Genomic DNA, 144,179 nt, shown 5'->3' on the forward strand with positions numbered 1-144,179 from the left:
CCCTCAGTCAGCACGAGGCTTTCTGAAGAATCTTCACTCGGTTGCAGTCTCAACATGTCATTTCTCTCTCATCAGATCCCAAGGTAAAATCTGCTCTAGCTCCATTTACCTTATCCCAGTTCTCCCCATTGTCAATTCAAATCTGAACAAGCCTTTTGAAGTCTCTTAGTTGTCTTTTCTCGTGTCAGGAAACCTTCGGGACAGTTTATAATCTATATAAGCACTAAGACAGGACCACAAAATGAATCGTATTAATATAATTACAACTAGTAAAATCATCAAAAGGGCTGATTCCATATTTAAGCTTGAATAATGAGGTAATGTGAAAAAAATACTCTGGGAGATCTAATTATATAATGCAGTATTCAGTTCTGCACGGCCAGCCCAGCAATTCCTGTAACATTCCAATCAAAGTGATCTCACTAGCATGTGAGAGAAGAGTCCAGCTGACAGATTTGGGACATGTAACGTACTATTTAGTCAAGAGGCCCCATGTGCTATTCATAAAGAATTAACAACTCTTATATTGACAATGACAGTATTGTCAGAAGACCTTTGGAAAGGGGAAAAAAAACTCCATAAACTCCGTCTCTGTGAAGTTGGACATTTTTTTTTTTTTTTTGCCCCTTTTTTCCAATGCTGATGTAATCTCCAAACATCTCCAGCAGCAGCTGCTCAGCGAAACCAGGCACCTTCTCCCTAGTCCCTTTCAGCAGCACACGCAGCACTTTCCAGCTCCCTCAAGACAATCAGGGCCTTTCTTTCACCAATTAGCTATCACTTCAAGAGCCCTGCGCTGTCCAACGAGCTCTTAAGAATGGTCTTTGCAGGAAACAACACTGGAGAAGCTTTTTTTTTTTTCCTAGACAAATTAAAAGGGGAAGAAAGGAGGGAGGGGGAGAGAGAGAGAAAAAAAAAAAAAGCACAACAAAACAAATCAGAACACAGAAGCTGTCTAAAATGCATCGCTCATTTAGTACATCAATAAATGCAGAAATGTCCTCAAGAGCCAACGCTGGAGCAAGACACACACACACAAAATGCTCCAACTTTCTTTAGGAGATAGTTTGTTTAGTTGAATATGTTAAACAGGCTTCACAGAAAGAAGGGCTCTTGTTTCAGCAAGTCTCCGAGTTATACGAACTAAAAGGAAAAGAAACTCCTGGAAGATTATGTTGTATTTCCTTATTTGGCTCTCCAAATGTAAAGCAGCATTATTTGAAGTAGACATTATAGGAAAGAACTCAGTTTAGCTCACTTTAAATATAGATGGATTGATGAAATGAGTAATTACTGGAACTGCTAAGATCTTTTTGAACTTACTCAACTAGCAAGCTCCTTTCCCCAGAAACCACACTTTCCATCTAAAAAGAAAATAAAGCCTGATTCAGTGACATAAAAGCTCTGTGAATTTTACATTCTTTTTCCTTTAAAATCAGGGAATAGGTACAGTAATACCTTGAGGTCCTTGTTAATGCCAAGTGCCCATTAGAATAAGTACGAACTCTAGGACCCAGTTCAAGAAGAAAACAAGGAACTTTTATAGATGTTCAAGTAATTCCTTGCCTGGGCTTGGACTTCAGGAACTGGACCTGGACAAGTGGAGTTGTGAAGGCAAAAACGTGAAGGATCAGCATTAAGTTAAATGACTTGGACAAGGTCTAAGCTATAGCACAGTGTTAGGAATTCTTCCCCGATTTTCAAAACTCTACATTAAACCAAATGGCATATCAAAATGCTGAGTGTCAGTATTCTCCTACAGATCACCTCATGGTCAAATTTTTCCTGATTGGCATAACCTCATGAGAGTCAACACATTGCCTTCTACACGGACAACACAAATACACATACATTAGAATATATATAAAAAAATAAAAATCGTCTATCCCCTTTTATTGACTGTGTATCAGGAGCAAAGCTCCAGGCTTTGTAAACAGTTAAATGGCAAAGCAAAGCAAATATTTTAAGGGGTTTCAGGAGTTTGCTCCCGCTAATGGGTACTCTTAACTACCACAGGGATTTTTTTAATGCCATTGGAAAGTGTCAGAACTGATCAGATTGCTTAAAAGGAAAGAAAGTCTGATGTATGTGCATTTATGAAGGAATGTGAATCAACACAAATTCCTCTGCACAGGAAGGCTCAACCAAGGGATGAGTACACACAGTCAGGATTAAGAAGCAATCTTTGTGGAGGTGCACCAAACAATGAGTGTCTTTTTATACCTACAGACTTCAAAAGATGCTGAGTTTAAAAGGACTACTCCTTTCAACTAACAAAGATTTTGCTGAAAAAATGCAGCAGGCTGAAGAGAACAAATATATATACATATATACATTACTAGGGCCACCTCCAGTTATAGAGAAAGGATGAAAGGGACCCAAAAGGTCTATCAGCTTGCCCTAAAGCAAGATCAACTATGCCATTCCTGACAGCTGTTCCTCTAACCTGTTTTTTTTTTTTTAAAGAGACTTACATCCACACAGATGAAAAGTAAAGAAATCTTCATCTCATCTGAAAGGGATTTAAGCAGGAAAAACAGTTTGACAAATTGTTCAGTGGCTCTATCTGCTACAACACAACCACTGTAAGCCCACAGCCAGGGGCTCTATGTTACATACTTACTTGGGCAAATCACTCATTTTGTGGCTGTAAAGTAATTTATTGGTTGAGGCAATGATATCTGCTTTTTTTTTTTTTTTCCCCAGAAAATCAGGTATCTGTATATCTGTCTCCTCTGAATGGAACAGATTGCTGCACCTGAAAGTGTATTTTTTTGTGACAACCGTCTTTCTATATCCTGGTGCAATCCTGCTGTCCATACTCTGGCAGGATTGCTGAAAAGCACCAGCAGGATTTTACCAATTTCAATATTAGCTAATGGGACTGTCATATAAAACCGCACATCCTATGCCTTGGCCAGCAGCTCCAGTTCCATCTGTTAGCGGCAAGAAGCCCAGTGGTTATTTAAGGGTACATGAGGAACGAATTGGTGGTTTATTCCAGTGCCAAGTGAACAGGTGCCTCCTCCCCAGGCTCACAAGTGGTTCTCAGCTATGCCGGCTCCGGTGTTCCCCGAGAGGTGTCAAAGCCGGAACAGAAACCGCACGACCCTCACGCCTGGCGCTGGGCTCTGCTTGGGACAGGCTGAGATAAAGCCGGGTAAGCTCCCACCAGGGCTGCCTGCTCAATAGCAGTTCTATGGCTCCACATGCCACGGCTGTCAACTTGGCAGTCTTCATAGGTACACTACAGTGATTCACACAAAGGAACGCTGCATTTCAGTTGCTGAAGATGGAAGGATAGTGCCTTCCTGCTTAGATTTCACTTCTCAGGATGGATTTCCTCCCACAGAAAATTCATGGCACAGCACAAGCAAGGCGAATCTACGTGCCAGATGAAAACATCATGTGGCTAGATTTCAGAATCTGCAGTTTAACAAGGATAGCTGTTCTTCCTTCCTTGTAAAGCATTTTGAGACTGAGTGAGCAACAGCATTACATAAAGCCTATATATTGATAATTATTATTTGGATTTTGCCGAATACACTTTTTTCACACAACAGATGTTCCTAATGCCTGGCACCATTTTTAATGATTTGCCTTTTCAAAGAATGTATGCTGTATCACACATAAAAGCATCCTCTCTGTTCAGAGTTTATTTTGTTAAAATCATTTTTCAACTAATCATATCTCTAGAGAGCAATAGCATGACCGAACAGTATTCCTGACGGGTGATATTTTATTACTAACATATGTTTTCATCACATAACCAATATCATTACCCTCTTCTGCTATAAATATTTATTAAAATCCTCTAATCTGAAATTATTTCCAAGACAAATTCCATATTTTGCTTTTAAATTATCACATGATCGGTTGTCCTGGTAATCAGTGCCCATTGAAGGGCAGTTTAGCAAAAAAACCCCAAAAGTATGTATTATGCATTCTTGTTGACCTTTAAATTGTAAGGCAACAGATTTCCCATCTAATTTTCCAGTTCCAATTATAAAGCAGTCTATCTCCTAAAAAATCACTACATCTCTAAAGCTTTAAAATACCAAGTGAATTTACAAGCAACAAAGCAGAAAATACAACAATAAACATAAACCATCCACTGCTACCATCAGGTTGAAATACATCCCAAAACATCATAAATTAGAAATAATGAAAAAAAAAAAAAAGGATATTGGACTTACTGTATTTACCACACATTCAAGTCAGGATATCTACAAAAGAAAACGGCAGTTTCATGTGTCAGCACGGCTAACAAGAAGTTCCCAGTTCATTGTTAAGAAAAAAAGTAAAATTCAAGACCAGAAACTACCTCAGAATCATGTGCCTTCTATAGTTAGAGTCAAAAAGGCACCTTGGTACAGTTTACATATGGGTAATCTCCCAAACGGGCATTCTACACAGCACTGAGAACAAAAATATCACTTAAAAAGAGCCAGATCAAGGTATTCAAAGCTTTAGAGGACAAAAATCTGACATTCAAAGTCAATTCCTCCTTCAAATAACTTGTGATAACATGCACATATCAAGATCATTCAATGTTGCATTGAGTCAAAAGAAAGCAAACACCTGCCCCAGTGGTTTTCTACTGGAAAATCCCCAGCAAACATACTCCTCCCACTACAGTCAGTTCGGTATGGCCATTTCCATGATCAAGGAAAAGAAGAACAGAAATAAGATACTTCGTTTATCACATGTTTCTTCTCTTAAGAATAACTTCAGTGTCCATAAAACCAGGAGTGTTTGTAAAACTCTAGGTCATCCTCAAAGGCCCTACAGTCAAAAGCGAGATTTAAAAGCAAAAAAAAGAGCACAGATCATAGGAAAAACAATAAAAGTGAGGGAAAAGGGCTAGGAGGAAATGAAGCACAAACTTATAAATCAGTCTTAAAAGGGATTACCTGAAGAGATCTGTATTTTAAAAAAGACTTGATGAGACCTTAGCAGTTACAGAGCTGTCACTCCATTATCACCTCCGTATGCTGCTGTGTGCTGCAACGCCCAGCAGTAGACATCTTACTTCCCTTTCATTTACAGGAACTTCTTCTTAAGAGTGGGATCAGAACATGATCTAGAAGTAATAGAATAGACCACGTAGATGCCATGATATTTAATGCCATCAATTATTTCAAAGATGAATAATATCCAGAATGGATATAGATATCACCTAATGGTGAATGAACAGAAAAATACAAAAATAGTTACTCAAAGGAAGAAATTGCATAAATATCTAGAGTTTATGCTACAATGCTCAGAATAGCTTGTTATCAAGCAATTATTATGTCTGTTTCCTTCTTTAGTTGTCAGAGACCCTACCCAAGTTGCTAAATCTTCACACTCAGTCAGTTGCAAAATTTTTTTTGTTCGGAAAGAATCTCCGGATTTTTGTTGGTGAAATTAAGGAATTATCACTGAATTCAATAGGACAGAACAGATCTAGCCCTAAAGCATCCTTTCTCAGTGCTCTCCTTTCATCAGTGGATTTTTTTTTCCCACTGAACTCACAGAAATCACATCAACTAGTAGGGAATTTTGTTATGATTATTTTTAACAAAACAGTGTTTCAAATGAAATGCCAGTTTTTCAAAACCAGAAATTTGGCAAAACATGCTCCGGCTTTGATGCAATATTTGTCAAGAGCTGCTTTTCACATTCATAAAATTCAAGATCAGAACAGAAAGACAGTTCAAGCTCTTCACGGCATTACACAATCAAGGCACTCATGCATAAAACCAAACTTTGAGTCTTTTGACGAGTGCTCTGGCCACCAATCTTTGGGCTATTCCCAAGTCTCTCGTGACTTAAAAACCTTACTTCCTTCTCACTGCGTGTGACCTTAAGAAACATCACAGGATGGAAAACCCAGTTCCCTCTCATCCGTAACTACGCATCTTCAGCAAATTAAACACTTATGGAAGGGGGCTGCTACCTGCTACGCTTCCTCTAGTCTCACTCAGAAGATGCTCTTCCTGTGTTCCACCACAAAGAGATCAGGTCAAATCCTGCCTCTGGTGTCCAATTAAATTGGATTTCCCAGATGTCATTTGTTTTGACAGCATAAGCCAGCATTGACTGAAGTGAACAATGATGCAACTGCAATTGCCATATGAGGTCCAGCATGTGACAAACTTAACTAGTAAATAAAAGACAAAGGGTGAAGTTTCCAAAACTTACCATAGGCAAAAATGTGCTTTGGCAAACTACAGACCATGGAAAGATTTTATCACACCACCCACAAACTGCAATTATTGAAAAAAACCTGTTATCCTTTATAAATTATGGAAGGTAAATATTTCACATGGTGCACTGACACAGCTCTGAACCTTATTTGTGTATTTAATAATGAAATTAAATTATCTGAAAGGTATATTTGAAATATTTCTTATACAGTTTAACTTGGAAATTTACAGGGTTTTGGAAACTTTGGAGATAGATGATCAAAAATATGATTGCATTCAACAAAGTTGTTATTAAATACATGCGTAACTAGAAAAAACTTCCTAAGCTTATTTAAAGCCATGTGAGTAATAATGAATTATCAGACCTACCATTACCATACTAAATTTCAGAAAAAAAAATAAAATGGTGTGGGGTTGGATGGCTTAGGCTTTATATTTTGGCTTTGTCTCCTTAACCGTTTGCTTTCTTAAGTCTCATTTTCAATAGCCACACAACACTAGATTTACAATAAGCACAGGCTGATGTGACTATCTACGATTTTGGAAGTTTCCATATTCCAGTATAAACTTTACATCAGAGGCTTTGTGGCAGATCTGAGTCAGGAATTCAGCAAACTATATTGTATTTCGAACAAGTTTTTCATTCGCCTAACAGGTTATCTTGCTTATTTTTAAAGTCTCTCTGCACACAAAAAGAAGGGGAGCTAGGACAAAGAAGGAAAGAAAAGAGTCCATTTGAAAAAATTACACTGCTAGATTACAAGAGTTGAAAGCTGGTATGTAACTTTGCTCCGGGTGATCAAACTGCTAATCAGGAATGCTGTCGGGAACAGAATGGAATTCCAAATAAATTAGCCATGTCCAAGAAGCCAATACAACACAGGATTAAGGCTCACAAAGAAAACAAATTTATTCAGCCTACTTTATCGGAATTCTTAATAACGTGTACTAGTTTTTCTCATCGCCGTCTGAGCTCTTCCACTGGAACAGTGTGAAGAAGGAAAAATGAGTCACACTTCATAAATCTCCTGCTTGTACAGACACCTAAAAATGTTATATAGAGCAAGACACACAATACCATTACATATAAATACATATGCACACCACAGCTACAGTAGAAATGTGCATGTTTATTTCTCTAAATTTATTTCCAAGACCCCTGACCAAAGAAAAGACACTACACCCCTCTGTGAAAATGTACAAGGTTGAAGAAAGAGGTTAGAACTCCATTGATATCCACACCAAAATGAGCTTCAGTACCACAGTATATAAAACACTGAATTAAATAACCAACTATGAAAATAAACCTCTCTCCCGTATGGCCATGCCATACATCACACTTTTTATCAAGTATAAAAAGAGAAATTCTTACATCCACACACTGCAATGAGGAACACTGTGGCTGAGGTACTGTCTGCAACACAAATGTGTATTCTATTTTGGCATCTGACAGCAGCCCAGAGAAACTTTTCAGGACAGTTTATTTCAAAATCACAGGAATATTAAAATACGTGCTTATGTTTTTCCAATTCCTTGAAATGGGATTTTCATCTTTATCAGACTGTTTTTCTCCATCTACAAAACAGAGATGATAATAGGCTCTTAGCTATACAAGCGGCTGAAGACAGAACTAGTTTTTTTGAAGTATTTTTGTAATTTTTTTTTTTTTAAAAAAAGGACAGAGTACTCACGAGAAGTACTTCAAGCAGAATCTAGGCACATATAGCAAAATTGTCCTGTGAGCAAAGTACAGATATTGTCTTGGCGCCTGAAAAAAAAAACAAACCAACATATTCTAACTTCAAGCCATACCTTCTGTAGTACACTTATTCACTGGAAAATAAGAGACTGAATACAGTGCCACTTATCCCCAAATCACCTTCCCTGAAAAAGCATCTCCGGTGGGTGAGGGTCAAGTGATGTGAGCCATTGCTGCACCATTGAAAGATGTGACTAGACGGGTTCTGTCTACGTCCCAATGCATCCACTAGAGGCACAGAAATAACCATTTGATTTGAGCAAAATATTTTAGGGGAAATAAAACCTATGTTGTTTTCTCAGGAAAATAAACCAAGAAAGCAACAAGCACAACCAAAACTTTTCATGAAGTGCAAGGAAAAGTGTTGATTTTAATTTCTGAAAGGGTATCTTTAAATAGCAAACAGATTTGTATTATTAACTACTGACAGAAATGTTTTGATTCAGGAGACAGCAGAAAAGACATTTTTCCAGCTAAAACAATTTTCCAGAGCTTTGGGAAATGTTTGTAAATAGCTTCAAACCATTTGAGACAACAATTGTTGTAGATGAACTACTGGTCTGAAAAGCGTTACCCTCTTCTACCTTGATTTGCCAAATAGTCCTGTATATACTCTATATTAACGGGTGCTCGAGCTAAGCACACCTGCAAGTGCTTGAAGAATTGGGGGGGATTTCTACATTTCCAGAATACAGACACTGGATTTCTGAGCGAAGAAAGGAGGATGATCGCTGGCAATGAGCAGTGCTCTCCGGTTATTCTCGGCTGATCGTAGGCCAATGAGACGTATTCTGGGTTATCACATTAAATATTTGGCTTTACAAAATAATGTCATAAATTATAGTTTGATCAGCAAGTGCGCTCCTCTTGTACCCTAAAAACAGTATGCTTGAATTACATGTGAGATTTTTTTCCTTTTAAAAACACAGGAAAAAAGCAAGTAGGTGAAAGGTAACTGTATCACTTTACAGACACAAGCTACCCTCTGATTACAACTAATTAAGATATTCAGCAGCCTTAAAACAATACCTTTTTTAATCAATGAACCCAGACGGCATTCACAGCTTTTTGCGATGACAAATGCCCTTTGAAAGAGTTAATAGGCAAAGGTTTGTACTGGCAATGAATAGGGCTACCTTTAATTGATCCAAGAGCCTTAGAGAGCCGTCTTATAGCATGATGATGTATTTGGGTTGCAAATAGGCCAAAATAAGCATAAAGAAAATCTGTAAGACCATGAGACCTTTCATTTTTTCATTGCGGGGAGAGAAGGGGGGGGAACTGCTGGGGAAAATGAGAGAACTACGATGAGGTTATCTTTGTGCTCCAGCACTTAAAATAGATAAAACGACAGGATTTTTGAGGAAAAGAGAGGAAGCGATCAGGCCACAATTCTGAGAATAAACGTCAGGATGCACAAAAATGCACAAAACAAGGCTTCTTTAGGAAAAATAAAAAAAAAAAAATAAAAAAAGAAGAGGAGATGATCTAATGGTATAAAGAAACATTGATTAAAGAAATACCCTGAGGGAGAAAGATATTCCATCGGCCTTAACAAACACTGCACGGCCGTGCATTCCCCCTAAACTTCTTAAGTGAGGAAAAAAAATATGTCTGGAGAAGAGGCGGTCACATGGATCCATTTATAATTTTCCCCTCATTCTTTGTTCATCTTTTACATGGTTTTATTCAAGATGTACAGGAAATTTGCACCCAAAAAGTGGTTCACAAAATTAAACACAATAGGTTAGCAGTGAGACTTCTTCCCTGAGCAGCCAAAGAAGAAACAAAAATTCATTTTTATAAGCAACATAAAACCCATTTAATCTTACTTTTTCTTTATGAGAGTGATTATATACTAATATTACCTTAGAATTTGAAGAAACTAGTCTCTCCATACTTTAACTAGCCTCTCATTATAAGCCCAGTTTTGGCAGAATCCCTTCCTCATTTAGCAAAAGCTAAACCGATTTCCTTGAACTTTCACAGGTGCAAAATTTATGTCAAGGTAGAATTTTTCTGGAAAGTCTGAGGCAAATCAGACAAGGAAATTCCTAGACTAAAAGACTATTTTAAAATGGAATTACTGTGTAAGCATATTATCACTAACCCAGGAAAAAAAAAAATCAAATAGAAAGTTGCTGGGATCTGAGATTTTCTTAAAGCACATGGGAGGAATGCAAAAAAAATTGCCATCCCTCCTTGAAAATAAAAAAAGCAGAGCAATAAAACATCCTGCTCCTGTATATTCATCCAGATGTGTTAGGAAAAGTCAGTCGAGTCCACTTTCAATTTGGAACAGGGAACGGATAAGCTGTTCTCAAATTCTGCTCATCCTGTTTATCCTATAGCCATGAACAAGTCTTCTTCTAACAGTAGCTAAACAGAAAAAAAAAACAAAACCAAAACGAAGTCTTCATTGCAGGTCTGGGTAGAAATGAAGAAAAGACTGAAGTTCTCGCTCTCAGACAAGAGAGCTGAGATAGGACTCTTCGAACAACAATACGCTCCCATTAGGGATATCTGCCTCCTGCAAGGAGTTTTCCCCTGTGGTACAAAGTTCTTAGGAAAAGAACAGAAAAACTTCCTGTCATAACTTCAAGACGTTTTTCTAATTGATTATTCTGAGACCACATCACCAAGCACCACAGAATTAGAACCACACCGAGGTGAGTACCAGCTGCATCCCTCAAACCAAACCTCACTTCAAGGCACAAACATCACTAGATGAACAGGAGAACCAGGAGACGTGGACAGTGGCAACATACTACAGAATCACAGAATCTTCATGGTTGGAAGGGACCTTTGAGATCATAGACTCCAACCATACACAAAAAAAACAACAACAAACAAACAAAAAAAAGAAAAACCAAACAAAAAAACCCCACAGAACACCAAACACAAAACAAAACACCCAACCCAACAATCTCGGCTACTAGAGCATGCCCTGAAGTGCCACGTCTACACGTTTCTTAAATACCTCCAGGGATGGTGACTCCACCACCTCCCTGGGCAGGCTGCTCCAGTGCCTGACCACCCTTTCAGTAAAGTAATTCTTCCTAATATGTAATCTAAACCTCCCCTGCCGCAACTTTACACCATTTCCTCTGGTCCTGTCATTATTCACTTGGGAGAAGAGGGCAACACCCACCTCTCTACAACCTCCTTTCAGGTATTTGTGGAGGGCAATGAGGTCTCCCCTCAGCCTCCTCTTCTCCAAACTAAACATGCCCAGAAGGCCATATACTAAGGGGAGTATATGCTGGGCTGTACACAGCCTTGCTTACTCCTGTGCAAACAGAGTCAAAATATTATGCTGTGTTTTGAGTTGTTTTCATTTTTTTTAAAATAATAATAATTTTGAGAAAGTCTTCTGGGTCTATTCACATTCAATTCAGGCAGTTAGAATCTTCCTTTTTAATTCAAAGACAAAATATTTCCTTCCACTATATCAGGTCACTAGTAAATTCAAACTACCATGAATTTAATGAAATATATAAATAAAAATTAGGATGCAAAAATATTGGCTCTTTAAAGGACATCAAGTTCTTGAGGAACACCTCAAAATCACCTGCTTTTTGTGCAGAGGACATCGGATAGATCACCCACCCCCCCAGACTTGGTGGAGCACCACTGTTTTATAAAATAGAAGACAATCACATCACAAAATAGCCATGTCCAGTAACTTACTATTTGATAGAAAACAAATGGGCCAAATTCAACTACGCTTCTAGCTTGTATGAGTCAGGGAAGACAACCAGGATTTCCTCCAAGGGATACAGCCGTTAAAACTGCAGGTAAAGTTGCTCCATCAAGGCTCACAGGATAAATAAGACCTACAGGTACAGAGGAAGCACAGGTGGTTGGCTGGGTAGGAGGTTATCTTTCACACCAAGAGCCATGAGAACCAATCGACGAAACTCAGTCACCACACCAATCCCACAGTAGCCATTGAGACCTCAGAGACAGCTAAGGAAAAAACTCAGTAAAGGGTAACAGGTAAAAACCCTGGGATACAAAGGAAGTCACTGAGAACAGTAACACAAGAGCAAGTAAAATCAGAGGAAGGGAAACATCTTTAAGACCTTTGCCCGGGGCCTATCAAGATGTTATTGTATCCTCTATATCTTATGTTCCACCAAGCCAACTCATAACATCATCTTCAACAGCGAAGCTTCCCTCAACAAATGGTACAATCAGCCCATTTGTGGGACACTCCATATTTCTACAAGACCATATTTCTACTGCTGCCCTTTTAGAGAGCCCACAGAAACAGGGCCAATATTCAAATCCTGCTCATGCACGTTCAGCTTCACCGGAGAACACACCGAGACAGAAGAGCGCTTGTGTGGCAAATACCGGCAAAATCTGGGCGAGTTTCCCAAATCAAGCCTAATACGTGTTTGTTTTTAGGTTTGGTTACACAGTGACAAAACACATCCCACCTGGAAGTGTGTGTGGGAGCTGCTTATGGAAGGCACACCAACCAAGAGCTACCAGGATATGGGTACGTGCCCAAGGTTGTCACACTCAAACTGTGAGCTCAGTGAACAAGCAGTGCCACAGGTTACCTGCAGGTTACTGGACATACGTGTGTAATACAGTCTAATGGCAATGTTTCTGGGCACATCAAATTGACTGTCATTGTCATTAAGTTTACTCTTTACGGGCTCAAAATGACCACTAAGGCCAAAAATGTAAGAATCCTATATAAATGAGCTTATCTTTCACCAAGCAAATACTATTCTGATGAGGAACTGAGGCATAGAAAGTCTGAATAGAAATGAACCCAGATTTTCCAAGCAGCATGTATTTTACAGCTGCCTCAACATTAATAGCAACAACACATTTTTTAAGCCAATTCATGTTTTACTCTTAAAGGAATATTTCTATATTTGGTTTATCTTTACCCCTGTTTGCATGCACACACACACAGAAGAGCTGAAACGTAAGGACTAAAAGGTGGGGAAAGCTGATGCAGAAAGAGGAATGGGTTTTCCAGTGCCCAGGATGGGCTCAGCTTCAGAGACAAGATCAAAAAACATTACTTTTTGGTCCTCAGATCAATGTTCAGACAACAGCTTTCCAGATTCCTTGCAAGCTGAAATAACCCTCACTATCCTGATTAACTTTTTAATTTTTTTAAAGTAGTCTCCAGCAAGCTTCACTTAAAGGCTAGTCGAGTCTCTTTGCAAAACGTGCTGTTTAACTGAGCTTTAATTACACCCTCTGTCATCTGCAGTCCCAGGCCCAAACACAGCACACAGGGAAATAAAACCCACAACATTTTGCCGAAGGAGGCAGGAGGAGTTTTCGTGCTGGTGCAGAAGCAGCAACAGGCACAGAAGAAGTTGTGCTTTCAGCTCCACAAGTATAAATCCTCAGCAACTCCACGTTGACGGAAACCTCACCCTAAAAGCTCTGTGGATTCTCCTCGACTCAGCTGGGACACTAAGAAAGCAAACTTTGATCCTTTTGTTTTGTTTTTGTTTTTTTGTTTGTTTTTTTTTTTTTTTCCTAAAACTCTGCTTCACAATTCAACATCTTTGATGTAAATCTTTTAAAAAAAGACTGAGATGGCATCAAGTCAGGGACAGGATGGAGGGAAACGTGTTTCCGTCCGTGGGGGGAACCATTAGGAGGAAGGTTAATAGCCCTGGGCATGCGATCAAATTAAGGTTTGTGCCAGTTTCCCCAGGGTTTCCCTTGCCATCACCAGCTTCCCTAGGCTGGGCAGCTCACCCTCATCTTCCTACCAAAGACAGCTCTTAAACAGCCTGCTGGGAAGAAACAGAGAGATAATCACATAATTAACTTATATGGATAAAGTATGAAATAGGCAGAGGGAGGGAGCCTTTGAGTATCTTCGCCTTCGGAGGGATACAAACTTGATGTACATTCGGCTTAAAAGATGGGGAGGGAGCAGGAATTCGGACCTTCCCAACGTGTGAACCGCGGCACCGAGGCAGCGCGGAGTCTAAACAAGGCTGGAGTTAGCATTCAGAGCACACAGCCCGGCAGAGTATGGGAAAGGGATAGAGCAGCCCAAAGAGCTGGCGCCACTAACTGACGAGCAGAGCGCAAGTGATAAAGATTTACTGCGAGAGAGGAGGAAACAGTCCGCTGGCCCGATTAGAGCTGTGAATACCGAGTTGTTCAGGGAGGATTTTGCAGCTGACTGATCACAGGCTGTCGGAGCAGGCCTCGGACAACAGCTGCAAGGCTTGCTGGGCTGCAGAGACAAAGGGCGCCTAGCACGGTGCAAAGAAAGAGTTGACAGGTTGTTGTTAGCGGTGGCAAATGTGTGAGGTATGTCACTGTGTGCGAGACGGGGTGGGTTGGGTTGGTGGGGAAGAAGGAGGGCAAGAAGCACAGGCAGCCCTCAGGAAAAGGGGAGGGCTCGGGGAGGAGGCGGGGGGGGGAAGCAGGGACACAGGCTTGGTCAAAGCATTTTCCTAAAATCAGGCCGGTGTTTGTAAGAAGGACAATCACAAGGTCTGTTTACTGCTGCCAAGATGAATTAGCCCATCGTCTCATTTATAGGACGAATCCGGTGGCACAGACTATAAGGTGCATGGCATTAAAGGGACTAATTAGACAATTCCGGCAAATCTGAATTAAGACCCTTTTCTTTCTTTGAAAGCTGGAAAGCATTTCTCAGGACTCCAGTCAGATGGCTTAGGTTTTGTTGGGCTTTTTCTTTCTGTTCTGAGAAGGGATATCTTGTGCGATTCCCTAACTCACAAGGGTCTGCTCTAAATTCTGCTCTGAGCTTCAAGAACAGTTGTTAGGAAGCTGCTGGCATGTACATCATATCTAAAAAGGTCCAAACCCAAATTCCGGATTCTGCAGGAATTCAGCTCCCAGTCCAGGGACAAGCTTTGCAGCTGGTCCCTCCTGTTACAGCGGGCTAAACCAGAAGCCCACATGTGAACATACCTGAGGTAAGAGCCTACAGCTGAATTCTCACTCGCACACAGAAAACAATCCAGGTTTTTCAAAAGCTGGCTTCTAATCTCACACACACACACACACACACACCCCCTCTCCAAATACAGCGTCTGTAGCCAAATGCTTTTCCCAAGCAACTCCCTGCTTTCTGGAGCCATGGTTCACTAAGCTTGTGAACGCTGGGAAGGAATGTATCAATGAAACTCCAGAGATGATCAAAGACAGAAGCTGGAGAACAGGAGAACTTACTTTCAGCTCCCTGTTTGGCAAGTTTAGGATTCAGTTCTATGAAATCTGGCAACATTTTACTCCGATTGTGACAAAACCAAAACGCTTCAAACACCTCCGAAGCAAGGGTGCACGCTGTTTGCACACAACCACTATATTACAGTGGTCACTATTAAAATGTTTTACAAGCAGTTAAGGTTACCATGGCATTCACAGTATAGGAAGAGAAGGGAATACCATGAAAATCACAGAAACATTCAGCACTACAAGCTGCAAATAACAGATGTTTCATAGTAATTAGTGACACTTTGTAAAGCTTCTTGCTTTTTTACATATATATCCATTACTAACCAACAAATAAGAGACACTCAGAAATTGCAGTGTATATAGTATCCGATCAATTATACAAATAACTCCTATTTTGATTTTTCTCTTCTAAATACTCTCTGGGACCCAGTTAGTCTTGTCCCAATGGGCAGCACTTGATACGCTGTAAAGGGAATTCAGAACAAGAGGCATTTCAAGGCTTCTAACACAGCTCCATTCTCCCCAAATATAAAAAAAAATACCAGTGTGCAGAATACTCCATCTAGGGGCAGAAATGTAACCCAAAATTTCCTTAGCCTCTGCTTTGACATGTGTTAACCTCATTCTACCAGGACGGAGCGCATGAGAAACAATCAGACATTTCACAGAGGTTCCAAATAGTTCGTCCTCAGTATGAGTCCATAGATTTCTTACTTTTTATTATTTTAAATACAGAGCTTCCAGCTTGAGTTTCCGCTTAACAGTGATGAAGAACCCAGGCACTACTTTTACGCATCTACTAGCAACTGGATTATACTTTAAACTGCAAATATTACCTCAGGAACAATTTATAATCCATCATATCCATATGCTCAAAGTTTTTAGCTGAATAAGGGTGGCCAGTGAGCTCAACTGCAAAGAATAATTAAATGCCTGAAGGGCTATTTAAGTAGCTATATTTTTGGATATAATTAGGCTTCTACCTAAGTCAAAGCAAGGTCTGCATTTGACTTCAGGGGGAAGAGGCATACTTCTGAATAAGAAATTTTCTCTGTAGCTGGATAATTCAGTATCATTTGCGCTTAATATTAGCACATAGGATTTGTTCGCCAAGTGTATTTGAAAGCAATGTAGACAGAAGCAACAAATTCCCAGATCAGAAAAAAAAAAAACCTGACAAGCTATAATAATGCCCATTAACAGGTTTTTCCTCCTTAGGGAAAAGAAAATAAATAATTACAGTGAGTATATCAAGGCCTTCCCTCTAATTATATGGTTTCTTTATACAAATGGCTTTCAGCCGATAAGTCTGCACTAATTTTCCTTAGTAAGCAATGGGTTACAGCTTGTCCATAAAGCTACAGCTTTGCGTTGTGTCTTGCTCTTTGTCCCTCCGATAGAGAGTGGCTGCCTCTGAGGCTGGTGTAACGCTTTTGAGAGTAATCAAATTACTTCCTACATTTGCTCTCCTTAAACACCTCTATTTGATCACCTCCGTTCTTCCCGTTCAGCCTCTCAGCTGCGAACTTCATACTTCCTAAATGCGAAGGTTAGAATTTTCTAGACGCCACTTTAATTTTTCAAATAGCAATCCAATTACTGAGCAAATTGGCACATGTGCCTAGTTACATAGTGACTTGGCACTGCCTCCCCTCCTGGCTGGCAGTGATGAATGCGCTCCCCCTTCGCCCTCCTCGTCTATCTGCTCCAGCCTCCGCGCCAACACCAGTGACCACATAAGGAGAGTGCCTGGCAGCTGCGAGCCCGAGGTGCCAAGAGGCAGATTGTGTTCTGTAGCAGCAGGATCTGGGCCTGTGACTGGCTTCCTGGCTGGTCTTTTGTAAGACCTTTTCCATGGCCTCTAGGTTGGCTCTAATGAAGCCTGTAGAAATGCCTGCAGGGAGCTGGTATAGAACGGAGTTAAGTCAAAGGTTTAATTTAGTTTCTAAAGTGAAGTGAATGTATATTGGCCTTCTTTTTCCACCCTGCAATTATGCTCCTGCCACATTTATGAGAAAAAACAGTATTCATTCAACAATAGGAGTGCATTCCCGGGTATGTCTGCACCGCACATTGGGGCAAAGATCCCCAAGCCAGCCTCAATTAACTTAGCTGCAGAACCAGAAGCAATATAGCTGTGTTTGCTCGCTGTGACACCCGAGCTAATTAACTATGTATGGCAGTAACAGAGCTTTACTGTTTCTGGCACCGAAACCAGTATCCCTGTGTGGTAATCTGCCACAGCCATGCCAGCTCACTTGGAGGTAACCTGAGGGCTCCCTAAGCTGATGTTGCCTTGCACTGCAGAGAGACGTTCAGGAACACTCTAGGAACTGGCAGGAATTTGTTGACCTCTTTATATCATGTGAGAGTGGTGAAGCTACAGATGTGGTTACACTAAATCTGGACTGTTCTTCTTCCATCCCATTCACATTCTTTTATTACTCACAACATGATGGTTACAGAGCAGCTTTAAGTAATGTGTTAAGCATCTTGAGCAGCATCTGTCACATGTGGTGCTTTCTAAATTTCTCACTTCCTCCTCCAGGGGGAAAAAAGCTGGACAAAGATATTTTAAAGTATTTCTCCAACTTGCGTTTTGTGTATTTTTTTTTTCTTAAAGGAAATTTGGGTCTTAGCCCATAAGTGAACTTCTTTGGACTACTTAGAAAGCCATTTGCAATTATTTCAATGCAGCAGATAAGAACTTTCTAACAACAGGATATTTTTTTCCCCTATCTGGATTATTTACGATCTCGAAGAAATTAACTTTCTTAAAATAAATGAGTACAGCTTATTAGATACCAAAGATGAGAGATGCACTATGATCCCAGTAATACAAACTGGCTTTGGCAAAGGTAACAACAAAACATAACAACTTGCCAGCTATTCCTCTTTTGGAACCCCAACTCAGACATACCAAGAAGCTACTGGAGAGAATCAGAGTTATTTGTCCAGCAGCTTTCTGATGCAGATGGTAGTCCAGAAAAATATCCGAGTGGACTCTGAACTGCACACACCGGAATATTTTGCCGAGTTTGCTTGCTTGGACTTTACTTACGAGTACAGTTGTTTGTTACAGATGGAATTTTTCCTTTTTAAAAATTTTTTTAAACCGGGTATGTTGACAGAAGTACTTAATGAGATCTCTAAGCTTTGACTATTACATAATATTTAATTAAATTCTCCTTATTTATCAATTCAGAGCTTTAGCAGCTGAGCTGCCTTTACCAATGTTCATCTTGCTTGACGTCCATAGGTAGATAGGAAACCTAAGGTCTTCTGTTGACTTTCTAGATAGCAAAGCTGAGTTGTAATTCCAAAAATCACCATAAGGCCCTGAGGACTTTCTCTTCAAATCTTATCACCCCAGCCCCTCAAGACTGACTTTTGCACAAGGCAGCAAATACAATGATAAATTTTAAACACGCGTAACTCTCAGACTATCAATCAGTGCAAACAGATATGATTGAGATCCAGCAATGAGGATTTTAAGTGTGATATATGCCATTTTCCCCCAATGGTCTCTGCCTCTGCCCCAATTTTGCCTGGGTTACTTGAGGAGTCATTTTCAACAAATAACACTAAATTCTACACAGACTGTACTGGTAATATATTTAAAATAGTGATTTAAAACAATGGGGGCTTTTACAGACAGACAATCTCATAGTAAACCTACTGATCTAATCTGTAAGAATGGGTTGGTCCATCAGAGCCTAATGAACTGCTCTGGTGACTGCAGCGCTTTAGAGAGACACCTTCAGAAAAGCAAACATTTTGATTAACAGATTTTTAGACTATGTTCAAGAGACCCCAGGGAATCCTTGGACTGATTCTAAGGCACCAGGAAAGATAAAGTGCATGCAGTATTGCTAGGCTTCATAACATTATCCAGCGGTTTGTACCTCTGTTACACTGATGTTCAAATGAAGGATAAAAACCTCAGAGCTGTAGATGACGTGCTGTCCTATTGTCATCTTCAATACCTTCCACGGGAGCAGCAGGAAACTGTGGAGGAAACTGGACTCCTACTCCTGGCTACAGGCCTGTAGGACACAAGGAAGAGTTAGTTATCCAGAAGGGCACATAAGCATGTGCTTAACACTAGGCATATGAATGCCCCAAACGCATAAAAGCTCACATGCCAAAGTTAGCAACATTGCTGTAGCCAAGCTGTGCTGAGAGTTAAGCATGCACTTAAGAGCTTTGCTGGACGGCAGCCATTTACAGATGTACAATCGGTACAGAGACACGTAGGCAGAGACTTCCTTTATTGGGTCCACTGAATTCTCTTCTTGAAGATACACACTTGGTTATTTCTAGTAACTTATTTATAAACCCAGACACTCCTCTTCTGATTACATCTCAGGCACTAGCACATGCATCACTTCAGCTGGAGTCCTGTGTTTACCACACTTATTAAAAATTTGGGGCCAGACAAACAATTCAACAATCAAATGCAAAAAGCAGGTGGAACTCTCCCAATTCCTGTTCTCTTGTTTCATTCTTGCTTTGTTTGCTTTGAAGATGCTCATAGATACTTGTCTGCATGTAATAACAGCAGCTTGATGAATAAGAGAAGAGAAAGTGGGAAAAAAAAAAAACAATAGGAAAGGCATTAAAGGGCACTAAGTTGTTCTTTCTGGGATGGGCATCAGACATATGCTCCCTACTCCAGTCACACTGCAATCAAAGCTGTCCTGTGCCACTGCCAAAAACTGCAACAGGTGCCAAAAGATTACAGCATTGGTTAAATCCACTCCTAAGGCACCAGCTCAGGGACTGATCCAAATCCCAGAGGCCAAAGAACATCTTTCCCCAGATGTCAATTGTTTTCAACTAGTTCCCTCTTATTTCCAGTGTGATACTGGGGAGGGGGGGGGCATAGGGAGGCACAAATAAATTCAGCTGCCAGAAGGCAATCCTCTAATTCCGCCACTGCAATGCTGGACGGATGCCAAAGCCACGCACAGCCTCTCAAACACATTAGTAAGGTAATTAATATTTTATATTCACAACAATAAGAGATCTTCATTCACGAGGCACTATGAAGACAGTTTCTGGTTCCATTCTCCCCAGCTCATTACAATGACAGCTCCGTGCCAGCAGCAGCCACATGGCCTAAAGGTGCCAAGCTGGCAAGGATAGTCCCTCTCAGCATTTGGCATCCAAGCCCTTGGCAAACCCCTCAGCAGTTGTGCTTGGCTGCTTTCGGATCCGTCATGTGGTTGGGCTGCTGATAGCATAGGAGGGTGCCGCGTCCTCTGGGCACCGTTTCACTTTAACACCTGTCTGATCCAGAGGAATGCGCGCACATGGAGAGCGAGATCCCCGCACAAATCCTCCCCGGGACCCAGAGCACATGCTCCATTTGTTCCTGAAAGGGGTCGTTTCCTCAGACCCACAAGTGCGCTTTTTCCCCCCTCTCCTCCTCCTCCTCCTCTTCCCCTTCACGTATCTGTGTACAGCCCTTAGAGGGTCCTACATCCTGCCATGCATTCCACATGTGTTGGAGGTTTGCTCTGTGAACCAGGAATAAAAAACATAGCCTTTTTTGTGTATAATGAAATCTCATATTTTACTGTGCTTGTATAAAGCCATTTCTTTGTGAATAAGACTTTTTTTTTTTATTTGTGACATTTTAACGACCTACAAATGTTTGGTATAGATGAAAGGAAATGATTATTTCCAGGTCACCTTGCAGTAATACTTTTTGATAGGCACCATAATTCCAATTAAATTGAGTAATAAGGAAGAGGGGAAACCCTTCAAACATTTAAAGTGCCACTGAAGCAGAAATATTTTAAAAGAAAAAACATAAAAACAAGCATACATCATTTACCACAAGCCACAAAATATCAGAGAGAGGAACAGATAAGAAAAGTCAAAGCCCTTTTTCCACTGGGGACTACTCAAAAATACACGGCTCTTACGACATACAGACTGTAAGAATAGAACTCTGCCCCACAAACACCACGTATTGTTGTAGTGAATGAGAAAAGTTTTCATGTCATGGGATTGGGTCTGACTTGGGCTACAAATTCAGTGAAATAATCCCAAATCTGGTGCCTCAGAGCCCCTCAAATTCTCCAGCAGAGGTGCCGGAGGTGTGCAGAGAAGCATGTTGAGACTTTGCATAGCACCTCTCCGAAGCTGCGCCTGTCTGAAAGCACTCCATTCCTCCGCCCGTTTGCATGAACGGCCTGCACTGATTCATCCAGTACATTCTGACACTTTTGAGCGCCGTTATCTTTGGATCAGACACTCTCTAAAGCCTGTGAAATAAATGCAAGTCTTCGGTTGCTAAGCTCACGGTCACAAAATAACTGCTATCGCTCGCTCTAGCGGGAAAGGCTCTGTGTACCCATTTCACCCCAACTGGAACGTACAAATAAAAGCCAGGACTCCTGTGTTCTACTTCAAACCATACCGTTTCCCTGTCACGTTGTTACCGTGATTTTTGTTTTGCATCAAGGTTATGGCCCGGAGACACCAGCCAAGGCCTCCCCGTGCCAGGCAGAGCACAAGCACAGAACACACGCCCTGCTCACTGCACGTAATTCTGCATCTATCACTATTCCTCACTATTCCTCTGTTTAGCCATCTGATTTCTTTTTTAAATAAAGTTTTTTAAAAAGCAAACAAAACCCAAACAAATAACTACTGTTTTGAGATCCTCATACTAAAAGTAAAACAAGCTTAAATATGACATCACAATCGGAAGGTCACTAGGACTGCCCACGTATAAAATAATTTTAAAGTTACTTGAACATAAGATGGGATAAAGCATTTACAAAATGACTCTTCTCATGTCCTACTCCAGAAACTTATTTTGTTTTGAGGGAGCTGGCTTTGCTTTTGCTTTATTGGTTGTTTTTTTGTTTTTTTTTTTTCTTCTTGACCAGTTCTTCAATATTTATTAGAAAGAAAACGTTCTCTCCCCCCCCTCCCTGAAACACATGCTTCCTTCAGAACACCAGGGTGACATACAGGATAGACACTGGGACCATGACAAATTTAAGATCCAGCATCTTGGAGGCTTTCCTGGCCACAAGCCAAACTTTTCTGGAATGCAAAAAGCTTTTCAATAAGGCATTTTCAGTAACAAATTCAGGATTTAACCCTTGGGAGATAAGGAAATATCCCAACTTAAAATTGTGATTCAGTTACATATAAAAATGTTGTTATTTTAGATAATTTTTAGGAGTTTCTGTAATTACATTACTTTCCGTTCCTTTTTCTCTGTGACCTGGGCAATTGATTTCCATTGTGATTAAAGCACCTGGCTTTTGGAGCAAGGGAGATGAAAAGTAAGCACCAAATAAACATATAAAACTCTCTAGCAACATTCCTGGAATAGTTTTTCTGTAAAGTACATGGCATGTTCAGAACACATGATTTTGTAGTACAAAGATTTTATTGGCTTCACTGCTCAGTGTGGTCATCTCAGATTCATGCCAAATAAACCTACCGCACCGTATCATCATTTATTTTCCATCTCTGTGTACATGTATACTCTTTCTGAAAAGAAAGATCCTGATTCCTCCACAGATTCACAAGCTGACTGCTTGTGTTATATTATTTTCCCTTGAAAATGATAACCCAAGAACAGGGTGCTGTCTGTTACTCTTGGCAACTAAAGCAGGAACAAGTAAGTACAAGACTTCAGAAGAGCCAACAAAAGAACAACAGCCGTGGAGGAGGATTGGCCTCTGACAGGTTCCTTCCACCTCCTTTCTGCAGTGACCTGGTGTTCGATACCAAGAGCAGACTTGTTCTCACCCGAGTTTCAGTTGGACTGAGCCCTGGAATGAAGGCACCAAACAGCACGGCTTATATATGAGTTATGCGGAAGACCAAGGAAAGACAAAAAATTTAATATCGAAGTCAGAAAAGCCTCCAGTTTCAATCACATATACGTAAACGACCTACATGAATAGACCTTGCCAGGTGTTTCCTTATCATAATACACTTCCCTTTATTAACATGACTAAACAAATACAACTTACCCAAATCAAATCCTGACCATTTCCCCATTTTAAACTTAATGAATTTTCTCAGGTTTATGCAATTTTTCAGCATGCAATCTGAAGTCGAGACCTTCTTCATGAGAACATGCCTGATGGGGGATTTTATTTTTTTTAGAACAGTTATTGTGCCATGACACAAGGGTAGAACACTGTTTTAAAGGGCTGCTGACTCTGGACAATTTATATGCTAATTTCAGAAATGATTCCTCCTACATTAAATAAGGAGCTAAGGAATGTTCCAAAGGTCTAGACAGACCACAACATTAACAGATTGGGTAAATCAACGCTAATACTGCCCACAGCGTATTACACCGTGTGAACTTTCTTCACTGCACACACTTTACTAATTTTAGTTCCACGTGGTTCCTCAGCTGACTGGCCAAAATATAAACTACACCAACTACCCAAAGCCTCCCCATGCCCATCTTGACCTTGGACTTGCCTTTAATATTAAACTTGAGGAAAAAAACTGAATGGTCACACTTTTTTTATTTAGGCTACATTTATAAATGGTTTATAAAGGGTTAAGAAATGATTAATAGATTATGAAAATGTTAAAAAGTATGGACAGCTATGAACAACAAGGACAACTGTTACACACCTAATACTAAATGATCAGCATTTTAGGAAAGTACAATGCAGAGCCATAGCCCGAACTCCATCAGTGTAAAGGCTAAATGTGGCAAACAATTCAAATATCCTCAAACTTGTTTGAGCACTGACAAATCCCCCAGCATTTATTAGCAGCGTTCTGAGGCTATTATTGTTTTAAAGGACAAGACACATCTGACTCCCAATTTAGACTTTGTACAAACAAGCTGTTATAAAGCCTTAGAATAACAGAAAGATTTCCAGTTTCTATTTTACTTCCAATAAAAATGATCTTTAAACAAATTCTCATATGGTATATGTAATCCTAACAACGCAGAACTGAAAAACTCAAAATGAAACAAGCATCATTAAATCAAAATAGAAGGATCATAAAATACTAAGATCAATTGAATTTTTAAAATTCCTTCTGGTTTTATATCTTAGCTTAGAAGCTACACTGCTGAAACAAGGCAGCGATGCTGAGTCTAAGTGCTTAGGTATCACAGAGGGGAAAAAAAAAAGAATAATAATAAAAAAAAGAATCTGTGATGAAATTTTGGTTTTAGAAGTCAACTGAAATCAGCGTCCAGAGCATTTACAGCATCTTGTGCATTACCATGATCACAGAATCACATGGGGTTGGAAGGGACCTCCGGAGATCATCTAGTCCAAACCCCCTGCCAAAGCAGGTCCACCCAGAGGAGGTTGCACAGGAACTTTTCCAGGTGGGTTTTGAATGTCTCCAGAGAAGGACACTCCACCACCTCCCTGGGCAAGTTCTTGCAATCTCACTTACTGGTAAACTTTCAGGTATTAAATACTACGAGGTACCTTCACATGATAAAAATCTGATTTCTTTTCAAAGGAAGTAAGAGCTTCCAATAGACTCTGTTTTCTTTTTTCCTTTTTTTCTTTCTACTTAACTGTCTGAGGATTATACTAAACCCAAGTAACTCACACAATCTCATAATACCTTTCTTAAAGGATAGTGTAACATTTTGGGGACACAGAGTTGAATATTAAGTCAAAAGAGCAGTGAGCATGCGCCTCCTCTCACTGAATTCAATAGCTCAAGTTCCACTGAGCGCCAAGGCACTGGATTAGGTATTCTGTTTATAGTGTGGGTGCCAGCAAACTCTTTCCCCCCCTCCAGTCAGTGCACTACAACTTAATTATATCATAGGAGCTATCTCTCAGCAAACTACAATCAGTTATGAAGTGCAGTCTTCCATAAACCAGTACAAGCAGGACCCCAAGACCTGAAAGAGCTACTATATCACCCACAGCCAAGAACATGCTTTGTTATACATCAGACACCTCAGTCAAATGACTCCTGATAATGATCAATGATGGTAAATTGGCAGCTGGGCTACTGGAAAAATTCCAAACTTCACCTTGCAGCTACAGGAATGAGGAGGATAAGTGTGAATGTGATCTTTGGCAGGGAAAGGTACATTGTTTCACCGCTGTGGGAAAAATGCTTAATGCTCAAACATTTCCTTAAATTAAGATTACAATGAAACATTAGAGGTAGCATTATTAAAAATAATCAACTTTCCTGGCTAAATGAAAAAATAACTCCAAAAAATATCTCCAATCTGCAGAAAAAAAATAATAAAAAATAATAAAAAAATAATCTAATGTTTCATACCCCCACTTTTTTCTGAGCACTTCAGCAGAGAGGCTTACTGCAAAGAGAATAGGCCCTTGTGTGCTTTGGTTTTTGAAACTCAAGAAAGCTCCCAATTTACCTGTTCCTTTTCCCCATCAATAAACGAGGAGGAGATTAATCAAAGTTTTGAGGTTAGACTATAACACTTTTGAGACACTGAAGACAAGAACCATTACACCCCGAATTTGTTTCTGAATGGTGAATCTGTCCCAGGAAATAATGTGTCTCTCAAGAGAGACATAAAATGTATACAGCTTTAAAAAGGATTTGGGGATCTCAGAAACCAAAGTTGTTGCCGAGCTCCATGACATGCAGAAAAACTGAGCTGGTTTTACAATCTTTGTGTCGAAACCAGTACCATAAAATATTCCACTGTCTTACACCAAGTCAGGACTTCCTCTCAAACCATAAGATATTCCACTACTGCCCATACCGGGATTTTGCCATTGCCACCGTTGGGGCAGTATCTCCCCTTGCACCCAGAGCACAGGAAGTACTAAGCGGGCACTGTATGCTATGGAAAGGCAGGTTCAAAAAAGTACATTTCTGGGATATTCTGTCTTTCATGTTTTTTCCCCAAGACGAATAAAAACCTAGTACAATATGAAGAATGTTGCTAAATATTCATACAGTACACTTCTCAAGAAACCACTAGTAAAGCACGTGCAGACAGATGTCTGCTATTGAGCACACAGTGCATACACACACAAACATATATATATATATATATGTAAAAACACCCTATGCTTGTCAACAGAAAGAAGAGTGATCCCCAGAGATCATTCAGAGGCTCTGACACAGCATCGTCCAACCACTTTAGAGCCACCTTTCTCCCCACCTTTCTCAGCTTCATTCCACCATCTTTTACCTCCTGCGCAGGTTCAGCCAGCTCTTTTCCTTCACCAGTCCATTTAGTTTCCCCACAGAGGATACCTTATCTCAAAAAGAAAAAAAAACAAACAAAACACATTTGAAATGAATGATATTTTATTATATCATTACTTCTCTTTATGTCCCTTTCCCCCATGCTGCCTATTTAGATTACAGTTTCTTTAGGACGTGTATTATTTACTGTTCTGTGTACTAACACAACACAGCCCTGATTATACCCAGACTCTAGTCATGACCATAAGAAGTTAAGAATAAAAAGAAACTGCCTTTGCCCTAGGTAAATGCTCTCCAGAGCAATATCAATCATATTTATCCATCCTTGCAAAAGGAACCCCAGAAAGCACATGCCAAACATTATAGAACTTAAATCACTAATGCTTTTGAAAAACATTTATTTCCAAACAAATTTCTACCATGAAATGTAATAACACTTTTATTCTAGGTATCCCTGAAATATTAAATCATGGTGGAAAATTTGTTTTTATTCAAGTCTTGCTCATTTATCTTTTCAGGGTGCTTAGGAATAGTTCATACCTGCTCACAATCACTCCTTTCTCTTCATTGAGCTGCCTGAATACAATTAGGGAAACATTCAATTCATAAAAGTTGTCCTATGAGAGACCATATTTGGATATAGAAAAATTTCAAAAGACTCAGGAAGACACTCTGAAAACCATTTAAAAAAAAAACCAAAACAAAACGTTTCTGAACATGTTCAGCATCTAAATATTTTTGACTGATAATTTTATAGCAATGATTTACTTCACTTTCTTAGTGGCAAAGCACTTGGAAAATATGAAAAGCTAGGCTCTAGGTATGTTGCCAATCTGCTTTTAGGGTCAAAAAAAACCCACAGTGACATTCTCTGCTATTTTCATAATACATCACACGTCTGACTAAAGGCCACTGAAACCAGTGGAAATCTTTCAGCCTCTTCAGTGGACTTAGAATCAAGAAATAATTCCCTCTTCTGCAGAACAGCTCAAAAGCAACTTAACCACAAATTCTGCAAAGTAGTACATGAATTTCTATCACTCTTAAGAAAGCAGGAACTCAGAATTCCAGCCCTCTAGTCAGGAAAAACGTATTGGGTTATTGCAAGGACTAACCCATTCTGAGATGCCAAGAGATCTGTTTTCTTTCCCATGAAGCTCAAGTTTCCACCTTTGGCTACGTTCTCAGAATACAAAGTCCTGTTTTTAACCCAACTCAGTAGGGCACGAAACAAGGAGAGCGGAAGAACTTCCCTGAGCGTGCACTGAGAGATCAGCCAAGGCTACTGTAGAAAGAGGCATTGGTTTCAGGTCAAGGTGGACCACCACAGCCACCTTATCTAACCATCTCCTTCATGCAGACCAGAAACTATTAGGCAGATCTAAAGAGCTTAAAACTGTACATTCCAGAAAGGCATCCACTTGGCAGCTCTGAAGTAAAACAATAATGTTTCAAAATGCCATATTGCTTGAAAAGGGACATTTGAAGTTGGTTTTTTTTGTTTTTGTTTTTGTTTGTTTTGTTTGTTTTTTGTTTTTTCTGTGAACATTACTCGGGTATGGAGAAGATGTACCTTCTAGCTCGGTGCACAGCAAACCATGCATTCAGAAGGAACACAGTGGTTTAGATCTATGGTCAAAACCTGGCAGGAACAGTTCTTTCAGGAAGGGAGTTTGAGTAGTTTATCCATGAATTTAAGCTAAATTAAGTAGGTGATAAATCCTTCAGCCCTCTACTGGTGAAGTGAGGGAGAGGAAACAGACAACATGATGGAAACATTAGTTTATGAATAATACATAATAATTAATTTCCTTTTATTTAAGACCACATGAAATTCCAAAGGTCTGTGGTATAGTGGAAAAGAGGCATAAAACCCGGATTTGTAATTGGGCCACCAATTTACCACTGAATGAGGGTAATGAGTCAGGACTTAAACAAGAACATTCAAAATGCTGAAGAAAAAGAAGCACAGATGCTTTTTTGGGCATCTATGATCTGTAACATGGTCTAGGATATTTCAGATAAATTCTGAAGAATTCATGGTGTTAACACAACCACATAGATTATTGACAACTATTTACCACGTGCAGAGATAACTGCACCACTACCTGTCAACATTACAGCTCATTCTCAGTGTAGATTCAAGCAAACTACTCTACAATTTTTCACATTTAAATTGTCCTGGGAAATCACTTCCACAATGAGGACAGTACATATGATAGGACACCAAAGCACCTCAAACTACCAGATGCCACTAGTGCTTATATGGCCATATGTACACTGTTTTCCTGTCTACAGAGTTGTCTCTTCAGAGTAACTGCATTTCACCTCAAAGTGCCCCCAAAATACATGAATGCTAGGATGACTTATGTTGCCCTTCTCCAAAATAACAGTACTTTCTTTCCTCTTGGTTTGCTCAAACATTTGTATAGAGTCTTTCCAAATTACACAGTCCGAAGCTTTGTAGCTAAAACGAACTTGCATTAAAACAGGAAAGTCACTGAGCCTAAAAATCACCCTTTTAAATGTGTGAGGTTTGGATGTGCTTTGGCTGAATCCAAGGCAGATCCAAGGGAACCTTCAGGAATTCCCGCTGGCGTTACTAGCGGATCTGACCTTTGGTTGCAGTCACCAAGGCTGCAGGGACTCAACACACCAGTGAGTACTTATCTTACAGATCCTCACACTGTTTCGTTAACATGATGTTTTTATGTCTCTTAGAGATTTGCCCTAAGATAGCATCTTCCGCAACAGCCTGCAGAGGTACACATGCAATTATCAGCCTGCGAACTGCCCCTTTCCACCCACTGGAAACGATCAAATATCTTTGACATGGGAAAGCTTAACCGGGAGGAAATGGTGGTTATCCTCTTGAAGTAACCCCTAGAGAAGATGAAAATGTCATTGCAAACTTGTGGGGAAAAAAAAGGTTTTCCATTGTCAGCATGTAAAACAGGCACAGGAGAATAGGCACTGTGTGTTTTTTCTGCAATCAGGTTGACAAATCCCTGAATGGGAAGAAAATGAAAGTCAGAGGCAGTTTGCTCCAAAAAAACCCTATTAATTAACTAAGGGTTACAAAGTTGAGATTTAGAGTGATGACTTCTCAAAGAGACAGCGGCAGCACACAGCCTTGAAAAGGACATGAAACATCAATACTAGAACAGTTATAATGGGCTTATAATAAATAGCCTTAAGTTTTCTCCAGTATCAGCCTCTTTCCCCAACCAGCGTCTTTGTCTGAAAGACGATAAGAAAATTCTGCTACACATACTACAAACAAAAAAAACGACAGCACTCCTGTTAGTCACCTTCACTTTCTACCACCAGTTCTCTTAATCACTGCAGGCTAACATAATCCCAAAGTGCTTTCAAATAAATTGTCTACAGATAAAAAGAATTCACTATAATTAAATCACTGCAGATAGAACGAACAAGATCATCTAATGCAATAACCTCATGACACCTGGCCCAAATACAAGGAATGAAGTCTCACTTCCATCATACCATCATTGCCGTCCTTCCCTGTTCTCTGTTTTGTGCCTTCCACTCGGCAGCTCCCTTGGCTGTAACATCACAGAATCATAGAATCATAGAACTGTCTGGGTTGGAAGGCACCTTTAAGATCATCTAGTCCAACCATCAACCTAACTCTGATAAAAAAAACCATCAGTAAACCACGTCACTAGGCACTATGTCAACCCACCTTTTAAATACCTTCAGGGATGGTGCCTCAACCACCTCCCTGGACAGCCCGTTCCAATGCTCAATAACCCTTTCAGTGTAAAAAAATTTCCTAAGATCCAATCTGAACCTCCCCTGGCACAACTGGAGGCCATTCTTCTAATCGCTCCCTCAGTGATGTGGTAGCTTACATTTCTCACAGAAAGCATATGTTATGTCATCACTGAGTTTGTCCTACCAAATCACTGCTGATGCCTCTACGATGTCCCCCTTGACTTTGTGTCACCATGACAGTTGAGATTACCTGAAACTTCTGTGCTTGCTCTGATGCCCTGCCCTCTCGGCTTCCCGAAGAGAGGCACAAACACACAGAAGTAGGGTTTCATCACAAAGAATGAACTCTGGGTGCACTCAGTGAAGACTGATATAGTGGAATTTGTTTCCTGGTTTGGGTTTTCTACAGTTCACCTCCATGCCATGTCTTAATCCTTGAAGAGGCCATATGCCCCCAGTGAACAAGGGTTAAAGGCCCCTAAGGAACTGGGATCCTGGTAATGCTGACTCTTACTGGTACAAGATAATAACTTTGGGAGACACATGAGCAAGCACTGAATTCTGAGCTCAGTGAGAGCTTGGAAACAGAGTAGCTCTATACCTTGTTTCTATGGGTTGTGGGTGTTTGCATCACCAAGGACTCCCAAATCCAGCTGAGTCCTGAATGAAACAGCAATCAGTGTGGTTCAGAAAAACTCGGCATTACCAAGGCAAGATCTTGAGTCCAGACTGTAAGGATTTGGTAACTCACATTGCGCTCAGTGGTCAGTAGGAGCTGTGAGCCAGAAGTCCCTTCCCTGTCCCTCCATGAGCCAACCTGTCCATGATGCCTGTAGGAAGCCCCTGGTGGCAGCCACTTAAACTTCAAGTATCCTAAGTGGGGGTATTTTAGGGGCATTTGCCCCCAAACTGCTTATCTTCAAAGTAAAATATGGCTCTGTAGCATGGCATTGCACGCATTGTCCTTCAATTTATGCTTCTTGGAGGATTGCTCCCAGCATGAATTGTTAGTGGGACCTTCCAAACACAGCAGAACTTAAAACCTGATGGTGGGACACTTCCTTATAGTTGCTCATTTTTAAGCTTTCTTATTCCCAGGCAAAGCCGGAGAAGAAATATGTTAAATTCCTTTCAATCAATGAGTTTCCACGTTTGCAGCGATACTGCCCATAAAGCATGAGATAGAGCGCATTTCACAGTGGTGATAGCCAAATGGGCAGCTGGAAGGTAAGATACTTACAACAGCAGCAGCTCACACATAGCTTAGCAAAAGCTAGCAAAACACCTTCATAATGTGTATGATGAAAAGGAAAATGCATGTTTGTACCTATGCATGCTACAGTTTGTGTCCTCAAGGCCATAACACGTTCCTTTGTATGAGCTACATCCTGAGGTATACAGCCGACGTTAAAGCAGAACACAAAACAAATGAAAATACATTCTCCATCTCTTCACTGAAATGAACACATGCAAAATACACTTAGCTTCTAGTTCTAAAAAAAGCACAGTATTTTTAAAGCACTTCAAGCACTATCCACATTATTCAGCAAAAAGACTCAATATTTACGTTGCAGAATAAACACGGAGAGGCCAACTCCTTCCTAAAAGAATAATAAATACTAACTGTCCTGCTTCTCATACTTTTGTTACAAAGAGCCAGACAGGACTAATAAAAATTATCAGTTTTGGTGAAAGTGGATATTGCTGGCCACATTCACAGACCCACTTGATACCTTCTAGCAGGAAAGTAATTTAGAACTATTACATGGCTTTATTCACACTGACACCGAGCTATATATCTTCGGAACAAGCTCGAACTGTCAGGAATATGGGATGCAATTTGGGAGCTGGTAGTTGTAGTAATCACATTAAAGCTCCTCGCTACTCTGTCCCAGAGCTAAAGCCTGCAGACGCCACACAGAGACATAGTTTTTATGTGTACATATATGTTTATACATATATGTGTTTTATATGTATACACCAATACATACACACATGCAAACACACTTTTGGAAATAAATCTCCTGTCTCAGAGCGTTCTTTCACCTTAGATACCACTCCGAGATCTCTTTTTCAGTTTTCTCTATCAAAATTATGCAGAACTACAGTCCTTCCTGCCTTTATTTTGTTGGGACGCCATGGCGAGTGGTAAATGCTCTGCTGCCACCCAGTGACTTTTCCTGGTATTGCCCGTTTCCCAGGACCATTTCCTCCCACTCAATAAGTAAACCAGGTTTAAAAAAAAAAAAAAAAATAAAATAAATCAAGTTGAATTCAAGGTAGCACTTAGAGCTGTTGTACTTTGCATACCTGTGGTGGCTTGGCCTCTGCGGAACACGGGACATCGCTGCCTCTCTTCACCTGTATGCAAATGGCCCCAGTTCTTTTTATCATTCTGCCAACAGAAGCAAAACTTTATCTGAATTCCCAGTCACAAAACCATCATTGTGCTCTGGCAGTTAATTTTTACTGGTTTACAATGTACTTTCCTTTACACAAGAGATAATGCCAGTGAACCACAGCAAACCTTTCACACAGCTGTTATGCTTTATAGTCGATCAAAGCATTGATTTCGCAGTATTATGTCAATGCCAGACACGCTGATTCCCCTCACTGTTTTCACTCAGGGACTGCTCAGTTCCTTTCTTTGGTCTCTTTACAAAGCACAACTTGTTTTAGTCCTTACTACTACATCTAAATTAAGTTTGCAACGGTATATGAACACAAGACACATCAGGTCTAAGTGAAAGAGAAATGCTGTTACTTCTATCTTGAGATTCACCCCACCTATAATTAAGTCTTCAAACGTTTAAACACTTCAGCATTCCTTGCAGTAAAAATATACGAGCAGAAGGCAGATTTAAAGAAGTGCAAGGAACTAGCAAATCGTTTTTTGCCAATATGTATTTGTACACAAGAACAAGCTGCTCAGCTCTGAAGAATTTGACCAGATTGCAAGGGCAGCAACCTGCACATCTGTTCAAATTAGTATAATTTAATATTTGCAAGGCCAGTTTATACAATGAATTACTTTAAAATGTGGTTTACATTTGCAGGTATAAAAGACCCTGACTGCTAAAATGGATAAATTCTCAGTTGAGAGCTTATTGTCACAGAGGAACCACAATTATAGGTTTAAAGGAAGCCCAGCAGTGCTTGATTTATTTTCACATATTTCATTATTATTTGTGTTTTGGCACATAAGATGTAGTGGGATGTCCCAGCCACCAGAAAATACAGGTTCTAGAATATACACTAAAAGCCTAAAGAAAGGAACTTATTTCTCAAGAACTGTCCGCAAGAAAATTTGATCATTGTCTTAAAATTTAGAGGATGCTTTCAAAACATTTTGTCCACTGCTGCTCTCTGGGGCTCTCAAAGGTCAGAGATTGTTTTGAGACTCATTTGCAGTTGATGATGTTTAACTATATTTCATTCAGATGGGACAATGAAACTGGATTTGCCAGTTTGTAAGACGTTTCACTTTCTTATATTTTCATACGCCAAGCACAAATCAGAAGCATTCCAGGTACAAACGTTTTGGTACAAACAGACGTGTATTTCTGGTAATTCACTGCCTCAAAACATACCTTCTTACGTTTTGCCATAAAAAACAAAACCTGATTGTATTCCAACCCCTTGATTCAGGCCCCAGCACTTAACTATGCTGAGAATGTTCCATTAAGTGCATCCAGAAGTGCTGATCATAGGGCCCAGCCTGCGTGGTTGGAGTCCATAATGGGGTCTTGAACACCCTCTGCTGGCTAAAATAACAAGTAGGGAATTAAAAAAATCCTGTCATGCTCAAACAGAAACAAAAAAATTTAAAAAATAGTATGTAATTAAAAAAAAAAATAAAATAAAGACAATCTTCATATCTTCTTTTAGGATTTAATTATTTTTTTCATTGTTCTTTTTTTTTTTTAGTGTCCTCTTTCTCCTTGCTTCCTCCCTTTCCATAATAGCTAGGGTTGAAATTCAGCTTACAAATACACACTAAGTACAAACTCACAACGGCAAGCCTTAGGTCCTCTCTGTGTCTGTGCTCGCCACGTTCTTTCACTCCCTCCCACCTCCACATTCTCCTGCCCCCAGCTGGCCTGTCCTCTCCATCTCCCTGGAGGTGATGGACACCTTCAGTGCTGCTTCTTCCAGGGGAAAGACTGTCCTGGGCTCCTGCCTCTCCCCTGTGCAGGTGAAAGAGGCAAAAGCTGCCCCTCTCCGCAGCTACGCTTACCCCAGGCCTTCCAGTACTCAGGTGCTCCCACACCAGTGTCCCGCTACCCAAAGCCTACCAACCTCTGCGAGTTGATGTCTCAAAGGGATGTTACAACACCGGGAAGGAAAACTCCTCATATCCCCATTTACTGCTCCCATGAAGCACCAGTCTGTGACTGGGAAGCTCTGCAGATGAGAAACTGTTTGTGCAGGGCTTTCTTAAGCATTGTCAACAGATCACAAAGAGCATGGTATCTGTGAGGAGACAACCAACCAATATAATGAGAGGACCTTTAGAGAAAAAGGTGAGAGAACTGCTGGAAAGAAATCCACTGCCATAGAAGCAAATTAAGACACGTTTGCCAAGGACCACAGTTACAACTTTAGGCCAAATTTACTGAGGAGAGTGGTGTACTAGACATAACGAAATGGCAAACATAGGATTTGGGTTCAGTCCCCACTCCTGAGAGAAATTCTGGTGCCCAAAGTCATTTTCCCTCGGTTCCTTCACTGGAAAGTATTCTTTTCCCGTCTTCTTTCCCTTCATCTATTTTGACCACAAGAGATAGGATTTCTGCCCCTAGGAGCTTACAGAGCAGACTCGGTGTGTCCCCAGTGCCTTCCATGAGAGGCCACATAATTCAGCTTTTTAGAACTTACTCCAAAAGTAATTTTAGAGCACTGTGTCTGACCCACCACCATCTTCCAGAGGACTATTAATTTCTAAGTCACAATTAACCAGCTAACATGACATAGTACAGTTAGAAAGACAGTGCAGGGCTGTGGCCATAACCCTGTAAAATGACTTGAAGCATATATGGCAAAGCAGATTGTCTTAGTGAGAGGGCCTCAAGTCCCACTAACCCCAACACTAAATCCACCTCTGCAGTAACATACTTCCAAATTCAAATAGCAAATTCAAACCTTACTTGAGCCTGAACACCATCACAAGGTACGAGACGATCAGACCTAATGATACAATAGTCATTAAAGCATAGGAAGGTATTTACCTCAACAGTGGAGCCATCACCAAAAGCCATGGAAAAGCAGTGTCAAGGAAGATCATGGGGCGCAGTAACACCCCTTAATAGTAGTCTGATGTAAGGGCACAAGCCAATGTAAATTCGCTGGGGGAGAAAGCAACTCTAGCAATGAAATAGCAGAGCTAGATCCTCACAAATATTTCATCAAGAGTTTGTTCTGTAAAATGATACAAGTACAATGGTCTGTATAGCACTAGTTCTGTTTTCTGGTAAGTCTGTTAACACACTAACATGCTGGTGGCCACAGAAAATGTGGCTGTAATGTAGTTGGCACAAATCTTGCTAAATTCCTTCTTATACAGTGAAATTACATTCCTCACAGTGGGATTCTTACATACATTGATGGGTCACAACCCTTTTTATCTGAATCACCATCTTATCTATATGGGATTTAATTCAACCTTTCCTCTCTTATTGAATTAGATGTGGTCCTGCCCAAACACCTGCTCATGAGTGTCTGGTGAAAAGCCAGGTAACACCTCTCTCTGTGCAAATTGGAAATCACACGATCACACGCGTGAAACTTCAGGGCAGAACTGAATATAAGATCTAAATTTCACAGTGGCTACCTATAGAAAATTCAAGCCTGAACCCAAACCTTCAGCCCACACTTCACTTCCCAATACCTGCACACTTAGGAAGCACAGGAGACTGCTTTACAGATCTCCGGAGGACTATATCAGGGTCACTCAGGAGATGAGAAGAGAACCAAAGACTTTGGAAAACGTCAGGGGCAAAAAGCTTAACAGTCACTGTGGAGGGTCTCAATCAAGCAGATGTTTCAAATGTGTGCTTAATTTTAAAGTGCTGAGTTCGATGGCAGTAGATATTCCAGTGGGCACCAACCCAAGACAGAGTTAAGGAGGAAAGGCTAGTGGACAAAACAGGAAGAAAAGCAGAGCATGAAAAACATTTTTTCATGTGCTTTATTAGTCCACATAATCTACCCAAGAGAGGCCCCAGCAAGCAAGTTAACCTGAGACCTCAACTACAACATGTGGGCAACTTTATTGCCCAACAAAAAGTACATCAGACATTTATGATCTCATTTTATTAAATTCTCCTACTTATAATCACTATTGGGTGTGTACGTGTGTGAGGTTAATACAAAAATTGATACTATATCAGTATATTAACGAGACTAAAAGCTCACCTGCATGGCAGGTGTTGCTGTGGCCACATGCCTGGGTTATGGATTAACCAACTCCTATCAAAAACTGGGGTCTATCAACCAAATCTAAAGCAAGAAAGGCAGGTGCTTTTCCTGCTGATTTAGCTGAGGGCTCCGATTGAATTACGTCAGGGAAGAATAGCTTTGCTTTCTTCATGAAATCTGATTAAAGAAAGAGAGAGGTAACACCTTACACAACATGGTGAAGCTTAAAGGACAATCTGCTCCTCTTATGGCCCCTTCTGCTGGCTACTTTGATCTAAGTTTTATTGTCTGAGTTTAACACCTTCACCTTTGATTTTACTGAGAACTTCTGTAGAACTGCTTTTCTGTACCAAGTAATTGTTCAAGTCTTTTCAGAAAAACCACCAATTATCCAGGATGCTGGAAACTGAACACTTGTAGTTTTGGTGAAATACAAGATTATTCTCACTGGTATTAAACAGGTAAGGGAAGACACATTAAAGACTTAAGTTTTACTTTCTAAGATCGTTACTTAATAAAAAAGAGCACTGGCAACAGCTCAGCACATTGCGTGTGGAACCAGTTCATTCCTAAATGCAAGAAAGAGACCTAACATAATAGAATAATAAAGGCTAGAGCAGCTTTCCAGCTCACCTCAGTAGGATGCTCATTGTACAAGATCATTGTTGTACTACACTACCCAGTTCAATGCTATAGTGTTACAGTTTTGTATCACACACAGAACGGTAATTCTTTTCTGGGAGCTCACAGAAACCAGTCTGATTTTAGCTAGAATCCTACACAATAACCTTAACTTGAAACATAAAATCAAAATCCCTTCTGGTCTTACCTGATGCGACGGGCTGTGTAACGTAATCCTCACAATTTGATTCAGTAATTCCTGCACCCAACCTGTCAACCTGTAGTCATATCAGAGATTGTATTTCACATTACACAGACAAACACCTGCTATACAATGGAACTTGGTCTTAAAAACGCACTCCATTTTTGATTTTGATATGAGCTTCCATTCTCTCAAGTGCTGGTGATCCTTTGTCAGCAAGACCACGCATGGCAATTGGCCTCTTCGAGAGTTTTCTAAATTCAATGTGATGTTGCATGCACTCACCAGCTCTGAAGAGTTCACTCACCTCAAAGAATGAAATACAAGCAGTACAAAGGGATAGGAGGCTAAAGAAAAACTCAAGCACTCCTGAAGTGAGTTTCAGGTCTGACGGAAGCGAAAGGTGAAGCTGTCAAATAACTGCTCTTTAGGATAGTCATCCTGTATTTTTTCCTGTAGAGTTACAGTAGCACCTTAATTACTGGAATCTAGCAGTTAACTTGTGCCAGCCTCAGATCATCCCTACTAAACATTTATTAATCAGATGGCAAATCAGTAATAGTCCTCCCTCCTCTTTTGATAAGGTGGGAAATAAGTAGAGTTAAAAAGTTTAGAGGTTCCAGGATTTCTTCTGCAATTTTAAACAAAGTAAACAAAAAAGTCATAGGCAGTAGCAAAATTATAAACCAATTGATGTGGAAATGTCAACATCATCTTATAAACATACAACTGAAGTTCACAGCTGTTGCAAAAAAAGAAAGCAGTATTGTCTGTTAGCAAAGGCAGTGAGCAGGGACTGCAGGTTTTATTCTTAACTCTCCCACGGATTTCAGGCTCGGCTGTGGGCAGATCACCAAATATCTCAGCTGATCATCTACAGAATAAGGATAGCAATATTTTCCTATCCCAGCAGGATGTTTTCAGGAAAGTGCTTGGGAGGCACTCAAATAATGCAATGACGGGGGCCATGAAAGTATCTGTACAGAACAAAGACAACACCTGCTCAACAGGCTTAATGGAAAAAAGATGACTGAGACTGTTAAAAGGAATATCTAGCATTAAAGAAAAGGACAAGCTGCAATTGTCTTCAACTTACAGTTTGAAGTAAAAAAAAAAAAATCAGCATCATGAAACCATTTTTTATACAATTACTGTGGAAAAAACTCAAAGTATAGGACTAGATATGAAAATGAATGCAAGTAAACTACATAAATGGCTGGAATTGTAAGTCAGAGAAGACTTTTAAGTTTTTTCTTATAGTAGGTAACATGACTAATTCATGATAAAAAAAAATCATTTTGCTGCCTTTGGCAAACAAGTGTATATATGACGGCAGTAACTATACCACAGTTTTTCCTCCAGAATTGCAACCATTTTGGTTTATTAAGAGACTTTTGAAAAACACACATACTTATTATGCCTTGTGACTCTGTTTTATACAGTCTTGAATTTCTTCTCATATTCTTTATGGGAGATAACGATAGGTGACTCCTCCAGTAGTTTGCTGTACACGTCACTATGTACTTAGTATTTGAAGAATGCCATCTCAGCCTTGAGGATTTCTCCTGAACATTTTATCTCACTTTATGCTGGGAAAATAGTACTCTACAAATACAAAAAAAAAGATTTAAATACAGAATGAAATATGAAGTTTATGATTAAGGAAGTCTGTGGATCTGGTGTTTACTCCTGAATTAGCAGCAGATTTCCCATGACCTTAACTTCTTCATTTAGATACTTGGTGATCTGTTTTATCTTTAAGAAAAGTGACGGTACTGCTGGAGGATGCAGGAAAGCCCAGTTCACAGTTTCCAAACACATCAGCCCACACTTCTACAAATTGACCAATGATGCTGAGCATGCTGTAGTCTCTGGACCATCTCTTTTTCTCCTCTTCAGAGTCCAAGTGCTCAATTCTCATTAAAAGGCTTTGGATCCTAAGCTCATTTGGATCCAGTGAAACATCAGACCAATTTCAGTTAACATAGTCCCCAACAATACCACATTACCTTTTTGTGGTATTTTCTACCTGCTTCTAGGAATTCTAGAATCAGTCCCCAGTAATAACTTTTAAATTCATTCATGAAATCAAGTTTGATAGAAGAGCTAAAGTGTCATAGGTGTCAAAGGTAAAGGATATAGAAATGAGTTTAGAGGGAACCCAGCAGAGAGAACTGCATGGAGAACTACGGGGAGTTAGTGCAGGGACCAGGGGGACGCTTGTCAAGAATTAGCAACAGAGCACACTCAGCTAAACCTCATCTTCCTGTTTATAATGGGAAGCTGAAGGAGCGTGGGTTTTTTTGCTCTCCCTACTTGTAAAATAACTTGCATGCTGTAAACATTTGTAAGCCATTAGCTAGAACCAACAGCACACGCTGTAACAACAAAAGCTAGGTTTGTTACAGCCATGGGAATTCTTTCCAGTGAAACCACAGAAAGGTGGGCGGGACAGGATCTCAGGGACCAGCTGAGGCATCACCAAGCAGGGGCAAGTTCACAAACATCCAGACAAAGCTATAGCAGGTGACTGTCAAAACCTTCCTAAAAGGGCACCAAGTGAAAGGGACCAATCTGCGACCTCCCAGATTCCGGTGCTCAGAGTTAGGAAGCATCCCTCACAAATAGCAACCCTTTTTGCTGAAATCTAAACTACACCCAAAATACTAAGCATCTGCAACAGCCAGAGACATCAAACTTAAGCCTTTAGCTTGACCCAGAATCGATATTGTTCTGTTATTAGAAAAAAACATCTTCTAAACCAAAACCTGTTCCAAAATAATGCCACAAACTCTACATTATGTGTGAAATCTGTCCCAGTTGAAAAGCTACGAGAGTGCTTATTGCACCAGTATTTTCAGGAAAAAGAGATGAAGAAATATGTAGTTTGTAGACGCAAAGACTGAAATGCAAGTGGAAATCAAGCTGCTCAACACCCTCAATGCTCAGTTCCAATGAAGTTTCACCTTAGAAATTAAGCATATCCAGTACCTACAGATGATGTTATGTGTCTCTAGAACTGGAAAATAACATCACAACATACATTCTGCATTTTGAAACCAGGCAGTCACGTCCCATCTGCATACAACCTCTTCCATGGGCCCAGCCTTCAACTAGTGAAGATATCAGGAGCATAGACGCTGAGCACAACAGAAATAGGTCACAGGGGGAAGGGAAAAAAACAAACCACAAGAATTATTTCAACACCCCAATTATTTTCATATTTTAAGAAGGAATTTTTTTTTTTTAATAATGCAAACCTCAAATTTTACCCACACACATTCATTTTCCTGATTTATACAGTTATTGCATAAGACTTCTGGTCATTTACATCTTCCAGTACAAGTGACATCAGGTACCACAATTTTGCATTAAATCCTAGTTACACTTTCAGACAATTACACAAATGCAAAACAAAAGTATGACAATTCCCTTCCAAAAGCCTTCTTCGCATTTGTCCAGATGCAAAGACTGCATAATGGAGACATTTGTGATGTTTACGATAATCCCACACCAATTTGTGTTGCTTTGGTAGATTGTAGTGGAATGTATTGGCAAAAAAAAAAAAAAAACCAAAACACACAACCCCAAACAACTTTCAGAGACAAAAAAAAGCAAATTACACTTGTAGACAGATAAGAAGACAGATAACAAGTCGCTTCCTTTTTGGCAAGGCAAAGCTACTTCTCCAAGTATTCAGAAAAGTGGAAAAAATATTCAAGTAAAAAGGTAAAATAGAGTATTGAGCCTCTGTTAGTAAGTGCCAATAAACTGATAGCAGTCATTACATCATGCTTGAAGAAGCAGAAGCCATCCTGACATAAAACCATACTGAGAAAAACAAACCCAAATTTAGAAAAAAAACTGTGGGCTGATGCCTTTATCTACTTGTCATGATATGTGTTCTAAGTGCGTGACTGAAAACAAGCATGGTAACGCCACTGAAACCAGCGCAAGTGAGTTACTGGGTGGATTTTTCTGAAATGTAGAGGAGTGCCAAAACAGAGACAAGATCATGGCTTAAGAGGCAAGATTACAAAAGTAAGGAAAGTTTGCTGGAGTGGCTCAGAGCTCAGCTCAAATTTGTTCTATACATACACAAGTTACAACACACATTTTCCTTGTGCTGTGGAACAAAATATAAGCAGAAGACAAAGAAATAGACAAGAATCACTACACAACTTCTTAATAGTAAGACAGCAATTAAGAAATATGCTTTTGAGCTGAAATGCACCATCACCCCAGATACTGCCTTTCCCTCATGCAGGAAAGAAAGAGAATACGAATGACAAAAAAAAAAAAGGAAGAAAAGTACACAGGATGACTGCTTGGCACTTTTCAAAAATGTTTTGTTTTCTACAAAGGATCAAATAACTTAAATAGTAGCAGCATTTTACGGTCAATTACCTTCTCCAAGCCTTTATCAATACAGAGATGATCACAGCAATGTCCATTTTGGTGATAAGTGTCTCAATGACAAGGCAGCACCCCAAAGGGTAGTTTCATTTTTACTTACAAAAATTGATTTGGGGATTGATTCTATTCTTCATAGTGATTTGCTAGTTATGTGACAAAGATTCAAACAAAACCACCTTTTTTAGAAGAACACTAAGGAATAATGAAAAGCACATGGATGTGCCTTACTGGTAATTCTTCACTTTAGATTTGTTGACAAAATTATTTACCCAAAAAATATTACCCAGGTGAAAGTTAGCAGTATACAGCATGTGGTCATTAAGCCATAAAAGAATGTGATCTTGCAATACTGGTCAAGCACTTTCAGTTCTCACAGACTCAAACAAAAATTTGAACTGCTAAGCACTTTGATTACCCCATTCAGCTATTTTTTCTCCCTTCCTTTTAAGTGAGAGACTCACAGTGATCATGGTGCTACATTCTGGCCAAAGTTCATTCCCCTCAGCTTTTTCATGGAATATGATACAGTGAAGAACAGGACTTGGGAGAAAGTAAAAGGAAGGGGTTCACTAAAAAGCAACATGAGAATATTTACTCTAAAGGAGAGCTCAATTTTACCACACGGAAAACCACGAGTGCAATTGCTCCTTTCAAAGTTGTAACTGCTCTCAAAGTTACCAGCATGATGCAACAAGCACAAACTCTAGATCAAAAACAATGAAAGAGAGGATGTGTGATGTGCGACGCAGGCACTCCCTGTTATTAAGTTGAAATTGATTGTGTTCTGACATGATTTAACTCCTAAAAATTTGGTAAGATATGCTGGTGTTGCATTTCAATAAAAATAGTGTTTCAACTCTCACTACAAAAAGATTAAGGATTTTGTTCTGGTCCTGCCTAATCCATTCATGAATTGCAGGGCACAGCCCTTGCCACACTCGCCTACCAGAAAAGGCAGTTCCATTTTCTTGTGCTGAAGAAATTAGCAGGCTTAGTGGTTACAAAGTTCATGATTTAAAGTGCACTGTCATTTTAAACACACTTTCCCTTCTTAAAAAAAAGAAAATAAAACGTTCTGATACCAACAGTTTATAAAAATAACAGCTGCAATATTCCTCTAAAATTGCAACTTAAAAATCAAGTCAAATTAGCAGGATTCAAATCTTTTTCAAAAAAAGACATGAACCAAAAATAAAAAACCTCTTTCTGCAGAGAATTGCCAAGCAAAACCTTACATGCTGTCCTACAAGCCTCTCTCCTAACAGCACCTCACAGAAAATACGTCCAGTTTCTTCCAGCTGACAACCTCAAGAAAACAGAGGTCTAAATAAATCAGTCCTTCCCACCAGTCACCTACATAACTGCAGGTGTGGGTGCTGGTGCAGTTTTTCCATCAACTCTTCCTCTGTAGGTTCTTCCAAAACATCTCTACAAAGAAAAAGCACGAGTTGTTAGGGGCGGCAAAGGAACTTCTCAGCATTTGTTTTTGCAATGCACGTACTGAGATGCAACGTGTGCTTGTTTCAAGAATGAAACAAAGAATTAAAGTTACAATAAGTTGATGCTCCCTAAAGATGCATCTACTTGCAAGTGATCCATCCTTTACAGATGTGTCATGGAAACCAGCAGCTGTTTTCCCATAAGAAGCAAGGAAGCAATTTCCTGCGCACAGTACAATACAACTGAAGGTCAGTAGATTTGTTTTCCTGAAAAAACTCCCAAATGAGAACATGTTCCCAATGCTACTATTGAATATCCAATGTGCTCCAGAAGTTCCACTTGTGCACGATCATCAAGTATCAACTCACCACCCACAATTTCATAATAAGCCAAGAACATGCATCACTTTCCTCATCTTCCTTTTTCTTCTCCCTCTCAGCACAGTCCCCCTCCCACCAGGCCCCCCAACACCTCTTCTCCCATCATGCTATGGGCAGAAAGCATATAAAGGTTAGGCTTGCAAAACAGCTTAAAGCAGACCTATCTAAAGCATTCCCTTAATTTCTCCAATTAACAGATGAACCCATTTGCTTCAGAGGGAGGAAATAAAAGACAAGCCTTGTATCCTCTTGCAGCCTTTCTATAAAACAGATAAAAAAAAGGTAGAATGATTGTCAAGCCTAATTCCGCTCACCTGAACATTAGTTCAACTGTCCTCTGGTATTCGATATCTGACAGAGGCTCTCGATGACAGCGACGGTCCCACTTGTGAATAAAGTTCTGGAATGTAAAAGGAACAGGAAAGAAATTAAAGGCTGCTTCTAATGACATCAAAAAAAAAAAAAAAGAGGTTATATCAGCTCAATATGTTTGGGGGTAAGGTTTAGGAGGGAGGTGAGGTTTGTTTGTAACAGAGTGGTAGAGCAGTGATTTATTTAGGTATCATCATATTTATTGGCTGCATGTCACTACTTTATTCAAGCTTGTTGTTCAGGAATTAAGTAACTTTCTTATCACACACTGAAAGAACAGTAGAGCAGAAGACAGCCCTGCTGCCTTCTACTCCCAGCAAGGACTGCCTCCCCAACATAACTGTGTGAACTACCCTCAAGAGCTCACCTGCTTTGCATTTTTTCCTCTTTAAAAACCCAACCCAAATACACTCTTAGTCCAGGCATTGCGACTTAAACTCAGCTTCTGGTTTTGTTGTGTTCCCTTATCTATTTTGAATTACTCTGACAAATCAATACTTAGGGAGTAGACAGATGGCCCAGGCAAAAAAAAAAAAAAAAAAAAAAAAAAAATAGTGACATCCTGTTCTCCTGCTACAGAATGCTACATTTTGGCTCTTAGAGCAAACTTGGGCCACAGTCATGAGGAGGTAAGGAGGTAGAAGACTTCAAAGGATTAGACTCCAGCTAGTACAGGAAGTCTTTTCTAAAGCGCTCATAGGCAAGCCTGAGGCTCATCATGAGACTGACACCTAAGTTTGTGTCTAAAAGTTTGCTATTCTGTTTAAAGCAGTAAATTTTAGTTCCGATGCAGTAAACAGCAAGAGCATCTCCATAAGAAGTTTTCATAGGTTTTAAGATGGGGTGAAGTGCCCTCTACAGGTACTCGGTTTCTTCCATTACTTAGAAGTCTACAGTGATTAACCTGGAGGAGATGGCTATCATGAACATTCCCTTCACCATCAAAAATTCAAAAGGTATTTGTATTTGCAGAGAAGTACACATTCATGAGAAACCAGCAGTACTACATGTTCACGGCATTGCTTAAGTACCTACATTTCCACAGCTTCTTTAAAAAACTCTAGAGGATGATCTCTTCAAAATAAGCAACAAGTTTCATTCTTCTAGTGTGGAACTGAACATGGGTAGTAATTCAAATTGGGGTAGGAACGAACACAGGACAACCAAACCAAACAGAAATGTAAGTTTTAAGTGCGAACTTCATTTGCTGACAAATCAAAACGCAAAAAGCCTGCAGCTTGAATAACTAATGCTGAAATGAAATGCTAATGTACAAGAGACAAGCAATTTTATAATACCTAGAATATTTTTCATCCTTACAGAGTGAGCTATAATGACAAATGTACACACCCATTGAAATGCAACCAGGTTTGTGACAAAGTTGCAAATAAAATATACAACTGTCCAGGAAGAAGAAAATGCTTCCTCAATATCTCAGGGGAAGGAAGGCAAGAAAACTGATTAAGTACACACACAGAGAGCCAACATACTTTTCCCAAAAAGTTGTTGGGGTTCTTTTCATCTCCTGTCATCAGGACAGGAAATCAGAACCTGTCTTCGGGATCTAATATGAAATAAACACACTTCCTTACCTCTAGAAGTAAAGCTACGAAGAGATTAACCCAGATGACAGAGGAGATCAACCACCAGGCTACAAAATAGATTTTAGCCCACCTGCAGATCAGATTAACAGACAATAAGTAAAGTAGACAGTAAATAACCTCAGCCTCAAAATGACCAAACAGAGCCATGAAATCACAGTTTTCTTAGAAAGATAATACTACTACTGTCTTAATGTAAAAGGAGGTCTGGAACAAATAAAAATAAAAAAAAAATCTTAGCCTTTCATTAAGTTAGCCAAATAGACTTGCTTCCCCCACTTAACATACCAAATTAAACTCTGAAGGGACAGAAGTCGTACTACTAGAAGTTGTACTGGATCACAGCAAAAGATCCATCTAGATTACTGTCCTCTGAGAGTGGTCAAAAGTGGAAGCACAGGAAATAATGCAAAAACACAGCAAAATACCTATGATGCTACCCCCTAAGTGCTCTCCCAATCTCCAACCATTTGCAGTTCAGAGATTTCTTGAGCTAGAAGTAACTTCCATTCATTGCAGATCCCAATGCGTTTCTTTCATGACTTGTCCAGTCTTCACCAAACCACGTTAAACTTTTATCACACACAACAGCCTGTAGAAGAGCATTCCACAACTTAACTACATGCTGGGTTAACCAGCCAAGGATCACCAGAACAACTCACACCAGAGACTATCCAGTTCATCTTTCAAACATTCCCATCAAGTAAATAAATTAAAATGAAAGATAAGTCAAAAGTTTTGAGTCTACAAAAAAAAATGTTTATCTGTAGGGAAAATACAGAAGCACCCCAAAATTAATCATAGCAATTCACTAACATCTCACTTCTGCGAGATTGGCTCTACAGCAAGAGCCACCCACCCAACACATGCTGCAAGCTCATTAACAATCCATCCACTCTTTTTTGGAACAAAATGACTACCAAGCCAGTTTCCAATTCCTTCTCAATGGGACCATGGCTTTCATGGCATCCACCAAGTGCTAGACCAACCATCAAGTTACACAAGTTAAAGAACAGTCATGGAGTACTACTTCCTATATACCTGAACTGACCCAAAAGAAAGGTAAGTGGCACCCCTCCTACCAGATGGTAGGGCTGTGTGTATAATTCTTGTTCAGTTACCTTACGAGCTAGATTTATATGGGACTTTTTCAGTATTATTACTTCTACTTACGGACTTGAATATCTTGAAAATGCTTCCAAGAAGACTTGCCAGTTGTTTACCACCATCACATCCCAGAGGGTCACCACCGCTGCCTAAATAACACGAGTAAAACAGAAGTTGAGTGGTTCCATCGCACACTTAAGCCTCAGAAAATGAGGGAAGAGACAACAGAGAGGGAAAGAGAGAGAGAATTCAATGATCAGACTCACAGCAAAGTCATCAAAGTTGTTTGGCCAATATTCCAGCTGTTCATAGGTCCCACACTGCAGAGTGCTGTTATCGTATGTTGTATTGATAGCACTAAAAGAGAATTAGAGGCTGATGTGAGCATAGCTTTCTACATATTATATATTAAAAACAAGAGTCTTGTGAAAGCCTTGTAGAAAGTTGTCTATATGGGAGGAAAACAACAGAAGACATTTAAAAAAAACAACTGTTAAAGCTATATAGCAGGGTAAAATTTCAAGCTACAAATAAGCATTCCTGCAGTTCCAATACAGCAAGAAGCAGCAGGAGTAACAGATGAAAAAAGCCTGTTTGTTTAAAAATTAAAAGAGCAGCGGTTCCAAGAACAAAAAGGGGGAAAAAAACCCCAACCAAACAACTCTGAAGTACTGAGTTGCAGATGCTTTTGAAAAACAGATTCTGAGTAATGATGTTTAGAACGTTACCTGATATTTCCCATGGGAACAATGGCACCTTTAAATAGCATTATGCCAGTTATAGCAAATGCATAGAAAACCACCTGGAAGGAATATAAGCAAGTATTAGTTTCAAATATTTCTGTCATTAAACAAGAAAACAAGGCAATTAACATGGAATTCATATTAGTACCACAGCTGAAGGAATTGTGTCAAGAACAATGCCTGAGGCTATTAAAGTGAATACACTTCTCAATGTTTGTATTACTTAACTGTTTGCTCTTACTTTTTAATATTTTATTTAACTTTCAGTTGCTAAAAATGCATTAAATCATTTGACTTTATGACCTACTTTATTTTTCTGTGTCTCAGAATGCTGACTTTTAACTATCAACACTGCAGAATAGTGACTTAAAATGAAAAAATAGTACTTTTCTTTACAAGGAATAATCTAAATATGTGGGGAGCTTTCTGCTAGATTCAGCGAAAATAAGCTTTTACTAAACTTAACTGAAGGACAATACTAAGTCAGTATTTTATATTACATCATCAACTTCTTTAAAAATGTTATATTGGTCTAAAAATAAAGGTTTCAATACCCAAAGGATTTGAGAACATCTGTCTTTTACTTGTTAGAAATGCAAGCCTCTTTTTAAAGAGATACCTTTCACAGTCTTCAGCAGTTGCCTAGGTGATTTTGCAATTTTTATCCTATAAAGATTGTTCTAGAAATAACCTACAGATTCACTCCTCTGAGTCATTTGTCCTAGAACAGCTTGAAACAAGCTGAGTCTTCAAATGAAAATGTCATTAGTCATATTCCTGCATTTTGCTACAAAACAAACCCAAGAGGGAAGTCTGGGAGGAGAAGAAGAGAGACAGCTCTGACCTATGAGCCACAGCACTTTGAACACTACTGGAATAAGTTGAAGCTGAGATTCCACAGCCTGCCAGAAGATGGGGTATTTGGCTTGACAATAATAAAGTTAATTAAGGACATGTCCTTAATGTCCAGCATTAAGGACAGTTCATGCGCTCCCAGGGTATTTCTCAGTTTCAAGAGCAGCTTCCAGTAGCAAGTGTGACTTGCACAGCACAATGGAAGTTGGTACCAACTCAGCTTTGCCCAAACTAGTATCTTTATTTCAAATTGCAACATAAACCTTTCCAGACTGCAACCCAAGGCCCCTCCCCTACAGGTAAAAGCAGAGATTAGTAATGACAAAAACAGGTATTCTGGGTAAAATGCATGCTAAATATATAGACTAGAACAACTTGTTAGACAATACCTAATACACAGCAAATCCTTGGTCTCTAACCATTACTTCAACTTAAGGTATCCTAAAAAAACCACAACTAACAACAAAGCAGCCACCCAGGCGCTCATTTGCTGTACCAGGAAGACATCGTTGCAAAGCCAGAAACTCAAGAGTTGGGAAACGCAGGATTTATGTAACGGACATCACGCATTTTGATCCATCCCTTAATGACATGTTTACAGAGTACATGCTCTACACAGACACACCTAAACCAAGATGGCAGAGGCTTTTAAAAATCGTGTCCAAAAGTGCCATCTCAAGGCCTTCTCAAATGAAAAAAATATTTAAAGTTGTTTTGCTATTTACTTTAACATAAGCAAGCCAGGGTAAGGAAAACGAGGCTACCTTTAGCATCAGATGAACTTTTATTTGAAACTAGAATATCCAGTCTGAGGCAAGCACTCTGAGGAAGTTTTAAATAATCTTTGGAAGACACTCCTGAAGGAAGCTGATAAATGAGGCACTGTCACTGTGCGCAGCCCATAACAAAACCAGCAGTCTGTTGCAGCTTTGCCAGATGTGTCCTGGAGAAGAACTGGCTGACTGAAGCATTACTGTTAACGGTGACTGTCATTCAAAGAACCCGGTTTACTTTATGAAGACATGCTCTTATTATACTGCTAACTGTAAGAAAGGAAATGACAATCTTGCATCATGACTTACCACAAGGATCCCTGCAAAGGCTCTCAAGTTTTTCACCAGATCCAGCAGTGTAGTAACAACCAAAGCCATGAACTAAAACAAAGCAGAACTTTATATGGATGACATTCACCCCACTTCCAATCCATATCATTTTTACTAAAAGGACAAAGAAATAACCAAGCAGGAAAGTGAGATATATCTAAAAGCAGGTCATCCTTTATCCAGTGATACCACCATGAGGTACTTAAAATGAATGAACAATGCTGTGGTCCTCCTCATACACAGACATTACGATAAGTTTTAAATATACACAGGCACTGTGACTTAAAGGGCTATATGAGTAGTAAGGCTAGAACTGGAAAAAGAATCACAAGTGCCCCACAGTGACTGCTTCATATTGATCCGCATAATTTCTAGTCTACACTTTCCACTGACATTATGACCTCTGATTACATCAGATATTTATGGTTTATTGAACTAAGATACAAGTCCTACACCTGACATTAATTTGGGCCTAGCTTTCAAGCAAGTCTAAATGCTGGATTATAATAAACAATCGAACAACTCAAAGTGATTTCAGATTCAAGTACACGTATTCTGGTGGAAATACACATACTGGGAAAATGGAAAAAGGGATTTGTCCTAAATAGCCCTTCACATGATCAAGATGTCCAGCAGTATCTAGTCAAAGCAAGTCTATCACCTCCTGAGTACACAGTTCTTCAAAGATATCATATCCACTCATCTAAGTCTGAAGCACTATGCAAGTTGCACAAATATTTCTGGATGCGTTTTCCCACTTCAGAATACCAGCATCAATCACAGTGACATCAACAGAGCTTCCCTGTCACCTCAACACAGAGAACCAGCTAAAGAGAGAGTGAGTTTGTGAGGTGCTGTGCAATAGTCGGGACAGTCAGAGCCGAGTTCTAATCCCACTCAGGTGCAAGAGAATTGCAGGCTACTGCACGTTATTCAAAAAAGCTTTAATAAAATTTGCAGTTTGACCAAAAAAGAAATTAAAAATGTGGAGGGATAAATAAACACCTTCATATTAGGAATAATCCGCAGGAACCTGAACACAATTAACATGTTCACCAATCGCACCATATCCCACAGGGATAACAAGCCCATGAACTCGGGTCTCCTAGGAAAGACGGAAGAAAATAACAAATCAGAGAAACAGCCCATGACAAGAAAGACACAGTTAAATCTACTGGGCTGCAGGTAACTGTAAATTCCCCACAACTTTTGGTTAGCATCCATGGCATATTAAAAAATTTGGGAAGAAAAAAACACCTTATATGGGTATTCCATGGATGATATGCATATACTTCAAACGACAGCCTGAGTTTTAGCTGACTTTTACATTGGCATGTTGGATGCTTCTCTGCTGGAAAGGTGGGCAGGTGGTGGGGGACAAAAGATGTTAATGAAAAAAATTCCTTGGTAACTCAGATGCTAAATCATGGTTTACATCACCAATATATTCAACTCTAATAAGAAAGTAAATTATTTAAGACAACGCTGCACAGGATGCGTACTCTAGAATAATAGTCACATTTTAGTCCTGTTGTGAAGATGTTTAATCTACAGACTAAGCATTTACCAACAGCACCGTAAGCAGCATCAGGATTTGGAATGACTCATCCAGGTTACAATCTGTTTGCAGTGACTGACACAAAGATCTAACAAGTATTACTGGTGCTTCAAGATACTATTGTAATACAAATGATCGTCTACATTCAAGAATCAAAGGTCAAAAATCAAACCCAAATATAACCAATTATAAATTGAATCATTTGTTAATGCCATTAGATTGTTTGCAATTAATATCCTTATGGCAACCCTTGCTTTTGAGCGATAGGAGGGCAAGAAGTGTTAAAAAATAAACCCATTTCTAGCAGTAACATCTATTGGGTCTCTTTACAGATACTGGCATAAATTAAGATAGGTTCTTACTTGCAACATAACAAATATCCTGAAAACTTAGGGAGAGCCAATATCTTAAGAATGAGCTTGTGTAAACAAAGTATTAGAATGTGTTATAAATCACCCCTGAAAGTAAGATTCAGGAAATCTTCCAGAAGTCCTTTGCTTTCCTCTGCTGTTGTGGTGGCAGCTTTCAAATTTTAAGAGACAATACAATGATTTTTCTGTTTGTTTGTTTGTTTTTGACACTGAAACTAAATCAAGATAGTTATTCAAGAACTGCTTGAACTTAAGGAAACCAAAATACAACTGCTTGCTATTCCAGTATAGGTAAATAATTTAAGCCCATGGGAATATTTCTATTAAATTTTACAGCACAAAACAAAACTCAGACTTCAATCTACACACAGGGCTAAAGGGGCTTCACCAGCTGTTTAGGAATTCATATAGTTGGGTTTATGGACAATCTGATGCTAAAACATACTAGGTTAGTAGCTGGTTGTATATGTTGGACTAAATTCCTTCCTGCATCTTTAGTAAGCATAGGTCTGCTAAGATTTTATTTTACATCAGATTACAAGTAATAAAAATGCATTTCTCTCAGAATAGCTAAACAAAACTCTAAATTTTAGGAAAAATACAGTCATTTTCTTTTACTTATCCATATTGTGTGGCCTCTAGTAACTAAAAGAGTGAGAAATTCTACTAGGTTTGGTAAATTATGGACTGGGCTGACAATGACAGTGAAGGACATAAGCATGTATGAACATGTACAAACATTCTCCTCACCCAGCCCAGATACCGAGCAAAGTGCAAGAGTTCACAGAGATTACGTACCAACCAGGATGAGGAAATCCGTACACAGCAAAAGTTGCAATCTCCAAAACCTTTAGTTAGGGAAGAAGAAAAAAAAAAGTCAAAACCCTACTTTGTAATTCTTAGTTTCAAAAATGACATAAGTTTCTTGACAGGAAACACTTTCAAGAGCTTTAAGCTGCTAATTTGACTCACTTTAAAGTTCTGAAATTGTCATATTTGACTAGGTATTCCCCAATTAATACAACGTATGCACATAATCCAATAGCGACACATAGAAGGATATACAAAGAATTACATTAACCATGAATTTGGCCTCCTCTGCCATATGGGTTTCAGGCTTTTATCAAAGAATGGCAATAATCTTCTGCCACTGTCTTCTTTATTCAATAAGGAAGGTGACTTTTAGCTATGTAACAGACTTCCTTACGTAAGGACTCCAAGAGCTGAATGTTTGCAGATAACATTAAATAGGTTGCTTATAAGAAAGCTCACCTTTCCCATGAATTTTAAAGAAAACCACCTCCAGAAAGTAGACACTGAAAGTATTGTGTACACCCAAAACCATTCAAGCCACTGAAAACTCGGCATACGAGTGCTGAATAAAAAGCAATTCTACTAGCTCTTACAGTTCCCAATCATCCTAGTCAAGAAACCCAGGAATACAGAAGTTAAAAAAAAAAAAGCTTACCAGTAAAATTACAGTCAGAAGTCCATCAAATCTATTGCTCGGGTATGACAAGTATCTTTTCAAGCCCATTGCTAAGATTTTCAGCAACATTTCCAGCAGGTAGTATAGGATGAAGAAGCAGTTGATAGCCTTCACCCCCCCAAAAATAATAATAATTAGAATTATTGACATCTTGGGGAACAGCAGTAATTGGAGGAATACTGTTGGATCTTACCCCCAGGAAGAAGTCATCTCTTTCAGAAGGCTGCTTATCTGCATCCATCACCAAAACCACCTTAAACAAGAAGAAATATTTTATGAATCCACTGCTTTACTGCTGAACAAAACAGATTTTCAAGCGCAAGAACTGTCTTTTCTGCTTTGCACAGACCTTTTCAAGCTTTCACAGCATATATTTTTTAACTGCAGGTATTCTCTAAGACTTTGTATGACTAAAGCCAAACATGGACATTTGCTGCACAAAGTGGTTAACACAACAGAGACCAAAAAACAAAAACAGAACTAAAGTTTGTAGCAGGAGGGAAAAACACCCAAACAACCACAAACCACACACAAAAAACACCAAACCAAAAAAAATCCTTTTTACTTACACAGATAGAAACAATGTTTGCAAGGGCTACAACGTTCCCCAAGTAGCCAAAGTAGGGATGGCCAAAGGCAAACTGTATTTTCTGCATAAAATGGGATTGGTACTCTGGGCTGGGAGGATGCTGAAAAGAACACAAAGGATTTGCTAAGACACAAAGTTTATAAACATTTTAATAATGATGCAAGAAAAAACACCCAGTCTCAGACTGAAGAGATAGACCTTTCAAAGAAAAACTTTTCAAGGCCACATGCTGATTTTGACATTTCAGTAGAAAGGTACTTTCAAGCTCTGGCTATTAGCAGCAAGAGATCATTTCTGATTAGCAAAAGGGTTGGCGATTATGGCACAATACAAGATAACGGCAAAGAAAGGAGATAATCCAACCTTTCTCTAACTCCTATTCCTCATTTCCTTGTAATGAATCTTCCCATTAAACAACATACACACACGGAGCCCTCATCCATTTAGTCTGGCCAAGTCACTTCAAAATGCTGATAGAACAACCAACCATGCATTTTGCATATTTAACACTCCCTGGCAATCCCAAACTAGTGCTGTAAAAGCCCCCAAAGGGATGCCATTTGTGACTGTAAGAGCAATCCATGAACTACTTAAAAATCAATGACACTTGATCACACCCCATGTTCAACATGTTGTGAGGTTTGTTTATACACTTCAAAGCAGAATACTATCATCTATTTTTGTGCGAGACCGCCCTCAACTTACGATATTTTATAAATGATTGTTAGATACATACTTGCTTAATGGCATCTTTGTCTAGTTCTTCAAAGAGCTTCTGAAACTGAGGAGCTGACAGCTGGTCACAGGAGCACATTTTGAGTGACTTCACATGAAAGAGAAACATTCAGGTCAACATCTGCAATAGGTGCATCTTCAAAGATGCCAACACCTTCAGACTATCTTAAAAGTCTAGGAATAGAGATAGAATACAAACCCACACCAAGGTATTAGAGCGAGTTTCAGTATTACTTCGCTTTAACGTAAAACTGCCACAACTGTGGGATTTGTCTCACCTTTTTTATTTTCCCCTCTCTGGGATCACACGCTGCTTAAGAAGGAGCATCCTCTTTAGACACACTTGAATTTTAGTCTCATCTAGTATTGCCATTACTATGTTATGAGCCAAGGAATGAAGACACTATGTCAGTTATCACTGTCTGCAGAAGTTACTACCTGAAGGGACGGAATTATTTCACAAGTTGTGACAGGGTGAAGACACTTCCATAGTGTGCTAAACACTAACTGCAACTGTAGCACACTCAGCAACAAAAGAAATAGTAAAAAACCCACCGGCAACAAGAAGAAAAACTAAAATTTGGATTTGTTTACTTAACTAACAATGCAATGGACAGCTCAGCAAAATTACAGAGCAGGGTGTTTATTTTCAGGCAACTCTGTTTACACATTCCCTATCCCAAACAACAACAACTGGAAGCAATACATGGATACCTCTTCATTCCACTTCCAACCTTCACGGTGGAGCAAGCCAACTGCTGATACTATAACTATCAGCTCTGAATTGTCACTTCCTTTTGGCAGAAGACCTTAAAGTATGGACTTGCAAATCCTGCTGAAACATTCTTCTCAAAATGCAACATTACTTTTATATAATTTTTCTGAAATCACGCTAATAATTTCCACGTCCTATTAGAGCTAAATAATTCCTCTAATCTCTGAAAATCATGGCATGAACTTCAACATTAAGGCTTTAGTTAAGCAAAACCATTCTCCCTGTAGCCTGATACAAGTATTAATGCCTAGAGGGAGCAGCACAGCTAAAATACAATAAAAAAAAAAAAAAAAAAGACATTTTCAAACAGTAGAGGAAGGTCCCTATAGAGAGCAGCTCTAGACCACAGTGAGAAATGCTTTACTACCAGAGAGAAAATAAAGCAAAAGAAAAAAATACCTCTGCAAAACAAGACTTTTCATTACTCTACACCTCTCTCCAGGTGACTGCCTTCATCATCACACCAACCAAAGAAGTAGCAATCTTAAGGTGAAATCCCTGTCTAGAGCCTGGTTTTGTTCTGAAGAGCAAAACAAACAGACACAGAGCTGGGCCTCTGTTCATAAATAAAGCAAGCAGCATAAAGCAAGCTAAACTGAAACCTACTATTCCTAGATCAATGGTGTGATTAAGGAAATGGCAGTTTCCACAGCTGTCTCATCAGAGGGTTCAATAGTCACCAATATAAAGACTAAGAAAATCCAGTTCTTACTCTCATGATGGCTTGCTTGCAGCGAGAATCCATTTCAACTTTCTGTAGCACTTGTTGTAAGGCCCCAACGCTGACGTACGACCTATTTAAAAGAAAACAGGATGGGCCCTGAAACAGGTAAGTCTTGATGACAAAAATAGCTGTTCCAAATGCATTCCCGCCTCTTTCTTTTTTTGAAGAGCAGATAAAATTAGAAGTAGAAATAAAAAGGAAACTGACCCCGTAAGAGTCCCAAACAGTATGTTATAAACATCCAGTTAAAGAAAAAAAAAAAAGATGGGAGCAACAAACTGCCATTTTTCAAGAAGTAAATATATTAAACAAGACAAGATGGCCAAAAATCTGCTCTTTGCTCCTAGGTAATCTACTGTTTCAACACTCTCCACTTACTGTTGTGCATTAGTAGGAGCCTCTTTCAGGGAAGAAAGCACTTCAAATGCAGCCCGGATTCCCAATCGCCTCCTGAAGAGGGAGGACTGAACCGATTTCTGGACAGTAAAAAGACCACAGAGGAAACAATTTACTTAGACTAGTTTAAAATAAATCCAACTAGATGATACAAGTAAGACTGTCAATTATTTGCTCAGCCCTTAGACAACCTACTGCAAGCCTCAGAAATAGGCATATCTGTTCAACTAGAATAATTTTTGAGGAAGGCAAGATACTATTTTCTTTCTCTCACCAGCAAAATCCTCATCATTAGCCACTAGATCTAGTTGTCCACCGGGCCTAACTAGACAGACACTCTGCAGTCTAAAAGGAACACCATGAAGAGTCATAGGCTGAAATCAGTGAAGCCCATTCCTACCAGAAGGGCTTAGAGAAGATCAGGGCTACCCAGCTCCTCACGCGGTACTACCTCCTACGGTCAGATATCCTGATCCTCTGGCGCACACCCCAGATTTGTGATTAGAGATCAGAATAGGAGACTTCCCTAAGCCTCGCTCCCTTCAAGAACTCCATGTACGAGAAGGAAGGAAGCAAACAAACAAGTCTCTGGAGTTCAAGGTTTATTTTTAATTCTGGATTGAACAGGCATATGCCTGTTCTGGAGACAACGGCAACCGCAAAGCTGGAGTATTCACAGAAATTCATACTACTGTGCAAAGAAAAGAGTCAGACAGCTTGACCAACTCCAGCTTCTTGCCAAAAAGAAGAAAGCCAGAGCCACAGTTTTTCATGCCTTTGTTTTTTTTCTCTCCATAGTAATCACTTTCAAACTCAGCTACTTTATTGGGAATCTGATTATGGCACACTCTCACATGGGAAAGAGGAAAATTGAGAAAGAAGGGAAGAAAGAGAGCAGGAGGAAAGGATTACAAAAATCCGTCTTTGCACATATTAGGTTTAAATACCCCTCTTGCACAAGAAGATGGGGGCCATTCCTTCTGTGTAGTACTGCCTCAGGCTTACTATCCAACAAACTCTATCTTCTCTCTGGAGCTCTAGTAGAGCAGCTATTATTTCACTTTAACACCCAAGCCCTCAACTTCACTCCTCTGAAGGGCAGAATGAACTATAAGACTATGTAAGTAAGAGGAAGGAACAAGTCTATATATAAGTAAAGGGGGAAGTAAGTAATGAAGGAACTATAAAACCATATGGAAGGGGGAAATCACACCTAAAAATCAAAACCACCAAGTTTCCCCTGTCACTAAACCTGAAGGAAACTATAGGCATGAGAAAAGACCAGTTGGAACATATGCAAATGGGAACCTCTGTTCATTCCAAGCTACAGAGATCATCACCATACTGGAAACAAAGGGGAAAAAAGCTTAATGTACAGCCCAGAGTTTTAGCTGTCAGACTTCAGTGCTCTTGCATAGCACTACCCTGAGTCAGCTTTACCAAAAACATTACTGTTGAGCTGTGAAGTTTTATAAAAATATGCCAGAGGAGAGTAAAAAATGCCTGTGGAAGTGAAACTGCTGAAGAACTAACCCAAGAGAAAAATTTCACCGTAGGAGTTACAAAGCTCAAATTAAAATCTCAAACAGTTTGAAGATGGCACCTCAGCAAGATCAAGACTCAGCCTGTTCTGAGTAGCAAGAGACTGACAGCTCCCTTTTGAGTGATGACTGTCTGACCAAGATTTAGTTGTCTGCCATCAGTGTGATAACCATTAAAACCTACCCTAGCACTGTGTTATTTCTACTCATCTACTATGTCTGTTAACTGCTAAGTGGCTGTGGTGCACCTTGGGTTTCTGTATTCATTGCTGGAGATAAACCCAGTTCTGGAGATCTCCTGCTGCATCCATGCAGCCACTTCCTTCTGCCACCTATCCAGCCAGTTACTTCTTTTTGGAAAGTCACAAATTTAACCTCTTGGATGAAGTAATCCCAGGCACAAATACAGGCTGGGGGGAGAATGGCTGGAGAGCAGCCCTGAGGAAAAGGACTTGGGAGTGTTGGTGGATGAGAAGCTCAACATGAGCCGGCAATGAGTGCTAGCAGCCCAGAAAGCCAACCACATCCTGGGCTGCATCAAAAGAAGTGTGGCCAGCAGGTCAAGGGAGGTGATTCTGCCCCTCTACTCGGCTCTGGTGAGACCCCACCTGGAATACTGTGTCCAGCTCTGGAGTCCTCAACACAGGAAGGACATGGACCCATTGGAACGGGTCCAGAGGAGGGCCACAAAGACGATCAGAGGGATGAAGCACCTCTCCTATGAAGACAGGCTGAGAGAGTCGGGGTTGTTCAGCGTGAAGAAGAGAAGGCTCCAGGGAGACCTTACAACAGCCTTCTAGTACCTGAAGGGGCCTACAGGAGAGATGGGGAGGGACTATATCAGGGAATGGAACAATACGACGATGGGTAATGGTTTTAAACTGAAAGAGGGGAGATTTAGACTAGATACTAGAAAAATTCTTTCCTGTGAGGGTGGTGAGGCACTGGAACAGGTTGCCCAAAGAAGCTGTGGATGCCCCATCCCTGAAGGTGTTCAAGGCCAGGCTGGATGGGGCTTTGAGCAACCTGGTCTAGTGGGAAGTGTCCCTGCCCACGGCAGGGGGGTTGGAACTTGATGACCTTTAAAGTCCCTTCCAACTCTAACCATTCTATGATTCTATAAAGTACATTTTATTGGAAGTAACCAAGATGATCTTTTGTTTGACTTTGTCTCTGTTTTCTAAAATACTCCCACCTCAGCACATTATAGTTCCACTCAGATTGTTTAACAGCACTATCTCACACACAAAACAAAAGATACTTACGCTATTTCCTGCTAAAGGAATCCAGACTACACTCCGGTTGAAGACTAAACAACGGGCGTACATAATGCAACAAAGCACATCACACAGCTTGTTAATAAAGGAAAAAGAACTTTTAGTGATGAGTTTAATCATCACCACAGATTGCAGGCTCCTTGAACAATATGCAAAAGTACACTTAATTTGTCAGCTTTTATTTCTCTAATATAGACACCCGAGTCAAAAGAGGTCATTGTGTTACACACCAGAGTCACATTCCACAAAAAGGAGAGAACCACATATGATTGGGCATTTTCTAGAAGCACATTGAAGTATTACACAGATGACTGGCATTGCATGGAAAGTAAGCACAGATTCCTTTTATTTGAGGCCAAATACTAGCAAGAATAACTAGTAGGTATAACTGGCAACTGCTTCTGCTACGAGTCAATCACAAGGCTCAAGTCCATCTTTTAGAGGCAGGAAACTGCCCTAATCATGCTGACATCACACCCACCCACCGTGGTAAGGGTGAAATAAAAAATACCAAATGTGAAGATATTTTAGTCAGTGATTTGTTTTCATTGAAGGATTCTAATGTTGTGCTACTCAGAGAAATTAAGTGCTAGGACTTGCAACAATAGCTATTTAAATAGTATAGCAGGTTTTCTTCACAGAGACCGAGTTTAAGTTACTTCTTCACTTGTCCTCGTTCAATTTTATTTTTCTTTTTCCCCCTATAATAGTGGATGTTGCAGATCCCCAGCATACATGGAAGGTTACAAGCAGGTAATTTTGTCATGGAAGGGGATCAAGCTACAACAGCAGAAGGGGAGAAGTACATACATTAAAGAACCTTTAATATTTTTAAACTGTATCTACAACCAGGATGGGCATACTGCTTTAATACACAGTTGAAACTTTTAATACTCAGGGCTTCACAGTTTTAAGGTTATGGTAGAACACAGAAGTTAGGAATGCTTTACTCACCAGAAGGTATCCTCGAAACTGGTTGTATATTATTGCTGTAAGCAAGTTCATCAGAAACAAGTTGCCTATTGGAAAAAAAAGAGGCAGTAAGAGTTAGTGAAATACACATCTGCTTCTTAAAGAAGTTTCAATGTATATAATAAGATGTAAAATTTAAAAAGGATTAGTTTTCTTGTGTTTGATTTCCAAAATGTTTTTGATGTTTGAGTATAATGTAATGTACCCATTCCCCTATGATACATTACTGAAAAAGCGCCAAACCATAAGCACCTTCCATGAAAATTACCTTAAAAGATACTACACAGTAAGTGGAAGAAACACAAAAAAGGAGAAATTTATGATTAAACTTCCTAGAAAAATAAAACACTCTGCGGCTGGTATGCACAAGTGTCAAAGTTAAAGTGCATTTAAATTACTGAAGACAAGAGGTAACTTACCTAATACAGTGAAGAGTATGAAGAAGATCGAATATGCTCGATTCTTAGAATATGCAGGGATCATCACTGTATCAGATTTAATCAAACAGGAAATAAGAGTTTAATGCTTAAGTTGCAAACTGGAGACCTCTATCAATTTTTGGCTAATGGTAAAAGCTCTTATATATCTCCAACTTTAAAGCAGAGCTATAATTATACCAAAGTAAAGGCAAGAGCCAAGTTACTAAAGGCATGAAAAAAATCTTTACATAACCTTCCTCTGGCTGTACTAAGAACTGTCAGCTGAAGGAATGGTTACAGTAGTCTGAAGATAATCTTACTCTATTATTCTTTTAAAAGAAGAGACGCAAGAATTATTTCTGAAAGCTTTCTCACCATCAGGATTGTTTGCAGTAGTTAGCAGGACCAGCAGTGATGTCAGTGAATCTGGCAAATTCCGGAAATACCCCACCCACTCCTTATCCTGCTGGCCATCCTAGTCAAAGAGATGTTCACTGTTAGAGAAACACTGAAGAATCGCTAAGACTGTCTGACCAAGGAAGGGGAAAAAATTTAAAAACTATCTTATATACATATATAATATGTATATATGTCATATATATAGTCAATAATCAATTTCTTACACACACAATCAAAACTACCCCATGAAAAAAGCACAAAGGCAAGCATAAGAATTAGGACAATGTGTAGGAATACAGTGCAATCACTTCACTTATTAGCAGCCATCTAAAAACATAAGGAAGAACAACAAGCTAAGACAGACACAGAAGCTCAATATAGAATTTATGTCTAGCTAGCACCTTAGACCCAGGAAGAACAATAATGCCACAGACAGACAATACAGGAATCTGAAGCCACCTTTGATTGATACAAAAAGCATCACCTCTTAGCCTTCAAGTGATACTAGTGTATTGAAGATAAAAGGATTCCCTAAACATGATTTAAAACAAATTTTAAAAAAATCACAGACTAATACCATCTTTAGTCACAACTTGCATTATAAAAATTAACATATAGTAGAAATGGCCTTCTTTGTTATTCCAGCTATAGCATGCTGTAGCTCAGCACAGACGGACACCTCATCACCCTGAATTGTACAACCTAGGACTACACTCCAGGACTTGTCCAGAAGCACAGTACAATTTGAGGACAGTATTACAATAGGTCTTGTCTACACTGAAGAACAGAAACAAAACAGCTTCCTCAGGAACGAAGAGGTGCCTCAAAAACTACCGCTACTACTAGCGTACTCACCGAGGGCAAAATGTGTCTCTCACTTCCTCTTTAACTTCCGAATAGAAAACTTGACATCCTCTGAATTAGTTATTTGCACAGAAGTTACTACCACTACTTGGAACAAAGGTTTTCCCCTTTCTCCAGTTATCCCCTTACATACTCAGGGTAAGGGGGAAAGGGGGTCTGTTTAATTACAGTAAGATCTACACAGAACACAGCCAGACAAGTTTTAGGTCTCTTTTAGTACATGAAGATGTACTTAAAGTACGATTGCAAAGATATTCCTTATCTTATTTTAGAGGAAATAAGTATTTACACAGATAAGAGCACACAACATAAAGCAATATGCTATAACCAGCATTAGTGCACATTACGGGAGTTGTCAGGCAGGTGGAAAAAAAGGCAACTGTTCTGATTTGAAAAGAACAAAGATTCAAGATGTACAGTATCATAGAGAGCTTAAACCTCTTGGGGAGGGGTATGGGGAAAGCGAGAGATCAGTGCTACAGCACTCAAAAGTATTTGCAAGTACTTTGGTGACTAAGGTCATCAAAATTATTCTGTGGCTTGGTGGAAACATCAGATGATCTGCTAAAACTCTGTTGGTGTCAGAATTTTCATCAAAAACACACTGGGAGGTTGATCTTGGATCATCCACATATTTATTTTTCCCCCCAAGTTCAAGTAGAGACAGCTAAAAAAGACGCAGAGTGCAAACAATACAAACATGAATCGTGCAGCACAGAACAAACAGGCCTTGAATCTGCTGCAAAGACTGGACAAATGTACCTCTAGAGGACATACACAAGACAATGCAAAAATCTAGAGGCATGAGTTTCACTACTAAATGTATTTTTAGAATATGCTTTCAGCATTTTGCCTTGTTAGATAAAATTAGCTTGTATGGGTATTAGACGAATCAAAAAATGAAAGACTGCACTGTAATTTGTTATTTTTCACCTAAATGTATACAAAATTGACTGGTTCAGAAGTACAAATTATATTCCCATCTGCAGGGAAAGCTCATAACTGGAATTAGATGTGACATACAGAGATAATACAAAGATCTAGCATACAACTAAACAAAGGGGGGGAAATATTGCTCCTCTTCTAATTTCAGAAATTCTATAACAGGGGGATTCAAGGAATTTGCTAATCATAAGGAAGACCAGAGGCAGGCTCAAATGCAAATTGCAGTAGGAATGAAGGTGCAAAACTGAGATTAAGGAGAGGATTAAAATTACTAGGAGAAGCACGCAGCAAATCTTTGTGCTCGTAGGAACACATTTGTGGAAGACCTTATAAAGTAAGGACAAAAAAAAATAAACCTGAGTATGATCCATTAAGATACAGGAAGTTTAGGAGAGAGGGAACGTACCAAGAGCACTGGAACACAAAAGTTATTTTAACCACAAAATTTCAAATTTTCTTTTCAGAAGCAGGAAGAGAAAAAACAGATGAAGAAACAAAGAGACCAGAAATCAAAACATCGCAATAATGCAGGCAAAAACCTACCAAGGTATGGCCAGGGACACCAGTATTGGAAGATAAGAAAATACAGAAGAAATTAAATTTAGCACAAAGCTAGATAAGGAAAAGAGAAAAGAAATGAGTGATAGTATAAACAAAAAAAGTGACAAGATTAAGAGCTTTGGACACAGATCAGCAAAGGTTTCAACAAAAGCAGAGAAAGTAACTCAAAGGATCAAATTGGAGAATTGGATAAGGAAGCCTCTTGTATAAACAGACTTTCAATTTCACACCTGTGACAATGGCATCAATACCAGTAACATGCAGGACCATAAAGAAAGATGTCTACCACATTTTAGCATGGAACGATCTAACTTGGCCCTGAGTAGCTGAGCTAGACTAATAAAATAACAGCAAGGGAGAAAGATTTCAGTTGTGGAGTAGGAAGGAGCACTATCACTTAAGCAGCAAAGCACAGTCTGGAAAAAAATTCTCCACTAAAGGATAAAGAGATTCTAACGCTATTCTGAGGGGGATTCTAACGCACACTTACAGAAACAGCACTACACATGGATAGTATGCACACATTAAATCTCTCTAAATGGACTTTAAACCCATCCCAGTGAGTTTGACAAGGTAACATGGCCTTTTCAGGGGAAACAAGTTTCACCAGTTTGATTATAAAACTAGACATGCAGCAGATATGCAAGTAAAGAAAAAAAGAAACCACCACCAAGATCTATCAAAGCATAACTATAACTGGTTACCTTTGTTCGAGCGAACAGCAGCATAGCAAACATGGTAAAGAGAGACAGGTGAACAGCTAATAGTAGAACAACACTGTTGGAAAGAAAACATATCATAAGCATTAATACCAACTTTATCTTAGTCTTTATATCCTTTGCTAAAAATGCAAAAGGATGCCATTAAAGAAAGCCAGGGGTATTTTTAAGAAGGTCTGTGGAATTAATAGAAGATAATCTAAGCTTTGATTCAAAACAAGAATCACACTTGTTCAGGACACCTCAGAATGAGCTTAGACAGTTGTGAGGTCAATGAGATTCTAACACTTGTTTTTCTGAAGTTATGACCATTTTTATACCCTCCAATTAAAACACATTTTGGGTTGCATACACCTTTGATTCTCCTGGGACTTGGTTGTTAAAAAGTAACAGGCAAGGGCAGCTAGTTCTATAAGCTGTGCAGACACATGACAGGAAGTGATGTCTTTCAAAAAGCATCATGCTCTCTGGTTACGATTTCACCAGCGGGGTTTCCAGTTCAACATTTCTAAGGACAGTAAAATTTAACACATATATTGCTAAAACCATTTAGAAATAAAAGAGCTGAAGTAAAGCACTCTGAAGATGTAAAGAAAGAGGTATCTTTTTGCATGGCATTCATGACTAGAAGACAAGTACTGTGTCTACCCATACCTCTGAGAGGCCACCTTGGAGAAACTTGGCACAGACCTTTGCCCAGATGATGCCTCGGTTCTTCCCTTACAAAAGGGCCGTATGTAACATACACAGAATTAAAAAACACCACTCAACTAGCATCAAAAAAGCTTATTTGTCACATACCGAGCCACATCATGTGCATTCCTGAGAAATTTTACAGGCAAAAGGAATCAAAAAGTTAACACAGCCTCCATCCATTACTACCCGATGTCACCAATCACTCTAGCTAGACCATCAAGAAGGAAGCTGCTCAGATGTCACACACCAGAATACTAAGGGTATTCTTGCTGTGAAATTATATTTTCTATGCTAATACCTACCTTGCCATTTCAGGCAATGTGCTGTTGATACTTTTTAATGTTTTCTTCATCATAGAAGAATTCTGAAGGAGAAAGAAAGGACGAAGAATTCTTCTTATCCTCACATTCTGCAAAAAACAACGGATCAGATATACGTGGCATTAATATTATGGGAACTCAGTATTTTTAATACAAGTTTATCAAAAAACACTGATACACCTATCAACAAAGTCAACAGTATAACATTAAAAGGCTGTGCTCAGAAGCTAAATCTGTCCCACTGAAGTCACAAAACACACAAAGATTTTATGAGTGCCTCATTAAAAGAATGAGAGATTGCTTTAAAAATGCACATTGACATTTCAACAACCTCATCAGGCCACTAATTATAAACAATCTAACTTTACTGTTTGGTAGACATAACAAGCAGGTCAATAGATGGCATTTGCATATTTTCTGCCAAGGTCCATTTCAAGAAGAGAATAGCAAGGTTGTTTTTTAAAAAACAGATACACATTTTGAAAATAAGTGCTTGATTTCAATTTTCAGCTTTTTTTTTTTAATTTTATAATTAAAGGGCCTGCTTATTACTCAGCAATTTCTGCCGCTAGCAAGACTCAAATAGGAGATTGTCTTTGTTTTCCATAACATACACTAAAGCAATTAAGCTGTTTGATTCTTGCATTCAAAACAGCCTTCAAGTTATTATTGTGACTTATCAGCTACTTCAGGTATTTCAGCATCCTATATTTTAGGACCAGCCTTCTCAGGACCACACATTAACAGAAAAAGATTAAAAAAAAAAAAATAAAAATCACTTTCTCCCTTATTATTTCTTTGTTCGTACAACCCAGCAGTTAAACTGCTCCTTCTGCCATTGCTTTATATAGGAGGCTCCTGCTCAAACTACATGTCCACTCTCACACCTGAAGATTTTACAGTCAATTCTTTCTAAAACATACTTCCCATGTTGTAAGCACAATCCTTCTTTCAGCCGCATTATGTTTATTTGGCTTGAATATGAAAAGGACATATACATCTTTCTTACAGCTAGATGCTTATAAGCTTAACTGACATGTTCTTTCAACATTTTAAGATAATATTTTTGATACTACATCACATCCTGGTCAGGAGGAGACTGCATTATTTCATAAAGGAGGGCATTTTTAGATCCGTTTCACAAAACTGACATTCCTCTCAGGACATAATTGTTTTGAACACAACCCAGCTTCATCTTAGAAAGCAGTTGTTAAACTATACAATTACTTTTTACTTATACATCACTACATAGACCCTGCTGTTGAATCAAGTTAAGGACATGATTCTCCAACTGTATGACAACATCGGTACTATGCAACCAGAGTTTTCTCTATATTGTTTGACTGTTGACAGACTATAGCAACAAAGCTTTATTTCATTTTACTAATGACCTCACATCTTATATTAAGAATCAAATGGAATCGCTCGAGAAGCCATATTACACCACACATTTCCTGTGTTTCAGTGTGTTATCTGACTATCTCACCCTCCTCCCTTAGTTCTCCAACATACCACATACGCCCTGCTGACTATCCCTTTGCGGGTTCTGCTCCTCTGCCGCTCACCAAAACTAGAGCTGCTGATTGTTTCTGCAGAAAGCAGTTCTTACCTCTGTGCAGAAAAAGCTCAGTGATACAATCCAATCAGTAAGGGAAACAATTAATGTCAGTATATAAGCCATTAGCCACTTATTTTTCCAGAATTCTTCCCATCCAACTAAGTAACTCTGTGGAAGAAAAAAAAACAACCACCAACTTATTTTAATAATAAATTCCAATACCCTAATAAGTCAGCACCGATTGTTTCCCAAGAATTTGTAATTTCACATCAATGCTCATAAAGAGCTCCCTGACATCCAAACAAAAATACACTGATCAGAGACTTTTTCTACAAGAACTAAATAAAGGTCAGTAAAAGTGAGTGGTGCACACAGGCCATGCAAGAGGTATCTTTTGAATGCAAGAAAAATGTCCATTTAATAAGCATATATAGAGAAACGAGTATCCAAAGAAAAGTTCAGTTTCTGACTATTTCTATTTTGTTTAAAAGAACTGGCATATATTTGATTATTACGTAACCCAATTTTTATAGCTTAATACAAGCAGCTATTAGCTTAGCAAAATTTATTAGGTTAAGAAAAAGCAATAATTTTTTTTTTAATTGAGAAAATATGCACTCTCTCATTTCTCCTGAAAGTAAGCTTTTAATACAGCAATGCGATCTCAACATGCAAATCCAAGATTTGAGTAACAGTTCTAAGACATTTCCCAAAATATAAAACCAAGGGAAGCCACACTGACTGCACCTACTGAGCTGCCCGACACGCCTAGTATTTCATTCAGTACCAGATGAACGCAATGCTCACCTTCACAGATACATCCACCACGAACACAAGAAAGCAAAGCAGCTCAATGCTTTCCGTTAGGCCACACGGAGGATTCCACGCAGGAAGGCGGTATCGTACATCTGATGTGATAGTAAGTGAAGACGGCTTTTCGATGAAAGCCAAAGCCAGGATTACAGTAATGGTTAAGCTCAAAATCCTGTTTGGATAGAGATGAAATTAAAAAAACAAAACAAACAAACAGAAAAAAGACCACCACCACAACAACAAAAAACAAAACCCACCCACCCCACAAAAAGCAAAAAACCAAAACAAAAAACACCAAACCCACAAAATGAGTCAAAACAATAAAAAAATACTTACAGTAAAGCAATTTTCTTAGAAGTAAACCAAGCTTTGTAAAATCATATTTAAGACAAATGGGTTAGACCACAAGGCAGCACTTGATTAGTGTGCTGTTGCCTGGGTTAGGATAAGGTAACTGCTGACCACCAAATAACCTGAGGTGGTGTTCTTTTGAAACTAACATTACAAACAATCTTGCTACTATTTAACATGTTTAGAAATAGAAGCTTGGAAAACTCTAACACACAGTGCTGTAAATCAGACCGACAGTCATGCAAGAGTCCTATGGCTGTTCCAAAGAGCCATCAACATGGTCACACTTTCATTTATCTTGTCGCTTTCCACTTCTATCATCTTCACATGTAATCAATGCACTTGCTTCCTACAGTAAGTTCTCATAAAAATAAAAGTACAGCTACCTATTTATTTAACACAAAAGAATTATGAAAATTGTATTTTTTTATATAAAGATTTACTCCTAAATGAAAAAGCAAAAAGAATACCAAGTTCTTACCACTGGCAAGTTCTTGAATAGTACCATCGATAAAGCCCCAGGGATTTGGAGTCCACACGGTGATTTATAGATCTATACTGAAGGCAGAAAGCAAAAAGGATAATTCAAACATTACATTCAGTCTGTCTCAAAGACAAAGATAAGTTACCAAAATAAATTAAATTCTAATCAACAAAGCTCAAATCTTCAGACAATTTCAGTTTCACAATTAGATAAAGAAATTGTTTTACAAGTTATTAGTTGTTGAAGTGTCAGTCACAAATGACCATAGCTGTAGCCTACATATGTGCAATGGGAGAGATTTTAATGACATTTTCCTAATCTAAAGACCACACAGTCACTCAGATAATCAAACTGTGTGGCAGTCACACAGCATTATCATCATTATAAAAACACAGCATCTGTAATAATTCAGTGCTTATTCTATCTGCTCGCCAAAACGGTCCACCCTTTTAGTTTACCTTTCCAGAATTCATTCCATTTTGTCTCTCTCTTCCAAAAAGCCATAAGATTCAAACAATTTAATTCTGAATATAAGAGATCTCAACATAGGTCTTTAAACAAAACATGTTTTAAGTTCAAGGAAGTACCCACACTTCTTCAGAATGGGTCTGCTTTTGCTTAAATCTGTTCAGCCCCTCCCTCCTCAGCAGCTTCTCCTGGGCTGCTGTTCCTCTGTCTCTGCTGAGAAGTATCTGCACCTTAAATGTATCTGATCCCCAGAAATCTCCCAACCAAAAGCTGAATGCAGCAAGAGAGCTCAAGAATTGCCCTCCAGCATTCCCGCTGCCTGCGACTAATAACTGGGAGATAACAGGTTCTGGGAACATGCAGTAACAGCCAGCAAAGGAGAGACAAAGACAGAATGAAGACTTTCAAAGTTCAGCTGAAGCAAAAGAATTCCAGCTTCCTGCTCGAAGCTAGCCTTAAACTCTACCAGCTCTTAAACTATGCAAGTAGTCAGATTTAGAGGCAAATTACAGGGCTTGCTCAGATAGTTTCTCTTAGCAGTGAGGCTAGTCAGCCTCAAAGGAAAAAAAGACAAAAGAAGAGCCTCCAAAACAAACCACTACAAAAAAAATCCCAACAAACCCACCACAAACCCCAAACCAAAAACCACCCCACAAACCAGCATCTCTTTTGACGACCTTGAAGAGAATTATAGAATAGTTTGGGTTGGAAGGGACCTTTAAAGGTCATCTAGTCTAAATCCCCAAAGAAGACACTATCTACTTCATTGAGTGGAAAAACCCATGTTTCTCCTAGGCAGAAGTTCACTGAAACTTGCACACCACAGGAATTTGGAGTTCTGATTTTACTTTGTAAATCCAGATGATGTTATGTAGAGGTTGCCTGAACACATAGAAATGTAAAAGCTAACAGAATGCATGAGGAATATCCAGCACAGGAAGCATAATAGCTAACAAACAAGTTATATTTACCTGTATTGCATCTTCAATGAATACTATGGCTTGGTTTATATGAAGGTCATTATCAGCTCCAATACCTGTAAAGTTAAAAAGAAACCATTTTCCATATTTTGGATAAAGCCTACAGTTTTCTTATTAGTTAACAGAAGCTCCACAACTGTGATTCTCATGATAAAGGGCACTATACATACACAAGAAGTAGCGACAGCTCCTGCCACGTGTACTCCGTCAGCAGCACCATGCATTAAATTAAATAAATAATAATTACCTCAAACACATCATGCATCTTTCTGTATTTTGTGATAAGGTTGTCTCTTACTTTTAGCTTAAGTAGTTAGATTACACGAGTAGTTAAATAGCTATCACAAGACTGGAGTAATTCTATACAGAGACAAGTCCTAAGGGAACATGCATTGCAATGGTGCTTCAACCAAGTTATTCTTTGACAAAGCGTACAGTCAAGTGAAGCTGGAAAAATCGGACACCAGTATTCTAGGCATTTTTACTTTTGTTTAATAAAGATACTGAGGTTTAGATTGATCTCATTCTCTCCAAAACCAACAGAAATCCCCAGTCAGATGAGAACACAAGTCCTTTTTTAGTTTGTTCTGAGTTATTATTACCATATTAAACAGATTGAAGCTCAAGACAGAAAGGGGTGAAAGTATACAAAGCAAAATAAAATATCACAAAATTAGTTACTATGCAACATTTCAAAACCCATTACTAGAAGTCCATATGAAGATATATACATAATGAGTAAATGGCAATCACTTGCGTCCACTTGAATTAGGACCTTTGAGTAATTAACCTGGCAATTAAGCCAACAAGAGACACAAAAGCAGCTAAGGCCAAAATGAGTAAGGGAAAAAAAAAAAAAAAGAAAAGAAAAAAAAAAAAAAGAAAAGAGAAAGCTGACAGGGCTAGAGACATGAAAACATGTGCTAGTGTAACCTTCCCACAGAGAGGAAGAGGCCGAGGAACACTTCATACCGTCTCCTCCCAGGAGACAGCAATCCCAGTACGGGATACAATGAGACTGAGTCAGTCCCAGTGCTGGCACAATATTCTCCAGGCTCCAAGAAACGCCAGAAGCACCACTGATCTGAGTCCCAAACAATTTTATGTTCCACATGATTCAGTGGCATCAATTTTCTACAAAGACTGCAAACAGTTTTTAAATGTCACCGTTTATCCGAGCACAAGCAACAACACAGTTTTGTACTGATTTGGATATTAATCAAGAAAGACTGAGCACAAACAGGAGACAAGCTCGGCTCATGCAATAAAGATCTTATCTTTTTCAAGACACGACACACCAGCGAGACAAAAATAAATTTGTTTAAAGGAATGGTATTAGTTAAAAGGATAGCAAGGACAGCAAAAGCTTTAGATTCTCGGAGCACATAACACAAGCCTAGCGTTAATCCCAACTGTTTTGAAAGGGCAGAATCCAAGACGTTAATATAAAAATAAAACAGGGAAAATACCTAGAAATGTTTACTTCAGCAATTTCAGTTGTTTTGGTTACTTTCAATAAAAACAACATGTTTTCCACGCATGCTACTGAGGATATCCAATTTACTGTGAAATTCTTAGTCACCGCAAGTGACCCTTAGTCACAAGCGATGACTGAAGTACTGCTTGCTTCGGGTGTGCAGGACCTCCCTCAGACCCCACTGCACTTTTGACACCCAACAAACAGGCAACAAAAAGAGAAGGTTCACGTTAAGTGATGTGATACCCTGAAAATAGAGAACCTGAGGTCTCCCATGGACCCCTTCCTGGGGGAAACGAGAAGTCAGACCTCAAATATGCAGTGAGTTAGAGAAAGAAAAAAACACAAAAACTGTCAGCACCTTAAATGATAAAAAATTACGAAAGAAAATAATCCAAGTCTCGGGCTGCAGCAGGGCAAGGTTTGCACCCAAGGTCAGCGATAGCAGCTCGGTGCCTTCATCCATACAGGGCGGCCGCAGCCGGCCCCGCAGAGCCGCCTCAGCCGGAGCTGCTGGGACCAGCCTCCGCCGAAACACCGGCACACCCCCGCCGAGCCCCGGCAGGCCCGGGGGAGGGTCCTCCTCCAGTACCCGGCCCGCCCGCCCGCCCCGCTCCCGGGAGAGGGCAAGCTCTGAGGGAAAGGGGAGACCGCCACCGCCCGCTTCAGGCACCGGCTCCCTCAGCGCCGGGCCCGGGGGACGCCGTCGCCGCCGCCACCACCACCACCTCCCGCCCCACCGCACTCACCGTCCTCAGCGGCGGAGCGGGCACCGGCCCGCCAGAACCCCCGCCCCGCTCGCCAGCTCCGCGGGGGCAACAGCGGCTCCGCCTCAGCACCGGCTTCCACCTCCATCAGCAGCGACCACTGCGCTCCCTCACTCCCTCCTTCTCTGCGGCCGCCGCCGGGATGGGACGGGGACGGGGCGGCACCGCCCGCCGCACGTCACCAGCAGCCGGGGGCGGGAGGGAACCGGGCTCCTCCCGTCGGCGCCCGCCCCGGCCCGTCCCCCCGTCCGGGTTCGCCGCCGGGAACCGGCTCGGGTCACGGCGCTACCCCATGACAGACTTCTCCCTCTGACGGCGGATGGAGCACCGTCTGCCGCCCCGCCACCGCCCGCCGCCTCAGGAAGCGGTCGGGGGTTGGTGAAAGAGGTGACTAAGTCTGTAGTAAAAAGTGTTGGTTCTTCACCCGAATTTACGAGGGCAGATCCCAGGCGTCCTTACGATTCTTAGAAAAGTATCCCTCGTGAGGAGTTGCAGCTTTTTTACCTCACGGCAGCTATAAACTCGGTGTCCTCTGCTGAGGGTGCCTCTAGGCCAGTCCCTGCCTCAGGGAGAGCTGCGGGGGCCGGGTTTAGGATTTATTGAGGATAATGATTTATTTTGCAAGGATAGAAATTACTGCTTCCTGCTTGTATTCACATTCTTAAATAATCATTTACATCCCTAGTCGCAGAAAGTACTTAATTTGTGTTTAGGCACCCAGGCACCTCAGAAGCAACTACAGACTTACACTACTTTGATGGTTAAAAGATGCTTCACTCTTGCTACACTCCCCCTTTTCTCATAGTCCCCTTCATACACACTTTCTCTGTTCAATTTCATACAGCTGCAATTTCAAAAGGGTAGATGTTGGGATAATTTGACAACTATACACTATTTTCTGCCACATACCGGGAGCTATGGCAGCATAACGATAAACAGGAAAGTCTATCAATCCATCGCTTTGGTATTCCAGCCTGTAGGTCCAGCCTATACTATTTAATCAGCAATAGGGTAATTTTCGCCTTCAGCTACAAGATTGATGGGTCAAAAAATCCCTGTTTTACACTAACCTCTAAATTAGTCAGGGTAAAATCCAGCCCTTTTGGGGAGCTTAAGATAAAAAGGAAAACTCCATGACAATGCCTTTAGAGTAATAGTCATCACTAGTAAAAAAAAACAAATATCAGCAGCTACGTGTCACAGTTACTTCCCATTCTCAGTAGACAGCAAAGCACTGATAAAATTTGAATTATTGTTGATAACAGCTGAACTAGAGGCATGAGATGGAACAGGTACAGTGAAAATTTCAGGATGGTAAAAGGAAAGTAGGGGTGGGCTAGTATGATCTGTATTCAGCATTAGCAAGTAAGAAATAAAATGCAATCTGCACACATGCTGTAAGTGCCACTGCTAAGAAACATGAGTGTTCTCTCGCTAAGTGTCTGAAATATTCAGGATGACCACAGTAACAGTGAGCACATGTAAACAGTGTATTAGTTTTGCAGTTATTTTTTATTTGAACAAATGCAAATGTTTCCTTCTCTTTTCCTCTTCTGTGATTGCCAGGAAAGAGAATCAATAACTTCAGGAAGAAAAAAAGAAATATACAACAGATTCCTTAACTTCTGATCACAATTCATCCTGGCTGGAATGGGAAATGGAAGTGCGCAACAGACGGTGAAGGAAGGAGAATCTCAGCTGGGGTTTTCCTTCAGACAAACATAAACATCCATAGCACCAGCAACATCCACTAAGATTACGTTAGCTACGTATTTAAATGAATAACATACAATAAACTGACCGAGAACAATGCAGCATCTTTTACTCCATGTGAATCAACTCCTTCTGGATTGTGGAAAACAAATGTGGAGAACATGCCCTTCAGCAGACATATTCCATTAGCACAATGTATGACCGTTTTAACAAAAGTCTCACTTGGTCTAAGCTCCACGGCTGTCGCAGTTATAGCATTGTTTGCCCAGAACCTCCGAAATGCGTTTCTAGTTTCCCCTATTAAAAGTGCACCTTTCAAATCAAATTTTTTTAAAAAAGCAATGGAAATGGCCAAACATTAAATGAACAAGCAGAAAAGGGACTCAAGTGAAGGAACAAGCCTGTCCTAATACTTTTTTTATTGTTCTGCAGCACTGGACACATTTAAAGATCAGTCAAGTCATGAAGTTAAAATAACTTTTTGCAACGGCAGGTGGAAGGTGGGTAACATACTAATTAAGCTCAAAGGAAGTTATACTTCGTTCTACAATATTCACTCCATTTCCAGATGTTTTGCATGCAGCAAGCTTGATTCCAACAGTAAAGGGATTAAAGTCCAACCACTCACTGATGGCATGATCAGTGGTAACAGACGACACAGCTCCTGGACAAGCAGCACCACAGCATACAGGAATAACAGTGGCACGGATACCACACGTGTGTCCTCTCTATTCAAGATACTATGCATCAGAAGATAATTCTTATTTCAGGTAGAACAAGTTACCCTTACACATCAAAAATGCCAGGAGGGAAAAGACACCATGCCATCTTTATTCAAAATCCTTAACATACAGCTAAGGATCTTGGAGAGAAATAAAAATTAAACATTCTCTTGAACATCCTGATGACATAGGCATTACTCTTCTCTGAGAAAATTAAGTCAGAGATTTTAAAGTTGATTATCACAAGTAGATGCAAAACAAGAAGCTGAACTGTAATTTGGATCCCGCTAACAAGGGGATTACCCAAGTTAGACATGCTTCCAACACCTTGCTGAATTAGACCTAGATATTAGATAAAACAAAAAACATGTAAAATAAGAACTGAGTCAATTAGCATTATAAAATTACAAGTTTATTGCACAGTAAAATGAGTTTTTCCCCTCAGAATGCACATGCCAGAACTGTTAACATTTAATCTTTCAGCTGAATGTTACTCAAAAATCATACCCAAATTAGTAGAACCAAACTTCATCTTTGTATGTGCATACACTTTCACAACAGACTACCCTGCATTTATTTATGGTTGATGGGCTTATCCAAATATTTTCCATTAAAGACAATTAACTCAAGTAGTTGAAGAAAATTCTTAAATGGTTCCTTAGCCAAACTACCATTTAAGTATATTGGAAACAAAACAGGGAGTCAATAAAAAAAAAAAAGGTCTTGATTACACATACTGTTTACCATGGTCATCTCGAAAATTGTTTGGGTCATCTCTGCTCATCGTCACAGTATATTCCAGTTTTGAAGATTCTGCTTAGCAAATTAATTACCACAGTCAAACAAGAGAGCAAATCAGTCCACGTCTTCAACTAGGGTTCCTTCCTTTTTTTCTAGCTTGGATACCTGCAAGTTAAAAGGAAACTGATTCAATAGTAAAATTAAGTTTGCACTTGATGTCCCCTGTCTTTTCAGGCTTCCATCACAAAACAGTGTAGAGCCCAGATTGACTAGGAACTGACAGAGGGATATATAAGCTCTAGGGAACAACTGAGCTGAACAGGCCTGTTAGTAGCAGTCAAAAGAGAAGGTCAAGCTTTCTTCCCACCCACCCCCTTAGTCTCTCCCTAGCTCATGCTCCCATCGGTTCCTAGTTTTTATCAGTTTGGTGACTTCATTTGGCTAACCAAGGAGTGAGCCAAGCACCAAAGCCATCTCAGAAGCTGCAAGAGACAGGAAGGGGAGACAACACTGTCCCTTTCAGTGACAGCTGTCAGATCAGATGAGGACATAACCTGGAACCCTGCCCATGACAGAGAGCCTGGAATAATTAAAACAAGCAGAGGAAATGCTTTCCATGCACACACACACACACAAGTTTATAAAACCGGCCTTCACTGTTCTTAAAACTTCAGAAAAGGAATTATCTTATATTAAGCTAAACTGTTGTTAAGACTAACAATACAAATTGTTTCATAAAGGATTCCACAAGCTCATGGAGGACAGACCAAGAGCATAAACTAAACATGATGTTCTGCACATTATCTCTAACTTTGGAAAATTTAGTTCTACGTTCCCCCCAAATCTATGGGGTTATATAAGGAAGGGTTGTATAAATTCCCTGTTCTTATGTTCTTCCTTCAGCATCTGCTACTGGTTGCGAAAGAGACACACAAAGATACTCAGGTTGTTAAATCTTTTGGTTTAACCAAACACACCTAATCTTGTGGTATGACCAGTAAGCACCGGAAAAAGCAGAAGACAGACTGCAGGTACCTAATCCTTGGGGGCAGGTGTGCCAGCTTTCCTCTGAGCTATGTCACAGTTCCTTCCAATTATGCCAGCTATTAAAATCCCAATTAACATTTTGGCACCTAGAAATAGTTAAAGTGCATGCTCTGACCACACATCCTTTACCTCAGACGTAACTCAAAGGCAGAAGCTACAGACAATGCTACTAGAGTTCCTAGGGGTGTTCTAAACCACCAGAAATTTCACAACACAGGTGGAACCTTCGGCTACATAGAGCTGAATGACATTAAAACTCCAAGGGCAAATTCGGCAATTCCCAGCAAACAATATGATCTCAACCTCCTCTTACCCCTGTTCCTTCTGCAGCAAATTCATAGGGAATTTTGCACAAAGAGTGGATAACTAAATTGCCTTGACTCCACTACAAACGTCCAAAGTAGAAAAGTACTCTCCACAAATCCAACAGATTTCTGTTGGAAATTAGCACTCAAACCCGCTTCCCTTTCCTAATGAGCTCAAGCTGTAACATAACTCAAACCCGGCATTACCTAACTAAAGGTGTTTTCTGGCAAAACTATATCATTTAGAGTTTATGCTATATTTTCACAGTCCTGTTACTATTGCCAGAAAAACCTTAAGTGCAGATTAAGTCCCAAGAGCATAATTATCAGTGAGACATTGTCCTACATAGCGATTCTCTTCAGAATTACAATTGTGCTGAATATGCACAATAAGTGGAAACTCTTACAGTATTCCCTTTCTTGTATAGGGCAGATTTGACTCACGTTATTGCAAGTCATTATTTTCCAGTCTTGCAAAAAGCTGTCTGTAATAATGAGTTATCGGTTCAGGTTACTGTTGCCTACATAAGATTCTTCCCCAAAGCTGACTCTCGGTTTATAGGAATAAGTTGCAATGGCCAGTACCCTTGCACAGCACAACTGCTATTACATACAAATCTAGTTAAAAGAGTTAAAGATCCAATATCATGGATCATTAAAACATCTTAATCACACTTACTGTAAGCGTAAAATAATTATATTTTGGTCCAGACCCTACAAAAATATTTTACCCAACTCCCACTAAGGCCAAAAGAACTTTTGTCCTGGACTTTAGTGGGAAAAAGTCCAAAGCGATGGAAAAAACTCCATCATGCAGACCTACAAAAAAGTGCTGCATGTGGCAGCTTTTATCCTAGGTTTCAAGGTAATAAAACACTATTACAGCATGTCTGGCATTTCACAGATGAGGGAATTAATATTTTATTACATATATAAACATATTCTTAAAAGTAACCGAGGTGTAAAAATCTCTGGCAGAAAAAACTTCAAGGTGCTAAAATTCCTCAGCCCAGCACTTTTGCCATAAAAAAACCCCTGCATTAAAATAATGTTGAAGGTGTGACTAAAAACTACAAAAAGCTACGCACGGTTCCGATAGTTGCTTGAGCCCCTCCACACCTCAGAGTGCCCAAACTAAGCACCGTACCATTACTGCTGCTGTCTTTGAGCAAACACATATTTGTGAGCCAACTGACTTGAGATTCACACCAGGTATTGTTGTAGAAGCAGGTGGGAGAAGCGTTCACAATTAATTGCTGCCTCTTACTGGCTTTTCCCACACAGATGTAGGTCAAGTCTTAATCTTGCAATTAAAAAGATCCCTTCAGACAGGTCCTGAACTGTAACCGGAACACATAAGCTTGTTCTGTGCATTAGCACATGACTTCATGAGTACGGGTACACCTATTAGTTTCTGGCCTTGTACATATATTCTCTTTTTTTCTTCTTCTTCTTCTTGCTTTCCTAGCAATATGACAAGCTGTACTTAAAAATGGAAAAAAACAAAACAAAAAAAAACCCCAGCTTATACTGAAACCAGATAATTCTTACCCTCACGAGTTACGTGAGAAGAACAAACACACTTAGTTCTGTAATAACTATTATCCTAAATGCTAGCTGTCTTTTGCTGGATATTCACTGGAACTAGGCTTGTCCCATTGCAAGGACTTTAAATAAAAAAATCTGTACAAGAAGTAGAGGGCATTTACCTGTTTATCTATACACCTAAATTGCCAGGACCACGTGGTGTTATAAAGGAAAGGCCTCAGGTCAAATCGGTTGTCATCTGGACTGTAGTTTTCAGCATGGTAGGAAGGAGTGAGGGTGGTCATTTTATGTCTGTTAATGGAATACATCCTGAAGAAATGCTTAACCTTTGATGCCACCTGGTGTACAAAGAATATAGCTTTTAATCAGATGAAGATTCTTAGTACTTAAAAATTCAGCTGAGAATGTGAGAACCTTTACGCATCCATTTTCTTCCATTAACATTTACATAAATTAACTACCCCTCGCAGCATGAATCACTGGATGACCCTATCTATAAGGGGCATTTAAGACCATTTTCAGACATCACCTCGGTCTCTGTGCCCAACACTTACCAACAAGGAAGTGCCTTGTGAGATACGTAACAGTATGAACAGTATGGACAAGCCTCTGCAACTCAGGTGACAAACTGAACTTTTTCCTTTATGCACAAGAAAGGAAGAACTGCCCAACAGCAAAGCAGATAGATCTTCAGTGTAGATGGTCTTTCAAAGCAAGAGCCATTTTCTGTTTCAGAATATGTAACCAAAGGCTTCAAGAGTAGTCAGCCATGTATATTTCAGAGAATAATTTCCCCCAGAAGGAATAGTTCTGAAGTAATTGTTTTCAAATTACCCAATTACCGTTTAAACAATTTGCAACACAGACAACAAGCTCCATTCATTCAAAAGACACATACCAGTTTTTCCAGCATATTCTGCTACATTTGTAAAATAACCTCTAAACACAGAATAGTTAAACTATCTCTTTCAGTCGAAAGGAACTCAACTCAGCCTTTCTCCAAATACACTCTATTTTGGCAAAGATATTACACGATTTGATTATTTTTTTAATATTACCTCTCTTGGAGTACAAATTTCCTTCCACATATTAATCAGCTTACAAAACATACTGTATGGTCCAGCCTTCGCAATTTTTCTTAATTTGCCATAGATTGAGAGCTCTGCATATGTCATCCCCATATCCGCCTGAAATCAGACACACAGAAAGTCACTGAAAATCTTAATTATGCAATTTATAGCTAACAGTTTTATGGAGCAATTACAATAACTCGGTTTATCAAAGAAACATCAAAATTAAATTGCCAATGGCCAAAAAGATAAAGAGATACTAATATTATGAGCAGAAGAAAAAAAAAACAAAAAAAAACCCAGAAAACTGTAATCTCTCTGAAATGGGAGATTTGAAATCATACTATGAATGTGTTTGATTTGGCCAGTGAAAACATTTATGTCCTGTAAAATATTTGTTAATTTTCCCTTCTAGGTAGCTTAAACGTAGTATCTATCAGTAATGTAAGGCCAAATTAAGAAAACCACTAATTCTAATTCAGCAACCCTTTGCTTTACCATAAAGCGTTTTACAATATCCTGCAGTTAAACATCCAACAGCCCTTAAAGGTAGTTGTCAGGCTTACCAGTCCTCCCTTATCCATGCGGATAGCGAAGGGAGGGCTGCAGGGACACGACAAACAGCTTTGCCACCAGCCATTTCACTAGCAGTAAGGCCCTGATTGACTCTCTTTTGATATTAAGAAACTTTAAAACAAACTGAATTACAGAACACACATCCTTCTAAGTGCCCAAAATATAAAAACATTTAAAATAAGTTAATTTGCTGCTTTGGAAACTGTTGTCAACAAAGGTTGGTGAGGGATACTAATGCCTTGTCAGCGGCTTTATGATTGTTTACAATATGTTTGTCAAAAAGCATGGATACGTATAAGAGGAAACAATAGTTACTGGGCAAACAACAGATTTTGGGATAAAGCTTACCAGAGCATTACCTCATCAGTTTGAGCCACTTGTCCATCCACCAGGGGCTCTAACTCTGCAGTGGGTGGAGCTGATATGATACTGTAAGAAAGAGGTAAAAAGAAAAACATGAATTCTATCCAATCTCATGAGTATTAGTTAATAAACAGTCTGGTTTGTTAAAAATCAAATGCTTTATTCAAAACTTTTTCAGGGCATAAGCTGTTAAAGGACTAGATAACTCTAAAGAAGTGGTACTTGCAAGCCGGTCCAGGTTTAAAAAGCAAAGTAGAGAAAACCAAACCGCGAAGCCCACAACATGCTGCGTACAAATGCAGTCACCGAACTTCACTGCTTCACCACTCACCTTCTGAGGGCCGTGAGCTGGAAATTTTCAATGCAATACTGTATGAAGTTCTTCAAATCAGTCTTGCTGATTCCACCAATGGGATTGATATCAGCGCTTGAGCAATCATACTTCGTCAAGTAACCTCGGAGACTGAGCCAGAGAGGAAATGGTATATAGTAATAGTAAATAATAATGTAACATTAGTATATATATATTTAGTTTATACTATAGAGAATGGATATGTAGTATAAAGACAGGGAGAAACAGACTGCATACTATTACTGTATTTATACATAAAGGGCAAATGTATAGCTGCAACAGGGCTATCCTAAAGCCATTAAATTACCAGGAGGAGAGAGACAGTATTTTAAACAATTATGAAGCACTGCAAAACTGCCCATGTTAAGGTAATATATTTGATGCAAAACAATTAAGATACTGTCCTGACCAATTAAAGAAAAATAAACCCTTAAACACCTATAGAATCAGCATACGCTATTCTCCCAGCTTTTGAAGTTATCTGTCTCACAATGGGGATTGCTTTAATCTTCAAATAGTCAGCTCTAATAACAGTACTCCAGACTTTTAAAATCTATTTTTCAACTCAAACTTCACAACCTAATTTCTATTGCAGTAATTGAAAATACAACAAATAACAGATTGAAAAGCTAACCTGGTAACTGCACAGGCCAGCTCTACTGAAAACAGCTAAGGAAGGAGCAGCATTTTATTGGAAAACGATGCCAATACTTTGGCTAAGCTTCTGAAAAATAGACAATTTTCCATGAAGGTCAATTAAATTATTTTCATTTCACTGCTATCAATGTATTCTTAGCTTGTTACCTTTTCTGAGTAATAATCTACACTGGGATTTGGTAGAGTTGTGAGGAAACGCAGTGACCTGTCCCCAGTTCACCTGGTTTTAGATTTCTAATTTTCACCAACCTTTCATCCACATTGGCTGATCCCAGCACCAGAAGTCCCCCTGGCATCCCACGTGTCCAAAGTGTCAGCTGAGCAAACAGGTAGGCAAGGACCATTCTTATCCTAGCCTGCAAAGCAAAATGAAAAATTAAGAAAAAAAATCTGTAAATTTGCTTTATCAATTCCCTAAAAAAAACCATAAAGAACAAAATGTCAGAGGAGTAAATGTTAATGCAAGAAGGGTGGGCTGTGGAGAAGATGCTGAACACACGTAGGAAAAACAGGTTCAGTACCCACTATTGTCACAGACTTACATGACTTGGAAAGTTTATTCTACTCAGAAATGGCAACTATTGCCTATTCTGCAATTCTTTCTCCTACAACCACTAATAAGGATCCATGAGGGATGAAGTGTGCAGATAAACCATCTGTCTAAACATCTCTTGTACCTTCTAAAACTGAGGACATCTAGGGCTTGGAATGGGTAAGCTTGACATCTCACATAGAGCCTTTTAAAGGCTGGTAACGTTCACCAAAGGGAAGCCTAGTCCACATCAGCAATATTTTTGAGTCTTCGCCTGCCACAATCCTAATGGACAGAGACCTGTCTATTAGAATATTTTGCTGCTCATTTTCCTGCTCTGGCACTCTGTTAGGATGCTTTTCTAAACAGATGCTATTGATGGGATACAAGCATGTACTATTTCTTCCTGACCATCCTATATAAGTCACAAACAATAATTATAGAATCATAGAATAGAATTGTCTAGGTTGCAAGGGACCTTTAAGATAATCTAGTCCAACCATCAACCTAACTCTGATAAAAAAAAGATCACTAAACCATGTCACTAAGCACTATGCCAACCCGTCTTTTGGAAACCTCCAGGGATGGTGCCTCAACCACTTCCCTGGGCAGCCCGTTCCAATGCTTAATAACCCTTTCAGTGAAAAAATTTTTCCTAATATCCAATCTGAACCTCCCCTGGCGCAACTTGAGGCCATTTCCTCTTGTCCTGTCACCTGTGACTTGGGAGAAGAGACCGCCCCCCCCGTCTCTACACCCTCCTTTCAGGGAGTTGTAGACAGTGATAAGGTCTCCCCTCAGCCTCCTTTTCTCCAGCCTGAACAACCCCAGCTCCCTCAGCCTCTCCTCATAAGGCTTACTCTCCAGACCCCTCACCAGCTTTGTTGCCCTTCTCTGGACCCGCTCTAGCACCTCAATGTCTTTTTTGTGGTAGACATTATCTTGGTCTTCTCCTGAGTTATGTGGGATTGTAGATTTCTGCTGCCGACAAGCATTTACTGGAAATTCAGCTTTTCAGAGCAATGCAAATTAAATGCTACTTTACCATTTTGTATTCTTTCCACATGAAACACACCTGCACATTCTGGAGCGCCAGGTTTTCTCTGCTGCTCCCTCCATAGACAGAAAAACGGGGCATTCGACCTGTCACCATGCTGAAAATTCCCACGATAGCTTTCACAGCTGCATCTATGTTCAGATTGATGTGGTAGCTGAGAAGAATTCAAGCAGAAGTGACTGAACTAGCACAATCTGACTATATAAAATAGCATTAAAAAAAAAAAAAAAGCCAAAAACCCACCCATCAAATGATGTTTTAAGACTGCTCTCATCTCAGATCTGGTATGAAGAATAACCGTTTCCAGAGTCTGTTTCCGAATTTCCATGTCCTTCACCAAAATGCTGTTAAGTTTGCCTCACATTTACACACTTAAATTATACCATCTGTAATACTCCTACTTATCACACCTGCTATTCATCTCCCATTTTTTCCTATTTTAGAGTTTGAAAGCTTTAGATTACAGTCTTTGCCAGAACATGATTTTTTTTTTCCAGCGCTTCTCAGCTTGTACCTGCCTATTTGCTCAGCCAGAAGTTTAGCCCTGTTGCAAGTATCCTGGGAGGAATTCTCACTGGCCATATAGCAAGTGGTAAAGATACGCTTGCAAAATTCTCGAGGATCCTCGGGGACATAGGTCTCATCATTCACAATCCTGCGCGCATCAGCCAGCACATCCGCATCTGCGGACAAAGCAAAAGGAATAGAACATGAGTGGAAGTTGTTGTGCTCCTGCTTTCCAGGATATGCAAATATCTCATATGTTTCTTGTATTCCAATTAAGCTTTACACTGCCCCTCACAAATAAGATGAATCCATCATCTAAATCCCCAAACATTTTTTCAGATATCAAATAAAAGAATTACTAATTTTGCTCCTAATTTTGAACATGGAACTATTAAATCCTTTTGTTCTACGCCTTAAAGAAACTTCACAGAAAATACAATCTAATATGTGCATATAGTCTACTTAAAGCCAGTTTAAGAGCTTGAACCATGCCTAAGCGTGTTTTGTAGTGTTGAATTTAACAGGAGGAGAAAATTCTCACAATAAACTGAAATCCCAAAACCACATCAACCAACACTTTGAATGATACTCTAGACAGAAACTAGTCTGAGTTCCACATCCAATTCTTAAACCCAAAATAAAAACTATTAAGCCAATTCAAAGAACCGGAAATCTGGACGCACGTTTTTGCTGGAATTTCTAAAGAGATAGGATTCCATTAGAACAATTAGGCAAGAGTCCACCATTAACGATCTCTTGCACCTATTTCCCCCAGCTAATATTAACTTGTTGATAACCATTAGTAAGCAAGGCTAAGACATGCACATCTACTTACTTCCATTCCTGACTGCCAGGCAAACCTGGTGACACATGGAGTATACTATGCAAGCTGTAGCAGAGCTGTCGATTCCACCACTAAGAGGTAGGAGAAATCCTGCCTTGAAAATAGAGTAAAGAAGACATTCCAAATAGCAAAATTAGAAAAACATATGTTGTACTATTCAGAAAAATACTCTCGTAAAAGAATTACACGTGCACTGTTCAAGTCTGCTTATATTCTGCTGTGGAAAACCAAACAGACCTAGCAAACCCTCTTAAACTCTAATCAACTGGATAATCAAACAAGTAGTCAGTGTAAACCCTTTGGCTAGAAATACTTCCATTATGTCTTTACCCTACAGTAAGACAGAAGAGCTAATAAAAAGGATAAAATTTTTCACATATATTTCACTACTAAACTCAATTACTTGTTCATGCCACTCCGCTTATTTTAAAAATCTCCATTATGCCATTAAAATATTGTCCTTATTGAAAAAACAGTGTTTCAAAGAAAATAAATCCCCTCAATGAGGTAATCTTGACTGTTGCTTTCGAAGAAATCACAATTCCTAAGGAAAATGTCTGAAGAGCATACTGAGGTAACACTTTGCATATGGGTTTTAGGTCTGAATGAGCTACCAGTGAAAACCTCAAACCTTGCACCTTGGTCTAACATCACTTTGCACGAACAGCAGCACAGGACAGCAATCTGTGCTGTCCCTGGGACAATCGAGAAGACGTGTATGCCAAGGCAAAGAACAAAACCAGTTGTTTTGTTTGCTTACCTGTTTGCTGCGCCTCAAATAGTCCCAAAGCCAACATGCAGGACCAAGGCTGAAATTACAGAACATGGTCATTCCAAGAGGGTTATGGAATAAAACTTAAGCAAGTCAACATATTTACTGTGCTCTTCCAATGAGATACTTTCTTTACTTAAATATAAATAAGATCTTATGTGGGTGTTTTTGTTTTTGTTTGTTTGTTTGTTTGTTTAAATAAAAATAATTTTCAAACAACAGACTGGGTATTTGGTTACCTGATCTCCTCCTCAGGACTATGATGTCTCCACTGGATTGGCATCCATGTAGGCACAGCTACATCATCAGAACATGACAGAGCAAAATTCACTTTTACCCTGGGATAAGGATTCACTTTACTTGCCTAAGCAATGATACACAAGAATTGGGAAGACATCAATTTTAATGCAGCATATACCTATAAAACATCAGATCTATAGAACACTGTGAAAATCAAGACATGAAAAAACTTTTAAGATTCAATAACTATTAGAAACTTGGCAGAGTTTACAAACATAACCTCCATAAAGAATTCTTACCGCTAAGCTACGAGATGAAATCTCTGCTCTGTAACTTCGAACATCCTCCAAGTCCAGAGTGGCAACCAGCACCTCCTATGGAAAGCCTTTCAACATTAGATTGAATCTACCCAGTCAGATAAACAATGTTTGACAGGCCTGGACTACAAAAAACGTTGTAGTTTTTGAAGAAGAATACACGCGACTTTTTTCAATACAGATTTTTATGCTGACTGCACAAGTCACTTCTGACTCAGCAGAATCGCTTACATTACAAAGCCAGCACAACTGACTCGCTTCACTGAGTACACCAGGATGCTCACAAACCAAGCAGATTTATAGCGCTTGTCAGAGGGCTGAACAATAGGTTCACCAGCAGCTGAAGCAAAGGACAAGGAAGCACACTGGGTAAAGGGAGGAATTTCACAGATAATGTGAGGAAACCTACAGCTTTGATGACAAATTTACTGGGAAAGAGCTTCTGGAAGTAAAGCTCAACCTATCAAACCTTTTGTCTACCAAACCAGGTCATAATTTATCCTTTTTTTCTTAGATAAGGGAATATAAATTAACAGGGTCTCTCCTAAACACAGTAATTGCATATGCAAATGTTTTCATAAAGTTCCTCCACTGCAAAAGCTCTTCCTCGCTTGCAAAAGCAGGAGAGCTATCAAAGATCAGGTCCGGGCAATTTGACTAGGAAAACTCTTGAATCTAGTTGAATAGTACAGTAAAAACGTTATCTTTTTTAGTCTAGAGACATAGACCTAGTATCTGGAATGTCTGGAAAGTGTTGAGCATAAATGTAGCCGCACTAATTCCACCTGTAAATAGCAGCTGTAGGTTGAGTATCTTACCACATCATCAAGTGAAAACTGGGATCCTTGTGCAACTGTTTCTCCATTCATTGAAATCATGGCACAGCCATCATAATACAGACGATCACCATCACAGCCTTTCTGGTTGGCTAAAACATATATTCCACCATTCTGGGAGGAAAACAAACATGCAGACAAAAAAATGCTCTTCAGAGTATAGCACCTGACAGAATGTTAAAAGACAAAATGTTATTTCTCCTTTTCTGTCCTTATAATCTTCCTCTGTCTCTACATTATGAATGACTTACAGCTGGGACTCTCTCTTGTCATTTGAAAAAGCACTTTGCATGTGATAGACACGACAGAAACAAGTAACCACACGAATAAATGAAGTGAGCTCTAGCCCTTTCATACGGTCAGAAGACAGGAGTCTTCTGTTACTACCAAGAGTCATTCCATCCAAACAGAGGGGGCTGCACTTCTAAATTGAAATTCTAAATTCAAATTGAGATTGAGAAAAGCAGAAAGATGATGACAGAAGCTGTGTTTGGATATCTGAGGACAGAGCAGATACTGCTAAATGTAACCAAGGCATGTTAAATTACAGGGACAAAGCAGCTGAACAAATTAACCATTTTTCACAGTGTAAAGCACATTCCTTACTTTGGTTTTGACCCCATCACTGTTAGACAGGATTACTGTCTAGTAACTAAATGTCCTCTCTTCTTTAAAATAAACGGAATTTTCAAAGTGGAAAAATATTATATATTTTAAGTGAAATGACGGGGGGGGGAAGAAGTCCAACTTTAAACACCGATTTCTATTTCTCCTTCTTGATATAGTTATTGATATTTCTCCAACACAATGTTGCTATGTGAATGAAAATCTGGAAAGAAACTAACAACAATGGCTGTCAAGGCCCCCACGCTCATGCTACCTCCTGTCACAGTAGACGAGACTGTTCTTAAAAAACATAAAAATGAGGTGCATAACCCAAAAAAATAGTATTTTTTTTTTAAGCTTATACCTTTGTTGTGGCAGAATTCACCAAATCCACCCGGGTGTGAGCCTTCCGCAGCACATGGTGACTCCCTGAAGAGTTAGTGAAAATTTCCACGCCATCAAGTCCCATTTCAATGTGAGGGCTGTCAAAGCAAAAGGCAGGAAAAAATTCAGCTCACAATAGCAGGCTGTGAATACCGCAGGTATCAGTTAAAACCACTGACAAATAAAAACATCTGTGTCATCATCTGTTTTCTGCATGTCTTAGCTTGAACAAGGACAGGACTCTCAAAAACATCTCTTTTCTTGCATTGCCTAACTCTTGTGACAAAGACCAGCAGCGGTTGCAGAGGGCAGAAGGGCTTTTGCTCCTTCTGTTCTAAATGCAATGCCTTCTACTTTACCTGCATCTCAAAGAAACAGAGAATAAGACAATCTTGGTCTGAAAGGGCAACAGGGAGATACTCTTGCAAGATCAGTTGTCCCGTTTTCCTTCTCTCTTAGTAAATCCAAAAGCATAAGCAAACAGAACCACAAGAAGGAAAATACTTTCACTGCTTTTTTTTTTTTCCAATGTAAAAATAAAAAAACACACTTAAAAAATAACACAACTTTGTCTGTAACATACTGCACTTTCTGAAGTTACAAGGAAATGAACATCTGGGAGATTTGGAAAAACATTGGGAACATTTTGTTTATTTTAAGTACAACAGCTTTCATGTTTTTCATATCTCCAGCCCCACCCTGCATCAGACCTTTGTGAGTGGGATCTTTTTTGTCATTGGGAAGAACTCTAAATTGTGCCAGGAACTAAAATAATAACAGGAAATATTACTTAAGGGCACTAGGCTTTGCTTTCCCTTAGTGACTTTTTGTTGTTTCCTTCTGCGTTGTCTTTATGCATTGTCTGATGCAGGTTAAAAAATGAAGTAGAAGGCTTAAACTAACAGCTAAATAGAAAAAAAAACCCTGATACATCTCAAAGTAATGTTCCTAGAAACCTATGCTCTAGCTTGACAAATATAAGAGAGCTCAATTTGTCTGTCAAGTGGAATGCTTTGGAGGAGGTGGTCAAAGCCAAAGACAAAAAGAATAAAGTAAGTAAAATAAAAAGATCTTAACAGTAGTCTCAAATTTTTAAGACTAGGTTCAGCACACAGGAATAATACAGGATTATAATTAAGAGACAAAATTGATACTACAAATTGATACAAAATAAACTTTGTCATTTTGATCCTAGATCAAGCTATAGAGATGAATCCAGAGAGGACATTTCAACCTCAAGTTGAACTAAAAGCTGAAGAGTACCTGAAACTAGAGCTCTATCATCAATGAGAGATCTGTCATTTGTTCCCTCAGGTCACCTTTTTCATTCCGTTTCTTTTCAGCATTTCTCACCTACCTTCTGTTTCAAATGAATTTAGCTTAACCACCTAAAACTCCTTTTGCCATCCTGCATATAGCCTAGTGAAATCTTTCCCATGATATATTTATTGCTCCTAATTATATTTTAGCTCACTGGCACTTTCTGAAAGACATACTACATACAAGAATAATAAGCAGATTTTCTTCAAACATTTTTTTCAGGTAGGCCCAGGGTATGTTTTAGTTTACTTTCCTTTTCTTCTTCTCCTTTACCTGTTTGGTGCCCAGAGTTCTTCACATATTTCTGCCCCCAGGCAGGTATCTTTGGTCGCTAGCACTGCATCCCCAAAAGGAACAGTTTCCTGAGAAAAAACAAGAACATCCTTACACACACATAATAGAAGAATCTATTCAATTCAAGAAGTTAACTACAAATCTTAAAAAATACATATAAAAACTAAATACTTATGTGAAATGAGTGACATGGTATCAATCACATTACACCTTTCTTCATTTATATAAAGTAAAAAAAACAAACAAAAAAACCCCAAACTCTAAACTGAAAATTTCTGGTTTGTACTGAAATTTTGTGTTGAAATTTCAGTTAGATTCAGATCCAGCGCTTTGCTTCAGAACAGCGCAACTGCTTTTGAATTAAACAATCTACAAAACAGAGACTGTCTTTTGCCAGGAATCACGCTTGTGCTTTAGCCTGAAATAACATAAGTTTTAGACCCTTCCAAATAAAAAAAGGTTAATTTTTTAAATTTTTTTTTTACCTAAAAACACATACTCATTTCTAGTCCCAAGCACAGATAAACTCAATACCAAACTGTGCCAGAATAAGACAGTCAAGAACCTGTATATACAAATAACTGAGGCAAATTTAAAATTAACTTGCTTTCCTGCCAAACAAGGTTAAATTGTGCTCTCATTTAATGTAACCGAGAGCTATCACTGAAAGCTATGAATTTGCAACATGGCCGACAGCAGAATTTGGTGTATTACATTTTTATGCCACAAATTCTATTCATTTAAATTGCTGAATCTACAAGATGCTGAACTTAAAGGATTTTTTTTTCTTTTTAAAAACTTACCTGTCCAGTCACTTCCTGAATTATCCTGGGTAGAAAATATTCCTCCACATGCCTAAAGCAGATTTACAGGTTGTGAATACATTGTTATGTAAATCACAGCACCAAAACTGATTCTCATCTCCACATTCTGGCACCTTCTAACACCGATTAAAGAAATTGTACTTCAGGTGCACAGGGCTATGTATGTTTAAAAAATAAAAAAGGACCTTCATACTTTCTGTGAAATTGATCAGAAGTGTAAAGATTATAATCTAGTGACATCCCACTTTGCTTCAGAAATGCACAGTAAATGATGCTTCTTCCTAGCTATAAACTAGGCCTAACAAAGAACACATCATGCAAGCCAAATATCAAATAAGTTTCCCTTTTTGCAGCGTTACTACAGGAGTAACTTGGAACTCAGCTGGAATTGACTGGGACAGATGCTCAGGGCCTCTCTCAGAAGTACTTTACTGATGAGACCATCAAGTCAGAACCATTCTCTGATGACAGGATGAGTACATGGCATCAGAGATGAGCATCAAGCGTATTCTGCAGCATCATAAGGTACGTAGCTTTCATCCTCCGCAGTCGTTAAAATTCTCTCATCCATTTCACATTGCTTTTTCCAGTTTAATATTGAAGAGGATGCAGCAATTGAGCCAATAAACACAGGCTCTTCCAATCCTGAACTGCATACAGTTAGAAAGTAGACACCAGGAAAATGACGCTACTACGCTGGTTGCAGGATCATTCAGACACACTTTTCCTTCCAGCTCAGCAATTCAGAGTTTGATTGTACTTCATAAACTTAATAACTATGCTTTAATTTCATAGCTTAGCTGACTGTCTTGCTGCTCACCCTGGAGCCGCACTGATGGATTGCTGTAGAGATTTCAACCCTTCTGCTGTGGCTGCAAACAGCAAGCTGTGGTTTTTAAACACAATTTTAACAGTAACCAGCCTACCTTGCTTTGCTCCATGGGGTAAACCATCTAAGCTCCCTGTAGTTTCCTGCATTTGCCAGCAATATTTTTGGTCTGATCAGAAGAATTTTCCTTAAAACAAAACAGAAAAGACGAGTTAAGACCTGATGTACAGCCAAACAAGACTAAATAAGAATATGGATTAACACCAACTCTTTTTTTCTTCTATTATGATGTCCATTAAACAACTATTACATACAATAATTTTTAAAGTTTCACTCTGCAGACCTAGGGGCTTTTTTCTTGGGTCTTTCAGAAAGCTGTGGAAATTTAGTTTCTACAAATTCAGAAAGGAAAAAAATAATGGAAAACACCAGTTGTCTCTCTAAAATTCAGTAGATAGGAAGACAACTCCATCGCTCTACATAGCGCTGAAGAATCTTTCTAGAAGGCCAAACATGCCTCTCAAAGGACATACTAATGTACTGTCTCATAAAACACAAAGAAACTACTTACTTATTTAAAAAGATCACTCGACAATTGTACCGAACATTCCTGTGCAGAACAGGCCTGTGAAAATAAGCAGAGTAATCAGTTTCATTAAATGAAATTTTAAAAAAAGCTACAGAAGCTACTTCACAGCAAAAAACCTATTTTTAAGACAACACTTCTACACTTTATTGCTAAAGGTAATTAAACAAAAGAATACATCAGATTTTAGCTTCTCATTTTTTAGCTCAAATAGTTGTTTGCAAAAAAAAAAATCAGAGTTACTGACCATTCTGTCAGTCTCAGAGACATCAACTACTGCCAGAGCACTGGAATGCCTGAGAAACACAACCAGGCCACAAGATTTTCCCCAGCTGAACTAACTTATTTAATCAAACTTGACTCCCTGTGACATTACCAGGCTAGTTTTATGTGTTTAGATCAATACTAAAACAAGCAGGTGCATATACGTTAATTTTACAGTTATAATTTATCACTATCAGCATGTGATTTACAACAGTTTCAGTGACTTTGCCATACACATATGTCGTCTATAAGGATGTCTGCCAGCCAAAGCAAGTTACATCAGCCCTGACACTCGTCAAAGAGAGACAATTTATAAAGCCCTTTGCATTACATATAATCACAGAATCACAGAATGCTATGGGGTTGGAAGGGACCTCTGGAGATCATCTAGACCAACCCCCCTGCCAAAGCAAGTCCACCCAGAGCAGGTTGCACAGGAACGTGTCCAGGTGGGTTTTGAATGTCTCCAGAGACAGACTCCACCACCTCTCTGGGCAGCCTCTTCCAGGGCTCTGCCACCCTCATGGGAAAGAAGTTCCTCCTCACCTTTAGATGGTACTTCCTATGTTCAAGTTTGTGCCCATTTCCTCTTGTCCTGTCACTGGGCACCACTGAAAAAGGACTGGCCCCATCCTCTTGACACCCACCCTTTAAGTATTTGTAGGCATTGATCAGATCCCCCCTCAGTCTTCTCTTCTCCAGAAGAGAATAATACAAAGTCTTACTCAAAAGCTTACCCATGGCCATAGGGCCCAGCCATTAAGGTTCCCAATAAATAACTGTAATTATCCTATTTCTCTCTTGAAGGGCTCAACCACCAGAAATCAAGGATGGTCTTTCAGAAAGTGTTTTGCATGTCACAGTCCTAGTCGTGGTAATTAAAAGGGAAAGTAGAGCAGTTCTGAAAATGCCTTTACAAGTTTCATGCAGAGCCCTCACTATCCAGAAATACAGCAGGGGCAGCATTCCTAAAAAGCTACCCCTTTGTCACCTTTACACGAAAAAAAACTTACATTCCCACATCACAGATAATATCTTGAGTAGCTGGAGACTCCAGCAGCTTTGCCAGAACTTGAAACGAATGCAAGAGCGTGTCAGACTCATAATAGTGATCCGAGCAGCCATAACCACTGCATGTGAAAACAGAAGAAATAAAAAAAATCAGCCAACATCCGCACCAGAGCCGTGGGACCAGAACTGCTTCCGACCAGGAACATCCCATCAGATTCTACAGAATGCGCGGGAGCGGCCCTGCAAGCATCACCCCTACTGACAGCATCCATAACGCCGCGGCATCGCTGGGACATTCCTTCAGGAGCAGCAGCTGGGGCCGGGACAGAATCCTAAGCTTCTGTGGAGGAAGACTCGCTGAAATAGGTCAACAAATCACAGAATCCTCATGGTTGGAAAGGACCTCTGAGATCACCAAGTCCAACCACACACACACAAAAGACCCCCACAATCTCAGGCACTAGAGCATGCCCTGAAGTGCCACATCTACACGTTTCTTAAATACCTCCAGGGATGGCAACTCCACCACCCCCTGGGCAGGCTGCTCCAGGCCTGACCACCCTCTCAGTAAAGTAATTCTTCCCAATATCTAATCTAAACCTCCCCTGCTGCAACTTCAGACCATTTCCTCTGCTCCTGTCATTATTCCCTTGGGAGAAGAGGCCAACACCCACCTCTCTACACCCTCCTTTCAGGGAGTTGTAGAGGGCAATGAGGTCCCCCCTCAGCCTCCTCTTCTCCAAGCTAAACATGCCCAGTTCCCTCAGCCTCTCCTCGTATGACTTGTTCTCTAGACCCCTCACCAGCTTGGTAACTCTCTAATTACCGGTCCCGGTCACGTATCCAAGAGAATAGACCCAACCTTGTGCTTGCAACAGCAACGTTTCGATCCGCACTGAGGGCCGGGCGCTTTGGCCACTCGAGTGGTACATGGATGATTTCCTTACCGGCCGTTCTCCGGTAATTAACGGGGAACGTGTCACACCCAGAACCCACACAGCACTCTTACCAGATTTCGAGCTCAGGCCCAAGCCGGTACCGGGCTCCTCGGCTCTTCGCGATGTCAATGCCTGGAAGAGGGTGGGATCAAACATCGCCCGCACGCTCGGGCCCAGCCCGCCCTCACCAGGCGCCCCCAGGGCCCGGCGAACCGGACAGCCCAAAGCAGGCACAGCCGGGCGAGGAACGCCCGGAGCAGGGGAGGGAGAGAGGGAGGTACCACCGCCCCACTCACTTCGGAAAATCCTCTCCAGGTTTCCCTCAAAATCCAGGGCCCACTGGTTTAGGGCGCAGGTGGCCACGGTCACCGCCCGGCCCATGGCGGCCCCGCCGCTTCCGGGGCGGGCCGGGCCGCTCCTCCCGGCGGGAAATGGGATTTAACTCGCCGTTAAAATCACTCTGTGCAAAACGTCCCTGACTGTTACTTTACAGGCTCACGCCGACCTGCCTTAATTAGCGGTGCCCACCGTTCTCCCGCGGAGGTGCGGCCAAAGAACCGGCCGCCGCCGCTCCCGCCGAGGACCCCGTTCCTGCCGCCGCCACGCCCACCCCTTCTCCTCAGCCAATGGGATGGCGCGGGGGGGAGCGGAGCACGGCGGTGATTGGTCAGGGCGGAGGGGCGGGAGCGGGGCCAGGAGGGTGCCGTCCTGAGGAGAGCGGCGCTGCCGCCGGTACCGGGTGAGGGGGAACCGTGTGGGTCGGGGCCGTCTCTCCGTGAGAGGAGCGCTGCTGTGGGACGAGCGGCGCTGGGCGGGCGGTTCTGGCCGGCTGCCCCTTGGTAAGTTGCCCCTGCGCCGCCTCCGGGTAGCAGCAGCCTTTGCTTAGGATTTCTGCCTAACCAGCTTGGCAAAGGGGAGCGATGAGACTTCTTTTCAGATTACTTCTGAAAATATACACTTTTATTGAAACGTATTGTGTGGAGGGGACTTCTGCGGAGTAACAGAGTATATATTTCGAATCTGAGGGTGGCATGTTATCCCTGTGGCTGGCCTGATCCTCTTTGAGGTGCCCTTACTTTGACCCCTAGGCACCTTCCTTCTCAGAGCTTTATAAGGTGGCAAAACAGTTTTTTCCCTTTGTGTCTCATGTATAAGGAATAAGCCATATTCATACTATATACATTAAAAGAAAATCCAGTTACTAAGAGGTTTAATGGATTACTTTTACACCAGTGTTTTGGTTATGTTTTGCTGAATGTAAGATCATAAGGATTTATTTTTTTTCCCTTCCTGACCTCCCCCAAATTTCTTGTAAATCAGAAGGCTATATAATGATTTTTAATAACTTTTATTTGTGTTTCTCTTATGTAGAGCCATAAGAATTACTGAGAACCAGCTGGCGTAATACCATGAGTTATTTCTTTCATACAGGACACCATCACAGCCCATCAGGAGAAAAAACGTTCTGAAGCACCCAAAATGGTACTCGAACATCTCAAGTTCAGTAGGGAAGAGCATGGTGAGAGAAGCTGCTGACACTAATTAGTCATTGTATTTCAGATTGGTTCATACTTACTCTTATAGGTGCTACATTCCTTTTAAACTTCACTCTATTAATAACAGATTGTTGAATTGCCCTTCTGTTGAAAGCTCATGGATAATGAGCTGTAGTAGCAGATTCCAAAGAAGAGTTCTTCAACATCTTTTAAGACAGAGAGCTTGCCAGATGGCTTGAGTTAAAGCACAGTCTTCTTTCCAAAAAAGGAAAACAAATAATAAAAATCAGTAAAATTGGCAGTTCCTTCAAGGGCTGAACAGAATATTTTCTGAGATTTGGAAAACAGGCATCCCTCCATGGTATTGCTGGGTGACAACTCTCTGTTCAGCGAGGGAGGCTCTTGCTTACGCTTGTTGCTGTGGCAACCAGGGTCAGTTGACTTGGTTTATTACCCCATGGAGTGTTTGCATCTATGGGGAGGCGTGGACCCAAACCCGATAGGACGTTCCATCCCATCTGCCATGCTCAGTATAAAAGCTGAGGAATCAAAGGGATTAGGTGGGCTCCTCTTCAAGGGCTTTTCTTGAATGACTGCTTCTTCAGTGGCTCTCTTTGATGACTGATGCCTGAAGAAGACCCTGTCAGTTCAAAGTCTATTTGCTTTCCACACAGAGCACAGCAACATGTTTAGTTCATCAAAACTAGATATTCCACTGAGCTGAGAGCTCACAACTAAGATTAGAAATGGTGAAATTTGTAGCTTAAAACGTACTAAGATACAAAGTTTTACCTCCCCTCTGCACCATTTTCACAGAATAAACACCTGCTCCATGTCCCTCCAGCCATGCAGTGGGAGGGTGGGTGCTCAGAGGTTGTTGGCACGCTTGGCTGGGTGCTGGGGAAGGCAGGAACAATGAAAAGACTAAAGGAAATGAATAGCTGGTATTTGTGCAAAACACACCAGAGTTTGTATGGCTGAGCATGCTCTCTTGGCAGTTAAACAGAGTGCAATTTTCTCAAAGGTGTCTCCACTGTCCTGTGCAGCCTGTGTTTACAGGCAGTAAGGGCTCAGGTGGCCCAAAGCATCTCTCCAAAAAAGACAGACCTGAAATGTGGAGCCCATCACCTTTGGAACCCCAGTAGATTTTTTTTTCCCCACTGAACCATAAAGGGCTGAAACCTTTTTTTCCCCAAATGTGGACAGGGCTGTAAAACCTGCTACTATAAGGGAAAGATGATGTATTTGCCCTTCTCCTGGAGTAACAGTATAAAATATTCTTTGATACGCTCAGCTGATGTTATCGAAAGCAAAGGCAAACTTGAAAGCCCAGGAGAAAAGAGGGCATCTGGGGTATGGTGCATCAGCCGGTGCTACACACGCTACATCTTGTCCCTTCAAGCCCTTCTGCAGGGCCCTGCTTGTCTGAAAGCATAAGAATGGGATTTTATTCTTATAAATGAGTTCAACAATGTTTATTACCAACTTCAACTATCCCTTCATCATTTATTGGCAATTTATTATTTTGTGAGTTTATAACTACAGCCTGTTTAATATATATTTAAGTGCTATGAAAGACTTACAAGCAAAATTGAAAATGAATTCAAATCCAGTGTTAAGTGAAAAAGTTAACCCTGCTTCATGTGGATGATGGAGTTTTCAGTCTGGGGCTGTGGAACTCCCTCCAGGGCCAGGGAAGCTGCTGAGCCACTTTCAAACACCACTTTCCAAATGGCCTGTTACCATTTACTGAGTAACTGACACACAGTTCATCCTATGTGAATAGCACTGAGGTATCATAAACACTGCTAAAGTTATAAGCTATTACAGCAATTGTAATTTCACTGCTGAACAGTTTACTAGATTAAGGGTTGGAGTCTGCCAGTGCTTTGTAGGATTCTTAATTCTGAGGATAGAATAGGCTGCTATAATTAACTTAGTTTGGGAATATCCAAGTTTGTTCCCTACTTTTAACACATGTCAGTTGCAGTGCTTAGCAATTCTTTAAAATTAAAAGCCATATAAAATTCTCATATTCTGAATGGCCAAAGCAGGAAATAGATTAATAACTTGCATAGAAGTTCTTACCAAAGTGTTGCAGTTGGCAAGGAAGCCCCAAGTGCTGCATCCCCTCTGGCACTCAAGCATGCAGGAAGATGGACGACAGAGTTGATAGTTACTATAAAATTTCAAAAGGGCAGCAATTTACAACTTGTGCAGTGCAAGTCCTGAACTACACCGCTGCTGAGCTTTAACAAGCATGGTGACATGTGGTGTAAGGGTTTGGTGGCTGAATGAATCCAAGAAGTCCTGTTACAGTCAGCTTCAAAGAGGTGATTTATTTCAGTTAGAAACCAATGCCAGAATAAAACCTGTCACTGACTCTACCCATCGTCCCACAGGAGGCTTTATCAGACAGGAGCTAAACCAGTGTTATTTTCCTAAAGCCCGGTGAAAGCCACCAGATGTAGAAGGCTCTTCTCATTCTGTTCAGTGGTGGCAAAGTAACAGATGTCAACTGATCTAAACTGGACCAAACAGGAGGAGAGGTTGTGACAAGGCACACTTTACAACACACCTGAGGTGTGTTTAGATTTTGGCAGGAAAACAAGGTTTTTGATCCAAGAGGCATTAAGGCCTGAAAGGTCAGTAGTTCAGGAGAGTACTCTACCAGAGTATCTTTACGGTGTGATTGCAGCTGGATTTACTGTGAGAAACATGACCCTGCAGCAAAACTTAGCAGGACAAAATTACACCTTTGACTTCACAATTAAATCCAGTAAATACCTTCTAATAATGTGGCTTTAGGTACTTCATATACACTAATATTTCTCTTTCCTAAAGAATGTACGTAATCTATAGTACCAAGCCAGTAACAAAATGAAGGTCAACTGCATTCAGTTAAAAAAAAAGAAAAGAAGATTAAAAAGTGCATTTGGTTCAAAAAACATTGCTACTGAAAAATTTCATTTTTAAGTCGTGTGTAGTGAAAATGTGCTTCTTCCTTGGGATTGTTATATATTGCATGTTTCCATGTGACGATGTGGTTTTTAAAAAGAGGTTACAGCTGAAAAGATGACCATGTCTGGAATCCGGCGATACAGAAAGCTGAGTGAAAAAGAAAAACTAAGTTAATTTCTTTCCATCCTACAGTAAGTTAATCACTTAGCATATTTCAATCTAATTTTTACATAGATTTCTTAAAAATAAAATTAGCATAAGAAAAAAAAAAAGACATAACTACGAAGATAAAAGGAAAACATCTCACTAATCCCACTATATGATTTAACTTGCTGACAACTTAGAAATGGCAACATATATTTCCTAATGAGCTTTACTTTGAGACGCCAAGCTTCAGGGCCTCTTCTTTCCCTTCAGAGGCTATTCCAGAAAAATATTGTCCATTTACTTTAACTTTGTATCATGATTCTTTTTACTTTTACCCCTTCTTCATCTACATTGAACCGTTTCTCCTTTGCCTAAGCCTCGTCTCTATTTTACTCATTTCCAAATATGTGTCGGCTACTGTGATCCCACCCTCATGTGCTCATTGAAGAAAACAGAACTGAATTATGAAGGAATAAGCTGGACAGTTTCTTTTGGTTTTCCTTCTGAATTCTCCAGCCTAACAACTTTTATGTACAAGGTTCCCAGAACAGTACACATCATCATTGTCCAGTGCAGTAAATTAAACACATGAAAGTGTGCCTCAAACTATGCGTCTCCACAGCAACAGCAGCTGCTCAAGTTTTATTCTCTGCTGAGGAAGGGACCTCGGGTTAAGAATATTCACCCAAAATACTTTGTTAAAAACAGAACATGATTGATTTTTTTTTTAAAGCACCGGGAATGACAGAATTTTCCTTCCAACTTGCATTGCTTTAGCAAGAAAGAAACGGATATTAGTTAAGGTCTGTTTGACCAAAGACAAAAATGCTCTAAAACCAAAGTATTTCAATTTCATTTCTCTATATGTTTTATAACACAGCTTAAAAATAGTAACATTCTCAAATCCTTGTAATTATAGCATAGAATCATAGTATGGTTTAGGTTGGAAAGGACCTTAAAGATCATCAAGTTCCAACCTCCCTGCCATGGGCAGGGACATCTCCCACTAGACCAGGTTGCTCAAAGCCCCAGCCAGCCTGGTCTTGAACACTTCCAGGGATGGGGCATCCACCTCCTTAAGCAGCTTCTGTTTTCTCCTCCAGTGAACAAATCAAATCTGAATCATTCTGAATATCTGAAATGCAAGTTTGAAGGCAGTTTTTTCTCTACCAGCTTTGCTCCTAATGTCTCCCTTAGCATATTTTAGGAGTGAGTTAAAATAATCAGTGATCGAGGTGTTGATCCTTTTACAGACACACTAATTTCCCTTTGTCATCAGAGCATCCTGACTAGATTTTATCTGTTGCTGCTCTCTCTCAACCAATAAGTAAGTAACTTGCCTAAAATCCAGCTTATGTAATGAATAACTTCATATTTCAGTATCCCCTCTATTTTTGCATTTGGTGTGTTATATTGTACCTTTTCTAAAGCTGTCAGATAGGTTTCACAGAGAAAAAAAAAGAACTCCACGTCCAAACAATTATATCAGGACCAAACAATGACATTAGGGCATACACTAGAACAGCTGGCTACAGCACAGAGGAACATGGAAAATACATTGTGATTCTCTGAAGTACTTTCAGAGCAATTCTTACCTTGGTCTGGATCAGTGCTTTGCAATCATTAATACTGAATCCATCAAATCTGAAGTCCTCATTATCTTTAACATTTGATTCCTCAAAAATGTCATCCTGGCTCTCTGAAAAGTCCTAATAAAACATAATTTACAGTTTCTTTATGAATTTTTACCTGATCTCAAAGGATATAACCTGTAACAGTTCTATAGAAGTGACTTTCAAGTTCAGAATAGGTCCTGTCCCTTCAGCATTGTCGTTCTGTTTGTATATAACTTGCACGAAAGGTCAAATACGTCCATAAAATCAAAATTGAACACAATATCCCCCCATGATTCACCAATCATATTATCAATTGAAACAGTCACTTCTGAAAACTACATGTGACTAATTCATCCCAACTAAATAGCCAGGTTGAACAGTAAACCATCCCCGATTTTTTAATCTCTTGTTTTGAGAAGATAAAGGTGAGATTTCTTTTTGAGATCTTTGAGTGCTGTTGGTTTGGTCTTAATTCAATTTAAAACATACTCCTCTCCCTCAGACCTTGCAAAACCAGGTAGAATAATCTTAGGAAAAGGGAAGTGGAACACACTTTCAGTTTGTATACAATAAAAACATCCAGTAATTATTTTAACAGATTCCTTGATTCAAATATGATTTTTCACTTAATGGAAAGATATTAGAGGCTAACAATTTACTCATACTCTGAGCAAAAAAGAAAACAATCTTACCGCACACACATCTGAAAGCTGATTCTACACCTAAGGCTGAACGTACCACCTAATGCAATAGGGAGCTATATAGTGGAGAGTTCAATGTAAAGACTATCAAAATTTGATCTTGCACAATTTCAGAGTTATTTGCACATAATAATGAGAAAACACTAGACTATCATTTTAAAAGGCTCTCTAAAAAAACTTCCAACTCACACAGATCTAGTTCCTCGTGCATCTGCAGGTAGAGCTTACACAAAATCAGATGCATAACCAAGTGTTTATGCTGGCACACTAGCAAACCAGTGTTCAATTACCTTTTGATTTGCATCTATTCCAAGAACACTCATGAGGTTTTCTTGGCAACGTGATTTACTCCAGGGATGTCTTAAGCTGGGGGTATTATCAAAGTCTCTAAGCGTTCTCCATATGTTTCTAGAATCAATGCTAGGAAAGAAAACACAATTTGAGGTTATAGGGTGTACAAAGTTTCCAGTGAACATATATAACTTAGTTATTTTCACTACATACAGTCGTGTACTAGCCTGCCTTGATCTAAAAAGAAACATCTTAAAACTGTTTCCACATTTCTTCAAACTATTAATCCAACGTGCTAATGAGCTTGCATGACAATTAACGGAAACAGTAAGTCAATGTAACTGTATGTTTGGATTTCTCAGATGGTAAGTGCATTAGAAGCATGTTTCAGAGAATGTTATATGCCAACAACTTGTATTATTCAATTGCTTCTGTGAAATGTGGGTAGAGTTCAGCACTATTCATTCTGCACTTTGTATTTTCTGTCTCTCAAACCTTTCTCTTTCCTATGGGTCCTGCCTCTCCGCTGCAGCCGCCTGCTGCTCCGGTGGGTGACCTGTGTCTGCTCTGGGCACCCAGGTACTACAAAACAAGCACACGCTGCTGAAACAGGGAGAATTAAGAGTTCTCTCTACATAGTACTTTGGGTTCTTACATTGCATTCATCCTGTGTAAATCCAGTTGCTTTTTGCTTTGTACAGGATGCAGTTATCATTGATCTCAGCTATTCACCACAGTAGGTCAGGGCTTCTTTGTCTATAGTCGGTAGTCTGCTATAATATTGCAGTCCCTTTTACATATATATTGTATTTCTCCACAATTTTGAGGGTGATTAAAATATAATGCATATACAAGGAACTTGCTGAAAGGATGCCCACATTAAATGTTTTAACTATATTTCTTGTGATTCTTATGGTATTTCCAAAGTATGGTCTGACCCAGATTCTTTCTAGATGCAAAGCCTCAGATGTATGCTAAAATATAACTACAATACTGCTCAGAAGCTTCAAAATCATGTAACAAATCTAAAAGCGTTCCAGCTGTCTTAAGAGAAAGCTAAGTTAATGCTACTAATTGCTACTAACATAACCCCAGGAAAGAAGCCAGATGCACCACATTCTGAAGCACATCTGGTTAAACATGAGAAGAAGTTACCACCTGGGAAAATTGGGGAGGGAGGGAAAAAAAAAGCGAGTGGGTTGTCAGTAGAAGCAGCAACAACACTCCTGCCTCAGATGATGAAGAAATAAGTTAAATGTGTCATAAAGAAAAGACAAGCAAACAGGAAGAACAGGCTACCTGTTGGGTGTTCTGGCATTCCAGAGGCTTAGTCAGAAGAAGGCACACCAACAGCAGGAAAAACCCTCAGCAGGAATTTGTAATTTTGATATATTCCCTTCCTTTTTTTCCAATGGCTAAAAGACAATCCACTTTCTTTAACAATACAATACAAAATTGACAAGATCTATGTGCTGAAAGAGCATAGTGATTAAAAAGATATGTTTAACTTACACCTGGCAAGTACCACTGATTTTTAAATTATGAAATAAACAGTGTAATTGCTGAGGGACTTTTTTTTTTTTTTTTTTTTTTAATTGTTGGCCTAAACTCATTACCAAAGTTGATTCTTCATAAGTTCAGGAATCCCAACATCTTCATTATTTGTATCAAGTACTTGATCTAAGCTTCTTATGCTCTCTCTGGACTGTGACACAAAGACTTCTGGAAAGCCCAACTTAAATATATCCTCATAGATGTCATTTGCCTAGAAAAAAAACAGAGTTTTATCACGTACGTTAATACAGATCATCCCCACAGCTCACGAAGGACCTAGTTCAAAGATTACAATATTTCTAGATATCATATTATTGACTATAAAAATTGACTATATATATAAAATTATTATTTTAAAATTTGTGTTAATATTAGTGGCACAGAGAGACTGACTCCATAGTTCAACGTTTTGAGTATTTACCTAGAATTAGAGAAGGAGAAGCAAGAGTCCAAGGATTTCTGCTGAATCTTAGCCTCTAACTTGATATGGGGTTGGAAGGGACCTCTGGAGATCAGCTAGTCCAACCCCCCTGCCAAAGCAGGTCCACCCAGAGCAGGTTGCACAGGAACGTGTCCAGGTGGGTTTTGAATGTCTCCAGAGACAGACTCCACCACCTCTCTGGGCAGCCTCTTCCAGCGCTCTGCCACCCTTGAAGTAAAGAAGTTCCTCCTCATGTTTAGATGGAACTTCCTATGTTCAAGTTTGTGCCTGTTACCTCTTGTCCTGTCACTGGGCACCACTGAAAAAAGACTGGCCCCATCCTCCTGACACCCACCCTGTAAGTATTTATAAGCATTGATCAGTTCCTCCCCCCTCAGTCTTTTCCAGACTAAAAAGACCCAAATCCCTCAGCCTTTCCTCATAAGAGAGATGTTCTCAAGTAGGTACCAAGCCCTAAATGGGATGGGAGCTAAGGAAAAGTCAGGCAGCTGCTCTTGGCGAGGGGGAAATTACAGCCACAGAAGTGTGAATCAAGGGAAGGACAGGTCTGCCTTGTTTGTAACATCTTCTCAGAGCCTGGGATGTTCCTCTGACACGCATACAAGTCACTGGCTTACAGTTTAGCCAAGCCAGATGAAAAACCCAACATACAGGAAAAATGCAAGACAAATGCAACATACAGCAAAAATGCATCTTTATTACTGTCTACTTCTAAAACAAAATTGTTGGTATATTTCTATTTACCTTGTAGCTTTGTATTGATTATAAAAAGATGAATGCACAAATTTCATATCTGTGCTCTTTTAATAAATCATCTATATCCTATTACATCAGAATACTCTAGGGCTTAAGCAAGTGCACTAGTCCCTCTCACAATGGCCAGCATTTAAAGAAAACATGAAAAAATCCTTATTCAATCATGTAGGCAAAGTGTCCAGCTACTGCACGGATTCTGCTCCAGACTGACATCGTTTAATTAACTCAAGGTCAGATCTCTGACCTCAGATGATCTCTAGAGGTCCCTTCCAACCTACCTGGACTTTTTTCTATGGACCATACAGAAGACAGAACCCCAATCTTACAAGGTTATGGTCTCAAACAAACAACACGGAAAGTGCAGGGATGAAGGACAAGGTACATGTATATTCTACACCCAAAGAAGCCTTAAACAGCTCTATAGCTGTTTCTCTATCCCGAGACAAAAACAGACAACTTGAAACTCTAGGCAGGGTTAACTTATATAGCTTGTACTGGACATTTTCTTTTGCCTTTAATAAATGCAAAAATAAAGTAAAGGCTTCAGTAAGATTAAGATCTACTACTTCTGGAAAGAAACCAAACAGTCTGCTATACTCCATTTCAGCTCCGGTCATTACATACTCTCTTTTTTCAACGTAAGACTTCTTGTCCCCAATTTCCAACATTCCAAACAATTTAAATTCTCTGTTTATGGATACCAATAACCAGGTATCTTGTGGTCTCCACTCTCTCAGTGCTGGACAACTTACTCACGTACATCTTTGTGCTTTCCCCAGCAATACCTCTGCAACAGGTAAAGTTTCCTAGCCAAGGGCAAGAAAAGCTGTCTCCAGAAAACCCTCCGTTCCCCACACTTACTAAAACTCATCTAACAGATTACGAGGAGTAAGCTATTACTGCTACTGATTAACTCCACGGAAGTTCTAGTTGATTACTCTCTTTTTTCAAATGTTTTAATCTAGGATGAAAATACTAAGAATGAGGGCATTTTGGTTTGTGTTTGTCCACTCTTATTTTTCTTCTGTTTGTTTCACTTTGGTGATGCGTGTTTGGTAAATACTGAAACACATTAATTGCAACAAGGTATAACCCTTAAACTGAACCTTTTTTTGGTGCTGATAAGGAAAACATTATATACCTCGGTATTTATTCAGATATTTATTCAGTTCTGACATATTATGAGAGAATGTAACATCCTATGCTAGAAAATTAATTCTATTAAATTACTTCTTTTTTTTTTTCTGTCATTAACTTCCACCTACAATCAGTCTAAAATTCCAGGAATTGGACTATGCAGGCAGTATATATTAAATAACAAAAGTTATTGTTTTTCAATAAGCTTGCAGGCAGCTCACAGAATTTTTTTTCCAAGCTGTTTTTGTCACCCACCTTCCCGATTTTTGGTTTCCTATGCTCATTCTCATCTAGCTTTTCAGTCACGTGGGCTTTAGGGCAAGGTTCATCATTTCTACATGCTTACTTATTCCTTGTGTCTAGAAGCAAAGCAGCACGTTAACATTCTTTAAAGCTCTCCAGCAGGATAACTTAAGTATTTGTCAAACACTGTAAAGAAGTTGCTTTTGTACCACTTGAGTTAGCTGCAAAGTAGCTTGACAGTTTCTCGCCCTGTACAGTGTTATCCTCTACAGAGAAGACATTCAGATACAAATCTCCAGATGTAGGAAGCAGTAATATAAACATTTCCACTCTTTGGTTTACAATTAACACATACCTCATTTAGAGAGCTACGACAAGCCTCCTGTATCCCACTGGGCAGAGATGGCTCAGATGAGAGGTGACCAGCAGAAGCACTGCAATGTCCGCTGCTTAGGTCCGTATCGACTCTCGAAGTTTTTGTTGGCTTCACCAAAACTTCAAGATTATGACCAAATTTCTCTAATTTGTCTAAAGGCTCCCTGAAGCCTTCAAAATCACCCCAGGAACTGCTGGGTTCTGAGGTACTATAACTGCCCTCAGAAACCCCCCCACAACTTCTCCCTTTGCTATTCACTACAGGGATGCTTTGCTGCATTAGTCCAAGATTAATAATTTCTTCGTTATTTGTTGTTTCATTCAAGTTACAGTCGCTTTCATTGAGAGACATACCACCAGCTTGAACAGCTAGGTCTTTTAGAGACATCTGGTGTGATGTGGCTTTATTAGTAAGACTTTCTACGAGTGACAGGTTCTGCATCTTTAAGAAAAAATCATTTGTTGAAATCGGTACCGCAAAAAAAAAAGGCTACTGAAGTTCTGTTGCATTAGAAAGCTGAGTATTTCCAAAACAGAATCAAATCCTTCATTTCACCCCAAAGAATAACACCCCTGCTAAATCAAAACAGGATGTCCTTCAGCCTCTCCTCCAGTAATCAGCACGTGCACGTTATTTAGTCACACTTTCCGTGTGGGATATTAGCCTGCAAAGAAAGAATTATAAATAAATACTTCTGCGATAAGGGCTGCTGCGTAGGAATAAAGAAAGATAGCTGATAAGGTAGGAGAAAGAATGCTCATGTTAAAATAAACACATTCCAGTATTATGCAACTGAAAATCGCAGTATGCAAAATTACTTAAGATTTTACACTTAACTACCCGCCCACACCCCAAGAAAGCCATTACATCAGCCAACAATATTCAGAAAACACTTAACAGAAGTTGTTGGATATTGAGTACCGATTGAGTATACAGGAGACAAACCAAACTAGTTATAAACAATATCTAACACTTTCTAAGGATTTTCTGTAACTATTCATTTCATCCATCTCGTGTATACTCGAACAGTGCTCTTTTTGTTTGCGTGGGCTTTCCCTGTCCGAAAGATTACTGAACGTGGCTCGCAGCAATATGGGAACGGGCCGTTTAATCCTGTGAAAAAAATCGTGCTTCCAACTATTTAAGCAATTAAGGCAGATTTAATAAGTTCAGTTTGGCATCTGTAAGTTATACAGGCAATACTGCATTTATCATTTTAGACTAATCACATCTCCTTAAGCATTATTCCGACTGACAAGCTGGTTTGGGGGGGCGGGGGGGGGGACGGACACGACTGGGGGGTAGGAGCTACACTAAAACCACCTCTGAAAGACCGGCCGCTATTAGGTATTTTCTAGGCTTAACTGACTGAACAAATCTTGGGGTTTTTTTCCCCAAGTTCACTTCGAAGGTGGCACACACCGCGGGAACAGCTGGACCCTCGCCCGCCCCGCAGCGCCGGGCTCGGGGGAGCCGGGCCCCCCACCCCGGGCCACCTCTCTCCCCCAGGCGGGGGCAGCCCCGGGCGGGGGGCGGCCCAGAACCCGTCCCCGACTCCCACCCGGGGCTCCGAAGAGTCTCCTCCCCCCCGTGCCTCCCACCGCCCGGCACGGACAGCCCGAGCCCCCGCCGGTGACCGGGCACCGGCACCTGCCCGCCGCGGGGAGCCGCGCTGCCGGGGAGGGAAGGCACGGCGAGCCGCCTCCCTCGCTCCACAGCCCCCGGGGAAGCGGAGGGCCGCGGCCGTGCCTCAGCTCCCCCCGCTACGGTGGGTCGGGGAGAGGGGCGGGGAGAGCGGGGCCTGAGGGGCGCTGGCCGTTGGGGCAGGTCGGGGCCCTGCTACCCGTGAGGAAACAGCCTTACCGCCGATCCAGGGGCCCGGCCAGCGCCCCGGGCCGGGCCGAGCCGAGCCGGCAGGTCGCCAGGGGCGGGGCCGAGGCGTGCCGGGGCGGGGGGGGGCCGTTACCGGCAGGGGGCGGGGCCGAGGTGTGCCGGTTGCCGGGGGGTCCGTTAACGGGGCTCGCCGTGAGGGACGGGGTGGCCCCGGGGCCACCTGAGGGCGGGCGGGAGAGGCTGCCCTGGCCGGGGCGGAGGATCGGTCCCGCCGGGCGACCTCAGCCCCGGCTGTCACCCTGACGAAGGCGAGTCCTTCCCCGGTTCTTCAGACTCGCCCCCGGGCCTCGGTCACCGCGGGGGTCTTTACCTGCCTCTCCCGTGGGTTTCAAACCGCCATGCCCGTCTTCCAGCCTGAAATCCAGTCCTGCCCTCCAGGAAGAAGCTGATTTAAAAATTGTGATGTGAAAAAGAAAAGTATTTGCTTTTTTTTTTTTTTTTTTTTTTCCCCTTTTCCCCAGCTTTCTTCTGTGATCTGGCAGGCTAAGGACGTAAGGGTTGATGGTGGCGGTTCATGCTCGCTTTTAGTTTGAGAATAGCTAATATCCTCACTATCCTCACATGACTAATATCCTTAAAAAAAAAAAAAATTAACAGTCAATCCACCCAGTAATACAATCTCATGATAAAATGGTTGGAATAGGCCAGCGACAGTCTCTCTGGGATCTTATCTTCCTCTCTCCCCCCTTTCACCCCACCAGGTACTTGGTTGTCCTCCCTGTCTGCTGGGGCTGGGACTTGATCCACCAGACAAAGCCAGATGCTGTGGGTCTGGTCGCTGCGGACAGGTCACCCTGCAGCCTGGGGTGACCATCTCTTCTCAGCCACCTCCTGCGGAGGCGGCGTCCCCAAGCCTGGCTGCTCCCTCATCTGGGTGGCAGAGGCAAAGAAAACTCCTCGGCCTCCCTGTCCTCGGGGCTGGGTTTAACATCTGGGCAGGCCCGAGCAACAGGGGACAGTTGTAAAAGCAAGGAAAGAGGTTTTCTGGAGCAAGGCCCAAAGTAAAAAGCATTTTCTAGGCATTACAGTACGTATGTTTTCCAGCCCAGGCACAGACATACACTCCCACTCATCTGACTCTCATTCCAAAGGGCGAGAGGCTGAATTTGGGAGCGATGCCCAGACACAGAGCCAAAGAAACTTTACTGGCAAATCTCAGAAAGTTTTTTTAATGTTTTCTTTCTGCTTTGGAGCAGTTTCTTACCTTCCTGTGGCCATCCCGTGATAGCCTGCCGCTCTGAGGATATCTGACCAGCTCAGCGAGACCGTGATTCAGCCCCGAAGCGTCTGACACTCATTAGGACAGCACCATCCTCCTATGCTGCAGTGAGTTTGTGCTGCAGGGACCTCTGGGGTTCCACCTCTCTTTACAGTTTTGAAGGGAACTCAGCTTTTTTCAGCTACCAAATTTGTTTTGCTCGGCTTCATGTTTTCACCTTTCTCTTCTCAAAGGAAAAGGCTACAAACAGACTGCTCAAAGGCTGAGTTGCTCCTCTCTGTTCCAGGCTTTGCATCCAGAGGGGAAGGGGTGCGTGGGTTTTGCAAACCTGCCTCTGCTTTGCCAAGTTCAAGCCTTCTTTGCAGTTGTGTGGAGCGGTGGGAGAGCTGGTGAGCATCAGAAGCTGCTGCAGACCTTAGAAACCTCAATGTAGGAACAGAAGAAACCGTAGTGCCTTCTTCCCAGAGTAACATCAGTGACTTCATTAAGGACTTGCATAACGGACGTGTTTATTTCTCTCTCCAGCACACCTTATAACCCACCTTGGGAAAACCAGTTGCTAACCCTGAGTCCCTGCAGAGGAAGCAATGGGCTGCACCCTCTGCTGGATGTACCTACTGCTGCTTCCGCTCTCAAAACCTGCAGAATCACCCCAAGAAAAATCCACACTGGTGCATTTTGGGCAGGTTTTCAAATTAGGAGGAGTCAGCATGAAGTACAGCCACCCTAGAAAGTGGATTTCACCTGCCCTCTTCTGAATTCACTTGTCTCAACTCAGGCCAGCTGATTGCGAGTGCGACATCTCTGCTGATGAGATCCCTACTTCATGTTTTAAATTACCCCCTCTCATAGGCTGAGTAGTTTAAGTTAAAAGCATTATCACAACTGAATTAAGAGGTTTCCCCTCTGAAGGATATTGGGGACAAAAATCATGTTATCTGTTTGAAGGATAAGTCTAATGATTTTGTCTGACATAAAACAGGCTTTGGGATTTACCCCAGAATTACTGCATTAAATCAGTAATTTAAAAAAAAAAACCCACAGTCTTTATTTAGAGGACAAATATGCAAAAAACATCAAATACGGACTACAGGGTTATATTTACACACTTAAATATATGCGTCTACTAAAGCAGAACCTCACTACTCAAAAACTCACCAACACAAACAATTGAAGTGACTGAACTCTCATCTGCAGCTGCTATTGCTGCTCCTGCCACCATTCCTACTGTAAAATTATTTCAGTTTAGTACACATATTCTAGAATTATTCTCTTTTTCATTTTGTCCTTTGGAAAAATACCAATTTTCAATGAAAAAACTCAACAGTATAACTGAAAAATATTTACTTTCACAGCCAATCAGCACCACCCTACTGTAACATGAATTTTTATTCGTTTGCGAATGATCTGGCCCTGAATTATTGACTTTTGTTGTTCCCCTGTAAATGACTAGGGTGATATGGGTGACTTTCTTCTTCATTCATTTTCTCTCTTGGAAAAAAAATATTAAAAAAGCAGTACCTTTGCATGCAGAATTTTCAGTGTTTGTGGTTTTTTTTGTTTTTTAAATTGAAGCATTGAACAGGATTAATTTGCTATTCAAATGACTTAAATATTTTCTTTGAATTATATTAAATATTTGGTTATCTTATAAAACCCAATAAATTACATCTAGCTAAACTGGCTTAAAATATCATTTAGAAAGTAAGAGTAAACATGTTTTCAGAAGATAAATGATTTTGATTGACTCAAAGCGACTTTTCATTAAATGAGATGTCTTTTCAGCAGATGAGGAATAATTTTTTTTCTCACCATAAGCATCCTGATTTTAGAAGTGTAGGGCATCAGCAATTCTTTCATTTCAATAGGAATAGTGCTCAGCTTTTTGAAAGCCATTGCAGGTATCAGATCTAAATATCGATTTAATTGACTGGCCATGTCTTAAATTTGAAAATGTGGTTGATTATTCCATTAAACTCCCTCCTGGAGGCACAGGGGCTTTTGCCGTACCTTCCAGCTTTGCTTTTCTCTTGGTATGCATAGTTCGAAATGTCAGTTAAATCCTTCATCTTTTTCCTGAGTTAGAAAAGAGAATGGCAGCACGTCAGGGAAACTTGACTTCTCTGCAGTGCATGAGGGTGTGGATTTCCTTGCCCCCCTGTGAAATACGGCTGTGTGCTAAAACAGTGGGCTGGGAGTCACTGAGGGTGGTGAGACATTGGCCCAGGTTGCCCAGAGGAGCTGTGGATGCCCCATCCCTGGAGGTGTTCAAGACCAGGCTGGATGGGGCTTTGAGCAACCTGGTCTGGTGGGAGGTGTCCCTGCCCAGGGCAGGGGGCTTGGAACTCGATGATCTTTAAGGTCCCTTCTAACTCTAACCATTCTATGATTCTATGAGTCACCTGCAGCACTTAGCAGTGTCTGGGCTAAAAGATGAACTAGAATCTTTCCGACAGCAGATGGCAGCTCTCCCTTGTCTCTCTTGCATTCACGAAATACTGTTACTCCTCTTGAGCAGGGGAAGTAATTCGTCCCCTCTATACGCTACATTAAACAGTTATTGGACCACCTGCTTTATGTGCTGACCACAGAAAAGCCATTTCACAGGACCCCCACATTGATGGGCTGTCAGTGTGAAAAGACATACCCATAAAAAAGGCAACATCCTTTGCCAGGAGGCGCAAGACATACTTTAATTCTCTCTCTTCTTCTTTCAGGTGTGGAAGATAAGGGAGTTGTAATCCACCTCTCAAAAAAGATAGATGTGTAAGTGAGTACGTGCCCTAGGTTCAGTGGCTGCCTTTAATCCTTTTGTCTAGCTCAGTAGTGTGGTTTTGAAGCAAAGTTTACATTTGCTTCTATGGCTAGTCTGGTTCTCTGAGTGATTTTGAGGAGCACAAACTAGGTGTCTTCTGGGAAAAGGCAGTGAGATGCCCTTTCACTCTGGTACTTCATGGAAACATCATCCAAATCCGTGTGTGGGCTGCACTAATTTAACGTTCTCCAGCATGTTACCATGGCATATGTAGCACGTGCTGAAAGAAGAGTCTCAAACCTTTCAGAGCTCCCACAACATCCTGAAGTGGTTCTTGCACTATACATCAAGGGCTAAGTCCTGTAGCCAACCCTCCTATTGCCAGCACCTGCCACACATCAACTGTTTGCCACCACTCCACCATACACTGACCATTTCTAGTTTGAAATCCTCTCCTGTCTTCAGCTGCTTTCCCTTCAGTTGTCAATCCTGCTTGCTTAACCCCTCATTTCTTTTATCAGATCTTTTTCTGACTGTTCTCTCATCTGCCTTTAGCCTCCTGAAAACTCAAAGAGTTGTGACTTGGGCCCTTGCCCTGAGTGTAGTCAAAGCAGAAAAACTAGGAGCATATCTTGTCCTTATGGTACTCCTTCTGGACACAAGTGAAAGTGGGCCCTATGCTCCTGGACCTGCTAGAGCTTGTAAAAGGATGCTACATAGCCCGCATCTTCAAAAGGTGGTCGTTTAAATGTATGGTGGTCATGTGTGGTACCGTAGTTGAATTGTCATCTACCTATACCTGCTCCTTGTTCATTTTTCCCATTAAGTGACTGCTCTGTGCTGCTTTTTCTGCTGATCATTCAAAATCTTCATAGATGTATAGTGAGTATAAGTCCAACGGTCTCTGCTGCCCACATGGGTTTTTCAGATACGTAGACATTAATTTATTGAAAGTGTGCCTTGTAATTTTTGCCAGTCCCCTGCGTGAACTGCAAACTGAGTCACGATAGCTGCAGTTTGCAGCTCACTAATCCTCTGGTTTGATGCCTGATTAGGTCCCAAATCCATTATTGTTAGTGAGATGTGGGTGTGGGGAGGGCAGGAGGATTTCAGCCTCTTGGCTGAGAGTTAAGCTGCTAGAGGTACGCCCGACTGGTGCTGAACCACTGTATTAATTAGCTTGCCTGGAAATTTTCATCAGTGCCGTTCAGCGAGGTTGTTGAAAGGTCAGAGGCTCCATTAGAAATGTTGTGCTTCAATTCTAAATCATAGCACTTGACACTTAACAAACCGCTAGGAAAAAAATATCAAATAAAGCATTAGCATAAAAATGTATTTAAAAACTCAAGTCTCACTTCAAGCATCATTTGAAAGAACATTGAATCACAATAATTAGCATCTTTTTTAGCTCCTTAATTACAAGGATCTCGCTTCTTCATTCTCCAAGTGAGCTTCACAAGGGCTCCAAGGTAGGGAGAGTAGTGGTCACCACGGCACTTTGCACAGTGGGAAACAGCGCCACTCCACCCTGCACAGTGAGGAACAGAATTAAAGATAGTTTAAGTTATCTGCCCCCAAAAGAAGACACCGGCTCCCTGGTAGATGTCTCCATGTCCCAAACCCTGTGAAATGAAATTAATTACCAATAAAGACATCATTTTATCGCTTAAAGTGTAGCACTGCAGTATGAATGAAAAAACACCTGCCACCCTTGCAAGAAAATAAACCCATGGAATTAAATGGCGAAAAGGCAGAATTTGTGTGAGTTTTGCATATGTGTGTAAGGCAAAGCAGTCATCTGCCTTTCCTGCCACATGGTGCCACCGCTCTGGTGGCAGTATGACTGTGGCAGCAGTATGACTGTGGCACAGACAACAGGCAAAGTGGAAGTGTTCAAGGCCAGGCTGGATGGGGCTTTGAGCAACCTGCTCTAGTGGGAGGTGTCCCTGCCCATGGCAGGGGGGTTGGAGCTTGATAATCTTTAAGGTCCCTTCCAACCCCAACCATTCTATGACTCTATGGGTTTAGAAGTGTGCATACAGCATACGGACTGCATTTAAGCCTCATTCAACCACCTCCTTGAGCTGTATTTTCAGATGCTCTTTGCAGCGTGCAGTTAATAAGAGGGCAGGCTTTAACCTTACTTTGTCTGTATTGCAAGTGGCAAACGAAATATAGCTGAATGTATCACAACGTGGCCGTTTTCTTGAAAAGAGCTAACTGGTTAGAGCTGTCGGGAGCTGGATGGGGAGAGGAGGCACCTCTCCAGCTGCCTGTGCGTAATACCGTAAACATAAGGCCGGAGAATTTATAGAAAAGATCAAAAGAGGGCAGGCGAGAGTACACAACCAATTCCTCCTGTGCTAACGACGCGATCACAGCTAAAGCTGGAAGAGGGCAGCATGTGTTTCATGTAATGGTTTATATTGCTCCATTGCTGAGGTCACATTTCTGAGAGCAAAACAAATCAGCCGTAAAAGCAGGGAACCTCTGCTCCGACAACGGGGTCTGCCTGGAAATTCAAAGTGTGGGTCTATCTCCAAACTCTCCCCAAATGCCCAAGGACTTGCCTTTTAAGATTTAGACTGTATTCATTTCTATTATGGTTGAAAATAACCAGAGCAAAACAGAAAAGGCTTAGCACGTATCTATTAGCAGCTGGCTTAGGCTTCTTATGCTATTGTAAACGAGGTTTGCAGGACTCTGCAGGGTATTATCATAAGGTTGCAATTAGCAATGAGAATTATGCCACACACATTTTACATTAGAGGAAACTAGTTGCAGTAAAAGGCTGTTCAATTCAGGCAACATCAAAGCACGCGGTTTGTGTAAATTAATAATACAGCAAAATATAAACTTGAGATGTACAGACATACCAATAGTTTATTTTTAAGAAGGCTCTTGATGAGAAGTGTGGTCACACTTTATATTAATTTTCCATTTTTGAATATTTTATAGAAGGGCACCAATTTATTATCAGCTTGAATACAGACATGATTTATAGGGGCATGAACGTGTCAGGGAAAAACACGAGTTCTATGGATATGAACATGTCAAGGAATGGCATTTTGTTAACTAAACCCCCCTTTAAAAGTAAGTTTACTGAGCTATTAAATTTTATAAAATACTTAACCATGTACTAGCCTGTCTGTCTATTCACCAGTTGCTCTCTACTTAAAAGCTATTGATGCTTTCTACACCGTTTATGAGTAAAACCTTGCAGAATAAGGTGACTTGAAAACTTCAGATTTTTTTATTTTATAGCTAACACCTGGATGTTGTTCTCCCTACAGTCAGTGAGATTAGTTCATTAGTTGTAATTAGAAAAAAGATTGGTGCCTCTCTTTTGAAATAATGACACTGAGGTTTCTATATTTAAATCAATTTATATGGAAAGGCTGGTTGGCAGAAATATTCTGAATACAGAGAGGACTGAACTGGATATAGTGGGGTAAGTTTAGTATTTTAGATCTTTGCCTTCTTTAAATTTTAATGTATTAATTTTGCATTTCTAAACAGCATCTTTCAACATAGAAATACTGGGCTAAATTTAGTTCCAGTTAATGCAAGTTCCACTAAGTAAGTAAGGCCATTGGACAACATCTTCATGAAGGGCTGGAACAGCACAAAACACCTTCTTGGAGAGAATCCCAAATGAAGACTCAGAAGTCAATGACATCAGATGGCAAATGCACACAGCCAGCACATCTGGATCACACGTCTGGATCGCACCTCACAGCAGCACTTGCTGCAAGGGGTCCTTCTGAGGCACAGTCAGGTTCAAGCTGCTGTTTCCCAGGCAGAAGCCTTATGGAGGATAGCAATGTAGGCCCCCAGCTGAGCCTGATGGTACTTCCATCCTTGGAAACGTTCAAGGCCAGGTTGGATGGGGCTTTGAGCAACCTGGTCTAGTGGGAGGTGTCCCTTCCTACGGCAGGGGGGTTGAAACTAGATGATCTTTAAGGTCCCTTCCAACTCTAACCATTCTATGATTCTTTCCTAGTGACAGACTGACCAAGGCCTAGGTTACACAGAATCACACAATCACAGAATCATTTGGGGTTGGAAGGGACCTCTGGAGGTCATCTAGTCCAACCCCCTGCCAGAGTAGGTCCACCCAGAGCAGGTTGCACAGGAACATGTCCAGGTGGGTTTTGAATGTCTCCAGAGACGAAGATGGAGACTCCACCACCTCTCTGGACAGCTTCTTCCAGCGCTCTGCCACCCTTGAAGTAAAGAAGTTCCTCCTCATGTTTAGATGGAACTTCCTATGTTCGTTTGTGTCAGTTACCTCTTGTCCTGTCACTGGGCACCACTGAAAAAAGACTGGCCCTATCCTCCTGACACTCACCCTTTAAGTATTTTAGTATTTATAAGCGTTGAGGGTTGGTAATGAGCAGCCTTGTTAGTTCAATTGGAGTGGCCATATTTGATTTGCCCACGTTTGCAGAACATGAGCTACAGGTCTGGAGAGGACCTGTGCTTCATCTGCTCAGAAGCTGCACACACGTAGCTGCTAGTTGATCATCTCTTATGCAGAGAGCTCCCATCTGCTGCCCAGGTTTCACCTAGCTCTGTGCCAGGACACTGTGTGCCTCAGCCATGTGTTGGTTGAAGGTTCTTCCCTTTCTGAAAGTTCTTCCCTTTCTCACCTATGGGCTTGAAGATAAAAATGTGATTACCCATCCCTTGCTTGCCTTCTCAAGCTTAACTATCCATGAGATGGTGGTTCAACCAAGGGACTAAAGGGATGATTTGCCCCTCATTCCCCAGACAGCCACAGCAGCAGTCTGCAATTCAGAGCACTCTGTGTTTGGTGTTATTTTTATCCTTTTCTTTTGCTACAGTTCCAAAAATCTGAAGAGTCTTAGCTAATTTGGCTTCATTTACTGTAGAGATTTCAACATTCAATGAACCAGACCAAATTACTGATTTCAAGTGCCTGATCTATAGCATGGCTAGAGCCCTGAATCAATTACCACTAGCAGAAATGACGTGTGTGCAGAAGTGCAGACTGGCTCTAGCATCGTAACCCTTTCCGTCTCTACCCTTTTCCCAGGAACTGAAGAGACTTTCAATAAAATACAGAGTCTATGGTTTTACAATAGTGCTTTCTAGAGATCAGTTTTCTGGCTATGCTCTGAAGTCCCTGACACTCCAAGAAACAAGTCTCAGCAAGAAATTTGAGAGCAGTGTGTCTGGCTGGAGCATACATCTTGTACAAAGAGACACCTGGGGCTATAATTTCCCTAAATTTTCTTTGTGAACGGGCAGTTACCTTCCCAGCTGTACTCTAGAACTACAATGAATATAGCCGCACAAAGTGTAACTGGCCACTGCTATTGTAATTTAGAGCAGTTTCAGCTATCAATGGGTCATACTGCAAAGCATAGCATTTTCTTAGAGTTCTTCCATGAGCAAGGGGACCATCACGGCTGAAGGAGACACCTCCCTTCAGCTGAGCCCTGGGAGCTGGCCCCATATGTGTTTCCTACTTGAGTTAACAAGTGTGTTTTGTTCCTTGGATAAAGCAGATGGAAAGGACACAAGAGACTGTTACCAGGGTTGTGGCACCTTAACAGCTTTTGGTGTTTGTCCACACCTTTCCCGTAACTGTGAATTACCAAGGTTGACCTGCCCATCCCAGTTGCACGGGCTGTGTTTATAACAAATATGTTTTGTGCCTACAGAGCTCTTCCCTAAGGTCTCAGCTGCTGGTGCAGAGGAATAAGCCTGTCTTTGTGCTTCACTAACAAATCTTTCATTTGCCCAGATTTTCTACGAATTTTATCACAATTTTGTAATAACCAAACTCAGGAAACAGATTTGCAAAGTCCGTACTAAAAGGCTCTTCTCTCTTCTTAAATAGCAATTTACCTTAGCATCATATATGAAATGATTGTATGATATGATAGATTCACAGCAAGCTTTCTTTGTTCCAATTGAGCCAACAGTGGCTGCCAGTTAATGACATTATATTTTCTGTAATATAAAAATGAATTTTATAGACTTGCAAGCTGAGCTTTTGAATGGAGTCATCCAGAATTTTAGATTTCTGAGGTGGATTCATAGTACTAAAAGAGTAGATGTATTTGCAGCAGTTTAAATAATCAGACTAAATGATTCACAGTGTATATATAAAGTTGCAAAATAGTCATCTTAAGGAAAACATATGTTTGAAGAACATTTACTGTTTATTTTCCCATTATTTGAGTAATTTTGAAAGGCATTTTTCATGGATACACAGTGTTAAGTAAGAAATATGACAGTGTTTTGCCTTAGGGGGATTGTGTTCTTATCTTCTGACTTGCGAGAGGCATGGGGTGAAATGTCCAAGCTGTTCTAGCTTTCATAGCTACATAATACCGCTTTGAAGCACGTTAATATTCTTTCTGAGCCGTTCCACTGCCCTCCACTGAAGCCCTCCCACTACAAGTTGTCTTCAAATAACAGAAACAGCTCAAAGAACCCTTAATCTGGAGGGCCGTGCAACACTGCTTTAGACATGTTGCAAAAGTGAACAAGAAAAGACAAGAGATTTAAACTCACTGCTGTGGTTAAACTCTGGAAATTCGTGCATCTTGAATTCCATGGACTTACTTTAATCAGTTCTGTGATCTGTTTAGTTAAGCTGTTGTAAATCCTAGTGTAAGCACTACGAGGGCTATTTAGCGAGGCTGAAACAAGGAAGACCTGTTTCCCTCAGCTCTTTCCACAGTCACGGGAGAGAGAAAAAGGCTTTGCCAGGAGAACGGCTGGGACTGTGGATCTCCTGAGCTGATCTCATGCGATGTCCCTTCCTCCGCTCTGTCTGCTCCCTCCAGCCCACTCTTGTACTCGCTGGGCTCTCCCGTCACCCACATCAGCTTTCTAACACAGAAGAAAACGATGCCATATTTTTCTTTTGGGTTAGTCTGCTGCCAGGCTGGTGGCTGAACTGGCCCACGGAGTGATCTGATCTTCTCTAGGTAGGGGCTCCCCTCACAGGGTCATGAGCAGTACTTTGAATCATCAGGCATCTTCACAGAACTCTGTGCCTTGTAGAGCATCACCATTATCCTGCGATACATACATATACACACACATATACATACACAGATATATATCAATATATATATACACGCCTGTATAAATACTAACTACAGAGACATACGTACCCCTACATTTGCCTAAGAAGGGGTTACATAAATGTATAAAAACTACGTTGAGGAGCAGTTTGTTTGGAAAAGGGTTGCTATGGCTGCAGTGGCTGTTGTGTATGGTTATTTAAAAGTGGGGTTATGCAGAACAAAGTGACAGACAGATGTGTATCTCTGTGTGGTCAAATTCCCACTGGGTGTTGGTTCAGCTCTGCTTGCTAGTTATGGCAAAGAACAGCATTTCTCTGGTGTCCTGGGTGAGCAAGTCAGGAGCTCCCCACTCATAGCCGTCTTTGGGCAGCTGTGACTCAAACAACCACTCTGAAATTGTTTTCTTGCTTGAGAAAGGAGGTGGATGTGTGTCATTTCCTTGCATAGACACGTAAGTGTAATTTTCCTTTCTCCTTTTTTTTTTTTAATTTGGTTTATTTATTTATTTTTTTTAGTGACATGGCAAATCACTTGGGACCTACAATGCAGTGCAAACTGCATGGGAAGGCCAAGGCTTCTGAGCATGAAAAGGTTGAAGGATCTGAGTTTTTTAATGGGTCTTCATTGGAATTTCTAAAAAATCCAAGAGGCACATGAAGTGATAAGGCACTTAAAAATGTTGTCCTTGGATTATACAGCAAGCCTATCAAACAAGTCACGAAACTTAACTTGAGAGGCATGGGAAGGAAATGTGGCATGGAGCCTGGGACTGAAGGGACTGCAGAAGAAGTGATTTTAAGAAAAAGCGAGTGAGCACTTGGCAGACATGAAAGGAATACTTGTTCACCTCCATGGGACAGTCCAGCTCCCCAGAAAGAAATATTTTGAAGGTCTAATATTGGGGATTATTTTTGTCCTTCTTGTTTGTTGTCTTCTAGGAATTTAAATCAGTTAGTGGCATAGTCACAGATTTGAACAGTATGGTCCATATCTGATGGGCTGTAACAATATTTCCAATGCTCCATCCACTGTTCTGTTCCCTTCCATTTTAATTTACCATCTTAAGAAAAACACACATAAGAAAAAGGCAAAAATATAACAATGAGAAAAGAGAAGGAAATGAGAGCAGACACTCAGACTTCAAAGATTTTAACACAATTGATAAAGCGCTGAATGTCAATTCTGAAATGAATATAATTCCTTTCTTCCTTTCTTGAAAATGTTTATGAACTATATGCCATTTTTCACTTGCTGGGAAAGCCCAAGTCCAAGGACGGTGCCATTAGTGAGGTGCACACAGTGCAGATCCCCACAGCACGTCAGCAGAAGGCTGCACACTTGCTCATTTGTAGGTCAGAGTTTGGGTTTTGCCCATTGAAAAGGTAGGTGAAGTTTTGAGGCTTATGCTCTGCATAGGATGCCAAGAGGTTTAATCCCTTAGGAGAAGGAATACTAAATAAGACTTCAGTCCCGAGCCACTCATCTTGGTGGATCAGTAGTGATCTGGTGCTCTGTGCAGACCCTCAACTTCCCCAGGAGTCCATGGGCAAATGTTGCGTGCAGCAAACAGATCCAGATCCCGTGAGACCTTCTCTGCTATTTCAGATCAGCTCTGCCAAAAAAGTCTGCCAAAAGTCAATTTGCAATTGTTTCCATAGCTGTGTCTTTATAATGGGGTCATTAATTATCCTCCATGTTATTTATGAAACAGTTCTAGTGATTTTCAGACTTGGCCTTTCTGTGCTGACATCTGTGCTGCAGAGATGTATTGACCAGGGCCCTAATGCCCTGTGAGCTCCACCTGGGCAGACTCTTCCTCAGGTGACCTCTCGGAGGTCCAGAGTGTCTAAACATCAAAGATGCCTTGTTTCTTGATGTTAAAGTTCCTCTGACTTCTGACTGTCGTGCTCCGGGCCTGCAGATCTACAAACAAGGCCCTTGTCCATGTAGACCTCATGAGCTTGATACAGGAGGCTGTCTCAGAGCATACTGAGAAGACTCCAACAGAAAGGGGCTCCCACTAAGTGCAGACAGCTGCAGTTGCCTGAGAATAGCAAAGCCAGTATTGTTCCCCTAGAAGGGAAGACATCATCAGCAAAGCACTCACTGAGATTGTCGGAGATCCAGGTTCATTACCCACCTATGCCCACAGGGACACACATTCCCACTTCCTAGGACACCACTCTAAACACCAGGTCTCAAAGACAAGATCTCTCCCAATTTCCACTTGAAAGGTATTCAAGATACAATTTGTAAGAAAGAGAGCAAATACAAATGTTAAGATTAAGGTAATCTCTTGAGGGTCAGGAATCCTGTAGTATAAACTTTCCTCCTTGATCTACTCATGTAGATGGTTTTCACATGTAGTGCACAGATAGTCCTAGGAACAGCGATTGAAAGTCAGTTTGAAAGTCTGATTGTCCCGTGTCTTAAATGGTCTGAACACTCCTCATAGAAGAGCGTGCATACAACACCTTCCTCAGTATGACATTGTCTCCCATGCTTTAAAAGAAAAGTGTGGATTTTATTCCTATGAAAGAAACTGCTGAAGTCCCTCTCTTGTTGGATGCAGAATATGGATCCCAAGTGGATGGGTGCCCAGGTTGGCAGCTCTAGGAAGGACCCTCATCACTGTGCTGGGTGAGATTTATAGAATTCTTTCTGCTCTTCCCCCAGCAACCTGGTGATCCTGGATTACACACTGAGGGCCTGCTCCTTGTAGTTCTCCTCAGATGGGCGCACGCTGCTGTGATAACGAGACACTTCCATCAACTTCTGAGCTCATAGCACCACCGGAATGCTGAAATGTGTTGGCTAAATGCAGCCAACACAAACACAAAACACAAACATTCTACATGCCGAACCAAACTGTGTTGTGCAACCTGAATCGGGCATTATATAATTTATTCATAAAGCACTGTATGAGCACTAGGAGGAGTTGTTAGTCATTGAATTGGGCAAACGCACTGCTGTTGACTTGTTCCTTTGGCTTATCAGTTCTTCTGTTGGTTATAAACATGTTAAATGCCCAGTAAAACCAGTTGAGGTTCCTGAATATTACCTTTGTTCCACTGAAGTCAGGGTAGGAAGGACAGATGGCTGGACCATATGCACCACCTGCTCTGTGTATGTTTGTGTCTGTATGTGTGCATACGTGCCTGGACAGACCACGTTCTGGTTTATATTGCAAATGCATGTTGCAATACTGTATCACCTAAAGAGTGACATTACAGTATTCCAAGCAGATAGTATTTTACAAGAATCAGTAATCATGTTAATTAATAATGGCTAAAAGCATGTTTTCCAAGGACATCAAAGTACTTGGCAAGTGTGGGGCTAATTCATGCTCCTATATCATCATATTGACTTTAGGGGAAATGCTTACGTAGAAAAAGGTGTAGGAACATTTTATTTTTTCATACCAAAGAAAGTGGGAAAAGTGAGTGAACCCTGTGTGGTTTCTTTTCAGAAAGGACCTTCCCTACTTGACTGGATGCAATATTGGCTGTCCATTTTAATTCTCTTCTTTGTTCGAACTTCTGTGAGACAAGCCTCCTCCTCAGGTCTACCTTTCAGTACTTTTGATATTCTGCTGGATTAGACAGATGGTTTTACTAAGTCAAAGGAGATGACTCAAGATCCCTATCTTCAAATTTGGCAGTGTGCTGGAGTAATCAAGAGGAAGAACTATACTACCATAGAAAGAAGTCTCCATATGAAGGCATAATAAACAGAACTGCTCCAGGTGTCTTCTCCTAGTGTGTGACGCTGTCTCCTTTCCTCTTACTAATCTGTGTAACACCCATCCTAAGAATTTTTTTGGTTGCTGTAGTATCAAAACAGATGGTGTTAGAGATTGGAAGGTCAATGAAACAAGCAAGCCATGATTTATAAATGAGACATTTGTGAAGGTGAAGGAATGACCACTTTTCAGGGATCCCAAAATCATCATTCAGCAGATACTCAAAGAGCCAAAATTGTTTCTCATGCAGGTTTCAGAGCAAATGACTAGGAACAGCCACACAGAGCCACTAGTACAGAAGAAAGAACGAAAAGGAACAGTACCTGAGAAATCATGGAAACGTTGGGAAATTCAGGTTGGAAGGGACCCGTCACCTAATCCAGCCCTTCACTCAAAGCAACACCAGATACATGGGTTGCCCTGGGCCTCACCAAGCTTTTACTGTGTCTCAGGATGGCAATTTCCCATCCTCTGGACAGCCTGCTTGCCCAGTGCTTGCCTGTCTTCATAGTAAAAATACTTTTCCTTATATGATTTAACTTTCTCACTCTCCTACTTGTGTCCATTGCTTTTGTTACTATGCACCTCCAAGAAGAGTCTGGCTGCATCTTCCAATAACCTCCCATAAAGTAATTGAAGACAGCAGTAAAATCGCCCTCAGCCTTCTTTTTTTAAGGCTGAACAAGCCCAGTTCCCTGAGTTCTTCCACGTGCATCATGTACTCCAGACCCCCACCTATCCTCTCTGCAAAATCCTCTCTCAAACCTTGTTGAATCAAGGACAGAGCGGTGCAATTGAGAGAGACTGTGACCCACTGTCCAAATTGTGCCCTACTAGAATGAGGAGCAACTGAGGGTGTTGGAGCATTGTCAGAGCTATCTGGGCTCCAAAATATTCCTAAACTAGCAATTTTTAAAATGCAGCAGTCTCTGGATCAAAAGTGCTCATGAGTCTTGCTGCCAAGGTAGCTCTAAATTTCTGCTCGTTGCAGTTATTGCTACGGGAACATTGCTGGCGTAACATTTTCTCCTGGAGTCTTTCTAGAGCACCTGCTTCGTTCCCCATGTGTGCAGACAAAAGCCAGGACAGATGCTCAGGGAAAGAGCTGAAACCCCAAAGCTCACTGGGCTGACGCCCTGTGTCAGAAAAGAGGCCACCCAAGTTCTTGATTTAAGGAAGGAGGCAGGAAAAAGTCTTTGGAGAAGCAGCAGCTTCCTTAAAATCTTTAAGGAAACCCTTTCCAGAGACAGTATTAAAAATGCATGGGTGGGGTGAGAGAGAAAGAATTTTTATTTATGTATAAAGTTACACATGGAGACAATGTCCAAAATCACTGAAAAAAAAGAGTCTGTGTGTCTCTGTTTTCCTGAGTTATGATAGCATGTGTTTAGTATTATGGCTAATCCCTTTCAGGAGCCAAAGTTAACATCTTCCAAAGCATAAGGGTTGTTTTGGTTTTTTTTTAAAAAAAGACTAAGTTAAACTCTAGCACTTCAAACCTACTTATAGCAAAAAAATAATAATCTCTGGAAATTCTTGATGTAGTTTTCTGTAGTTGAAACAATTATATAATTGGATAAGCAATCAGGACAGTTCAAAACGGTGAAATTTTGCATTACAGAGCAAAACAAATTATTTTTGAACCTGGAGAAAATAGTAATATAAGAAATGATGCGCTTTTCTTTTTTTCTATTAAGAAAGGACAGCCATATAGATCTGTCCTAAAGGGGTCTTACTGTAGCTTAAGGAAGCAAACCTAAAGACTTTGTGGGATGACATATTGCACACATCCCACAGCTCTGAGGTGTCACGGGATGTCTGGATGCAATGAAAGGTGGCTAGAGAGGGTGTCTTCGGAGGCTGTGCACAGCTCTCACATCCCAGCATACGACATTCCCGTCGCTGAGGTTGTTGTCTGTGGATATTCTGTGCTCAGCGTGTTGAAGCAAGCAGGCTCTGGAGGCAGCGAGTTGCAAGGGGGGACGTGGGAGCAGTTTGTGACTCCCCATCCTGTCTTTTCGAGCATCACAGCTGTCGGATCAAGAAGATGGTAGAACACGTATGTGTTTCCCAAATGGCTTAAGTCATTTGTCTTCAACTCAAATCTCTTTGTGGTTGTGGAGTAAGGGATTTAACTTTTAACATCATCATCTCAAACAAAACTTCTGGGAGCTGTGAGTGTGTATATTTTGTCAGGGGCTTTCTGTGGAGCAGCTGGTAGGGACAGCGTAAAAAGGAAGGTTGTAGAACTGGTGCATTTGGAAGATTTCTGATGTAGGAGAGAACATAAAGCTAAAAGGGACGTTACTTTCCCCAGAATCAGTTCTCCCTCATCCTCTCCCCTTGGATGGCCTTCAACTCCGTTCCGGCTGGTAGTGACAGTGTCCTTGCTGTGGTGCCAAGCTGTTGGGGGCTGTATGTGCGGCAGTATGGCAGCAGAAGTACGTGGACAGGACAGGCTCAGTCTCCCTGGTTGGTTCTGCCAGCACCAGATCTTCTCCCATGGTCTTCAATTCAGGACTAACAGAGAGTAGGTTTCCTTTTTCAGATATGAATTGACTAAGAAAATATAATATTTCTATTTGTTGTTGATACAGAGGTCTTTAATGATTTTCATGTTTTAAGGACATAAAGGCTAGGACTCAGTGTAGCACTTCATAGTGCCTGGAGAAGGGGACTGCTGACGGCAAGAGCCGTGATCCCTTTCAGGAGTCAGCTCTGGCAGGACAAGGAAAGCACAAAGCTGGTGGAGTTTCTGCACCTCATCCCTTCCTCGTCCAAGGACAGTTAATTCCATATGGTTTCAAGCAGGGAAATTGAACGAGAAGCAAAAAGGCCCCTTAATAAAAACCTGAGGGATTCAGTACGGACTCAGTGCCACCCAGTGTCAGCCAGAGTTCCCATCCATCCAAGCTCGATTTCCTGCAATTTGTTTCATCTCGCCAAAACACTGCATAACACATCACCTTCTCAGATAGCATGGGGAGATAAGCCCTCCCTAATTCCACAACACAGCACTTGCAAACAAAACGTTAGTGAAGTCTCCTTGGGCAAAGAACAACCCAAGTAGTGAGAATATGACTTCTGCTGGTTTTCTTCATGAGCAGAGCAATTTGACTTTTTTCATTAACGTGGCAGAATGAGCAAAACAGCAAGCTGTTAACCTGATTGATATTAGCACTGCCCAGGCTGCCAAACATTTACCAGATGATAGCTAATTTGTACAGCTGCTTTCATCTCCCTGATCCAGTGACTTTTCCAGAGTTTTAGGGGGGAATATGAACAGATCCAATTTCTGTAATATTTTCAGAGAACTGACAGGAGAAACAAGCCAGATCAAACATGGGCATATCCCTTTTCTACACATAAGGCCAGGGGAGAGTGAACCACAGGAAAAAACATGAATTTTCCATGTTTTTAGAACTGGATGGTTCAGCTAATCTCATCCAACTAGCTGAGGCAAAGAGAGAGGAGAAAATGTTTTACTACAGATCAACACTACAGACTTACTTCTGTGGCAGAAGAGCCACCACACTGTGGTATTTGCTCATCTTCTCAAGCTTAGCCCCTGGCTTTTACCTGTTCACACTTTCCTTGGCATTCAGATCTTTCCACCTCACTCTCTGTCTGAAATTCAGAAAGAAAAGACTTTTCACAGCTGAGGGCCCCTCCGCTCTGCAGAGATGTTTGTGTTTTGTACAGTATTAGAGGCTTGCTCTCTTGTGTGGTTATAATATTATTTATCCTGCACTTACCCGACCACCAGTGGCCTGTACTCGGACTTTGCAGTGGGGACTTGAATATACTTAGATGAAGTTGCTTTAGGAGAATAAAAGCAGCAGTTTTGTAATTCTCACTGTTTCTCAAGCCCAGTTGCAAATCTCATGCAGGCAAAGCCACCTTGAGACATAAAAGCTTTACAAGAACTTAGGGATTTGATTAGGTAGAATAAATAGACACAAAGATGAAATTTGCAGTGATCTTCCTGAAAGACTGAGCAGTGGATGGGAACAAGAGCCTCCCTACCAATTTGAGGTCTAATCACTTTAACCCCTCTGTGTTTTAGAGGCCCAGCCAGCAGACAGAGATGCTAGAGGAAAACCAGGATATCCAAAACTGTTAGGAGGTTGCAGTGAGTGCTCTGCCCAGTCTTCAGACATGTCTGAGGTCAGTGGTGCATCATAGACTGTTGGGAGTCACAGCAAGGATTAGCCATGGTATGAGGGACCCACGTGAGTTGCTACAGAATCACAGAATCACAGAATCACCTAGGTTGGAAGGGACCTTTTAAGATCATCTAGTCCAACCAATGAAAAAAAAAACAAAACAAAAAAAAACACACACACACACCCCCCACCACACCACCCAACACTAATCCATATTCCCAAGCACCATGTCAACTCCTCTCTTGAATACCTCCAGGGATGGTGCCTCAACCACCTCCCTGGGCAGCCCATTCCAATGCCTGATAACCCTTTCAGTAAAGAAATATTTCCTAATATCTAACCTGAACTTCCCCTGGCGTAACTTGAGGCCATTACCCCTTGTCCTATCATCTGTAACTTGGGAGAAGAGACCGACCCCCGCCTCTCTACAGCCTCCTTTCAGGTAGTTGTAGAGAGCAATAAGGTCTCCCCTCAGTCTCCTCTTCCCCAGACTGAACAACCCCAGCTCCCTCAGCCTTTCTTCGTAAGACTTGTGCTCACAGGCTGGAGAGCAGAAACTTTTGAGGTCACAGGTAACTGCCTGCTGCCCTACAAGGAACGGGTGCAGGCATGGGAGATGTTCACACCACCTACTGCTGGTGTTGTCAGGCCATACCTTTCCAACAGTGAGATGTCAACCCTGTATTTAGGCAGCCTATTATAGATGACATTTAAATAGCCTTTCGCATTTTCTTTCCTTCACTCACCTCTTAGAAAAAACAGCCAGCACCAAAACTAGCTGGACACTAGTCCTTGGCTGAGCGCTATGCCCTTCACCTTCACAGTAAAACCCTGAGTACGTGACAAAAGCAGCACTCGTCAGTTGTGATTTTGCTCACAACCACCTATCACACAGCCTGGAAGCAAAGCAAATGAGTAATGGCACTCCCACACTTAGATGTATAACTGACCATTGATTTATTCTGTACAAGAGACATCGCACACATCCCCCACACACAGCAGACCCCCTCCAAGCAACCTTCCCCATAGGAGTGTCATCAATAAGACCACAATTTGTTTCATAAATAAGGTGTGTTGCAAGACATAAATGCCTGCTAAGACAGAAAGTCCATCTAGCACTGGCTTTGACACACACGAGAAGCAAATTCCTGGGGGAAGAGGTAGGAAACATGGCAAGTATTGAGTTACCTACTCCCTGCTTCTGCCATCCCAGCCTAGTTCCCTGAACCCAGTGCTTTAGGGACTGTGAGCTATAGGTAGTGTTTGAACTCTCTTATTTAATAGCTCTCAATGGACTTCTTTTCCCTGAGTTTGTCTAAACCTGTGTAGGCTTTTGGCCTCCACAACATCCTGCAGCAATGAGTCATGGTTCAGCTATGCATTGTGTGAACAAGTACTTCCCCTTGTTTATTTTAAAATAAACCCACTACTTGCTCTTTTCACTGGGCACCCTTCAGTTCTCACGTATAACAAATAATGCCCCGTTGCTCCTCAGCCACCTTCTCCACACCATTTGTGGCTGTAAAATCCTCTTTATTACCCCCCTTTAATCATTCCTCATGTTCTTCCCATTTATTGCTATTCAATCCCCCTGGTACCTGGAATCCAACAAGATGAGTGTCCTCAAATGGAATCAAATATTTTCTGCGGTACCACAGGGGCAGAATAGTTTGGTGTCACCTATAAATACCAACAAGCTTGGAATTAAACAGTGGCAGATAGATTAGGATATAACACCATGATACACAAGCTTGCTTTCAGTGCTCACTATGGGCAGAATCAAGCCGAAAAGAAGATTTATTTGGCTCTGGCAGTGCCTTTATTTGAGGAGGCCACCTCACATTTTCCTGCCAAGAAGGATAAGACCTTGCCTGCTCTGTGAGCTTTCTGACTGGACCCCAAGTCAGACCTGTTCTTCCAGTCTTGTGCTTTATGAGGAGCATGCACACATGCCTGAATCCATACTGATCCTTATGAAGCGGATCGATCACTTTATGACCCAAAGGTAGAAGTACCCATGAAATGATGAAAAAAAAAAAAAAACCCAGGCATGTCACTTCAGGATGTTGAAAGGCACAGGAAGATGTACCTCACCAACTTCTCAATGCACCAGCTCTCGCACTCCATTTTGCTACAGTAGGTTTTATCACAGTAGAACTGAGCTCAGCAGGAACAATCATCTGAACACTGGGGACAGAACTGTGTCTCCTGGAGAATACAAACCCACCTTGACTTTGTTTTGTTCAGTATCCTGAAGGAATTCAGTATCCTGAATCCTTGGACAAATTAGTCCAAAGTACAGCTCAACAGAATTCAAAGGATCGATGCCCAGTTACCACCAACATGGCTCTGCTTGTCTTTGAGTCACATAAATGTAAGATTTTGGAAGTTTAAGGCATGGAAATGCTATTGAAACCACATATCCCTTTGGCTCGAGGGTTTGCTAAAAGAACGGAATGAACCTCAAACAACACCAGAAATTGTTTAGTGTTATAGAAAATTAGCTAATTATCCAATATGGGGCAAGGATTTGTTTATTAGAACAAGCAAATGCTTGCCATGTTTGCTGGCATCTGATGACCAGTTAACAAGCTGTAACACTCTTCTTTCAAAACAGTTTGACAATGCAATTTGAAATGAGTATGAGTCATGGGACTGACCCCACCACACTGGTGTAAGATAAGGTTATACCAAAGGAATCTGACAGAAGTGCAGAAAAAATGTCTGCCCACTGTGTATGTGCCCCTATGAGGCAGCCGGTTTAACAAAGCTGGTATTTTTTCTCACTTATTAATATTTAAGCCAGGCAGATGAAAGCACAAGTATAAAAATATGAAAATATTAAAAAGTCATAAATACTGGTAGCTGTGGATGAGCCCTTAAAATAATGTCAGAGGTCAGGTAGCATAAAGTAATCTCCTAACCCTGATGGCCAGGGAGTGACAGACTCCAGGCCTGAAGTTTGGTAAAGGAATTTGTTCTCCAGAAGTGATGGATTGAGGTTACATTTCAGCAGCGAGGTCACAGCAGTGAGATAAGGAAATACCAAGGAATCTGTTACTCGTCGTAGGTTTATCTCACTGGACCACAGCGTTGCTACTCCTCATTTGTACCAGCGCAAAGGTGAGATGAAGGAGTTCACTGCTGCACGAGTGGTTGTGTAAATAAAATGTGACGTGTTTCACCAGCTATGCCAACACTGAGCTCCTCTTCTATCAGGTCAAGGATTCCCCATGGGAGCGGGTCGGGCAGAAGGTCAAAAGGGATCCGTGGTGCGCAAACAGGTCTCCTACTCCAGACAATGTGGGCTTTGCTGGTGAAGAGCCACAGACCAACCTGTGGAACAGCCTGGGCACTGCCCTGGTCCCAGAACTGTGTCCCAGCCCTGGTCTCTGAGGAGCTGTCACCATGCCACAACTACAACCTGCTAGTTTTTTTTACCTTGGCTGGCAAGCCACTGATGAAATCCTCACTGGAGAGCTGTTCCTGGCATCTGCGGCCAGTGGCACCTAATGACCCCAGTCATGATGGACTGGGCAAGGGTGGAATTTCCCCCGTGGCTTCCTGGAATGGACAGTGAGTTCAGATACTGTAGTGACGGGGCAGAAAATGATTCACAGCAAAAAATACATGAAAACATCTTGTTTTGCTTCACTCAGAAGGAAACAGAGTGACTGGGGACAGAAAGGGGACCTAGAAGCAGAGCTCAGATGGTTTCTTGTATGGGATGATGAGACTGTCCCCAGAAGTGCAGTGGTTTCTGCAGTTTGTGCTCTCCAGCCTTCTCAGTTTTTCTGAGTCTTCCTATGCACTATTAGCCTGTGGCCTGGGGCAGAGGGAGAGGAACTTCTTTGGTTTTCCAGAAAAGCACAAGCAGACTCTGCCCAGTGCTGGGAATGGAGCAGATTGCCCCTGCTCCTGTTCCTGGTGAAGCTGGAGCAGGGTTAAGGCCCGTAAAGTAAGGCATATTCAACAAAAGCAAGGATGACTGAAATAGCCTCTGCTCTGGGCTGAACTAGAAGTGGCAGAGATAAAAATTGCTGCTCTGCAGCTTAAACTGGGAAGCTGGCTGTGAGAAATCTGTGATGGAGTCACAGCTCCTGCTCTAGCAATGGAGAAAGATGCTGTACTGGTGTTATACTTACCATAGAGAGATTCCTCACTTCACTGCTCTGGCAAACTGCTGCCAGCAGGGGGTTTTGTGTGTTGTTTTTTTTTTTTCCCTGCCTCTGCTTTCTTTAGTGGAGAAAATAATTTTTCTTCTTTCTGAGTTTGGAAGTCTCTGGACTTTGACCTGCGCATGGAGAAGCTCAGGGTCAGCTCCTGGGTGAGGAAGGGGTCAAAGCAAGGGATACTGGAAGGATGGCTCTGGAGAGCATCATTGCAAACATTTTTGAAAGACACTGAAAAAATGTTCCTGATACGTCTGGTGTGGAGCCACCGCAGCCAGTGAAGATGAGCTCTCCTGCTATAGGGTATGGCAGGGAGCTGTCAGACAACTCTGCTCCGCAGCTGCCAGCCCTTGTACACTCAGAGAATTAAAAAGGGCCTTTCCCTTTATTCCTCCCTTCTGCTCTCCTTGGCTGCCTCTCCTTGTTTGCCAAGATTATGTGCTGGAGAGAGAGGGCGTACTGGGTTTGGCCGGGTAGAGTTAATTTTCCTCGTAGCAGGTTGTATACTTGCTGGCTGCCAGGGTTAAGCCACAACAGAGGGAAAAGCAGCAGTTCCTCACGCCTCCCCCTGCGCTCCCACACCCCTTCCAGCTCCTCCGGGAGGTCCCTGCATCTCCATCTCACTGCTGGAGGAAGCTCTCCCTGGCAGCACTGTGGGGTGGGATAAACCAAACTATGCCTCCGATCCCCTGGGGACTGAGAGCAGCCCTGCATGAAGAAGGCTTGGAGAGGCTTATTTTTAAGCCTCCTCTGGGACGTTTGCTGCTCTCACCTAAATAAAGCAGATGCTGGCTGAGAGCTCTGCTCCATCTGGGAGCTGAGACCCTGTGCTAGGTGGGATGGAAAAGCCTCCATCAGTCTACACTAAGAGTATTTTCTTTGCTCGTGAACAGCCAATGACCTGCACAGTCATGCTGATGGTGCTATGGGAAGAATAGCTCTCCAGGAGGAGAAAGCTCTGACAAACTGGCCCTGAACAATCAGCACAGGCTGCTGTTCAGCTGAAGGGAAGCCCAATGGGGTTTATGGACCTCCCAACAAGTGCACAAACCCATCTGTAGTGTGGACAGTGACATGGAGGAGGCGATAGGGTGATAACCAAGCAGAGGTGCTCCAGGAGGCATGTTCTGCTTTGTGGTCACCCTTGGACAGCATCTATAGCAACAGCTATACCCAAACCACCACGAGGTTGCACTGGTCTGAGCGTGAAGGCTTGTGAGCACAGTCAGGATGTGAACATGCAGGCAGTCCTTCATCTGCTTAGGGATTTGTGGACTGTAGATTCGGATCTGCCAGGACTTAGATGCATCCTAGGCGCTCTGGATATTACCAATTGTGCTGCCAGAATATTTGCTGTAGTTTCCAGCTATGACCGACAGCTTCACAGGGGGGGTTCCTCAGGCCCACATGTGGTGAGGAGCTCTCTGTACACGCAGCAGCAGCAGGAGGAGGATTAAGCATTAGGATTTAGTACAGCTTCGTAGGCAACCGGCAATGCCGGGGCTGAGGTTTGTGGAGGACACCAGGGTGTGGATGCACCAGAGGGACTTGGTACAACTCCCCAGAGAGCACCTGCATGCAGGCCAGGCTGAGGCAGGATGCTGCCTCACCACCAGCCAGGTCTGTGCAGACAAACTGGCCCCAGCAAGCAGCCCCAGTGCTACCACACAAACTGTGGTGCCTTCCCACAAGACCGGAATCAATCCCTACAGCCTTACGCTGTCATCTTGTATGCTTGCTTAGCCTTTCCCTATATATCCCACAGACGGTTCAGGGAAACGTGCTTTTTTTCTTGTATGGCCGTGCCCACGTGTGTCTGAGTAAGCTGACATTGTCTCAGCCTGAGCTTTCGCCATCCTAATGGCTTCAGGTTTAATCACAAAGCACTGTTATAAATAATGAATTGTGAGAGACGACGTCTTCCAGTAAATCCCGCTGTGTCTGCTTATGTTCGGATCACTGCATTATGCTAAAGTCAGCTGCTCAGAAGCTATTAATGTGGGGAGGCACGGAGTGGATGAGGGAGAAAGGGAGAGAGGCATCCATCTGCTTTGTTGGGTGACAGTTCAGGGGCAGTGAGAGGGTGACTGCTTTGATGCTGAGGGTGGCCTGACTCCGCTCCATGACAAACTGTTGGCAAAACACAGGCTAAATCCGGTAGGAGCTGGATCAGACCGTCGTGTGCTTGATTCACAGTACAAGGGGGATTTAAAGCGTTAATGGACTCACCCAGGAACTCTGGCAAAGACGTCATTTGACCACCAGGTGAGGGACAGTTTAGGGAAATGGCAAAGAACTTCAGATATCAAAGGATACCCCCTTCCACTTTTACAATGGATTCATACAGATTTCAGGTGGGATCTGCTAACCCCACAGTGAAAGAGTTCACACTGCTTGTACAGCTGGGACACACCGGTCCTCAGGACCAGGGTACACAGGATCAGCTGTAGGAGCTTGTCCTTGCTAGGAAGTGACTTACATTACACTGACTTTTCTCTGAAAACAGTATCATGATTAGATAAGGCTGGAATTGAATTAAACACAATTCAGAAAATATAAATGGGACTTCTATGGTCTCCTTTGAGAAGTACCCCGAGTTTTGACAGATTTTATCTCAAAACTCCCCTGCGAAGTATATGCCCTACAGCTCCCAGTTTATTACTGAAGAGCTGAAATGCAAGGAGCTCAGGCACTGCCCAGCTCAGCTTTGCAAGACCTGCATGAAGCTGGCGACCAAGAGCAGACCCATCCCTGTGACAGACGCTGCGCAGAGACCCTGAATGACCACAGGCTTTGCGGGCTATAGGATTAGAAGCCATATAGCCAGGCTGAAGCACTGCTGTGCCTGAGGGGAGCATCTCCCAGGGGAAGGTGGGCTGTACAGGCTGGGCTGAAGGAAAATCACGTCTCGGGGCTCCCTCCTCCTCTCTCTGCGCAGTACGTGCTGTGCTGTATCATGCTACCAGCCCGTCAGGCTCACTCACATCTCACTGCACACAAATGCCCTCAATCTCCTCTTCAAAAGTGGCTCAGTGCAGTCCTCACCTCCAAAGGTTTGCTTTTATAACACCCCCGCACAGCTCACCATGGATAATTAATGCCGATGGAAACAAAGGACTTTACAAGCCTACCCAGAAATGGGCTGATTAGAAAGTCCTGCTGCTCACCCACCGGTTTTAATGAAAGTAAACAACTCTAATGAAATGTGCTGTGAACAATCTTATGCTGGCTCCGGACTGATCCAGCACAATTCCCAGGGCTCGCTCTGCTCTGCGTGGCCCCAGGCAACATTGCCCCCACCAGCATCCCATCCTCGCCTCTGGCTGGAGGTCCAGTTCACGGACCCTTTGTTTCTGGGACACACACCCTCGGCCAGGCCATCCTGCTGCTCAGCCACCACCACCACGGGGGGACCGTCCAGCCTGGGGCTGGAGCCACAGGTAACGCTCCAGCCGTGCAAAGCAAGGAACAGCTTGTGTTTCCAAACATCCCATATCCCTGACTTTGACTCAGCCCACTCCCAGGGACCTTATGTGTTATAGGAATCTGGATGGCAAATTTTGGTAAGAACCTGAAATATTGTCAGTGACCAGTACTTTTTGAAATAAGAGATTACTTTTTAAATAGCACAAAAGCTCTGGCTATTTATTTACTTGTTCAGCACTCTCAAATTTTAAGCAGAACTTCATTTAGTTTTGATGTAGAATGACACATTTCCTGGTGTTTCAAGTTCATTCACATTTTTCACTCATTTAGGTTTTTTGTACCTTTTTCTCCTTCTCTGCTTTTCCATCCTGAATCCTCCTAACTGGCAATAATGGAACTTGGAGGAAAGGAAAAGGAGGAAAAAAAAAAAGAAACCCATTCCTTTTTTTTTTTTGTGTGTGTGTTTTAAATCACAGTGAGACAAAGTGAGAAACATGGTTTTGCTGCAGATTGGAATAATTCCACTGGTGGTGGTGGGGAGAAGATAAACGTTAAGTTGGTCTAATTATCTTCTGACCAGGGCTGCTCCCGTTTCCACCAGCTTCCAGTTCCCGAAGCCCTTACTGAGCAGGCAGTCCTCATGCCTGCCCAGAGCTGCTGCAGAGTCCTTGTCGTACGCTCCTGCCTGCAGCATTTCAGCCTCCAGCCAAGACCGAGAGCGCTGCAGACCCCAGCATTTAACCTTTCAAAGGGCTCCTCTGTCTCAGAGGCACATCGTGCAAATCTCCTCTACTTAATGTGAGTTCTTGGCCTGGCCCTGAAATATTGAGTGGTTGTGGCAGAGAAAGAGTCTGTGATGAGTGATCAATTTAAGATGGTAAACAGTCTGTCAAGGACTGTTCCAGGAAATACATTTGTTTTTTCGAGTCATTTTTATGTGAGAACATGAGGAGGGTAAGTAGAGAAAGCTAACAAGTGTATTCGCTTGGAATTAATAACATCTGAGTGAGATACACAGGCTTCCCATTAGCTAGCAGTAGCACAGAGACATCCTGGAACCTAGATTTTAGGAATGGATGAAAAATAACAAATGCAAGTGATGTAACTACTGCAGAAAAACAGATTTTTCAAGACAGCATTCACCTGTTGGGCTGGTCTTCTACTTCACCAAGGCACACTCCTGTTTGGGATGGTATTTTATTCTCAGGTTAAACCATTCTGGGCTCTGAGAAGCTACAACCTCAGCTGGTTCAAATTAGCAATATCCTGTCACCACCCAAAGCCAGGGGAGTTAAGGCATTTGCACCTGTGGAGGCTTCCTTAGGAGACTTGCTGAATGATCTTAGGGCAGGCAGGCAGCTGAGAAAAGGTTGGGCAACAGCAAAGAGTTTCTGACCTCCTGTCCTGACCCTGAAAGTTGCACCTAGTTTAGGAAAAACAGTGTTATTTTTTTTGTTTCTCTCTATCTTTTTTTTTCTTCCTTTTTCCCAGCACCAAGCGAATAAAGACCCACAATGGGCCTCTGATCCTCCCCCTCTCCCCCTCCCCTCCCCATCCCAGGGATGCCTAAAGCTTCCACCATCCAGCTTCATGGGACTCAGCCCTTTCCTTAGGGCACGGCCCATCTCTTGGATATATTTCCTGGCCAGCCCTCCAGCCACTGGAAAGCAGGGTCTCTCCATTGCTTTTAACGGTGCTTTCAGGTTTATCCTGGGTGAGAATTTAGCTCTTTGACTTCCACGGGAGTCATGTGGCCCCTAGGTTATGCCTTAGAGCTCCTGGACCTCTTTGGTCTTGCTATGGATTTCCTTAGGGTGGGCGAGCTGGCAACACCACTTCTGTTGCAGGTTTTGGCTAGATTCTGAAGAAGACCTAAACCAGCTCCTCATACCCCTCCCATACTTTTTCTCTTTGTTTCCCATGGTATTTCTTCTCTTTTCTTTTGCTGTGACTCGGTCTGGTGAGCCTGGGATGAAAGCAGCATCTAACAGCAGTGGTGGGAGTGGGACAGTACTGCTACCAGTTCACTGGGTCCCATGGTCGATGATAAAATTGTGCTTGGAGCAGAGGGTCCCCAGAGCCCATTAACCCAGGGGTGACTGCAAGGGAGAGTTGCCCCAGGGCTACAAGGTGACATGGTCTCTGGAGGCTGCTCCTTGGTGTATCTGCGTCTGTTTAATAAGTTGAGCAGTTTGTTCAGTAATTGCTACAGTGAAAGCAAGCCAGCAATAATGCAATGCAATGTTTGGACTTATTTAACTATTTAATATTATCACAGGGAGATTTTGTCTTCTGCTTACACTCTTGCTCTCATCCTGTCATGGTTCTTTACCCTGTCTCTGGATTCTTCTCTTCTCTCCAGGTCATGGTTTCCATTTATTCCCACACTCCCTCATATGTGCCCAAGTGTTCTGCCCATCTCCTTCACCCTGACCTTGCTTTGTGCCCTCTTCCACATCATCCCCTCCACCAGGAACATAATCGCCAGGGTGTACTGGTAGCTCTTCCATGCAACATCATCACAACAGACCCGCACACTGTTCCTCACTCCTCTTGCTGGTTTGAGCTATATTTCTCCTGTACCTTTCCCCCTCTGTTTCCCTTCCTGTGCCCTTGGATGAGATGAGTGCACAAGCCAACCTCTTTAGACTCTTCAACACAATTATGCAACGACAAAGCTCCAGGGAGAAGGAAGATCTGGACCTCTTTGGTGAGGGCCAGGATACCCATGGGCAGGAGCATAGGAAAAGCTGAGGGAGCTGCAGAGCAGTTCCTGGTCAGAGTGGGGCTGTTCATGTCATGTTGCCACATTTATAACTTAAATATACTACTCTTGGATCAGAGCTTGCTGTCTGCTGGATGTGACTCACCCATTGCACATATTCAGAAGTGCTAAAGAAATGTAATAACAACATACATGTCTTTTTCATCAATAGATCTTGGAGTGCTCCATGAAAGACACCCAGACGGCCTCCTTTGCATGAGGAGGTTGTTAAGGGTCTTGTCCAAAGTCACCCAGCAAACCAGGATTCAAACCTAGGGATCCTACACTTCAGTGCAATGCTCTGTGTCATAAGTCTTTAAGCAAAACGGTACAAAACACCTCTCCTTCAATTCTCACCTTCGTGGAATAATGAGAATTACTTTGAAGTCCCAGGTCATGTTTCACATATTGCTTGCCGTGTGTCTGCGTCCACCCTGCCCTCTGGACTGGGACCAGGAGGATCGTTCAAAGCAGCAGAAGGGACTATTGCATGGACAAAAGCCCCTGGCATGGACACACGAGGGTTATTGCAGGTTCAAAAGCCACGTGTGAGTTCTGCTGGCACAATCTGGGCAGGAAATTTCAGAAACATGCCAACTTTCCTGTGTAACTTCATCTCTCCTGGCAGTATATGCATGATTCATCCAGACATATCTTCACCCCATACTTTTCCCATTCCTTTTCAATTTGTTAGAACTATGTGTGTCTTTTCTCTCTTCCAGAGAATGCGCTGTCATTTCACCAGTGCAGAGAAAAAAATGTGATTTTTTTTTTTAAATAAAGAAAAAATAATCATATTTTTGTGATAATGCATATTTTTGTGAGAATTATGATGGTAGAAGTCATCATCAACACAAGTCAGGAAAGTCAGTTACTGCCACAGTCAAGCCCTTTACCTCTTATTTTTCAGTTTCTTTTTTATATCCCCATTAATTCTTATAAATCCTTCCTTTTACAGCATTCTTCTCTATATAAACACAACTTTTTTTATACCTTTTGGATCACATTGTGATTTAGGTATGTATTTCTGCTTTCTTAAGGTCTGAAACTGTGTATGGTCCAATCCTTGGTATGGAGTTATGTTGCAGCTAGGAGGTTATTAGCAGGAAATTAACCACGGATTAATTCTTCGCCTACACATTTCTTGCAGCAATCCAGATCTACTTACCTGTTTGGTATCATGGTCTGGCAAAAAATAAAATACCACGAGCTCTTGGTATGTCTGTCTCTGTGGCGAAGCAGCAGCTGTAGCAAAATGGCCAGGAAGGATCACGGGAGGTGGCCCAACAGCAAAAGGCTTGCGAGTAGGACAGTGGTTTGGACAAGTGAAGCCTCAAGAGGTCTCAACTGGGTAAGTCACTTCAAAGGTGTATTTTTAACAGCTAAAGAGGTGACTAAAAGTGTATAAGCCTTCTATGACAGCAACTTGTTTGACTGATTGCTGAAGATAGAAAGTTTTGTCACAATAATAATTAGCATGTGTTGCCTAATGCTTTTTTTGGACGTGGATAATGTCTAGGAATTTGCGGGGGAGAAGCAGGAAGAAGAGAGTTTGGAAAAAGAAGTTACAGCTCCCAAACACACAGCGTAGCTTATGCTGTCAGAAAGGTGCCAGAGCATCCACCTGATCCTGAGGCCTGTGCATGGAGATGGACTCAGAGGACTGAGGTGCGGTACCTGGTGCGAACCTTTTGCCTTCTTCTGGCCAAGCCAGCTCCTGCCTCAGTTTCCCCATTTCTAAAACAGTGCTAATTTTTTGTTTACTCCCTTTGTGAAATGCTTTGAAGCCTACTCATAGTAAATGTTACCTACAGGGCTGGTAATAGCTATTATAATGAAATTATAATCAAATTATATATATATAATTTGTATATACATCATAATTAAATTATAATTAAGACTGCAATTAAAATTTAATTTTTGCGTGACTTGGGACAACATACACAGCAGTTCCCAGTAAGCCAGAAGATCACAAGTTCTTTCAGTATAGAGCAAAACCGCCATTATTTTCAAGCTGGAGTTTTAGTGTAAGCAAACCAACAAAGGAAAGCCTAAATTAAAGAAAAGTATCAAGGGAATCCCAGATTGTTAGCATTCTACTAAGCTTTTAATTTATTTCAGCATTGTTTTGACAAACACATAAAAGTAGGAGTAACTGCGTTCAGTCCTCTGCATCAAAAGTGAAGATCCAGATCTGGTTTTGTCCGTATTTTTGGTCTAAGCTCAGCATCCCTAATTCATAATTCAGACAGATATGTTGACTTTTTTGTAACTGGCAAAAGGTTTGAGTCTTCCTTAATTTAAGTGGCTGTTGGCTGCCAGTCAGAGGGAACTTTACTCCTTCCCGCTGGTTTGCAGTATAATTCAAGCTTTGCATTAATTTGAAAGCTCTCTCCTAAAAGTATAACTTCCAGTAGTTGTTCAATTTAATAATAAAAAAGAAAAAAAGAAATGTAAGCCAGGTTGATTTATATATGACTCAAATTCCCCCAGAGCATGATCTCCAAAAAAGGAAATGAAAAAAAATAATAAAATGCAACCAATGTCAGATGCAGGACACAGTTTTCTAACTGAGGATGGAGTGGATTGCATTTCTAATTTACCAACACATCAGTCACTTTGTTTCAGAGGCTCTGTGACATTTAATGAGTTTGTCTTCTTAACGACGCACTGGACGCATTACAGAACTAGGGTTAGAGCCAGAATGCAGAAATGCAAACTCCCCTTTTGTTGCATTGCTCTGGCAAATTCACCAAATTCAGTGCACAACAGATCGTGGGACACCCTTTCCCAGGTCACAATGTCCCCTCAGCAGTGGGCCACCTTCATCCTCCTTAGCTAAACCATACCAAGATGTTCCTCCAGCTTGCAAGCCTGGGATTTGTGCAGAAATTGGGGACAGTGAATGGGAAGAGGATGACCATGCTGTGGTCTTACTTTGACGTCTGTCGTTTGCACCACGCACCACCCAGACCCCAGCACCGAGCCCTTCCCATCCACTGGGTGTTACCTAAAGGACCTGGGCAGCAGGCACAGTGTGCATGAAGCCTTCTCCAAGAGCAGGCAGCAGAGAGAGCTCATTTGGACTTGGCTGCAGCTCTCAGGAGCTATTTGTAACACACTTGGCATGTTTAGAAAGATGCCCTCGGCTTGCCTGCCTTCAAAAGCCTCTCATTTTGTCTACAAGTGGTGCTGCGAAATCACGCCAGTTCTTCTGAATTCTCGGTGATGGCAACATGATTCCCCACAGTCACAGCCTAAGCATTGCTCCTACTTCAGGAGAAACTCTTGACATGTTTATCTCTTTGTGCTGAGACAGCTATCAACATGGCTCTGCTCTATGGCTACGTGATTAGATAAATTACTGTTTTGTGGAAACCAAGCCTGGCGCACACTTCTAGTTCAATATCTGGAGGAAAACTAAGCCTTTATTTAGGTTATCTGCTGCAAGGAGATAAAGTTCTCCGTGCACTTCTTGCTTAGACATGAAAGCTTTGCCACCATCTGTACTTTATGACTACTGTGTTGTGGCTGAAGATGTGTTAGGGCCCCAAATCAAAACCGCAACTCTCCTTTGGTGGATGCTGCAGAGGAGATAGGCACTTCCATCCAGCCCCAACATATCTAAATAAGCAAGAAAGTTATCAGGGGAAAGGTAGGATTGTACAGTCTGGGCCCTGACGCAGAGATTGACTGCTGCAGAGGTCCTTAGCACATACTGACCTAACTCAGTGGGAATTAGGAACCTGGGTATTCAAGAGGAAGTTTAGTTTAAGGGACTTGCTGAAGGTCATACAGGGAACCCAGGGTACAGTTAGGAAATGAAAGAAAATCCCAAATTGGTGGTCGGTGCCAGGACCACAAAGAAATGATCTCATAATGTTCTTTATCGTGGATCATGGAATAGTTTGGGTCAGAAGGAACCTTTAAAGGTCATCTAGTCCAATCGCCCTGCAATGAGCAGGGACATCTTCAACTAGACCAGGCTGCTCAGAGCCCCGTCCAATCTAACCTTGAATGTTTCCGGCGATGAGGCATCTACCACCTCTCTGGGCAACATGTTCCAGTGTTTCACCACCCTCATCATAAAAAATTTCTTCCTTGTATCTAGTCTAAATCTACCCTCTTTTAGTTTAAAACAATTACCCCTTGTCCTATCACTACAGGTCCTGCTAAAATGTTTGTCCCCATCTTTCTTACAAGCCCTCTGTAAGTATTGAAAGGCTGCAATAAGGTCTACCCGGAGCCTTCTCTTCTCCAGGCTGAACAACTCTCTCGGTCTTTTTTCATAGGAGAGGTGCTCCATCCCATTGATCATTTTTGTGGACCTCCTCTGGACCCACTCCATCAGGTCCATGTCTTTCCTGTGCAGAGGACTCCAAAGCTGGACACAGTACTCCAGGTGGGGTCTGACCAGAGCGAAGTAGATGGACACAATCACCTCCCTCGACCTGCTGGCCACACTTCTTTTGATGCAGCCCAGGATTCGTTGGCCTTCTGGGCTGCGAGCACACAGTTGCCCAAGAAAGACAAGCAGAGGGCTTGGTCTAACGTAACTCAACTTCTGCCAGTTTTGCTCTGAGAGAATTTACCCTTTATGACCTATAGGCTTCCTCCTTTCTCTTATCTCTGTGGGTATCTTGGCAGCCATTAAGCCTGAGTAAGCACTTCTGAGCTGTTATTTCCAGAAATATAGGTAATTATTTTTGCTTTGAGTGTCTTTTGTCAGCGACAGCTGCTGTTGGAGAGTTTTAGGATGGCTCAGGTGGGAGAAGTTTCAATGGGGGAGAAGGCAAGGAGACTCCCAAGAGATCTGAAGGGACTCTGGGCTGAAAGAGAAGTTTTTGAAGAAGGACCAGAGAACATTTCTCCATAGGGAAAGAGTGTGAGCAGGCAGGAGCCATACTGCAGCAAGAGACTGCAGGTAACAACAGTTGATAAAGACGCTTCATTCCATTGAAGCCCGGTTTACTTTGCTGAAACCCATTCATTATGGAATATCATTTTAGATCTGAGGTTCTTGTTCTCCTGTACTACTCCAAGTGAACCCTTCATGGTGGCACGAGGTTAGTCAAGATGAATGCTTTCAAGGCTCATAGATACATCGGGTGCACCTTTAAAATGGAGAGAGGTTTTGCAAGAACTAGGAGAAATCAAGATTTTTCATGTGAGATAAAGGTGGAAGCTGCTTTAATTATAGATTCAGTGCACATTGCATTAAGGATTACTTAATAATGAGATGGCCACTCAGTCCCCACATAACCTCATTAAAGACTGATAGACTTGTCTTTTAAACATTTGCTCTTTGCTGTGCCAGATCTTAAATGGTTCTCTCCCGGTAATGCAGCTGCACCTATTCAGCAGACCTAGCTTTTTTTAGGTTATTGAAGATGCATAAAAAAATGATTCTGCAATACTTCAAATCTGGGATCTTAAATGCTGACTGCTTGGCTTCTCAGAGGACCTGTGAAGCAGCCGCTGGACTTCTAAAGGTTAAATTCTGCAACCAAATTCCATTATGTTTTTAGCAACATCATTCGAGTCTGTCTGGCTCAGTTACCGGCCTGATGAGTGCTGCATTGGCAGCCTTGCATGGTCAAAGGTTTGGATCATGCCTCACATCTGCATTTCACTTTGCAGTTGCTTTCCCTGCATCTCCCAAGATCTACAGAATCCTTCTGGGTTGTGATAGGACCACAAGGGATCACACCAGGGTGCTAGCAAAAACTACAAGGGGGTGGAAGAAAAGTGTTGGAGACCTACCACCAAACAATTTCTGAGTGTTTTGGAAAACTCTCACTCACATTGAAATGAGTTTAGCTGGTTTCTTACAGGAGGAAAAAAAAAGGCTTATGCACCTAAGACACCATTTCTGGAGTCAATGGTGTCTTTTCCATAGATTAGTCCCGTGACTTTAGACGGGTAACTTATATTTTCCTTGCCCCATTCTCATATAAAATAAGAATAACAAAATTTGCCTCTGACTTGTCTCCATCCAAAGTTGAGTTAAGTCAAGATCATCTTAACTGGAGCCAATGGATTTGCAAGGATGTAAAAACAGGTGAAATAAGCAGTGATTGGTTACAAGTCTACTTAGAGTTAAGGTGTCCCTGGCTGTGTTTATACCTCACCACACGATGCGTATATAATACTTGGCACACTATGTCACAATCTCAGCTGGAGTCATTAGATGATCCTATCCTATAATTAATAAACATCACCACATTCACTGTTGTATAAATATGACATGCAAAACTTTTAACAGCAGTGTATTTTTCACTGGATAGTCTCAAAACAATCCCAGAACGATACTCTGATTTCTACTTTAAAAATCTGTGCTTTTCACGGGTCTCATGGAAAGAAAACAGCCCTCCCCCTTGTGTCTCAGTCTAGAGAACGAAAGGGGAAAAAAGCATTTATATATTTATATGCCTTTGCATTCCTGCCAAAGTGATTATCAGAGTCTTTAACATTTACAGTATTTTGAAGTGAATCACCAGCCTACATCTCATCTGAGCATCTATTTTTTCCCCATAATCTGCTTTTAGAGGGGCTTTTAACTGTATCAGACTTTTCTTTTCCATTAAAATGCTGTCTGGATGATTGGAAAATAGAATAGCCAGTCCTCGCTGCTTAGTTTCCATAGTGAATGTCTGGAGCAAAGGTCTGTGGGATTATTCAATTACTGCAATAATGGCCTTTGACCTGGTAAAAACAATCCAAAAGACAGAATTCATCTACTGGATTATTTTTAACATTAATCATATTCTATTTAGAAATCACAGTAGAACGTCTAGGGTCCAAGACAGACTGCAAACTATTTGTGTGTACTTTATTGAAGTGGCTTAAATTTTTATGTAGATAGTTACACAAATGGTCTTTAGGGATCTTTCCCCCCTCCTCACATTTATATACTTTGCTAAACGTGCTTTGGACTCTAAAGCCTCCTCTCTCGGCAGCACATTACCAGCACTAAATACAACGACCGGTGTGATCTGAACATTCTGTGTAGATATAAAATTGCAGATAAACAAATGTTCTTGATCCTGAAACTGCAGAAGGGAGGGAAAGCAACAGTACATTTCACTTGAGACTGAACTGTTTGTTTCCATGGATTAAATGAAGAGATAAGAGACTCAAACAACTGTCCCCTCATGACATTGCCCCATGTCCACATGTCATAACCTTCCCCATGAGTCTGCTTTTTGCAAGACATGACTTCAGAAAAGAGTGAATCCCTGCTCAGAAAGGACTTGTCCCTGGACAAACTCCAGGGAAAGATTCCTGGGATCACCAACACATGCGTCATCAAGACACACTCCCCTGATGTCCCCCAAGCCACCACAGCAGAGCTGCGCCACCGCTCCCAACACACAGTGCTCATCAACTCAAAGCCCAGGTTCCTCCAAGGAAGGAGGAAAGATACAGGGCTAGCGAAGGAGGTCTGTGGGGCTGTAAATCATGATTAGGTTTTTAAGTTCAAGCACCAGTTGAAAAACACTTGCTGTTCTTGCAAACTAATACAGGATCAGATGCCCTCACTGAAATTTCTGGAGGTTTTTGTTGGCACTATGCTACACCCAAAGCAAGAACGCATTAAGGACACTGGCAAAACAAATAAACGATCAAAAAATGGAATTCACACAGCACTAGTGCTGGCAACACACAGCTTCCCACCCAGCCATTTTAGAAACTACAAAACACATCTGCTTGGAAACCTAGTGACTGTAAAGAAGATGCATACCCGATCAGGAGTACAGTGGCCTGCTTTAAACTCTTTCATCCTACTGTGGGAAGAAGTAGATTTATGTTTTGGCATTGGAGACACTGGTACCACAGGTACCAAGCTCTCCATACAGGCTCCCGCAGGGAAACCACCTCCTGGCTGCTCAGACGGACTTGCTTGGTAGATCTTGGTGGTGGTATAACCCCATGGCAGCGTGTTGATCACTGAAAAGAGAGCGGTCGCGCTGGGCTGATTGAGACGAAGGGATGGGGGCATCCTTCCCTCTGGTGAGACTTCCCTCATCCCACATCCACTCATCCAGCAGCTTCCATTGGCCAAACACTGGCTGTGCCTGCTGCTCTCACATCCCTGTGACCACCAGGACTCTGCATGTGCAGATGTGGATGTTTCCTTTGTGTCGTCTCTGCCAACATACACATTTCCAGTGAAAAGCTCCCCATCAGGAGTACATTTGAGGGAGACGTGTTCACTCTCAGACACACAGTAAAATGAAACTTTCACTGGTACAAAGGGATAGGCATCTGCCCTGGAGCTTCTGAAATACTATGTGAGATGAATCCTGCAAATTGACTACTACAGACCAATTGTTACGCTGTTGTGACTGTGTGGCTGTGGCCTTACACCGGGGCCAAGCAGAGTCCAAAGGGATTTAAATGCTCAGTCTGCCCTGGCT

General features: G+C 41.1%; 4 protein-coding genes across 4 annotated transcripts; all 4 read right to left on the reverse strand.

The window, feature by feature from the left end:
• Nucleotides 1–165: 165 nt before the first annotated feature.
• Nucleotides 166–297, reverse strand: SMIM38 (small integral membrane protein 38). Its single transcript, XM_074149937.1, has one exon. It carries the CDS (start codon nt 295–297, stop codon nt 166–168), a length of 132 nt encoding a protein of 43 aa, XP_074006038.1.
• A 40,217-nt stretch (nt 298–40,514) lies between these two features.
• Nucleotides 40,515–71,692, reverse strand: TPCN2 (two pore segment channel 2). The gene is made up of 25 exons (XM_074149372.1): nt 71,560–71,692; nt 69,325–69,389; nt 67,883–67,959; nt 67,045–67,222; nt 66,289–66,405; nt 64,662–64,768; nt 63,649–63,721; nt 60,551–60,650; nt 60,176–60,241; nt 59,739–59,803; nt 55,949–56,046; nt 55,559–55,640; nt 54,073–54,159; nt 53,317–53,436; nt 52,941–53,000; nt 52,727–52,855; nt 52,057–52,106; nt 50,335–50,434; nt 49,309–49,380; nt 47,357–47,430; nt 46,895–46,985; nt 46,695–46,777; nt 45,513–45,594; nt 43,863–43,948; nt 40,515–43,156 (listed from the first exon to the last, which is right to left on the reverse strand). The coding sequence occupies exons 1-25, from the start codon at nt 71,663–71,665 to the stop codon at nt 43,078–43,080; spliced, it is 2,247 nt and encodes a 748-aa protein (XP_074005473.1). The 5' UTR covers nt 71,666–71,692; the 3' UTR covers nt 40,515–43,077.
• A 2,712-nt stretch (nt 71,693–74,404) lies between these two features.
• LOC141465927 (glutamine-dependent NAD(+) synthetase) lies at nt 74,405–93,230 on the reverse strand. The gene is made up of 21 exons (XM_074149618.1): nt 93,129–93,230; nt 92,904–92,964; nt 91,897–92,013; nt 90,605–90,658; nt 90,131–90,220; nt 89,184–89,235; nt 88,360–88,448; nt 86,747–86,864; nt 85,759–85,890; nt 84,923–84,997; nt 84,623–84,747; nt 84,372–84,420; nt 83,603–83,705; nt 82,775–82,943; nt 82,279–82,414; nt 80,921–81,027; nt 79,994–80,125; nt 79,659–79,728; nt 78,712–78,840; nt 77,815–77,991; nt 74,405–74,918 (listed from the first exon to the last, which is right to left on the reverse strand). The coding sequence occupies exons 1-21, from the start codon at nt 93,211–93,213 to the stop codon at nt 74,868–74,870; spliced, it is 2,121 nt and encodes a 706-aa protein (XP_074005719.1). The 5' UTR covers nt 93,214–93,230; the 3' UTR covers nt 74,405–74,867.
• A 2,578-nt stretch (nt 93,231–95,808) lies between these two features.
• CLBA1 (clathrin binding box of aftiphilin containing 1) lies at nt 95,809–105,207 on the reverse strand. Its single transcript, XM_074149818.1, has 5 exons — nt 104,532–105,207; nt 101,661–101,809; nt 100,044–100,173; nt 99,032–99,145; nt 95,809–97,436 (listed from the first exon to the last, which is right to left on the reverse strand). Exons 1-5 carry the CDS (start codon nt 104,991–104,993, stop codon nt 97,269–97,271), a joined length of 1,023 nt encoding a protein of 340 aa, XP_074005919.1. The 5' UTR covers nt 104,994–105,207; the 3' UTR covers nt 95,809–97,268.
• Nucleotides 105,208–144,179: the final 38,972 nt, after the last annotated feature.

This window comes from Numenius arquata, chromosome 6, assembly GCF_964106895.1.
Source record: "Numenius arquata chromosome 6, bNumArq3.hap1.1, whole genome shotgun sequence".
Taxonomy (NCBI): domain Eukaryota; kingdom Metazoa; phylum Chordata; class Aves; order Charadriiformes; family Scolopacidae; genus Numenius; species Numenius arquata.

Coding starts and splice junctions, on each gene's coding strand:
- SMIM38 (XM_074149937.1), bottom strand. CDS start 297: ATGGAATCAGCCCTTTTGATGATTTTACTAGTTGTAATTATATTAATA.
- TPCN2 (XM_074149372.1), bottom strand. CDS start 71,665: ATGGAGGTGGAAGCCGGTGCTGAGGCGGAGCCGCTGTTGCCCCCGCGG. Junction 56,047..59,738: donor AGTTTCGAGGATACCTTCTG/GTGAGTAAAGCA, acceptor TTTACTGTCCAG/AAATCGGTTCAGTCCTCCCT. Junction 43,157..43,862: donor ACAGTTGAACTAATGTTCAG/GTGAGCGGAATT, acceptor TTTTCTTTGTAG/AGATGTTTTGGAAGAACCTA.
- LOC141465927 (XM_074149618.1), bottom strand. CDS start 93,213: ATGGGCCGGGCGGTGACCGTGGCCACCTGCGCCCTAAACCAGTGGGCC. Junction 84,998..85,758: donor AGTTTTCACTTGATGATGTG/GTAAGATACTCA, acceptor GGCTTTCCATAG/GAGGTGCTGGTTGCCACTCT. Junction 81,028..82,278: donor TGGCGCTCCAGAATGTGCAG/GTGTGTTTCATG, acceptor TTTGCTTTGCAG/GCTAGGATAAGAATGGTCCT.
- CLBA1 (XM_074149818.1), bottom strand. CDS start 104,993: ATGCAGAACCTGTCACTCGTAGAAAGTCTTACTAATAAAGCCACATCA. Junction 100,174..101,660: donor CTTATGAAGAATCAACTTTG/GTAATGAGTTTA, acceptor TTTCTTTCCTAG/CATTGATTCTAGAAACATAT. Junction 97,437..99,031: donor AAGCACTGATCCAGACCAAG/GTAAGAATTGCT, acceptor TTTTTCACTCAG/CTTTCTGTATCGCCGGATTC.